The sequence below is a fragment of the Myotis daubentonii genome, chromosome 15 (assembly GCF_963259705.1).
Source record: "Myotis daubentonii chromosome 15, mMyoDau2.1, whole genome shotgun sequence".
Taxonomy (NCBI): domain Eukaryota; kingdom Metazoa; phylum Chordata; class Mammalia; order Chiroptera; family Vespertilionidae; genus Myotis; species Myotis daubentonii.
In genome coordinates, this window is record NC_081854.1 from 20,355,698 (window position 1) to 20,489,309 (window position 133,612).

General features: G+C 47.7%; 6 protein-coding genes and 1 pseudogene across 14 annotated transcripts in view; 5 read left to right on the forward strand and 2 right to left on the reverse strand.

The window, feature by feature from the left end:
- The first annotated feature begins 5,032 nt into the window (after nucleotides 1-5,032).
- Nucleotides 5,033-20,619, forward strand: FBL (fibrillarin). Its single transcript, XM_059666548.1, has 9 exons — nucleotides 5,033-5,158; nucleotides 14,685-14,864; nucleotides 14,971-15,072; nucleotides 15,162-15,256; nucleotides 16,793-16,963; nucleotides 17,900-18,032; nucleotides 19,324-19,436; nucleotides 20,235-20,380; nucleotides 20,514-20,619. Exons 1-9 carry the CDS (start codon nucleotides 5,149-5,151, stop codon nucleotides 20,536-20,538), a joined length of 975 nt encoding a protein of 324 aa, XP_059522531.1. The 5' UTR covers nucleotides 5,033-5,148; the 3' UTR covers nucleotides 20,539-20,619.
- Nucleotides 20,620-20,903: 284 nt separating this feature from the next.
- Nucleotides 20,904-29,580, forward strand: DYRK1B (dual specificity tyrosine phosphorylation regulated kinase 1B). Of its 9 annotated transcripts, none has more exons than XM_059666551.1 (12): nucleotides 21,137-21,801; nucleotides 23,015-23,178; nucleotides 24,394-24,516; nucleotides 24,616-24,804; nucleotides 25,198-25,345; nucleotides 26,311-26,597; nucleotides 27,274-27,420; nucleotides 27,502-27,642; nucleotides 27,940-27,975; nucleotides 28,060-28,255; nucleotides 28,643-28,749; nucleotides 28,844-29,580. In XM_059666551.1, exons 1-12 carry the CDS (start codon nucleotides 21,723-21,725, stop codon nucleotides 29,213-29,215), a joined length of 1,989 nt encoding a protein of 662 aa, XP_059522534.1. In that variant the 5' UTR covers nucleotides 21,137-21,722; the 3' UTR covers nucleotides 29,216-29,580. The 9 variants fall into 9 exon arrangements, with proteins under 9 accessions (XP_059522539.1, XP_059522540.1, XP_059522541.1 ...); XM_059666552.1 differs by having other exon boundaries at nucleotides 21,139-21,801; nucleotides 24,397-24,516; XM_059666556.1 differs by lacking the exon at nucleotides 21,137-21,801 and adding an exon at nucleotides 20,904-21,072 and having other exon boundaries at nucleotides 27,940-28,255.
- Nucleotides 29,581-45,580: 16,000 nt separating this feature from the next.
- Nucleotides 45,581-68,686, forward strand: LOC132217345 (delta-1-pyrroline-5-carboxylate dehydrogenase, mitochondrial-like; annotated as a pseudogene).
- Nucleotides 68,687-73,373: 4,687 nt separating this feature from the next.
- On the forward strand, nucleotides 73,374-74,080 carry LOC132216350 (eukaryotic translation initiation factor 1-like). Its single transcript, XM_059665514.1, is given in 2 exon segments — nucleotides 73,374-73,889; nucleotides 73,892-74,080. Coding segments are annotated over 2 exon segments (333 nt in total). The 5' UTR covers nucleotides 73,374-73,684; the 3' UTR covers nucleotides 74,020-74,080.
- Nucleotides 74,081-77,855: 3,775 nt separating this feature from the next.
- LOC132217346 (small ribosomal subunit protein eS26-like) lies at nucleotides 77,856-78,233 on the forward strand. The gene has a single exon (XM_059667452.1). The coding sequence runs from the start codon at nucleotides 77,856-77,858 to the stop codon at nucleotides 78,231-78,233; it is 378 nt and encodes a 125-aa protein (XP_059523435.1).
- Nucleotides 78,234-115,282: 37,049 nt separating this feature from the next.
- Nucleotides 115,283-126,194, reverse strand: DLL3 (delta like canonical Notch ligand 3). Its single transcript, XM_059667457.1, has 9 exons — nucleotides 126,126-126,194; nucleotides 125,717-125,998; nucleotides 124,794-124,851; nucleotides 122,961-123,203; nucleotides 121,730-121,947; nucleotides 120,594-120,816; nucleotides 118,489-119,089; nucleotides 118,144-118,228; nucleotides 115,283-117,824 (listed from the first exon to the last, which is right to left on the reverse strand). The coding sequence occupies exons 1-9, from the start codon at nucleotides 126,192-126,194 to the stop codon at nucleotides 117,819-117,821; spliced, it is 1,785 nt and encodes a 594-aa protein (XP_059523440.1). The 3' UTR covers nucleotides 115,283-117,818.
- Nucleotides 126,195-132,034: 5,840 nt separating this feature from the next.
- Nucleotides 132,035-133,612, reverse strand: part of TIMM50 (translocase of inner mitochondrial membrane 50) — a 9,316-nt gene continuing 7,738 nt past the window's right edge. Inside the window, exon 11 of the mRNA XM_059666563.1 lies at nucleotides 132,035-132,245. Coding sequence (XP_059522546.1) covers nucleotides 132,144-132,245 — 102 coding nt within the window. The 3' untranslated portion in view covers nucleotides 132,035-132,143. The remainder of the gene's footprint in view (nucleotides 132,246-133,612) is intronic.

Genomic DNA, 133,612 nt, shown 5'->3' on the forward strand with positions numbered 1-133,612 from the left:
TTTTATTGTTTCCTGTAGTTTTTTAGAGGTGGGGGGGGAGGGAGAGGGAGAGGGAGAAATATTAATGATGAGAAAGAATCATTGATCGGCTGCTTCCTGCACACCCACTACTGGGGATCAAGCCCGCAACCAGGGCAAGTGCCCTGACCCGGAATTGAACCAGCAACCTCTTGGTGCATGGATTGATGCTCAATCACTTAGCCATACTGGCTGGGCCAAGGTATTTTGTTTTGTTTTGTTTTAATCCTTATATGAGGATATGTTTTGTTTTACTTTTTTTAGAGAGAGAGAAACATCTATCAGTTGCCTCCCATATGCGCCCGACTGGGGATCAAACTTGCAACCTAGGTATGTACCCTGACTGAGAGTATGTTCACCTTTTTGGTGTACGGGACAATGTTCCAACTAACTGAGCCACCCAGCCAGGGAAGAAGAAGGTTTTTGAAAGAGGAGAAAGTGTAAAATAATCTTTCAGGAAAATAGGTCCAACCACTTTGGAAAACAGTGTGCCAGTTTCTTTAAAAGGTGAACATACTCTTACCCCGGGGACTCAGCCAATTGATTCCTGGGACTCTTTTCAAGAAAAATCAAAGCTTATGTCCACACATATACTTGTATACATGAATGTTCATAGCAGCATTAGTCACAATAATCCCCAAACTGGAAACAACTCGAATGCCCATCAACAGGTGAACAGATAAACAAAATGTGATAGATCCATACAATGGAATTCTCAGCAATAGAAAGGAATGATCTACTGACACACTTAACAACATGGAACATAAAAATGACCAAAAACTGGGCACATGATGCCACATATTATATGATTCCATTTGTACGAAATGGGAGTGTCCCGAAATGGAATTGTGGTGATGGTTGAACAACTGTATAAATTCATTAAAATTCACTGAACTGTACTTTTGAAACAGGTGGGTTTTATGACATGTAAATTGTATCGTAATAAAGTGCTTAAAAATTAACACAGGTTACCAATACAACTAATAGGGGGGAAATAATATGGGAAGATGAATGGGTTAGGGACATGTGCTGGAAAGGCTGGGCAGCTGAGGGCCCACTTGGGTTTGTGGTCATGAACACAATGTGAGACCAGTCAGAGTGGGTGTGTTTTTCTCCATCCACATTCAGCTGCCAGGGTGCAGGTGCAGAAGGTGAAAAAGACAAAGTTAGAAAAGAATATGTTGTGTGCGCAAAGGAGTGGTGATGACGATGGGTGGGAGCCAGGCTGGGTGGTGTGGTCATGAGGGGGTGAGGGCCGGGGAAAAGGTGGTCAGGCTAATGAATTGCTGGGGCTGTGACTGTTGGAGCAATAACTCTAGAGGGAGTTAGCTGGAGAGACAGGAGTGATGGGCAGACAGCGAGATACATGTAATTAAAATTCCATAGGGCTGCGGCTTGGGCGCCATCATTGTCTGGGAATGGGTCTTTCTCCCCAGCCTGGCTGGGACCTCTGGGCTGCCACAGTCACCACTGAGTCCCCCACACAAAGTCCAGGTGTGACTGTGAGAAGGAAGGGTTGGGTACACGACAAGATCTCTAGAGGGGAGGAAGCCAAGGCACCAAGAGGCCAGAATAGTCCAGGATATTTAGAAATCACCAAGAATTATAATAGGAGCAGCTTGAGTGGCAGGGAGCCTGGAGTTAAAACAATGACGTGACTTGGGAGGTGATAGAGCAGGCAAAAAGGATGGGAAAAGGTGCTATAGAATGTATAAGCTTCAAAGTTAGGGACGTAGAGAAGAGAGAGAGTGAATGGTTTAGAAGTGGCAATGAGGATCAAGGAGGATCTTATCCCATCTAAGGCCCGTTGGGCATGAGAGTTGAGGAGGAGAAAAACAGCCCCGGCTTAGAAGGGCTGAATGAAAAACGTCTTCAGGAGAGAGCTAGGATGTGTTTAGAGAAGGAAGGCAAAGGAAGTTAAGGATATGGAGAGGTATCTGGAAAAGCCCTTGGTGCCTCTCTCATCCCAGCCTTAACCATTCTGCCTGTATCTTCCCCATTCCAGTCCTGACCACTCTGGGCTGATACTGTCTGGGGACCAGTCTGTCTCCCCCACTGGACTGGCATCTCCAGGAGGTCAAAGCCTAAGATTGTTTCAGTCAACATTGTGTGCCCAGCACAAGACCAGAAGGCACCCACTAATTACTCACTGAGAGTGCTAATTTCAGGTCTGAGGAGCAAGTTGGCAGGTGAAATACCTCCAAGCCAGGAGATAGTGCCAAGATTCCAGAAACTGGAGCTGGCAACCTTAAATCTGCACTGTACTCTGAGTATTTTTGTCCTTTAAGGAAAAAAAAGTTTAATTGGAAGGCAAACAGTAAAATTCGTAAGTATGGACCATTATCCTGGATCAGAGCCATTTGAATTATAACACCGCTCCTAGAAATCTGGAATAGACTCAGCAGATTTTCCATGTTAATACATTTTCAGGAATGATTCTGTGCTCTGGAACAGCCTTCCCAGAGAACTCGAAACACCACAGAACACCCACTCACTCTGCGCCAGGCCCTGTTCTAGTTATGAGTGAAACAACAATGAAAGACCAGTGGATTCTCCTGGAGGTTATTTGTAACTTCTCATAATAGCACTCTTTGGATTTGTGGAAAGAATTTAAGCATAAATATTAATATTATTTAAAAAATTCTCAATACTTATGCAGAATCTGCTCAATCTTCAGCCATTTCTCTGCCCGCACTCTGATTTTGTCTACCCTTGTCTTCTACCTGATCCACAGAAGAAGAAGACCCCTCCAAGGCCTTCCTGTTCTTATCCCTACTCCCACACTCTGTTTCCCACTTGCAGCCAGAGTGACCCCCATGTCAGATCATGCTTATGCTGTGTTCAGGACCCTCCCATAGGTCCATCCCACCCAGAGTAAAAGCCGAAGTTCTCACCATGGTCCAGGAGGCTGCACACAATATCTTGTTACCTTTCTACCTTCATCTCCTCCCACTCTTCCCCAACCACACTGCTGTTTCTCCAACTCTTGTTCCCTTTCCTGCCTCAGGGTCTATGCACCTGCAATCCTCTTTGCCTGGAACTCTCTTCCCCCAGGCAAGAGCTTGCCTCACTCCTCATCGCCTTTAGCTTTTTGCTTGTTGGATACCCCATGAGAAATTTCACTCCTCCCTCAACGGTCCCTATCCTCCTCCCTGCTGTTATTTTCTCCAAAGCACCCGTATTGCCTTATAACAATCAACATGTTTGGTGTCTCTTTCCCCATTAGAAAATGAGTTCCAGGCCTGGCTGGTATGGTTCAGTTGGTTGAGCGTCCTCCCCTGAACCAAAAGGTGGTAGTTCATTCTGGTGGGAGCACGTGTGTAGGTTTTGGGCTGGTTCCCCAGTAGGGGGCATGCAGGAGGCAGCCTTAGATGTTTCACACATGGATGTTTCTCTTCTCTTTCTCTCCCCTCGACCCCCGTGCCTCTCTAAAATCAAATATATATATACTAGAGGCCTGGTGCACAAAAATTTGTGCACTCGGGGGGAAAGGGGGGCCCCTCAGCCTGGCCTGTGCCCTGTCGCAGTCTGGGACCCTTCAGGAGATAACGACCTGCTGGCTTAGGCCTGCTCCCAGGTGGCAGAGGGCAGGCCCAATCCCTAGGTGCAGCCCCTGGTCAGGCTCAGAGCAGGGCCGATTGGGGAGTTGGGGCGCCACCCCCTGTCATGCACAGAGCAGGGCGGATCAGGAGGTTGCGATGCCACCCCCAGTCACCCACAGAGCAGGGCCGATCAGGGGGTTGGGGCGCTGCCACTCTCACACTCAGGGCAGGGCCGATGGGGAGGTTATGGCTCTACCCTGTCACACACAGAGCAGGGCCCGTGGGGGGGGGGGGGGGTAGGGGCGCCGCACCCTGTCACACACAGAACAGGGCCGATCAGGGGGTTGGGGCGCCGCACCCTGTCACACACAGAGTCACAGGGTGATCAGGGGGTTTGGGCGCTGTCCCCTGTCACGCTGATCCCGGTGCTGGGAGGCATATTACCCTTTTACTATATAGGATAGAGGCCTGGTGCATGGTGGGGCTGGCTGGTTTGCCCTGAAGGGTGTTCTGGATCAGGGTGGGGGTCCCCACTGGGGTGCCTGGCCAGCCTGGGTGAGGGAATGATGGCTGTTTGCAGCTGGTGGGTGCCTGGCCAGTCTGGGTGAGGGGCTGAGGGCTGTTTTCAGGCTGGCAGGTGACGGAAGCTCCCAACCGCTCCTTTTTTTCTTTTATCTTTTTAAATTCTGGGCCAGCTTTAGCTCTGAGGCTCCAGCTCTTAGGCCTCCGCTGCTGAAAGTAAGTAATCGAAACAATGTATAACTCCAGCTCTGACTCCAGCTCTGAGATCCCAGCTCGCTGAAAGCTGGTTTCTGGGGGTTTTTTTTTAGCTTCTATATGTTACAATGTTCCTTAAAATGCAGGCAGGCAGGAATGTTGGTTTCCTCCTTCACTGAAGCAAGCAAGCCTCATGTTAGTTTCAAGCTGCCTGGCTGCCAGCCACCATCTTGGCTGACAGTTAATTTGCATATCTCCCTGATTAGCCAATGGGAAGGGTAGCAGTCGTAGGCCAATTACCATGTTTCTCTTTTATTAGATTAGATGGCTAATATGCAAAGTATCGAGTGGGGATTTGCGTGTCTTGTTTACCGCTGTATTCCCAGCACCTAGAAAAGTGTCTGGTACAGACAGGCGCAAAGTTAATGCTTTTCTATTGTATTAATGGGAGTCCAGAGTCGGTCCACGTTCTTGAGGATGGAAATGAGTCAGGGAAAGGTTTTGGGGGAAGAGGGGACCTTAGGGAATTACCTAGAACTAGAGAAGAGGGGGCAGAGGGCACAGCCCCCGCGAAGGCTTAGGGATGAGCCCTGATTACTGGAGTGCTCCAACCAGTGAAGGAGGAAGCTTGGAACAGAGTCTCTGCTCTAGCAGAGGTAGCGCCCTGCGGTCCAGAAGCCCTGAGCTCAGGCATCCCCGCCCACAGAGCGCAGGGTCTGGGCGGGGCTGGAGCTCCAAGGGGCGGGGTTACGTGATTGCGTCACACGTCGTACGTCGCCGCGCGCGTGCGCTCCTTTCCACGTGCAAAAGCCCCTTACTCGTGGGGTTCCGGACGCCGCAGAAACCGGACCCGCGCCGCTCTGCTCTCGCCATGAAGCCAGGTGCGGGACGGGGCGGGGCGGGGGTCGGAGGTCAGGGACTGGAGCGGGCGGGAATGGGGTGCGGGGCCTTGGCCTGGAGGCCGGGGTTCTGAGGCCCGGGTCCGCGGCGGGGAGGGAGTCCTGGTTCCGTGTCGTGTGGGAAAGGGTCTTGGTTCCGCGCTGTGGTTAATTCTGAGCCTAGGGTCCAGGCGTGGGAGTGTGTGACTGGCTTCGGAGGTCACGGTCGTGTGTCGAGAGTCTGTCCTGGGCTGGGCGTCCTGAACTGACACCCGTCTCATTGGGGTCTTGATCAGGTTCTCGGGTGTTGGAGCGGGGCGGCAGTCGGTGTTCGTGACCCGAGTTTGGGTCCAGGCGTCTGGGGTGCGGGCTTCGGTTTTGGGGAATCTCTTGGTTCGGAGGTGTCGTTTCCGGGAGCTGAGTCTAGGAGGCCCCCGGGTTGCCGCCGCTACTCCGTCCCCTTGGCCCCCAACCCACTACCTTCTCGGAGGGGCCGGAGACAGTGAGGACTCCCGGCTTGATTGTCCGCCTCCCTCTGGCCCACTTTCCCGCTCCACTTCCTCCCAGGGGGGCGGGTCCCTGAGGATGGAGTGGAGAGCGTGGGCCTGGTGCTGCTCAAGTACGCGGCGCGCAAACTTCCAAGTCCGGGCTAGGATTAGCCGGGTCGGGGAGGGAGTCGCCGGGCGGGAGTGCTTTTATTTATCCGATTTTTCTCCAGATGATGATGATCCCACCCCACCACCCTCAGGAGGGAATGCTGAGAGCCCTGGCTTTGACAGCAGAAAGGCCCCAGTTCAAAGTTTCCATCCCGGCTCTGCTTTTTAATTATTGTGTGACCTTGGGCAAGTGGTTTTCCCTCTTGGTGCCTCAGTTTTCTCATCAATAAAATGGCGCCCAGTTACAATTTAGTAAGGTCTTGTTAAGAAAAAATAGCACTGGGCGGTCATCATTTTGCAGCATATAAGTGTATCAGATCAAAGGTTGTACACTTTAAACTTACACAATGTTATGTGAAAATTATAGCTCAGTAAAGCTGATAAAAATAGCACAGTGCTTGAGATACAATAGTGTTGGCTCAATTGTTATGTTTATATTTTTTCTCAAGGGGAACACAATTAGGACCCTTATTCCTGGTATCTCAGCTCTTCCTCAGTCAGCCTGCGCCCATCCCTCCAACTTGCTCCACTGGAGTTGGGGAAGTCTCCCCACTTGGGACCAAAAGCGTCTGCTTTCTGCTACAGACACTTTTGCCCCCTCTCAGCCTGTGGAGAGGTTGGGTCACCTGGTGAGGGGAGTTTGTGGATCCATGGCCCCTTCCAAGTTCTCTTTCTCTTCCGTGTTTGGGGATCTGCTGATGGAGTGGGGTGGGAGGTGCTAGTGTATCTTCCACTGAGACCCTGGCATTGCCACAGGCATCCTGTGATCTGGTTCTCCCAGGAATGGAGGCTACACATTCCTCCCAACCCTTCCCCTCAGTGTGCTTGGATATGAAGTTGTCAGAAGTCAGCTCTTCAGGGGGATTTTAGTCTGAATAAGAGAGGAAGCTTTGGGGAGATTCTGAGCAAGGACCCGATGTCAGTCAGACTTGATTGACACTTGTTTTTTTAAAGGACCCTCTGTAAAAAGAGTTTAGGGGAGCAAGAGTGGAAACAGGCACATCAGTAGGAAGTTGGTTGCGGTAATCTACAAGGAGATGATGTGACTTGGACCAGGGCAGTAGCAATCAACCTGGCTGACAAATTATTACCATTTGGAATAGATTTTAAAGACAAAATCAACAGCTTGTATGTGGGTGTGAGAGAGGAGTCAGGGATAACCAAGGGTTTTGGCCTGTGAGACTGGAAGGGTAGAGTTGCCATTTTTGAGATGGGGAAGGCTGTGGGAGGAGAAGCTTTTGGTGAGGAGTGGGTAATTTCAGTACATTTTTTATAAGAGCCCCAGGATTTGAAATGGATCAAGACAGGTTTTGAGTGTCTGGGACTAAAAGTTTATTCTCATGCCCATTGTACTCCATGCCATGCCCCTACTCTCTAGGTCTCTGTTCTGTCAGGCCTGAGTAGAGAATCTCTTAGACCTAATGGTTTCTCCCCTAAGTAGGAGGGAGGATTCATTGCCTTAAGTTTGAATAATATTCAAACTGTGTGCTAGGCAGTATACTAAGCGTTTTATGTGTATTGCCATTTAATCTTTGCAAGTCTATGAAGAGGGCACTGCATTATCTCCATATCTCTATTTTAGAGATGTTTTCAAGACTTCCAGGAACCTTCTCTACTCTCTAGGATTGCAAATGGTGTGGCCATCTCCCTGTGTGGGATACATGAACTGCTTGAGGAGAGGAACCAGGGCTCTGATCACCATCGGATCTCCTGCTTCTTAAATGAACAGAGTGGCTGCTTTCTCCATGAAGCAGAACCCAGAGGCTTAAGAGTCATCAGCAGATGGTGTACCTAATATTTCTTGAGCCTATACTTTGTGCCAGATGCTATGCAGGATGCTGGGGATGCAGTGGTGATCAAAACAATTAAGTACCCCTGTTCTTTTGGACTTGGTTCTAATGGGGGAGGCAGGCATTAATAATGTTAAAAATGCCATGGATGAGGCCCTAGCTGGGTAGCTCAGCTGGTTAGAGCGTCATCCTGATAAACCAAGGTTGTGGTTTCAATCCCCAGTCAGGGCACATAAAAGAATCAACCAAGGAATATATATAAATAAATAGAACAACAAATTCTCTTTCTCTTTCCCCCTCCCTCTCTCTCCATGTCCCCCTTCTCTCTCTCTCTCTCTCTCTCTCTCTCTCTCTCTCTCTCTCTCTCTCTCATCTCTCTCTCATCAGTCAATTTAAAAAAATGCCATGGATGGTAATTGTTAGGGGGAAAAAAGAAAGTGGGGTAAAGGGCCAACATAGCTCAGTGGTTGAGCATCAACCTATGGACCAGGAGGTCATGGTTCAATTCCTAGGCAGGCCATATGCCCAGGTTGCAGGTTCAATCCCCAGTGCGGGGCATGCAGGAGGCAGCCAATCAGTGATTCTCATCATTGATGTTTCTATCTTTCTCTCCCTCTCCTGTCCTCTCTGAAATCAATAAAAATATATTAAGAAAGAAAAGTAAAAAGAAAAGAACAGCCAGAAAAGGAAAATTTAATCAGGGACCTGAGTACAGTGAAAGAGTGGGTGAGCCAAGCAGATGTTCACAGGATCCAGGAAGTGGAAATAGCAGATGTTAAAGGTTGAAAAGCTGGAAAGTGAGTTTGTTCTTGGGGAGGAAGAACATAGTGCCCGGCATAAAGAGAGTGAGGTCAGAAAACTCAGCAGAAGTCAGAGCCCTGTGATGTTGGGTCTCAATTTGGGCTGCATATTAAGATAACCTGGACAACTTTAAAAAGCTCCCATACCCAGGCCCTAGCCAGTTTGGCTGAGTGGATAGAGCATCAGCCTATGGACTATAGAGTCCAGGGTTCGATTCTGGTCAAGGGCACATGCCTGGGTTGTGGGCTCGATCCCCAGTAGGGGCGTGCAGTAGGCAGCCAATCGATGATTCTCATCATTTGATGTTTCTATCTCTCCCTTCCTCTCTGAAATCAATAAAGAAATTTTTTTTTTTTTTTTTTTTTAAAAAGCTCCCTACCCAGGCTTCCACCCAAGACAATTAGAATGTCTAGGTTCCAGGGATTAGCCAAAGGTTAGACCAGCCCTGGGCAAACTATGGCCTGCGGGCCGGATCCGGTCCAGTTTAAGAACCCATTGTGGCCCTTGAGTCAAAAAGTTTGCCCACCCCTGGGTTAGACCCACTGCTTTTAGGACATTCGGAGCCAGAGAAAGGAATTTTGATTTCATTTGAATGTGATGGGAAATCACTGAGGAGATTTAGGAAGGGTACTGATGAGATCTGATGCCCTATTTTATTTTATTTATTTTTTTATTTATTTTTATTTTTTTAAAATATATTTTATTGATTTTTTTACAGAGAGGAAGGGAGAGAGATAGTTAGAAACATCGATGAGAGAGAAACATCGATCAGCTGCCCCCTGCACACCTCCTACTGGGGATGTGCCTGCAACCAAGGTACATGCCCTTAACCAGAATCGAACCTGGGACCTTTCAGTCCCCAGGCCAATGCTCTATCCACTGAGCCAAACTGGTTAGGGCTTGATGCCCTATTTTAAAAAGGGCATCACTAGCTGCCACATGGACAGTAGTCTGAGGGAGGGTAGAAAAAAGGTAAATCTTGGTTATGTGTAGGAGTTTTGAAACTTAATTTTTACCAATTTATTAGGAATAGCTATTAAGAAGTTGTACATATTCATCTTTAATGCCATTAAGATGCATGTTTTCTTTTTTTTTCTTTTTTTTCTTTTATTGCTTAAAGTATTACAAAGGGTATTACATATGTGTCCATTTTTTTCCCCCGCCCTAGACAGTCCCCTAGCCTCCCCTATTCCCCAGTGTCTTATGTCCATTGGTTATGCTTATATGCATGCATACAAGTCCTTTGGTTGATCTCTTACCCCCCTACCTCCTGCCCCCCAACCCTCCCCGGCCTTCCCGCTGCAGTTTGACAATCTGTTTGAGGCAGCTCTGCCTCTGTATCTATTATTGTACAAAAGTTTATAATGGTCTCTATTATCCATGAATGAGTGAGATCATGTGGTATTTTTCCTTCATTGACTGGCTTATTTCACTTAGCATAATGCTTTCCAGTTCCATCCATGCTGTTGCAAATGTTAAGAGTTCCTTCCTTTTTAGAGCAGCATAGTATTCCATCGTGTAGATGTACCACAGTTTTCTAATCCATTCATCTACTGATGGGCACTTAGGCTGTTTCCAGATCTTAGCTATGGTGAATTGTGCTGCTATGAACATAGGGGTGCATATATCCTTTCTGATTGGTGTTTCTGTTTTCTTGGGATATATTCCTAGAAGTGGGATCACAGGGACAAATGGGAGTTCCATTTTCAGTTTTTTGAGGAAACTCCATATTGTCTTCCATAGTGGCTGCACCAGTCTGCATTCCCACCAGCAGTGCACAAGTGTTCCTTTTTCTCCACATCCTCTCTAGCACTTGTCGTTTGTTGATTTGTTGATGATAGCCAGTCTGACAGGTGTGAGATGGTACCTCATTGTTGTTTTGATTTGCATCTCTCGGATGATTAGTGACTTTGAGCATGTTTTCATATGTCTCTTGGCTTTCTGAATGTCCTCTTTTGAAAAGTGTCTATTTAGGTCCTTTGCCCATTTTTTGATTGGATTGTTTATCTTCCTTTTGTTAAGTTGTATGAGTTCCCTATAAATTTTGGAGATTAGGCCCTTATCAGATATGACATTGGCAAATATATTTTCCCACTCAGTGGGTTTTCTCTTTGTTTTGTTGATGGTTTCTTTTGCTGTGCAGAAGCTTTTTATTTTGATGTAGTCCCATTTGTTCATTTTCTCTTTAGTTTCAAGTGCCCTAGGAGCTGTATCAGTGAAGAAATTGCTTCGGCATATGTCTGAGATTTTGTTGCCTTTGGATTCTTCTAGAATTTTTATGGTTTCCTGTCGTACATTTAAGTCCTTTATCCATTTTGAGTTTATTTTTGTGTATGGTGTAAGTTGGTGGTCTAGTTTCATTTTCTTGCATATATCCGTCCAATTTTCCCAACACCATTTATTGAAGAGACTATCTTGGCTCCATTGTATGTTCTTGCCTCCTTTGTCAAATATTAATTGAGCATATTGGTTCGGGCCGATTTCTGGGTTCTCTATTCTAGTCCATTGATCTCTATGCCTGTTCTTGTGCCAGTACCAGGCAGTTTTGAGAACAGTGGCTTTGTAATACATCTTGATATCTGGTATTGAGATCCCACCTACTTTGTTCTTTTTCAGGATTGCTGCAGCTATTCGGGGTCTATTTTTTATTCCAGATGAATTTTTGGAGAGTTCGTTCTAGATCTATGAAGTATGCCCTTGGTATTTTAATGGGAAGTGCGTTGAATTTATAGATTGCTTTGGGTAGTATGGACATTTTAATGATGTTGATTCTACCAATCCATGAACACGGCATGTTCTTCCATCTGTTTATGTCTTCCTCTATATCTTTTTTCAACGTCCTGTAGTTTTCTGAGTAGAGGTCTTTTACCTCTTTAGTTAAGTTTATTCCTAGGTAGCTTAATTTTTTTGGTGCGATGGTAAATGGGGTTGTTTTTATAATCTCTCTTTCTGAAAGTTCACTATTGGTGTATAGAAATGCCTCAGATTCTTGGGGTTAATTTTGTATCCTGCTACATTGCCAAATTCATGTATTAAGTCTAGTAGCTTTTTGATGGAGTCTCTAGGGTTTTGTATGTATAATATCATGTCGTCTGCAAATAAGGACAGTTTTACTTCCTCTTTTCCAATTTGGATGCCTTTTATTTCTTCTTCTTGCCTAATTGCAATGGCTAACACTTCCAGTACTATGTTGAACAGGAGTGGTGAGAGGGGGCATCCCTGTCTTGTTCCTGTTCTTAGGGGAAATGGTGTTAGTTTTTGTTCATTGAGATTGATGCTGGCTCTGGGCCTGTCATATATGGTTTTTATTATGTTGAGGTATGATCCTTCTACTCCTGCCTTACTGAGAGTTTTTATCAAAAATGGGTGTTGAATTTTGTCAAATGCTTTTTCTGCATCAATTGATATGATCATGTGGTTTTTTTCTTTCAATTTGTTTATGTGATGTATCACGTTTATTGATTTGCGGATATTGTACCATCCTTGCATCCCTGGGATAAATCCTACTTGGTTGAAGTTTTCATAGGAAGTGAATATAATGTACTTTTACAAAAACGTTAGCAAGTTTGCTATTGAATAGTTTATATCAAGTCAGATTATTTATTTATTTTTAATTTTTTTCTTAATCCTCATTTAAGGATTTTTTTCCCATTGATTTTTATTTATCTTTAATATATTTTTATTGATTTCAGAATGGAAGGGGGAGAGAGAGAAACACCAGTGAAGAGAGAGAGAGCCATTGATCAGTTGCCTTCTGCATACCCCTACTGGGGATCAATCCAGGCATGTGCCCTGACCATGACTGTTACTAAAGAGCTCTTGAAATTGTCAAAAGTCACATATTGAATCTGTTAGCCCCAGAAGTCTGTCTGCTTCAAACATTGTTTTGTGGTCAGTGAAGTGAAGAACATTTGCACTATCCTGAATGATAGTCCCTGAATGATAGTCACTGGTCCCTGGAAAATTAAGTCTCTGAATCTTTTTTTTTTTCTTAAACTTTCAATCTTGTTGATAAGCCCTAAACTGCTTATGAACTGTTGCCCATCCATAAAGCACAATTTGTTTTTCTTTTTTCTTCTATTTTTCCCTGAGCTGGCAGAGACTTCTGCAGTCTTGGAAGCAGGAGATCAGTTAGCAGGAAAGGCATCACACCGAGCTCCCCTCTGTTTGGGTTATGTGTAGGAGTTTTGTTTCAGATACAAGGGTAGGCATAGGAAGATGTTTCCAGGAACTGACTGACCCTACCACTCCAGGGAGCATGTGCATGCACGCACAGTGTTCTGCAGACTGATTACTATCCTATCTAATAATAGACAAACATGGTAATTAACCGTACCTTCGCTACCATCACCATTGGCTGATCAGCACGATAGGCAAATTAACTGCCAACAAAGATGGCGGATAATTTGCATACTGCAGGCAGGGCGGGACACCGGGAGCCACCATCCAGGCCCCCGTGTGCGACCCCAGGAGCTGCCGGAAAGCCAGGCCGCAGGCAAGGCAGCCCCCCGGGATCCAGGAGCTGCCTTGCCTGTGGCCCGTGATCGTGATCGTGATCGTGATCGTAAAGCCGGGCTGCAGGCAAGGTGGCCCCCCAGGACCCAGGAGCCCGTCGGTGAGGTCTGCAAGCGAAGCAGCGATCAAGCTATGAGGGGGAAGGTGGGGGGTGGAAGGAGCTACAGGAGCAGCTCTGGCCGGAGACTGAAGACTCCGGCCGGAGCAAGGAGCAAAGACTGAAGGCTCCAGCCGTAGCAAAGACTGTCCAGAGCGAAGATGGAAGGCAGTGACCAGAGTGAAGATCTGGGTCCCGGGTACCAGAGGAAAACTGGTTCTGGCAGCCAGGGGAAAGGCCTATTGCACGAATCTTTGTGCGACGGGCCTCTAGTCCTATATAATAAAAGGCTAATATGTGAAACAACTGGCCGCTATGATGCGCACTGACCACTAGTGGGCAGACACTTAACACAGGAGCTGTCCCCTGGTGGTCAGTGTACCAGAAGCCGGGCTCATGGCTGGTGAGCGCAGTGGCAGTGGTGGGAGCCTCTCCCGCCTCCATGGCATCCCCCGAGGGTTCCTGGACTGCGAGAGGCCACAGGCTGGGCTGAGGGTCCCCTACCCCGCCCCCCCAAGTGCACGAATTTTGTGCACTGGGCCTCTAGTTGAATATAGAATGAATTTTGTGAATCTACCATTCAACCAAGAACAGAATATTGACAGTAAGGTACATCTACCTTTGTACCCCTCCCCTATCCTAACCCCATAATTTCTCCCTTTCATTACCCAGTATCATGGGTTTTGCATTTATCATCCCTTGACTTGTGGAATGGAGGTGGGACATCAGTTACCACATATGTCACCACAGCATGGCATTGTTTCCTTTCAGTTGCTGAACTTTATAGAAAGGACTAGAGGCCCGGTGCATGAAAATTCATGCACTGGAGGGGGGGGTCCCTCAGCCCAGCCTGCCCCCCTCACAGTCTGGGAGCCCTCAGGGGCGGGAAGTGACCTGGTGATCAGGGGAAGGCGACGCCCCCATCACACCTCTGCTGCTGCCACTGCCAGCAGCACAAGCCTCAGCTGGCCCTGGTTACCTGAGCCTCGGCAGTTGCCTGCACCTTGGACCTGCCCTGGGCGGCTGGGCAGCCAACATCCGAGGCTTGCCTGTGCCTCGGGCTGGCCCTGGGCAGCTGGGGGGCTGAGGGCGGGTCTGGCCGCACCATGCGCCTGCTCCACCACCTCCCCCCACCCCCCCACCCCGCTGGGCTGAAAGGACTGTGGGACTCCGGTGGCAGGCCCAAGGAGCGGCCAGACCCACCTGAGGACGGGTCCAGCCGCACTATGCTTCTGCCCCCCACCCCCACCCCCCATGGGGCTGAAAGGACTGGGGACTCTGGCGGGGCTGAGGGGACTGGGCGCCGCTATCTTTGTGATGGTGTGACTATCAATTTGCATATTCCCTCTTTATTAGAATATTATATTGAATGTGGTTTCCTTAGACTTGCTTTGTCATGTAACATTTTGATTCTAAGATTTATCTATCTTTGGCAGGTAGCTATGGGTCCTTTTCATTTTTATTGTAAATATTTCCCTTTTTTTCCTTTTTTTTTGTCCGTTGTGCCTGTGGACATTTGAGTTAGTCCTGATTTTTCTGCTGTTGTGGACATTCATGTACATGCTGCCTGGTACACGTTTCTCCATTTTCTCTCCTGAGTAGAATTGTGAGGTGCAGGAGTAACGTTTCCAGCTTCGTTGCCCTGATTCCTGTTTCTGTTTCCATTACAGGTTTCAGCCCCCGTGGGGGTGGCTTTGGTGGCCGAGGCGGCTTTGGTGACCGTGGGGGTCGAGGTGGAGGCCGAGGCGGTTTTGGTGGGGGCCGAGGTGGCTTTGGTGGGGGCCGAGGTCGTGGTGGAGGCTTCAGAGGCCGTGGACGAGGAGGAGGAGGAGGAGGAGGAGGAGGAAGAGGTGAGTGAGATTCGGAGATACGATGGAGGAGGCTTTCCCTGAGCTTGGGGGGTGGAGTGGGAATAAATGTGGGGTCTCCCTCTCTCACTGGGTCTCTCCCTTGTAGGTGGCGGGTTCCAGTCTGGTGGCAACCGGGGTCGTGGTAGGGGAGGAAAAAGAGGAAATCAGTCAGGGAAAAATGTGATGGTGGAACCTCATCGGCATGAGGGTGAGTGAAGAAGGCAGGGAACCTGCTGAGGGTGGGGTGGGGTCGGCGGGGCCCAGAGTCCTCACCGCTGTTCTGATCCCCTCACTTAGGTGTCTTCATTTGTCGTGGAAAGGAAGATGCCCTAGTCACCAAGAATCTGGTCCCTGGAGAATCAGTTTATGGAGAAAAGAGAGTCTCAATTTCGGTGAGACCTGGGCTCCTCTCAAATCCACCAGGGCCCCAGCTGATGTTGTACTGGTCTCCCTGCCTCCGCCATGTGTCCTACATGGGACAGCGAGGGCATTGTCTTAATACATAAGTCAGATCATGCACTTCCCTCCCCACATGCCTTCTATGACTCCCATTGCCTTCAGGAAGGCCCTTCACATTTCTGTTTCCCCTTGCCACTTCCTGGCCTCACCTCCTTCCACTGTCCCCCTGACTGAGTGTCTTCTAGCCCACTGACCTTGCTGTTCCCCTGCCTGGAATACTCGTCTCCCAGCTCTGTGTGACTGGTTCCCTCTTACACCAGCGTGTCTGGTCAGGTGTGACCTTGTCTTTCTCAAAGGCCATCTTTCACTACCCTGTCTGTAAAAAAACAGCCCTCACCACCTATCTCTTGCCCTATTTTTCTTTTCTTGGTTAATCCTCACCCGAGGATATTTTTCTATTGATTTTTAGAGAGAGTGGAAAAGAGAGGGAAAGACAGAGAAACATCAATGTGAGAGAAACACATCGATTGGTTGCCTCCTGCACGAGCCCTGACCAGGGTCCAGGCCAGGGAGGAGCCTGCACTGGAATCGAAACCCTTGACTGGAATCGAACCCGGGACCCTTTGGTCTGCAGGCTGACACTCTATCCACTGAGCCAAACTGGCTAGGGCGCCCTATTTTTCAAAAATTTTTTAAAATTGATTTTCAGAGAGAGAGAAGGGAGAGGGAGAAACATTGATGTGAGAGCAAAGCATCGATTGGCGGCCTCCTGCACACCCCTACTGGGTGTTGAGCCCAAAACCTGGGCATGTGCCCTGACCAGGAATTGAACTGGCAACCTTTCTGTGTAGGAGACTGAAGCCCAACCAACCAAGCTACACAGGCTAGGTCCCCCTTTCCTATTATCCCATGTCATTTTCTTTATGGCCAGGCGCATTCCTGCCTCAGGGCTTTTCTGCTGTATTTCCTGCCGCCTGGAATGAGCTCTCCCTCCCGAGATAACTTGAATGGCCCCTCACCTTCTTCAGGTCTGCTTCTTGGCTCTTCCCTGGCCACCCTTTCTCATTTTCACCTGTCTCTCGCCCTGCTCCCTGTACTTCATATCTACTTTTCTGGCTTGATCCTTTCTCCTTAGTGCCTGTCACTGGCTTCTATATCAACTGTGTGTGTCAGTCAGTTCATTACATACTTATCTTTCAGGGCACAGTTCTTTGTCTCAGTAACTATGTATCCCCAGTGCCTAATATAGGGTCTGCACACAGCATGTCCTGGCACGGCAAATGTTTGTGGAAGGAATGCATAGATCTGGTATGATCTTGTCTCTGTGTTTATTGTCTGGTGTTGCCCCTTTTCCATGAGTTAGTAGCTTCCATTATAAGGCAGACACTGCATCTGTTGTGGTCACTGATATGTGCCCACATTTGTTTCTTGTACAGTGATTGAGTTTCTTTGAGGGCCCTAGGGTTAAGGGCAGTGGGGGCTTGCAGAAGAGCCTGGCACTGACTTCCATCCCATCTCTCCTGGCCTAGGAGGGAGATGACAAAATCGAGTATCGTGCCTGGAACCCCTTCCGCTCCAAGCTGGCAGCAGCGATCCTGGGCGGAGTGGACCAAATCCACATCAAGCCAGGGGCCAAAGTGCTCTACCTTGGGGCTGCCTCGGGCACCACCGTCTCTCATGTCTCTGACATCGTAGGCCCGGTGAGTGGATGAAGTTATGGGGATTAGATAATGAGTAAGGGCTGGTGGTAAGGTAGGAGGGAGAGGAAGGCTGCTGCTTCTGCCAACCTGGAGTAGAGGCCCTGGCTCCTTCCCTGCATTGCATGGCATGGAGCTAGGCCTTTCCCTACTAGAGTGCCTGTGAGTAAAAGAAGCAGCTTGAACTACCTGCTCTCCAAAGCCTCATTCAGCTTCATTTCTGAGTTCTTGGCCCAGAGGAAAGGGGCATGGGTATTGGGTGACTGTTGTTAGCCAGGCCCAGAACTGAGTATACACCAGACTACCGTGGGTATACTAGACTACTTGATTTAGTTGCCCTTTTAAAAAATTTATGCCCCCAAAATCTGATCTTCTAGTTTCTCTTGAAAGAACAAATCTCATTTTCTGGGCCTGCATTTTGGTGTGGCTGTACAAGTTCCCTGTTTAGAGGCTACCTGTGCATGTCATTTCATGACCTCCAGCTCATCTACATTACAGAGCCTATAAAACCCAGGCTCTGGTGCAGGCATTTAACAGTGACATGACTTTCACAAGTTATTTAATCTCTTTGGGCCTCAGTTTACCCCTCTGGAAAATAGGGTTAATTCCTGTAAAGTGCTTAGAGCAATGCCTGGTCTATTGCAGATATTCTTAGCTGTTATGACTTCATCTCTGTGGGCTAGCTTCCTGGTTTTAAGCCTGTATTGGGGGCTTGGGTTTTCAGATCAGGCAAAGCGGGAGTGAATAAACCTCAGCCAGCGACTTCATATCTCTGGACCTCAGTTTATTCATCTGTAAAATGGACATAATAATAATAGTTGTTAAGTGGTAGGGTTTAGATTTGGAGATTTGAAGATATGCTACATGCAGTGTATGGGCCCAAAGTAGATGCTCCATACATGAGAACTAGTATCATTGTTGTTCTTTGATTTATTTTAGGATGGTCTGGTCTATGCAGTTGAGTTTTCCCACCGCTCTGGCCGTGACCTCATTAACTTGGCCAAGAAGAGGACTAACATTATTCCTGTCATTGAAGATGCTCGGCACCCGCACAAATACCGCATGCTCATTGGTGAGGGATCAGGGGTTGGCCCAGGTGGGGTAGGATAGGCCACTCCAGGTTTCCTGGAAGAGGCCAGGGCCCTAATTTGGATGGAATTGGAATGGATGAGCAGGCCTCATGAGTCTGCAGGAATAAAAAGGGTGGGGGGAGCCAGGTGAGGTTGAGAAGATGGTGGATCTGCTTCAAGGTCTCTGGCACCTTCAGATGCCAGCCTCCTCTCTTATCTCGTGCCCATCTCCCTAGGCCGCCCCATACTTCCTTCCTCCCTCTAAAATATGGTAGTTTTACACTGCCCCTGGCTTATGTAGAAAAGCCTCTTTCAGCTCTAGCTGGTGTTTCTCAGTGGTTACAGCATCGGCGCACACACTGAAAGGTCATGGGTTCAATTCCCAATCAAGGGCACATACTTGGGTTGCAGTTTCAATCCCCAGGCAGGTGTGGGAGGCAACCAATCAATGTTTCTCTCTCACACACCCCTCCCACGCTCTCTAAAAAAAATCAATGGAAAAAATACCCTCGGGTGAGGAGTAAGAACAACAACAACCAAAAAAGCCTCCTTCAGAGGTCCTCGTCTTTTGAGATCATAACCCAGAAAGCACAAACTGAGTGTGGCCTGGCCCAGAGGAGCCCATTGTAAATGTCAATTATTTTGATTTTTTTAAAAAATATTCGGAAGCAAGATGTAAAAATGGAATTCTTTATAAAATCACCCTCTGAGGTGACATATGAACAATTTGATGTCTGCTTTTTCCAACTTTAAAATGTTAGTTTCATTACAACATCTTCCCATATTTTTAAGTTTTTGAGTTTTTTTAATCATACTGCCTTAAAAATATTATTTTGCATTCTGCTGGTTTCTGTGAGTTTTTTTCCATGCACCTATACCATACCCCTTTCCTGCAACTTTTCATGTGACAATCCTGCAAATGCTCTTGCCTGTAAGTGCTCACCTTTATTTGCCTTGCCTTTATGATGATGTGTCTGTTGCCCCCCTCCACCTCCTCCCCCCCCCCACCCTGGAGCGTCTCAAGGGCAGGGTCTGGGTGTGACTCATCTCTCTGTCCCCCATGCCCAGTCCGGGGCTGGCCACAGAGTAGGTGGCAACCATGGGTTACAAGAGGTGTGAATGAATAATGTGACTGGGTTTTGGACCCATCTTGGGGGCACCATGGAGGGAGGGGGATCAGTGGGGGGAAGTGAGACTGGAAGCAGGGAAGACTGCCAGGAGTCTGCAGGCCCCCTTGGAGGAGCTGGGAAGATCAGCAGACCCAGCTTTTAACTGCCGCTTCCTTATCCCTAGCAATGGTGGATGTGATCTTTGCCGATGTGGCCCAGCCAGACCAGACCCGGATTGTAGCCCTGAATGCCCACACCTTCCTACGTAATGGAGGACACTTTGTGATTTCCATTAAGGTGCGGGTCTTGGAGGAGTCTAAGTATTTTCTCTATCATTAACTGCCAAGTAGCCAGTCAAAACAAGGGAGCCTTCATCCCCCCCTAATCCAGTCAGTCTATTCTCAGCCTTTATTCCCACACTGCTCCCTACAAGCCATTCCCTGGCCCCAGTCAAATATCACATGATGAGTAATGTCTGCAAAACTAGCATCTTTGGGTTTAAAGAGGCAATCGGACGTAGTGGTCAAGTGCATGATCCTTGAGTCTGACAATTTGAGCTTGAATTCCAGCTTGCTGTGTAACTTTGAACAAGTTACTTAATCTGTGTGCTTGTAAAATGAAAAGACTATATGTGTAAAATAGAAATATTAGTCCAATTTTTAGTGTCTATGTAAGAATTAATATATGTGAAGTGTTTAGAACAGCCTGGTGTAGAATAAATACTAGATAAATGCTAGTTGCACCATAAAAAACATTTTACTTTGAAATACAGAGAATTCTGCCATGTGCCTTTCAGCCAGATTCACCATTTTGTTAGCCTTTTGGTACATTTATTTTCATATTCTCAGCTGCATTATTATTGTTAAAGAGGAAGCAGAAGGGGGGAAAAGCCCTGGGTGTAAAATTTAAACACTGGCTTTTAGATGATAGGACTCTGTTGAAAGCTAACTGTTCCAAATCTAGACCAATTGAAAATTTCCAAAACTTGAGTTTCACCATTTCCAGTAAAAACAAGTACTTCTAATTTAAAGAGCACAGAAAAGGGAAAATAGCTCAAAGACTTGCTGCAGACTTCAAATCCTCTCTCCTCTGTAGGCTAACTGCATTGACTCCACAGCATCTGCCGAGGCAGTATTTGCCTCTGAAGTGAAAAAAATGCAACAGGAAAACATGAAGCCCCAGGAGCAGTTGACTCTAGAGCCATATGAAAGAGACCACGCTGTGGTCGTGGGTGTGTACAGGTGAGCAGGGGGCCCAGTATTCCACCAGGACAGATGTCTCTGGCCCCTGCACCCCAGAGCCACACGGTTCAGTACTTGGTAGGAGTGCCCCTAAAGTGGTGACAAGCTCTGATGCCTCCTCTTCCTCTCACAGGCCGCCCCCCAAGGTGAAGAACTGAAGGCTGGCTCTTCATCTGGATTGCTAGAGATTGTGTTGCTACTGTTACACGTGTGTTTTTCTATTAAAAGACTAATCCGTCCTTCCGGTCTGGGTCTGCTGCTGATTGCTTGGCGACTTCCATTGACCACAGGGCGGAATGCGCCCTTAGTTAACTTGCGTGGTCGTGGTTGTGGGTGGTGGACAGTCTCAGCCGATCACACAGCGCATGCTCCTTTCTTAGCTGCCTCTTGCGCCACCCTAGCCTGGATTTTGGAGCTTGAGCGGAGCTCACTGCGCATGTGTGCTGGTAAGCTCCGCTGAGCAGGCGCAGTGTATTGCCGTGAGTCACGTGAGGGAGCGGATGGGGGAAGTGGGGGCGGAGCCCAAAGCCTGTAGGGAGGGGGGGCCGGTTTGTTGTGGTTGCCATTTTGCTGGTTGCATTACTGGGTAATCAGGGCCCTGCTTCGCTGCGTCCACCGGATATCTTCAGCCAGTGGGCAGGCCTGAGCTCGGGCTTCCCGAGCAGTTTGAGTCCCCTTGCCTGCGTTCTCAGGTAACGAAGTGGCTACAGATGGGGCGCGGCTCGCGCTCCGCCCTCCCCCTGTCGCCGGGAGACTTAGGAGGCGCAGGGAGGAGAGGAGTGGGGCGGCGGGCAGGTGCAGGCCATGCCTACCTATTAATAGTTGGATTCCTGGAAGGGCATAGCCCGAGAGAGTTGTCTTGGGAAGGGGTTCTGGGGTCCCGCTCCCGCCCTTTGTTTGGGCTCGGCTCTGCCCGCTGCATCATTGTCGCCTAGCAACAACCGCCCCGAGCTGTGATTGGTTGAGCTCTCGGGCCCAGCGACCAATGGCACGGTTGTTGCCATGGCAGGTGTGGACTGCCAAGTTCAGGCCTGCCCGCTGGCCCTGGCGGCCCTCCAAAATGGGAGGCCAGACGCCTGTGTCCCTGGGGGCCGGTGGCTGCGTGGGGCGGGGCTGGCGGGTCGAGGGTTAACCCGCCCCTCCCCCGTCCACCTGCCTTTCCCTTCCCTGTGTGCCCCGGGTTGACCCTCGTCCCTGTCCCCTCCTCTTCCCCCCTCCCCCCGCGGCGGCTGCTGTTGTCACCCACCGGCCGCCTGTCCCGCTTGCCCTCCCTGCCGTAGGGCTTGCCGGAGCCCGCTGGCCCGGGACAGGCGGCTGTCTCCTCAGCGCCGCCACCGCCGCCATGCTGGCTGCTCGCCCACCCCACTGGGGGCCCCACCGCGCCCCAGCCTCCCGTGGGCCCCGCACCAGCCCTGACCCGGGTAGGGGGTGGTGGCTGGGAGAGACGATCCTGGTGTGGGAGGGCCCCAGGAAAGAGTTTGGGGTGTGTGTGTTGGGGTGGGGGGAGCTCCAAGAGAGGAGGGGTCGTGGGGTGGCAAGGCTTGGCATAGGAGAAAGGGACTGATATGAGGGATTTGGGGGTGGCAGATAGGGAAGAATTCTGTGATATTTGGGGGATTTGGCTATGGGGACTTCTAGGAATGGGCACAGTTGTGGATTGACTCCAGTGGACAGAAGAGTCACTGGAGAAAGGGCCTGGTGGGAAACCTGGATTGGGAGGAGGTGGGTAGACTCCAGTGTGGGGAAGAGAAGGACGATCACTAGTCGTGAGAAGAGACACATCCCTTTGCCCCCATCAGGAGGAGTGGGCCTTGATTGGAAGGGGTACTTGGCACAATACTGGGGAGTGGGATATGGTACGGAGAAACTAGCTGGAGCGATGGCTCCTGAGGTGGGAGAATGATATAGGGAAGAGGTCTTGGCATAATATGGGGGGGGGGGGGGGGTCCCTGGGGAAGGGTGTGCCCGGGTGGACCAGAGTGCCATAGGAGTAGGACTCGTATAGGAGTTCTCAGATAACTGGTCAGGAGGTCCCCAAAGACCCTGGTGTGGTTTTAGAGGCTTACAGAGGACTTGGCTATGGTTGGTGGGGCATAGAGGACTCTAATGTGGTTTGGGGGATCTGCTGGGAAGGGTAGATCTTGAAACAGATGAACCTTGCTTTGGTAAGGTGAGATCCCAATATTCAGGGGAGAGGGCAGGGGTACAGGATCTTGTGTGAGGGCGGCCTGGGGAGGCTTACAAGTGGAAATGGGAAGAAAAGAGTGAGCCCTACTCCCCATACTGTCTGTGATTTCTGTTTTCTTCCTTCCTCCAATTATTGGTGTCTTTCTGTCCTTTTCTGTCCTGGCCCATATTCCTGCCTGACTCCCGATCACTCTCTTTCACATGTGCCCGTTTGTGCTGCCCACCTCATTTATTTGGTAATCATTTGTTGAGGGATTCTGCTGTGCCTTCTTTCCCCTCCCCCTCACCACTTCTGTCTGTCCCCTCTTCATTCCCACCTGTTGCGCTGTTGCACTTTTCCTCCACCCTCTGTGCCTTGCCTTCTTTCTGATGTCCACCCCTTTCCTGCCTGGCATTCTCCCACACATCCCCTTCCATGTTGTTCCCCTGCCTCCCGCCTGCTCTCAGGTCTCAGCGGCGGTGGCAGCCGAGGTGCAGGATGCGAGAAGGCGCCCCCCAGCCGGGCTCCCGCTCCAGGCCTCGCTCCCCTGCGGCCCTCTGAGCCCACCATGGCCGTCCCACTGGGCCATGGTCCCTTCTCTGGCTTCCCAGGGCCCCAGGAACACACACAGGTATGTGGTCAGCTGGCTCCTCACCTGCCTGGGGTAGAGGGAGGCTGGGAATAGAAGGATCTTGGGGCCAAAGATAGTGTGGTTGTCCAGGACATTCTCTCAGGGGCATGAAGAGCCCCCTGGAAGTTGAATATAATAGAAAAGTTGCTGGCAGAGTCAGGGTTTTGAGGGCCTGTGTTAAAATAGGTAAAATTACTAGGTTCTCCATGCTTTAGTATTTTGTTCTGTAAAATGGGGCCAATAATGATATCTACCTCACAGGGTTGTTGTGAGGATTAAACCAGTTAATGAAATACATATAAAGTGCTGAGGACAGTGCGTGGCACATAGTAAGCAATAAATGTTCACTAAGAAAAAGTCCAGAGTGAAAGATCTGGAGGGAGTGTAAGGGGAGGAAAGTTGAGCCTGGAGGGTCTTGGAGTCTGCAGGGCCTAGGGTACAGGGTATAGATCTCCAGGGATAGAGACAGTTAAGGTTCTGAAATGTAGAGCTTGGAGTGGGAGATCCAGGGTGCTGGATCCAGATCCAGGACTCTTGAAGTGAAATAACTGGACAAAGGTGCTCAGATGTGGGGCGGGGGGTGAGCATTGGAAAGGCCCTAAGGGATAAGGGTGAAGCAAGATGGGAACCCTTAAGATGGGATACCCAGCTGGATGGTCTCAGGCGAAGGGTTGGGAGGGGCAGAGCCTAAGTTTTTTTTGTATGATCTCTCCCACTGAGGTTCAGAAAGGAACACTCAGCCAATCTTTAATAATTATCCACTACAGCCCTAGCTGGTTTGACTCAGTGGATAGAGTGTCAGCCTACAGCCTGAAGGGTCCCCAGTTCAATTCTGGGCAAGGGCACATGCCGGGGTTGCAGGCTTGATCCCCAGTTGGGGGCATGCAGGAGGCAGCCAATCAATGATTCTCTCTCATCATTGGTGTTTCTATCTCTCTCTCCCTCTCCTTTCCTCTCTGAAGTCAATAAAAATATTTTTTAAAAATAATAATTATTATTATCCACTACATACCAGGCCCTGCTCCAGGCACCGAAGATACACAGAAAGAATAAGACATAGCCTCTGCTCTTGGGGACTTTTTCTGCTTGTGGGGTTGTCAGAAAATGACCAAATAAATAGGCACGCAGTAATGATGAGCCAGCCACCCATTAGTTCTCCCCCTTTAGGTTGGAGGTAAAGGTCTGTCCTGAGTGCCCACCTCTCACCCTGTCCAGCAGGTATTGCCTAACGTGCGGCTCTTGCCGAGGAGGCTTCCCCTGGCCTTCCGGGATGCAACCACGGCCCCACTGCGCAAGCTCTCCGTGGACCTCATCAAGACCTACAAGCACATCAATGAGGTAGGCAGGGGGTGGGGGACCCAGCTGGGTGCTGAGGGGTCCTGGCTGCTGGCACAGGTCACTCACCAGTCCTCATCTCCTGGCTGGCCGGCTGGGCAGGTCTACTATGCCAAGAAGAAGCGGCGGGCCCAGCAGGCTCCTCCTCAGGACTCAAGCACCAAGAAGGAGAGGAAGGTCCTGAACCACGGTTATGACGATGACAACCATGACTACATAGTGCGCAGTGGCGAGCGCTGGCTGGAGCGTTATGAGATTGACTCCCTCATTGGCAAAGGCTCCTTTGGCCAGGTGCGGGGTGCCCCCACCCACCCAGATCCAGAGATTGGGGGATATGGGCACCCACTGATGTTGATTCACACAGTCAGTGGTTCAGTGGTTTCAAGTTCTATGCTGGGCCATTCAACCCAGCCCAGTCACTTGGTTTTCCCTGTGCCTGTTTCATTTCTTAAAAAAAAAAACCTGCAATTAACAGGACTCTCCACATAAGGTTGTGTTATTTCATGTCCAGTGTTCATACCAGTGCCTGACTGTTGGTGAGCACTCAATTTTGAATTCCTGTTAGTAATATTGATAGTGATATTGGTGAACCTCCTTAGCTGGAGGGAAAACAGTGGTGCCTGGCTCTATTTCCTCCCTCACCTCCCATTTCCCCTCACTTTGTGACATACCCTGCCCCTGCAGGTGGTGAAAGCCTATGATCATCAGACCCAGGAACTGGTGGCCATCAAGATCATCAAGAACAAAAAGGCCTTCCTGAACCAGGCCCAGATTGAGCTGCGGCTGCTGGAGCTGATGAACCAGCATGACACGGAGATGAAGTACTACATCGGTGAGCCCTGAGGCAGCACGAACTGTTAGGGACAGGTCACCCCTGCTATAGGACGGGGTTGGTGTCCTCAGGACAGGGTCTGGTCTGTAATCCCATGGCTTCAGTGATTCTTCTGCCACTTCTTATGATTTTTTGTCCTATTCACAAGATAATGCTGATCAGAGTTTATTAGGTGCTAAGGGTCAGGCTCTGTTGTAAGCACTTTACATAAATAAGCTCTTGTCTGCCTCACCACAGTGCCACGGAAGGGGCATCATTGCCCACAGCCTAGAGATGAAGAAGCAAGGCATTCAGGTGCTATTATTGCCTAAGGTCACAGAGTGTGTACTCAGTAGAGCTGTAATTTGACCAGGCAGTGGACTCCAGAGCCTTTACTTTTAACATTTATGCCAGCCTTTTCCCTCGTGTTTATACTGGTTCCTCTTAGAAAAAGCAAGAGGATTTAAATAGTATGTTTCTTTAAATATAAATCCTCACAGTAAATGGAAAATGAGTAACCTCTGCCACATACACAAAAAAAAGAATTGAGACTAAAACAATGTTATAAAATTAAATGAGGCAGTATAGAATCTTATTAAAGACACCGTTGGTGAGCCTCCTTAGCTGAAGGAAAATAGTGGTGCCTGGCCTGTCTCCCTCTTCATCTGTGCCTGTACAGACCTGTCAGCACCAAATGGAAACTTTCTCTTGGTTTATCTGACAGTTTGACAAGAGACTTGGGAAGAATTCACTTTTCTTAAGAAAATCAGTCTTTTTCTTGGTATGATCCAAGTTATAGACCATATAAAAATACCTGACTAGCGGCTGGTACCTGTGGGCACGCCACCCTTTGGCCAGTGCTCAAGAAGCAGAGACACGTATCTGCTTCCGGCCCGCTCCTTGATGCCTGCGTACCCCAGGCCACCACTGGCCTTCTCTGAGCCTCAGGGTTTTTTCCACCCCTTATTTGGTCCCCTTCCCGGCAGTGCACCTGAAGCGGCACTTCATGTTCCGGAACCACCTGTGCCTGGTGTTCGAGCTGCTTTCCTACAACCTGTATGACCTCCTGCGCAACACGCATTTCCGGGGTGTCTCGCTGAACCTGACGCGGAAGCTGGCGCAGCAGCTCTGCACGGCGCTTCTCTTCCTGGCCACGCCCGAGCTTAGCATCATCCACTGCGACCTCAAGCCGGAGAACATCCTGCTCTGCAACCCCAAGCGCAGTGCCATCAAGATCGTGGACTTCGGCAGTTCCTGCCAGCTCGGCCAGCGGGTAGGGCCTGGCCCCGCCCTAGGGGTGGGACTAGTGGTGTGGGTAGGGGTGTGGCTGGGACCGGGCGGAGCCAACTGGTAGCCAGAGATTAAGGGGCCGAAGTAGGCTGGATGGGGTAGTGAAGTGGCTGATGCCTAAGGGATAGTGCTTAGGTAAAGAAGAGGGCCACAGGATATATATACTGCCCAGTCAGAAAGGGAAGAGTGAAGGCTGGGGGTGGGGCCAGTTTTGAGGCTGCCAGATGTGGGTAGGGGAAATTGGGTTGGCTTTGAGCCTAGTTGGCACTTAGCTAAAGATTGTTTACCCAGTCTTCTGAAAGCTGGGATGGAAGGTGGGGAAGGTGCTTCAGCTATGCAACTTCCTGTAAGCAGTCATTTGAATTAATGATGGTGGTGGCATGAAAAGGGTCGGATTGGGAGGGTAGGAAGGGCTAGGTTTGCAGACTGCCAAACTCTGACTAAGAGGGGCCCAGAGTCAGGCCTACAGATGGAGATCAGGATCAGACTAGGCCAGCAGACTCTGAGGCCGATGAGTAAAGTGGAGGTAGTGGCTCCTGTAAAGTTGGTGCTGATAACATCAGGGTTTGTAGCAACCACATCCCCAGTTTGAGGCAGAAGGCTTATTGTAGTTTTGGGGGTGCCAGTGGGGGTGACTATTGCCCTCTATCCTCCCTCAGATTTACCAGTACATCCAGAGCCGCTTCTACCGGTCACCCGAGGTGCTCCTGGGCACGCCCTATGACCTGGCCATTGACATGTGGTCCCTGGGCTGCATCCTGGTGGAGATGCACACCGGAGAGCCCCTTTTTAGTGGCTCCAATGAGGTGTGCTCTTGAGGAGGGGGTGTGTTGGAGGGGTTGCAGGCCGGGCTGGCCTGATGACCCTGACTGCCCACATGCTCACAGGTGGACCAAATGAATCGGATTGTGGAGGTGTTGGGCATCCCACCAGCTCCCATGCTAGACCAGGCACCCAAGGCTCGCAAATACTTTGAACGGCTGCCTGGGGGTGGCTGGACCCTACGGAGGACAAAGGAACTCAGGAAGGTGCGGCCCCTGCCCTTTGCCGCTCCTCCTACTCTGGTGGCCCCTCACTCTCTCACACTTGGGGCTCCCTCTCTCCCTGCTTCCTCTCCCTCGTGTCTTTCCCTTCCTTCCTCTCCCCCTTGTCTGTCTTTTCCTTCCTCCCCAATCTACCCTATCTCTCCTACCCACCCCACAACTCTTCTTAGCTTCTCTTTCCACTTTCTCTCTGGTGCCTCTGTTTCCCCGTGTGTGTCTCCCTGCCCCTCCTGCCCACTGACGGCCACTCTCTTGCCCCCCCTCCCACCCCCTCCCTGCCAGGATTACCAGGGCCCTGGGACACGGCGGCTGCAGGAGGTGCTGGGCGTGCAGACGGGCGGGCCCGGGGGCCGGCGGGCGGGGGAGCCGGGCCACAGCCCCGCCGACTACCTCCGCTTCCAGGACCTGGTGCTGCGCATGCTGGAGTATGAGCCCGCCGCCCGCATCAGCCCACTGGGGGCTCTGCAGCATGGCTTCTTTCGCCGAACGGCAGATGAAGCCACCAACACAGGCCCGGCAGGCAGCAGTGCCTCCACCTCGCCCGCCCCCCTCGACACCTGCCCCTCCTCCAGCACCGCCAGCTCCATCTCCAGCTCTGGTGGGTGCCCAGTGCCCAATAGGGTAGGACAGTTGTGGGGGAAGCTCTGGTGTGGCCTGACCTTGGGGTCCTTGTCATTGGGCCTTCACCTAGAGCTCTGAAACTGCATGATCCTGAACTCCAAAGGTTAGGGCAGGAGAGCTCCAACTGGTCCTGACCTGATCTCTGAAACTGAACTTGTGCTCAGACCTCTAACTGGTTCTGACTCCAACACCCAAAACTGAACTCTGACCCCTAATCTCAAAATTGGGCCTGATTTCTTCACATGAATGCAGAACCCAAAGCCCAAACCTGGGCCTGGGTCATGAATCAGACTCAGCCACCTCAAAATCCAGCCACCACCTCTCCTCACTTAAGGCCTCTTCTCTCCTCCCCTGGCATTTCCAGGAGGCTCCAGTGGCTCCTCCAATGACAACCGGACCTACCGCTACAGCAACCGATATTGTGGGGGCCCTGGGCCCTCCATCACTGACTGTGAGATGAACAGCCCCAAGGTATGGGGCTTTAGGGCCTTTGGAGGTGGGTGGTGGGGTATCTAGGACTCCGGAACCTGGTTCTCCATCACCCACTGTTCCTTTGCTCCTTTAGGTCCCACTCTCCCAGCCGATGCGCCCCTGGGCAGGTGGTGATGTGCCCCACAAGACACATCAAGCCCCTGCCTCTGCATCATCACTGCCAGGGGCTGGCACCCAGTTACCCCCCCAACCCCGATGCCTTGGCCGTCCTCCATCACCAACCTCACCACCACCTCCGGAGCTGATGGATGTGAGCCTGGTGGGCAGCCCTCCTGATTGCTCTCCACTCCATCCAGCGCCTGCCCCCCAGCACTCGGCTGCCTCAGCCCTCCGGACTCGGATGACAGGAGGTCGTCCACCCCTCCCACCCCCTGATGACCCTGCCACTCTGGGGCCTCGCTTGGGCCTTCGTGGTGTACCCCAGAGCACGGCAGCCAGCTCATGACCCTGCCCCTCCCCTGGGGCCCTCCTGAAGCCATACCCCTCCCCCCATCTGGGGGCCCTGGGCTCCCATCCTCATCTCTCCCCTTGACTGGAATTGCTGCTGCCCAGCTGGGGTGGGTGAGGCCTGCACTGACTGGGGCCTGGGGCAGGGGGTCAAGGGGAGGGGTTCAGGCGTGCCCCCACACTAAGGACTGGACCCTTGGCCCCCTCTCTCCCCTTGTTTTCTATTTATTGTACCAAAGACAGTGGTGGTCCAGTGGTTGGGAGACCCCCTTCACCCCAGGGCCCTAGGAAGGGGTGGGGGCAGGTAGGGGGAGATGGCATTGCTCCTCCTTGCTGTACCCCCCAGTAAAGAGCTTTCTCACATGCCCGCCTGAGCGTTTGCAGGGCCCTGGCTCCCTTCACCCAGCCCTCAGAGGCATGGTGGGGATTGTGTTTGGGGAGGGGGTGCTGGAAGAGCTTTGTCTTGTCAGATATGTCCATAGGGAAGTTACAGCTATTGGTACAGACATGGGGCTGAGGAGGTCGGGGCCTAAGGAATCCTAGACAGAGATCCTGAATAGGATTGTAGCCCACATTTGCCTTTTCCAGGGTAAACTGAGACTCTGAAAGGGTGAAGGCCCACCTCTGGCCTGTTTCTGGGAAACAACAGTTTGTGACCTAGTAAGCCAGGGTTTCCAGAGTCTGTGCAGGAGTGGTTCCTTTTGCCAGGCAAGCATCCAGTAGGTGCTGAATACGTGTAATAGGACTTATTAGTGCCATCTGGGGATTGACAGGCAGACAATGGGTACAGACTTACCCCCCCTCTCCCGACGTCTGGTCTTACCCTTTGGAACAATTGCGGACACAGCAAGGCGTTTTGAGATTTTCAGGCCAAAAAATATCCCAGGGGTTCCAGGTAAGTGGGCCTGTTCCCTTGGCATTTGGGAAACTTTTGTCTCCCAAATGGCCAGTCAAGAACCTCCTGTTGCAAAGGGTATCCGTCTTCCACCTCAGGGATACGGGCGCCTCCTGGGAAATGGAGCTCCACTTAGCAATCTGCCCACTTTTCTTCGGGGAACTACAAAGACCAGAGTTCCTTTCGCTCACGTGTTTAGGGGCGGGATGTCAGGCGGCCAATCAGCAGTCAGACAAACAGCCGGATGCTGGTCGCTAGCGCTGAAGGAGGAAGGACAGGGCCGTGATTGGGTGTTTTTGGCCGTGCTGTGCGCAGGTGTTGATTTCTGTTGAGGCGTGCGGCAGGTGCCCGAAGGCTTTTCGTGGAGAGCATGAAGGTAAGACGTTCGTAGTTCGAGCAGAAGGTGGGCGCAGAGGCCTGAAGCGGCCCCGTCACGTGGGGCATCACCCAGCTCGCGGGAAAGACCCCGTCAGTAGGAGTGAGCAAGGGCTCCGTTACTTACCTGCTTGTGTTCGCTAATGGTGGCAACGTTGAACGCGAGGGAACCCAGACGGAGCACGGGTAGGGAAGCTCTTCTGGAGGTGGAGAAGCTGCCTGAGCTGAGACCTAATGATAGGGTTGCGGGGAGGGGTATTTGTGGTGCGGTGGAAAGGCTTGCACGAAGGCAGCAATGAGAAACAGCCTGGTGATCTGGTTTTGGAGATCTTATTGAAAGGCCTGTATGAATTAGGTCGTGGAAGATTTTGTTGGCTATTTGGGGATTTCCTGAAGGCAATGAGAAGCCATGGGGGGATGTCTAGAAGGGCAGGCCCTATTTGCTGTCATCTGGCAGTAAATTGACGGGAAAGAGACCTTGGTCTGGGAGCCCAGGATGGTGTCTGGCAGGATCATTGGGGATGAACCAGGGAAAGGGTCTTGGTAGGGAGCGGAGGAAGATGTGGGTAGGAGAGATAGTCTTGACAGGCTGGATGTGTGGTTAACAAATTGTGGAGAAGGGCAGGAAAGGAATATCCCTATGTAGGAGATATTCCTATAAGTGGCTGCATATTTTAGATGCTTAGTTAAAATTTTTTTGAATGAATAGTCCTAGGAGGCCAGTACTAGTATGATCTCCCTTTTGCAAATGAGGTTGCTGAGGGCAGAAAAAGTAACTTGTCCAAGATCACATAGCTGGGAAAGTAGAGGGCTCAGGATTTGTGTATATGTCAACCATTGACTTAGCCAGGTGCAAGATGAGCCTCGAGTCATCAGCAGGTGTCAAATCATGTGGATTCTGTAAGGAATTTGGGGTGGATAAGCATGGAAACATATCTCAAATTTCTATTTCCAGCTCAGAACCTCTCCTGTGACTGCTGACTGCCTACATGGTATCACCTCTTGGATTTCTAAAGATATCTTGAGAGTAATCTTGGCCAAATTGAATTCCTGGTTTTCCCCCCAAAAATCTGTTCTTCCAAGCTTGTTCTCAGTAAATGTCACTTCCATCCTTGTAGTTGCTCAGACCCAAAGCTTTGGAGTTGTTCTTGAGTCCACTCTTTGTCTTATATCCATGTCCGGTCCATCAGCAAATTCTTTCAAAGTATATTCAGAACCTGATCATTTCTTCCCACCTCCATTGCTGTCACCCTAGTCCTGTCCACTCCCATCATCTGCGTAGAGCAGCGGTTCTCAACCTGTGGGTCGAGACCCCCTTGGGGATCGAACGACCCTTTCACAGGGATCACCTAAGACCATCAGAAAACACATATATAATTAAATATTGTTTTTGTGATTAATCACTATGCTTTAATTATGTTCAATTTGTAACAATGAAAATACATTCTGCATATCAGATATTTACATTACGATTCATAACAATAGCAAAATTACAGTTATGAAGTAGCAACGAAATTAATTTTATGGTTGGGGGTCACTACAACATGAGGAACTGTATTAAAGGGTCGCGGCATGAGGAAGGTTGAGAACCACTGGTCTACATCATCATGGCAGCCTTCTCAATGGTCTCCCTGCTCCCCACATGCAGCCAGAGTGACACTGAACACCTGGTCACGTTTCTCTCCTGCTCAGTACCCTCCCGTGCCTCCATCTCACAGAAAGTAAATGCCAAAGTTTTCTCCATGACCTGCAAAGCCCTGCATGACCTGTCCATGTTACTGCTCTGACATCATTTATTCACCCCTCCTTGCTCACTCTGCCTCAGAGCCTTTGTACTTGCTGTTTTATTTGTTTGTTTATCTTTTGTTGAGAATATTACAGGTATCACCATTTCTCCCCATTGACCCCCTCCTCCCCAGGCCTTCACTGCACTATTGTCTGTGTCCATGGGTTATGCCTATCTATAATAATAAAAACATAATGTGTTAATTAGACCGGGCGTCCTTCCGGACGACCTTCTGGATGAAGCCGGGGCTGTGATAGAAGCCCGGGACCTGGGTGCCAGACGGAAACCGGTACCAGCAGCCAGGGGAAGGAAGGCCTATTCTTGCACAAAGTTTGTGCATCGGGCCTCTAGTATACATATAAATTCTTTAATTAATCTTTTCCCATCATACCCTCCCCCTTCCCTCTGAGAATCGTTAGTCTTTTGCAAGCTTCCATGTCTCTGAATCTGTTTTGTCAGTTTCATTTGTTCTTGAGTCAATTGGAGTTGAGTCAATTTGTTCATTAGATTCCACAGATAAGTGAGATCCTGGCTTATTTTGCTTAGCATAATACTATCCAGGTCCCTTCATGTTGTCTCAAAGGGTGTGAGATCCTTCTTTTTTACATCTGCATAGTAATCCATGGTATAAATGTACCACCTGTTCTCTTTACCTGGGACACTTACCCAGATAGTGAAGGCTCACCTTCACCTTCTTTAGGCCTTTACTCAGATGTCACCTTATCCTTGAGATCTTCCTATCCACCCTTCTAGAATTTTGTATGTTAACTTTCCTTGGCATTAATCATATCACTCTTTAACACATATAATTTCTTACTAGAGGCCTGGTGCATGAAATTCATGCACTCGGGGAGGGGGTGTGTCTCCTCAGCCTGGCCTGCACCCTCTTGCAGTCTGGGAGCCCTTGAGGGATGTCCGACTGACGGCTTAGGCCCTGCGGGGAGCAGGCCTAAGCCATCAGTCGGACATCCTTAGCGCTGCCATGGAGGCAGGAGAGGCTCTTGCCACTGCCGCTGCACTCACCAGCCATGAGCCCAGCTCAGGGCTTCTGGCTGTGCAGCACTCCCCTTGTGGGAGCGTACTGACCACCAGGGGGCAGCTCCTGAGTTGAGCGTCTGCCCCCTAGTGGTCAGTGCATGTCATAGTGACGGGTCAGCTGGTCTACTATCTGCCCCCTGGTGGTCAGTGCACATCATAGTGAGTGGTTGAATGATCTTAGCATATCATTAGCATATTACTCCTTGATTGGTTGAATGGCTGACTAGATGACCGGACACTTAGCATATTAGGCTTTTATTATATAGGATTGTCTGTCCCCCTTTACCCTATCCCCACCATGAGGGCAGGAGCTTTTGTCTACTTCATGCTTTATCTCCAACACTTAGAAGAGCCCTTGACATATAGTAGGGATTTAATGATTCTTTATTGAATGAACTAGGGGCCTGGTGCACGAATTCGTGCATGGGTGGGGTCCAGCTGGCCTGCCCTGATGGGGGCCCATTGTGGGTGTGGCCGGCTGGGGGTAGGGACTGTAGGAGGGCTCCAGAGCATGTCTGGCCTGGCTTGCTCAGTCCCGATTGGCCGGACGCCAGCAGCAAGCTAACCTACCCTCTGAGGTGGTCAGTGCACGTTATAGCGAGCAGTTGAGCATCCTTAGCATATCATTAGCATATTATGCTTTGATTGGTTGAACGGATGACTGGACATTTAGCATATGGCTTTTATATAGGATGGGTGGATGATTTCAGAGCTCAAATCCTGATCCCAGCATCCTACATACTCTGTCAGTTCCCTTTCCACAGAACTTTAAGGAGCTGCCTTAAAATTTTCTGAGATCTCAGACATTCAACAAGTGTTTTCATCTTGCCTCAGCTTTGTGCTCGGCATTGGGAAGACAGCAGAAAACAAAATAGTTTCCCTGCCCCCAAAGAGCTCACGGTCTTGGGTGGGGGGTTCAACTCATCAACTAACCACACAATATGAAATGACAGAGAAAGGTAGAAAGTGCTATAAGAGCACTTGACAGGAAATCTAATCTGGACCCTACAAGTGAGGTTTGAAGTGATCTGAAGGAGTAGGCATTAACTGCATTAAATCTGGTGTGTGTGTGTGTGTGTGTGTGTGTGTGTGTGTGTGTGTGTGTGTAAGATGGTTGGAACCTAAAGGCTGAGAGGGAGCAAGAGATCAGACCATGCAGATCCTGTAAGGAGTGTGTGTCCTTACCCCATGTGTAGTGGGAAGGTGTAAAAGAATTTTATTTTATTTTTAAAATTTTTTAACTGATTTTTGGAGAGAGAAGAAGGGCGAGGGAGTGAAGAGAGAAAATTCCATCTAAGAGTGAGACAATGATCAGCTGCCTCCTGCACACCCCCTATCGGGGATCAAGCCTGCAACTGGGGCATGTGCCCTGACCCAGAATCAAATGGCAACCTTCGGTTCATAGGATGATACCCAACCAACTGAACCACACTGACCAGGGCAAGAATTTTAGATAGTGGAAAGAGGCATGGTCAGTTATATATATTAACAGATTCCTTAGGCTGTTGTATGTGGAATTGGAAATAGGGGATTACGGATTGAAGTAGAGGCCAGTGATGGGGCTGTTTCTGAGATTAAAATAGCTACTGCTAATGAAGGCCACCCATTCTTTGCTGTTTTTTTCCATCAGAAGGTGAAGTCTCCTCCTTTAATTCGATCTGACTGTGACTTGTTTTGCTAATAGAATGTAGTGAAAGTGATGCAGTTGGGGAGGCCTGGGCCTTTAAGAGGCCTGGCAACTTGTGCTTTCACTCTCTTGGAGCCCTGGGTTTCTGTATAAAAAAATCCAGCTATGCTGGTGGAGAGAAATGTGGAAAGAGGCCCAGCCAGTCCCTAGCTGTTCCATTGTTTTAGCTAATGTGTTAGACATGAGTGACGCCATCTAGCCCAGCTCCCAGCTGACAACATGTGGAGTAGGGATGAGCCATCCTGACTTGAATTTGATTCTCAGTGAGATAGGAAGAAATCAGAGCATTTTGAGCTGAAGAATATGATACTAATAGGATTCCTCTGGCTGCCATGTGGACACAAGGGTAGAAGCAGACTCCAGTGAGGAGGCTACTGCACTAATCCAGCCAGAGATAGTGGTGGCTTAGCCTGAGTAGTAGCAGTGGAAGTGGGAGATGTGGTCGGATTTTGGATATAATTTGAAGGATGAGTAGGCAGCATTTGGGGTATAGGTGTGGGCTGAAAAAGAGGAGTCAACAACTAAGGGTTTTCGCCTTAGCAGAAGAAGGAGGGAATGCCAGTAACTATATGAGGAAGACTAAGAGAGGCTGTGGATGTGGATATATTAAGCATCCCAGTGGACTTGCTGAGCAAGCAGTGGAATCTAGGAGTCTGGCATTCAGAGGTGAAATCTGGACTGGAGATGTAATTGGGGTAGTCATCGGCATTTTTGTGGTAGGAAGGCCCAGATGAGGTCACTAAGGTGGGGAGTATAGATGGAAACAAGGTCTGGGAGTACTGGCAGGGAGGTCCATGAGGAGGTTGCTGCCATAATCTAGGTGACAGATGCTGGTGGCCTGGACAAGGTAGGGACAGTAGTGAACAGTCATCTGGATACATTTGTTGTTGTTAATCCTCACTCGATATTTTTTCATTGTTTTTTAGAGAGTGGGAAAGACAGAGAGAAACATCGATGTGAGAGAAATGCATCGACTGGTTGCCTCCTGCACGAGCCCCGACCAGGGCCTGGGCCAGAGTGGAGCCTGCCACCAAGGTACGTGCCTTGACCGGGATTAACCCGGGTCCCGTTGGTCCACAGGCCGACACTCTATCCACTGAGCCAAACCAGCTAGGCTGGATGCATTCTGAAAACAGGACTGACTGTGGATTGGTTGTGGGTGATGATGGAAAGAAATGGACAAGGGCCTCGTGAGAACAGAATGGAGTCAGAACATGGGGCAGTGACTCTTCTTTCCTCCTGGCCCTGACACCGGTCTCGCCTCTGCATCTGCTGCTTCCTCTGTTTGCAGGCAGCTGGGCTGGCCCTGGGTCAGTCTTGCTCTGACTCTATGTGACTTTCCAGTACAGTACCCACAGCTCCTCTGTCCCCATTCCAAATTCCCCAGACAAGGATCAGACTCCTGGGGTTGACTCTCAAGCGCTGCTCAACCTGCTATAGCTGGGGGGTATGGGGTTTCTGCAAGGGTGTCTGCCTGCTGGGAAGGGCTGTGGACTGGGCACCGCAAATAGTCACAGGTTTCTGACAGTGTATTGGGGGTAGGAGTGTGTGGGTGGATGTTTTGGTAAATGGGTGGGTGAGACATTTTTTTTAAAATTATTTATTTATTTATTTTAATATATTTTTATTGATTTCAGAGAGGAAGGGAGAGGAGAGAGAGATAGAAACATCAATGATGAGCAAGAATCAGATTGGCTGTCTCCTGCACACTCTCCTCTGGGGATCCAGCCTGCAACCGGGCATATGCCCTTGACCAGAACTGAACACAGAACCCTTCAGTCCATAGGCTAATGCTCTATCCACTGAGCCAAACCTGCTAGGGCGAGACATTATTAATGTAGCCTCAGATGGGTGAATGGGGTGGGAGGGATGAGGAAGTTGGGCTCTGGCAGGCTCTGACCCCAGAAGGGTTAGAGTTACGTTGGGAGAAGTGATGGGGATCCAACACAGCTTCTGCCTGCCATTGTAATCAGGAAGGCAGGCACTCTTAACTCCTCATGTGAGAGAGACACAGCAGTGACTGAGACAGCGTCCACCCTGCCCTCCGAGAGCACCCATCCAGTGGGGGAGACACCCCCTCACCAGCCGGGGGTCAGGGAGGGCCAGGATAGCGGGCGTTACAGGGTGCTGTGGGAGCCCACAGGAAGTACTTGCTCTAGTCTAAGGTATCAGGAAGGACTTCCTGGAGTGGAGAACACATGAGGTGAGATTTGAAGAGTCAGATGAAGGGAGTTAGGGTCTCTGCAGGTGATGACTTGTAGCCACGTCAGTAAATACTTAAATAATTTTTTTATATTGAATAATTTTAGATTTACAGAAAAGTTGCAAAGAAAATGCAAAAGATTTCCCATATACCCTGCACCCAACTTCCTCTAAAGTTAACATCTTACATATTTATGGTACATTTTTGAAAAGTAGGAAGTTAATGTTGATTAGTATTCTAACTTTATTCATATCCTACCTGTTTTCCACTAATGTTCTTTTTCTGTTCCAGGATCCAATCCAGGATACCATATTGCATTTATTTGCCATGTCTCCTTGGTCTCATCCAGTCTGTGACAGTTTCTCAGTCTTTCCTTGGTTTACATAACTTTGACAGTTTTGAGGTATACTGCCCCTCAGTCTGGGTTTCTGTATTTTTCTCATGGTTAGACTGGGATTATAGGTTTGGGGAAGAATACCTTCAGCTGATATTTACCTGGATCACTACTTTAAGGTGGTGTCTATCAGGTTTCTTAACTATAGTGTTACTGCTTTTCCCTTTTCTTATTCTGTTTGTTAGAAGCAAGTAACAAAATCCAGCCCACACTCAAAAGGAGGAGAATTAAGCTCCAGTTCCTGTAGGGAAAAATATAAAGGAATTTGTCATAATAAGTATGGGAAGATACTTTGAGACTGTGCAAATGTCCTGATTCTCCTCAAAGTTCCACCCACGAATTTTAGCATTTATCATGGATCTTGCCTGAGACAATTATTACTGTGGTATTCTAGTGTTCATTTTCTATTTCCCTCATTTCTTCTACATTTATTATTTGGAATTCTTCTGTAAGATTTGTCTCTTCTACCCCATTTATTTTATTTGTATAATCACTCATTTTTATCAGTATGGACTCATGGATATTTATTTTATTCTTTGTCTATAATCCAGTACTGTCATAATTAATTTTTTCACTCCAGAATAACTGGTTTTGGCCATAGGGGCTCTTTCAGGTTGGTTCCTATGTTCTTTATTTTTTTTCTTGAGTACCTACCTCCTTACTCTCTGGCACTGTAAGATGATTCAGGCTTATCTTGCATTTTCCCTGCCCCAACCCTGGAATCAGCCATTTCTCCAGGTATTGGAGAAAGGTATTAGAAACCGAGGGACAATGAATACGGTCATTGCTACTGGGGTGTCACTGTTTCTAGTCCCTCTCAGCTGACAGCTAGGAAATACATGTATGTGTTACAAACCCAGGTATGCACACACATCTGTTTTTCTGTGTGTGTATGTATAGATAGATGTAGCTATCTGTGTATAAAAATAAACATGAGCCAATACTGATATATATATACAGGCAGTCCTCAGGTTACGTCAGACTTCGCGTATGTCGTTTCTTGGTTACATCGCCATCTCCCATTTACAGTATTTATTTAAAAAAAAAAGTTCCGTCATTTTGACGTATGTACTCATGTGCTTTATGTTTTTTTATTATTTACCACAGTAAAGGTCAGGAATTGTTATCTTTCTTTTAAATTTTTTTACTGTTTCACTTCATTACTGCTGTGTATGTGCTACATGTGGGTGACGTAGGTGCTTATGTAGGTGGGTTCCGACTTACGCGAAAATTGCATTAGGTTGCACCGTAGGAACGGATCTTTCAACGTAACACGAGGACCTACTCTACTGTATGTGTGTGTGTATATATGTATTTTTGTTTGTTTGTTAATCTTCACCTGAGGACATTTTTCCATTGATTTTCAGCGAGAATGGAAGGGAGGGGGAGAGGCATTGGTGTGAGAGAGACACATCGACTGGTTGCCTCCTGCATGTGCTCCAAATGGGATGGAGCCTGTAACCAAAGTACATGCCCTTGGCCGGGAACGAACTCCGAGCCCTCCAGTCGACTGAGCCAAACCGGCTAGGGCAATCCTGATATTTCTGACTCTAATCCAGCCCCAAAAGGCTCATTCTCACCTTCCCTCCTTGCTTTCTTTGTAACTTCTTTCTCTGACAATAAAAACTTGGCTCAGTGGGCACTTTTTTGGGCTCACTTATTGACCATCTTGGCAAAAACTGGCAGTGTTAGCCATTCCCTTCTACAAAACACTCCCTTTGGTTTCTCTGACACTGCTTTCCCCTGATTTTCTTCCTATGTCTTGCTTCTTTACAAGAAGTTCCTGTTTTCCCTGATCCCTTAAATGTGGGGGAAGCTCTTCTCAACTCCCACCCCGGGGCCATCTTAATCTCATTTATGGTTGGTTTGCTGTCTCTGTGCTGATGACGCCCACTCTGCCCTACACCTCTGCATCTTCCCTGGGCCCCAGATGTGGGTTGCCTCGTGAGGCCACCACTCCCTTTCCCCTTCAGCCTGGGTGATCTCTGGGTCTTTAACATGCACTATATTCCAAATTGCAAACCTCTTCCTCCTCTCAGTCTCTATCTCAGGGGTTACTCCAGGCTCTCAGAGAGAACTGGGCTTCATCTTCAATGCCTCCTTCCCCATCCCCACCCCCAGCCCTACCCATCAGCCTCCACAGATTGTCCACTAGGACTCCTGGATGTCTTCCATCTGCCCCTTCTTGCCTTCATGGTCCCACGTTGGCCAAATCCTGTCCTCTCCCACCTTGTCTCTGCCTGCCCTCCTCCTTGGCCTCTGGCCTCCCATTTCTCTAACCCACCCCCACTTGGCAGTGAGAGGGATATTTGTGAAACACAAATCTAACCATGTCCTTCTGCTTCAATGCATCCCATGTTTCTCCAGTGTCCTTAGGGTAGGGTCCTACCTCCTTCTAGTACTGAAGGTTTGTTGTGATCTGGCCCCTGACCATCACGATCTCAGCCTGTCTCCCTGACTGCCTAAGCTCTAGACCAGCCGTGGGCAAACTACGGCCCACGGGCCGGATCCGGCCCGTTTGAAATGAATAAAACTAAAAAAAAAAAAGACCGTACCCTTTTATGTAATGATGTTTACTTTGAATTTATATTAGTTCACACAAACACTCCATCCATGCTTTTGTTCCGGCCCTCCGGTCCAGTTTAAGAACCCATTGTGGCCCTCGAGTCAAAAAGTTTGCCCACCCCTGCTCTAGACCCACTGAACTTCTTTGTTTCTTTGAACATGATCAATGTGCTCACCTGGATCTCTACATAGACCTTCACCCAGCCCCAACAATCTTCAGCTCACCGGTCCTGCCCCACCCACTTTCTTCCCACTCATGTTATTTTGAAACTCCCCAGACATCACCATCTGTAAGGATAATGAATACAGTGTAACCAGTGGTTATGCTGAGTGTTGGAAGTTGGTGTGTGGGGTAGCTTCACTTTAAAACAATTTTTGCAATGAACATGTTTTTATTTGTTGATGACAGTATTACAGATATCCCCCAGAATGAACGTGTTTTCATTGAATACTAATATAACACCAATAGCTGTTGTGGGAGAAAATTTAAATAAGAAAAAAAATGTCATGTGTTTGAATTTAAGAGAAAAAACCTTTTAGGAATTGTTTTATTACTTTAAGAATTCTACAGAGGCAAGAAGAGCATAGAGGTTTATTGTCTGTGCACACTGTAACTGTGCTAGAATGTGAAAGTGCTGGAATGTACTTTGAAGGAGTACTTGTAAGCTTCCTTTTGAGTCACATCCACCGAGGGAATTTTCTGCCATGAATTTTCATAATTATCATTGTAAACATGGCTTGTGTAATTTGTCTGAATAGTATCTTACAAGCATTGGGAACAACTGAGTTATTTATATAAAAGGATTTTGTATATGTAGAGGAATCTTTGGTGTTGGGAGATTCTTTGTCTTATGCTATGATGTCAGTAACAATTGGGACAGTGAATTTAGGGTAAAGCAACTGTGAATGTACCAACTTTGAGACATTTTTTGTTTTTAAATCTGGCTAGCATGTGCTTTAATGATAACTTCCATCATCTACCTGACGCCTTTCTCATGCCAGGCCTGTTCTCAGCCCTTTCCGTCGATTAATTCCGTAATCCTCATACAGGCTCTAGGAGGCAGCTACTATTCCTTTCCCAGTGTTTTGTGAGAGGTATTTAGAGTTTAAATCAAACGCTTCAGGTTCCATAGCTAGTAAGTGGCAGTACTAGGACTAGAACCCAAGAGACTTGGTTGGTTCCGTTGTCTGTGCCTTTAACCGCCTTCCTCCTGGATGCCATTCTTAAAGGAGATGTTCACATTTCTGATTCTGCAGTTTCTTCTTTGGGGAAGAAGAGCTTACTTCTCCAGCTGCTAAAAATCTCTTCTCAACATCCCCAATTATTTGTAAAGAAAAACACTTTTAACTATTTTTTTAGGGAAAATTTCAAAACTACACAAAAGCAGAGAGAAGTCTAATGAAGGCCTATGTCCCCATCACCCAGCTTTGACAATTACCAGCATATGGCAATTCTTGTTCCATTTATATCCTGCACACTTGTTCTCCTCTGCTCAATTATTTTAATGCAAAACCACATATGTAAGACATTTTCTTTAGAGAAAAGGAAACCTACAATTCCTTGCTCCAAGTCCTCTCCCTGCTGGCAAATTGACCACCTTCCCTCTCCCTCATTTTCCAAATGCAGACAGATCTGTGTGATACTATCACCTGGCTCTGTCCCTGGCTTGTTTCCGGGAACCCTATCCTTCAGCGTTTATCCCCGTTGCTCTGAAGCCTGAAAATGATCCTTCTCAGTGACCATGGACAGGCTGGTGTTGCTTGGCAGGCTCCTCCCCTGCAGTGGGACATTTAATCTGCGCGTGGCTTTTTGCCCTAATCGTGTTCTCTTATATATTTGGGTTGTTTTCGGGATGCGCCCCCCCCCCCCCCTCAAAACCAGGTCAGGCCACCTGTAATACTCCTCGCACACTTTACATTATGTTTATCATGGTCAGAATGAAATAGGGATTTGGATACTTATCTATATTAATTGCCTGAGAGCTCCATGAGGGTAGGTATCAGGTCTGTCTTCATCCCTCCTGTGTCCCCAGCATCACCCAGTGCAGGGCCTGGCACTCACTAGGTGCTCAGTAACAGTGATGAATGAATGAGTGATTGCCAAGGTCAATAGCTGAGCGTTTGTCATGAGGGAAATAGGAAGCCACAGAATGTTTTAGGCAGAACTGGACACATTTTTTTTTTTTTTTCAAACTAATGTGCATACAAATTCCCTGGGATCTTGTTGAACTGCAGATTGTGAGTCAGTGGGTCTGGGGAGCGGCCTGAGAGTCTGCATTTCTAATAAGCTCCCAAGTCATGCCAGTGTTTGGAGCAGCAAGGGTCTTCCTGTGCTGTTCAGTAGTCCAGCCGCCAGTCACATGTGACTATTGAGCACTTGAAATGTGGCTAGTGTGAATTGAGATGTACTTCAAGTGTGACATACCCATCGGATTTCAAAGACTACTACAAAAAAGAATGTAAAATATCTCAATTTTTATATTGATGACATGTTAATATGGTAATATTTTGGATATATCGAATTAAATAAAACATTATTAAAAGTAGCTTGTGTGTTTTTTTCATATGCCTACTAGAAAATTCAAAGTTACATTGGTGGATCTCCTTATATTTCTATTGGCTGTGCTGGTCTAGAACACTGCAGACCCTTTTTACCTCTAAGTATTTGCACATACTTTTCCCTCTTTTTGGAGTACCCCTCTTTCTCACAACTTCCTCCTCACAGATAATTTCACACCTCTTTCAGGTCTCAATTAAGATGCCTTGCTCTCCAGGAAGCCCTCCTCGATCCCCCAGGGTGGGTCAAGTGTTTGTTCTGGGCTTCCAGCAATCTTTGGGTTTCCCCCTTCTCAGCCCTGACCATCTGTGGTGTCAGCATCTGTATGTCTGTCTCTCTCTTTAGGTGGATAAATCCATGAGGATGGGGACAAAGTCTGTTCTGGTCATCACTATCACCTGAACTTGGCACAGAGTCATTATTTACTGAATTAAGAAATGATGAGGAAGATATGGGTCCTGCACAGTTTACAGCTCTTGACATGGACTGTGAAGCCAGCCTCACCTCTAGTCTTGTTTTGAGGAGCCCTGACACCATTGTAGCATTTGGAACTGCTGTAACTGTTTTACTGGGTGTGCAGCAGGCATGTTGTGGATCTTGCCAGTCTCTGCAGTTACTCTTCTGCCTCTGTCCCCTGAGCTACCCTCTCTTGGGATTTGTACTCTGCCATTGGCACATTTCTGAAGGGGATTATATATATACTAGAGGCCCGGTGCACAAAATTTGTGCACTCTGGGGGGGGTGCATCCCTCAGCCCAGCCTGTGCCCATTTGCAGTCCAGGACCCCTTGGGGGATATCCACCTGTTGACTTAGGCCCACTCCCCAGGGGATCAGGCTTAAGCTTGCAGTCAGACATCCTTCTGGCAGCCAGGGAGCCCTCGGGGGATGTCCGACTGAAGGCTTAGGCCCCCAAGGGTCGGGCCTAAACTGTTAGTTGGACATTCTTAGTGCTGCCACGGAGGTGGGAGAAGCTCCTGCCACTATCACTGCACTGGCCAGCCATGAGCCAGCTTCTGGCTGAGTGGCACTACTCGGTCTGACCTAAACCCTAGAGATTAGTACTTCATTTTACAACTTTTTCTCGGTTTATGGGCAGCAGCAAACTCAGACCACACAGTCGGGTGTGCAAGAAATGTTGCTTTCTTTATTGTTTAGTAACCAAACCTAACTTCAACTTCAGCCCCCATTCTGCCAAGTGAAAAAACAAAAACAAAATATTATTTCTTAGGTTCCCCACCCCCTTCTCTGGAGTTGTACTTCCATGTCAGACAGTTTATATCTCAGGCAGAGGTGCCGAAGAACCGAGCAGGGCCAAGAACATCTGGACCTCAGTCTTCTGTCTGGGCTGGCCCCACCCCGCTGCCCTTGAGCCCCACCTCAGAGCTCAAGTCCATGCTGATCCCTGGTATATTCTCCTCATCTGGTCCTTGAGGCCTCTTGAGTCCAGTTTGCTCTCTCCCTCCCTCCCTGCCACCTTCTCTCTCCCACACAAAGAGCTATTGGGTTTTCTGGGGTGAGGTCCTCTGACACCTCCTCGGCCCCGTTGCATGGACACCATCTTGGTGCCTGGGTCACAGCCACAAAGCTGTGTGGCTGCTCTCAGACCCTCCGTCTCCTGCTGCCTTAGGGAGTGACTCAGCGGGAGGGGAGGGTCACAGTCATTTTTACATGGCCGCCAACAAACACTCAGTGTTCCTTCCCTCTAGTTCTCCTTCTCCTCCTCACCCCAGTCCAGGCACGTCTATGTGCAGGGCAGGGGAGGGTGGGAGGCAGGCGTGTCTCTGACCCAGCACACAGGCTTCCAGATCCACTGCTCCCCCAGGAGCTCTTCCACGCTCTGGACCTCGACACCCAGAACCCGCCCCCTCTCAGCTGCAGGTCTTTGCCTGCAGTGGTCAAGTCTGTTTAGAGCAGTGGCTCTCAACCTTGGCTGCACATTAGAATCACCTGGGAATCTTTTCAAAATCCTGATTTCTGGGCCTCATCCTCCGGAAATTCTGTTTCTTTGTTACTAATATTGTGGCCCCACCCCATAACAAAGAAACAGAATTTCCAGAGGATGAGGCCCAGAAATCAGGATTTTGAAAAGATTCCCAGGTGATTCTAATGTGCAGCCAAGGTTGAGAACCACTGGTTTAGAGGCTTGAAGTCAAGAAGTGAGCAGAAGCCTCATCCTGTGCAGGGGCCTGTGCTGGCTGCCTCAGTTTCTCAGAGACAACGAATTTGATGAAAGTCTTTTCCCCACTGCAGTAGCTGCTTCATTTGTTCGTTCTCGCATTTGTCATAAGCTGCTAAATCGCCCCTGTGGCTGCAAACCTGTTGTGCCTGACTCAGCCAGTGGGGAGCTATGGGAGATGTACAGGGACAGGGGAAGGGGAGGAGAGCCCGGCCTGCAGAGAGGGTCAGTGGTGCCTGCCCGGCTGTCTCAGAGGATGTGGCTTAGGTTAGGTCCTGTCCTTTGGCGACTTTAGGAGGGGAGGCCGTGTCCTCCGCTCCCCACTTTGACTCAGGGGTGGAAGTTCTCCTTGCTCTCTGGCCACATAACTCAGTGGATCATAGTGGGATGCGGCAGGCAGGCAGCTTTTGCGGATGCACACAGGCACGGGCTGGTGGCTTCTGCAGCAGCACACGGGCACGGGCCTGCAACCCGGACCGGATCAGGTCACAGGCGGCTTCTGTGGCTGCACATGCTGTGGGCAGGCGGCTTCAGAGGCTGCACACGGGCGCGGGCTGTGGGCTTCTGCTGCCGCACACGGGCGCGGGCAGGCGGCTTCTGGGGGGTCGGGGTTGCCGCCTGGCCTGCGCCCCGGGCCCTCCCGCCCTCCAATAGCGGGGCGCAGGCCCTCCCGCCCTCGGATCGCCATGGCCATCGCTGGGCGCAGGCCAGCCGGCGACCCCGTGGAGGGGGTGCGGGGACCGGGGTTGCTGCCTGGCCTTCTCCCCGGCCCTCCCGCCCTCTGATCCCCAGGAGTCCGGTGTTGCGGCCTGGCCTGCGCCTGGCCCTCCCGCCCTCGGATCGCCATGGCCATTGCTGGGTGCAGGCCAGCTAGCAACCCCAACCGGCTTTCCGATGGCGATCACCTGGCTGAAGGCGGCCTTTGCCCACCCCCCAGCTCTTGCCTGCCGCCATTCTTCAGTCCTTCTCCTTTCACCTCCCAGCATTGCGGCTGTGTATGCAAATTAACCGCCATCTTTGTTGGTGGTTAACCGCCATCTTGGCTGGCAGTTAATTTGCATATCACCCTGATTAGCCAATGGGAAGGGTAGCGGTTGTACGCTAATTACCATGTTTCTCTTTTATTAGATAGGATATTTATTTATTTATTTATTTATTTATTTATTTATTTATTTTTGGTGTTAATTTGTATCAGCTGTTAGCCCAACACAGATTCTGGTATTCCTATTCTGAGATTTCCCTTCTTCAGAAGGCTCCATATAGGATGATACTTTTTAGAAAGCTCAAAACCAAGCACAAGCAAACGTTGTTTAGGCATGCAAACGTCCTATATAATAAAAGACTAATATGCAAATCGACCGGCGGAACGACTGATCGCTATGACACACACTGACCACCAGGGGGAAGATGCTCAACACAGGAGCAGCCCCCAGCTGCAGGCCCTGACTGGCTGTGGTGCCAGCGGGGGGCAGGGCCAGCAAGCGGGCGACGCCAGGCCAGCCAAGGTGGGTGTCAGGAGGGGGGGGCCCTGATCACCCTGCCGGTCACCCTGCAGATCAGCCCTGATTGCCGGCCAGGCCTAGGGACCCTACCTGTGCACAAATTTCATGCACCAGGCCTCTAGTATGTGATAAAATTACACCTTAAAATACCAACAGGTAAGGGAACCTTTTGGGATTTATTGATTGTACACTGCAAATGGGTATATTTTATTGCATGTAAATTATAAGCTGAACTAAAAAGAGAGAGATGGGCCAGAACAAACTTGCTCTGCCTTTGGATATGCTTTTAAGGAGGTAACACTGGGGGCAGAGCCACCATCTGGTGACTCAGCTGTCATGCTGAGGATGGCAGGGCAGAAAAGGAAAAGGACCTAAATTCTTGATGTCACTGTGCCACCTACAGGACTTTGCTTTCTTTGCTATATCTCCAGATCCTAGAACTGTGCCTGACAATTAGTTGGCACTCAATAAATATATGTATTTTTAAGAAAACTTTGATTAAATACTAAAGGCCTAGTGCACAAAATTTGTGCATGGGTAGAGTCCCTAGGTCTGGCCAGTGATCGGGGCTGATCGGGGCCTTCTGGCTGCCAGCCGGGGCCTTCCTTCCCCAGCTGCCAGCTGCCAACCGGGGCCTTCCTTCATTCCGTGCTACCCCCTGGTGGTCAGCGCATGTCATAGCAAGTGATTGAACTCCCGGTCTCCCAGTTGAATTCCTGAGGGGACACTTTGCATATTAGCCTTTTATATATAGACTAGGGGCCCGGTGCACGAAATTCGTGCACTGGGTGTGGGGGGGGGAGTGTCCCTCAGCCCAGCCTGCCCCCTCTCACATACTGGGAGCCCTCAGGCGTTGACCCCCATCACCCTCCAATCGCAGGATCGGCCCCTTGCCCAGGCCTGATGCCTCTGGCCTAGGCGTCCGGCCCGGGCAGCGGGGACCCGCAGTGGCAGCGGCCCCGCGATTGTGGGCTTCGCTTTAGGCCCAGGCAAGGGACCCCTAGCTCCTGGGACTGCCAGCTTCGACCGTGCCCAGCTCCCATCGCTGGCTCCACCCCTACTTCCTGCTATCACTGGCCAGGGCGGAAAAGGCACCTGATTCTCCGATCACAGCTGGGGGGCAGGGCAAAGGCGGCCCCAGGGCCGCCTTTGCCCTGCCCCCCAGCTCTTAGCTCCCCCCTGGGTTTCCGATCACTGTCAGTGGCAGGGGGCTTCTTCCTGCTTTCCCTTTCGCCTCCCTGCATTTTGCCTACATATGCAAATTAACCGCCATCTTGTTGGCAGTTAACTGCCAATCTTAGTTGGCAGTTAACTGTCAATCTTAGTTGGCAGTTAATTTGCATATAGCCCTGATTAGCCAATGAAAAGGGTAGCTCGTACGCCAATTACCATTTTTCTCTTTTATTAGTGTTGACTAGAGGCCTGATGCACAAAAATTTGTGCACTCGGGGGGGAGGGGGGCCCCTCAGCCCGGCCTCTGCCCTCTCACAGTCTGGGACCCCTCGGGAGATAACGACCTGCTGGCTTAGGCCTGCTCCCGGGTGGCAGAGGGCAGGCCCAATCCCTAGGTGCAGCCCCTGGTCAGGCTCAGAGCAGGGCCGATTGGGGACTTGGGGCACCGCCCCCTGTCATGCACAGAGCAGGGCAATCGGGAGGTTGTGATGCCACCCTCAGTCACACTCAGGGTAGGGCCGATTGGGGGGTTGGGGCACCGTCCCCTGTCACACTCAAGGCAGGGTCGATGGGGAGGTTGTGGCGCCACCCCCTGTCACGCACAGAGCAGGGCCAATCAGGGGTTTGGGGTGCTGCCCCCTGTCACGCACAGAACAGGGCCCATCAGGGGGTTGGGGTGCCGCCCTCTATCACCCACAAAGCAGGGCTGATCAGGGGGTTGGGGCGCTGCCACTCTTACACTCAGGGCAAGGCCAATGGGGAGGTTATGGCTCTACCCCGTCACACACAGAGCAGGGCCCGTGGCAGGGGGGGGGGGGTTGGGGCGCCACACCCTGTCACACACAGAGCCGCAGGGCAATCAGGGGGTTGGGGAGCTCCCCCCTATCAGGCACAGAGCAGGGCTGATGAGGGGGTTGGGGCGCCTTCCCCTGTCACGAACAGAGTAGGGTGGATAGGGAGGTTGTGGCCCCGCCCCCTGTCACACACAGAGCCGCAGGGTGATCAGGGGGTTTCGGCGCTGCCCCCTGTCAAGCTGATCCTGGTGCCGGGAGGCATATTATCCTTTTACTATATAGGGTAGAGGCCTGGTGCATGGGTGGGTGCCGGCTGGTTTGCCCTGAAGGGTGTCCTGGATCAGGGTGGGGGTCCCCACTGGGGTGCCTGGCCAGCCTGGGTGAGGGGATGATGGCTGTTTGCAGCTGGTCACACATCCTTCAGGGTGGGGGTCCCCACTGGGGTGCCTGGCCAGCCTGGGTGAGGGGATGATGGCTGTTTGCAGCTGGTCACACACCCTTCAGGGTGGGGGTCCCCACTGGGGTGCCTGGCCAGTCTGGGTGAGGGGCTGAGGGCTGTTTTCAGGCTGGGGGTGACTGAAGCTCCCAGCCTCTCCTTTTTTTCTTTTTTCTTTTTTAATTCTGGGCCAGCTTTAGCTTTGAGGCTTGGCTCCAGCTCTGAGGCCTTGGCTGCTGAAAGTAGGTTTCTGGCCTTTGCTTACAATGTTGCGATCCTGCTGGCTGAAGCCCGGCGGGTTTTGTTTAGCTTCTATATTTGTTACATAGTTGCTTAGAGTTGCAGCTCAGAGGCCTGCAGCGGCAGGCAGGGAACGTTGGAGTCCTCCGTCACTGCAGCAAGCAAGCCTCATGTTAGTTTCAAGCTGCCTGGCTGACGGCCGCCATCTTGGCTGGCAGTTAATTTGCATATTGCCCTGATTAGCCAATGGGAAGGGTAGCGGTTGTACGCCAATTACCATGTTTCTCTTTTATTAGATAGGATAGATAGATAGATAATTTAAAATTCTTTCAATGTTTGAATTTAACAACCCTGGGAAATAATGCATTGCCCTTTTGATTTGAGTCCTCTTAGGTGCAGCCAAACACATCTTAACTGGTGACCCACATGGTGAATTACCACTAACGTTTTAGGGAGAACCCACTATCTGCCAGGCCCTTCTTTGAATCATCACAACACCCCTGTGAGGTGGTTTGAGATCCTCCATTTAACTGAGTGGCCCCAGATCGTCATGCTTGGTCTTGCTATCAGATACCTCCTGGGTTGAGACACACTTCTGTGTTCACCCACCACCTTCAAGGAATTCCAACATTGCAGTCACATGTAAGATCAGGAAAAAAGTTTAGATTCACCTTAAGAAGCTATTGGAGGCATCCCATGGTGGCTGTTAGCTACTGCTACATAACAAGTCACCCCCCAATCTTAGTGGCTTAAGGCAGCAACTTACTATTTCTTGTGGTTCTATGGGTGACAGGGCTTAGCTGGCAAGTTCTTGCTTAAGGACACTCATGTCATTGCAGTTGGATATCAGCTGGGTCTGCAGTCAACTCTCTGAAGGCCCGCCTGGCCTGGTGTCAAGATGGCTTGCTCACATGACTGGCAGTTGATATTGGATGTGGCCTTGGGTTTCTCTCAGCATGGTGGCTGGGTTTTGAGGGAGTGTCCAAGCTTCAGAAGCCCTAGAATGCCACTTTTTCTGCATTCTGTTTGGTCAAGTAAATCACAAGGCTGACCTAGATTCAAAGAGAGGGCAAGACAATCATCCCTTGAAGGGAGGAGCAGCATGTGTGCCATTCCAAGTGTCTATTTACATGGACTTTTTACAATCAATTATGCCTCATCACCAAGAACTGCCTGGCATCAATCCCCTTTTCTTGCTTCCCCCTCTCTTCGTGGTGCCACCCACACTCCAGGGCTGGAACCTTCATCTGGCATAAAGTCTTCTGTTGGAAGGGCCAGAGGTGGCTTACATTTCATGCCCCTTCACTCTATCCTGACTTTTTACAATGTCCTTCAGTTTTGAAAAGTTTACCTTTTTATTAAGTAAACTTTTTTACTGGCGCATAGTACATACTGTAAAGTGCAGAAATCTTACATTTAGTTGAATAAATTGTTCACATCCAGCTAAGTGACCTATCACTGAAAACAGCTTGTCACCTTTTTTTTGCAGAACTCACAGTCACAGTTATGTTCCAAGAATTGGGTTCTGCTTCTCTAAAAGTTTTCAAGACAAATCTTTCAGGTGTAGGAAAATATAGCCAAAGAACATACATGTATAGCCCACAAACACAGTGTGGTGATGGCCAGAGGGAGGGGGACAGGGGCTGGATGAAAGTGGGTAAAAGGGGGGAAGTAGGGAATATCTGTACTAGTGTCAAGAATAAAAGAAGAAAGTCAATATATAACCACTTTTATAAAGGGTGTCCCAAAATTCACGCAAGATTTTAATTTTATGCCATTTGTGCCGTAAAGTGTTGCCAATGGAAAAAAAAGATAGCGTGATAGCTGACAGTTCAGGGTTATTAAAAATGGAGTGCTACACGAAAGAACAATGCGTTTTCATTATTGAGCAATATTTTAAAAATAAAGAAGGTTTGGCAACTAGAGTTCGTTGAATGGATTATGGAACAAGTGGATGCTGATTTTTCAAACAAAATCATCTTCAGCGATGAGGCTCATTTTCATCTTGATGGCTTGGTAAATCGACAAAATTGTCACATTTGGGGCTCAGAAAATCCACGAGTGATTGTTGAGAAACAAATGCATCCACAACGTGTCACTGTTTGGTGCGGATTTTGGGCTGGAGGCATCATCGGACCATTCTTCTTCGAAAATGCAGCTGCTCAGGCAATAACAATGGTGCTCACTATTGCGACATGATAATCCAGTTTTTGGTGCCTAAATTGCAAGATATGGATGTGGACGAGATGTGGTTTCAACAAGACAGTGTCACATGCCATACAGCCCGAGAAACAATTCAATTACTGCATGAGTCATTTCCTGGTCGTGTAATTTCCCGTTTTGGTGATCAGAATTGGCCACCCAGATCATGTGATTTAATGCAGTTGGACTTTTTTCTTTGGGGTTTTTTGAAGTCTAAGGTTTATGCCAACAAGCCCACGACCACCCACTCCTTGAAGGGGGAAATTGAGCGCTGTATCAATGAAATTCAGCCACATTTATGCAAAACAGTCATGGAAAATTTCAACAAAAGAGTGCGTATGTGCCAGCAAAGCAGTAGAGGCCATTTACCCAATATGCTATTCCATACATAACCCTATACTGTATACTTTATAAATCAATAAAAAATTTACAATTTTTAATTATAAACCTATGTTTTCTATCAGAATTACTTCTTGCATGAATTTTGGGACACCCTTTATAATCTTTTAAGCATTTCTATTTTTTGTGCATTTTTATATCTTACATATTAATACAGTGCAACTCATCAATTACACACACATCTACATATACTGAAGATGTGCACTTATAAAACTACTAGAGGCCCAATGCACGAATTCATGCACCAGTGGGGTCCCTCGGCCTGGCCTGCGGGATTAGGCTGAAACCGGCTCTCTGACATCCCCCAAGGGGTCCCGGATTGCAAGAAGGCACAGACCAGGCCGAGGGACCCCACTGGTGCATGATCAGGGCCAGGGAGGGATGTGGGAGGTTGGCCAGCTGGGGAGGAACCGTGGGAGGGCTCCAGGGCATGTATGGCCCGTCTCACTCAGTCCCAATTGGCCAGATCCCAACAGCAAGCTAACCTACTGGTCAGAGCATCTGCCCTCTGGTGGTCAGTGCACGTCATAGTGACTGGTCAACTGTCTGTCCCCTGGTGGTCAGTACACGCCATAGCAACTGGTCGACTGCTCCCTGGTGGTCAGTGCACATCATAGTGACTGGTCGACTGACTGATTGTCCCCTGGTGGTCAGTACACATTATAGCGACTGGTCTACTGGTCAACTGTCTGCCCCCTGGTAGTCAGTGCAGGTCATAGTGAGCGGTTGAGTGGCCTTAGCATATCACGCTTTGATTGATTGAACGGCCAACCGGACACTTAGCATATTAGGCCTTTATTATATAGGACTAGGGGTCCAGTGCACGAATTCGTGCACCTTGAAAGGAACTGTGGGCCGTGAGGCTGCAGTGGGCACAGGGGTGGGTCTCGGCCCATCCTTTGCACTCCCACCCAGCCCCTCCCACTGCAGCTGCCCCTCCGCCATGGCCCCCGGTCCCCTCTCTGCCTGTAGCCCTGCTCCCGCCACTGCCGCTCCCACATGCTGACAGCACCGGCCCCGCTCACACCTGCTGACAGTGTGGAGCGATTGGGACCGGCGCCAGCAGCAGGTGTGAGCAGGGCCAGCGCTGTCAGTGGGTGCGAGCTGTGGCTGCTGCCCTTATTGCCCCTCAGGAGCAGAGGGAGGTGGAGAAGCCCTCAGGGGCAATCAGGGCCAGAAGCTGCCACTCTCATCTGCTGACGGCGTCAAAGCAAAAGGGATTGGTGCTGGGTGCCAGCAGTGGGTGTGAGCGGTGGCTCCAGTGCTGGCTGTGGGTGCAAGCAGGGATGATGCCGGCAGCAGGTGCTAGCACTGGATGGGACCATAGCGTTCAGGAACAAAGAATTTTCAGTAACCACCAGTGGCTTGCCCCAATGACAGCCACCTGCACCCTGCCTTGGTCTGGTGCCCCCCGCTCACCTGCTCCATCCCGCTGCTGCTGACATCCACATGTGCCCCCTGGTGGTCAGTGCATGTCATAGCAACCAGTTGTTCAGTTGTACCGCCATTCAGTCTATCTGCATAGTAGGATTTTATATATATAGAATGGTGTATGTGGTCAAAAAGGTTTGAGGACTTCTGATCTGGAGTGGTGGGGAGCATAAAACAGGACAGTGTGCCTTCCCTAAGGTCCTGAGGGAGTGTAGGGTGTGGTGAGTGGTTTTCTGGAGGAGAGGATAGTAAAGCTAAGATGTGAAGGATGAATAAGTCTGGAGCTGCCTGTGCAGAAATTACAGCATGACATTGTGGAGTAGTTTAAAAAATTGTGCAACTGGTTGTAAGCAGCATCCAGATACAGAAACCCCAAAGTCCTCTTCATGCCCCCTCCTAGTCATTACCTCCCATGGTATATTATAGTTTCCAAAAATGACTGTGTCCCATTCCAAATGCTCTTCTTCCAACGTGGCACTCTCACATCAAAAGATGGAGTCTGTCCCTGGCTGGTGTGGCTCAGTGATTAGAGTGTTGGCCCACCCAACCAAGATTCTGGGGTTCGACTCCCGTTCAAGGGCATGTACCCGGGTTGAGGGTTTGTTCCCCACCCCAGGTTGGGGTGTGTGTGGAGGAAACCGAGATGTGTTTCTCTCACATCCATGTTTTTCTCTTCTCGCTCTCTCCCCCTCACCCCTCCCTTCTACTCTAAAAAATCAATGAAAAAAATATCCTGGGGTGAGGATTAAAAAAAAAAAAAAAAGATGGGAGTCTGTGACCACTCCTGTTGATCCCAGGCAGTATGGCAAAAGTGACATTTGAGGCTGAGTCACAAAAGACAATATGGATTCTGCCTGTTTTTTTCTGGAAATGCTCATCTTTGGAACTCAGCTGCTGTTCTGTGAGGAAGCCCAGACCATGTGGATAGTTAATGGGTAAGCATTTTGGCCAATAGCCAGAATCAACTGCCAGATGTGACCGAGGAAGCCTTCAAGATGACCCCAGCTCCAGCCACCGTCTGATCTAATTGCATGAGAAAGTCCAGCTCGGCCAAATTCCAGAAACTTGAGTGATAATAGTGTTTAATTGTCATTGTTTTATTTATTTATTTATTTAATATATTTTTATTGATTTCAGAGGAAGGGAGAGGAAGAGAGATATATAAACATCAATGATGAGAGCGAATCATTGATAGGCTGCCTCCTGCACGCCCCTCTACTGGGAATTGAGCCTGCAATACGGACATGTGCCCTTGGCTGAAATCAAACCTGGGACCCTTCAGTCACCAAGCCGACGCTCTATCCACTAAGCCAAACTGGCTACAGCGTAGTTATTGTTATATGTCAGTAAGTTTAGAGGGGCTTCTTATGCTGCAATAGATACTGGTACACCCCACACTCCAGGGGTAACCGCCATGCAAACTGCTAGCACATTGATTATTTTTGCCTGATTCTTTACTGTATGTAAAGGAGATAATAAAATACATCAACCTCCAGGTTTTTTCTTTTATCATGATCGCTATGCTTGGGCCCATCTTATGAGATTTTAATGAGTGAATATACATTTTGGTTTCTGGGGCTCTGTCCTTTGAGGGTGGTGTAGTGAACATGGGTTATATTGGCCTTTCCAACATTTATTCTCTTTATTGGTTACAGCATCCCAACCCTCCTCCCCTCCCCCTCTTCCCCCACCCGTCACACACACACCACACACTTTTGGTCTGTGTGTTGCTCTGAATCCACCTGCTGACCCTCTAGGGCAGTGGTTCTCAACCTTCCTAATGCCGCGACCCTTTAATACAGTTCCCCATGTTGTGGTGACCCCCAACCATAAAATTATTTTCGTTGCTACTTCATAACTGTAATTTTGCTACTGTTATGAATCGTAATGTAAATATCTGATATACAGAATGTATTTTCATTGTTACAAATTGAACATAATTAAAGCATAGTGATTAATCACAAAAACAATATATAATTATGTATGTGTTTTCCGGTGGTCTTAGGTGACCCCTGTGAAAGGGTCGTTCGACCCCCAAAGGGATCTCGACACACAGGCTGAGAACCGCTGCTCTAAGGATTAGCACATAACCCAGGCCTGACTTATGAGAATCTTCCATCTCACTAACCACAGTGATTGTTCAGAAATGGTACTGTGACCCAAGGGGCCTGGCCAATGAGAGCCAGGGTAGGCTTATGCTAGTAAGTAAGGAAGGGTAGAATCTAATGCCACACCTGCTAAGGTGCTACTGTGAGGGGCAAGCTTGCCTGACAATGAAGATAATACAGAAAGGAAGGCAGAGTTGAGAGATGGAGGGACTAAAAGAATTCCTTCTACCTCCTCAACCCTGGGTCCACTGTGCCTGAAGAGAAACTTACCTGTTTCAATAGATGAGCTTACAAATATATCTTTCGCTTAAGTCAGTTTCAGTTGGGTGTTCTATCATTTGCAACTAGAAGGTATCTATACACATGGACTTTCTCAAAAAACAAACAAAACCAAAAAAACCCGCGCCCACCAACATTCCCATTTGCTGGACTAATTCCTCATGTGGAAAAGACAGTTAACATAGTACAGCAGTTCTCATATGTGGAATCTGGACCAGGAACATCAGCATCACCTGGGGCCTTGTGAGAAATGCAAATTCTTGGACCCAGCTTTAGTGAATCACAAATTCAGAATAGGTTCCAGCAAGTGCGTTTTAAGAAGTGTTGCTGGGCTCTGTGCTAACGTCAGAGCATCGCTGCAGCAAATAAGAGCACAAGCTTGAGGTTCACGTTTCATCTCAACCTCTGTCTGGCTCTCTGATTTTAGGTAAGTTGTTTAAATTATCCTGCTTAGCATTTCCCATCTGTAAAATTATGTATTTTTTATGATATTTGGACCAATGAATTTAGCAAGGTGAATCACTCAGAATAATGTGTGGCACATAGTCCACGTTCATTAAAGTTAGATCCAGGGTTCCCAACCTTTGCTGGATATTAGAATAACCTTAGAATCACCTCTGGAACCTCCCCCACTTCCCCCGAATTTCTGCTTCTCATGAAGGAAAGCTGGGAATCTGAATTTCTAACAAGTTCCACAGTCAACTGTGGAGCTGCTAGTCTAGGGGACCCCACTTTGAGAAACACTGAGTTAGATATTACTACTTCTCTCCAGCTCCCCTTCTAGTGGCTCTGCAGTCACCTCAGGTGCTCTGGAATCACTTTTTCCGCTGACTCAGGCCTCTGCCGTCTCCGCTCCCTCCCCTCTGGCATCACTTTTGATAGATGAATTCTCTATGCTGGTAACTGGAGCTCTAAGCACAGCCTTCCTCAGAGAGTAGCCCTAGCTTCCACCTGTTCAGGGTACCTGATTGATGGTTCCTTCAACCACAACTCTTCAGAACTGTCTCCAGCTTTCTTATATAAGCAGACACCTTCCTCCTTCCTCCTTGCAACAGACAAAGCTTTCAAAGTAGTCACTATAAATATGTTCAAACAACTAAAAGTAATAATGATTTTAAAATAAAAGAAAGGTATGTTCTTCCATCTGTTTATGTCTTCCTCTATCTCTTTTCTCAACGTCCTGGGAGGCTGCAGTTGCCTCATCATTTCTGATACTAGCTGTCCACTCCAACTCCCATCACCTTACTCACTTCCCCATCACAGGCATTTCTGTACTTTGCTAATAAAAATGGCTTTAAATGCAGGGCAAATCAAGCCCCCTCCAACATACTCCTCTGCACTTGGCCTGCTAGCTCAAGCAACAAGGCCAATGTGGCTAGAGCTGACGTTGAGACAGAGGATGGCAGGAGATGAGGTCAGAGAGATGGTCAGAAGACTGTATGAGACTTTCTATGTCATGAGCAGAGATTGGACTCTATCCTGATAGTGGGAAAATTTTAAATCACACACACGTAGCCACCACATCAGTAAGGAATGGATTTGCCAGTCAAACCATTCCTACATTCGTGGGTCCTGGACCATAACCTTCTCTGCCCATTTCTATCTACATATTGAACCCTTTAGGAGTCATCCATGCATATATGTGGACACCTAATCTGCATGTTGGAGCTTGATTCATCTCCCAAAATAATTCCTTGTCCACTCCTTGGATCTACAGGTATGCACACCAGCATGACCTACTTTGGTTATAACTTTCAAATGTTCTACTGGACAGTGCTGGTTATGAAGGAGACATGGTATGGGTTCAGTAAGACAGGAAAGTATCACCCCTACACTGGAAAAAAGAAGGCAACAGGCAAAGCTTTCAAAGTAGTCACTATAAGTATGTTCAAACAACTAAAAGTAATAACGATTTTAAAATAAAAGAAAGGTATGTTCTTCCATCTGTTTATGTCTTCCTCTATCTCTTTTTTCAATGTCCTGTAGTTTTCTGAGTAGAGGTCTTTTACCTCTTTAGTTAAGTTTATTCCTACGTATCTTAATTTTTTTGGTGCGATGGTAAATGGGATTGCTTTTTCAGTCTCTCTTTCTGTAAGTTCACTATTGGTGTATAGAAATGCCATAGATTTCTTGGTGTTAATTTTGTATCCTGCTACATTGCCGAATTCATTTATTAATTCTAATAGTTTTTTGATGGAGTCTTTGGGGTTTTTTTATGTACAATATCATGTCATCTGTGAATAAGGAAAGTTTTACTTCTTCTTTTCCAATTTGGATGCCTTTTATTTCTTCTTCTTGTCTAATTGCAATGGCTAATACCTCCAGTACTATTGTTGCGGAGAGCGAGTGACAGAATGACCAAAACTCCAGACTGATTAAAATTTAGAGAGCCTTTATTGACTGGCCAGTGTCCGATCCTCCACTCGGGAAGCCCAAGCCCAAGAGAGAAGCAGCCACGACCATCTGCAGAGTCCAATATTTAAAGGGAACAACTACATCCGTGTTCAGGTTCCCAAAGCAAGCAAAGCCAAGTTACAAAAGCTAATTGCATAGTTTTAGCCAAGCTATTAATCATCTCCCTGTTATTAATTTCTGGGTAACTTAACGGTCAGGACTATTCTTAATTTTGATCTGTTTGTTCTCTGTGGGCCTGTTGCCCAGGGGTGTTGATCTGTCTGTTCTCTGTGGGCCTGTTGCCCGGGAGTGTTGATCTGTCTGTTCTCTGTGGGCCTGTTGCCCAGGAGTGTTGATCTGTCTGTTCTCTGTGGACCTGTTGCCCAGGAGTGTTGATCTGTGTGTTCTCTGTGGGCCTGTTGCCCAGGAGTGTTGATCAGTCTGTTCTCTGTGGGCCTGTTGCCCAGGGGTGTTGATCTGTGTGTTCTCTGTGGGCCTGTTGCCCAGGGGTGTTGATCTGTCTGTTCTCTGTGGGCCTGTTGCCCAGGAGTGTTGATCTGTGTGTTCTCTGTGGGCCTGTTGCCCAGGAGTGTTGATCTGTCTGTTCTCTGTGGACCTGTTGCCCAGGAGTGTTGATCTGTGTGTTCTCTGTGGGCCTGTTGCCCAGGAGTGTTGATCTGTCTGTTCTCTGTGGGCCTGTTGCCCAGGGGTGTTGATCTGTCTGTTCTCTGTGGGCCTGTTGCCCAGGGGTGTTGATCTGTGTGTTCTCTGTGGGCCTGTTGCCCAGGAGTGTTGATCTGTGTGTTCTCTGTGGGCCTGTTGCCCGGGAGTGTTGATCTGTCTGTTCTCTGTGGGCCTGTTGCCCAGGGGTGTTGATCTGTGTGTTCTTTGTGGGCCTGTTGCCCAGGGGTGTTGATCTGTGTGTTCTTTGTGGGCCTGTTGCCCGGGGGTGTTGATCTGTGTGTTCTTTGTGGGCCTGTTGCCCAGGGGTGTTGATCTGTCTGTTCTCTGTGGGCCTGTTGCCCAGGGGTGTTGATCTGTCTGTTCTCTGTGGGCCTGTTGCCCAGGAGTGTTGATCTGTGTGTTCTCTGTGGGCCTGTTGCCCAGGGGTGTTGATCTGTCTGTTCTCTGTGGGCCTGTTGCCCAGGAGTGTTGATCTGTCTGTTCTCTGTGGGCCTGTTGCCCAGGAGTGTTGATCTGTCTGTTCTCTGTGGGCCTGTTGCCCAGGAGTGTTGATCTGTCTGTTCTCTGTGGGCCTGTTGCCCAGGAGTGTTGATCTGTGTGTTCTCTGTGGGCCTGTTGCCCAGGAGTGTTGATCTGTCTGTTCTCTGTGGGCCTGTTGCCCAGGAGTGTTGATCTGTGTGTTCTCTGTGGGCCTGTTGCCCAGGAGTGTTGATCTGTCTGTTCTCTGTGGGCCTGTTGCCCAGGAGTGTTGATCTGTGTGTTCTCTGTGGGCCTGTTGCCCAGGGGTGTTGATCTGTGTGTTCTCTGTGGGCCTGTTGCCCAGGAGTGTTGATCTGTGTGTTCTCTGTGGGCCTGTTGCCCAGGGGTGTTGATCTGTGTGTTCTCTGTGGGCCTGTTGCCCAGGAGTGTTGATCTGTGTGTTCTCTGTGGGCCTGTTGCCCAGGGGTGTTGATCTGTCTGTTGTTTGTGGGCCGGTGCTCAGCTGTGGGAGCTCCGTTCCTAGACACTTCGCACACAGGCTGTCAAGCTGTGAAGCGGCTAGGTCATTAAGCAGGCCTAAAAATGTTCCTACTCTGTAACATTCCCCACTGGTTTTACAGGAGAATCAAATCATTGTTTCTTCTTATTCTTTGGCAGTGAGTTCTTAGGACCATTCATTTGACCGCTTGTATTCTGCGTTGAATGTAATTCATTAAGCAGTTCAGTATGCATGGGCCGAAAGTTAGTGTTAGCAGTAGGAGTGCTATTGGCCCAGCTAAGGCGGTTAGGAGAGTGGTGAGCCAGGGGGACCAGGAGAAGAGGTTTTCATACCAGTTTCCTTATGACTTTCTCCTTTCCTCTCTGTCTTGTAGCCTTTTCCTTAGCTGACTGAGGCTCTCCCTGATAACTCCTGAGTGGTTAGTATAAAAACAACAGGTCTCCCCTAGGGCCATGCATAGTCCTCCCTGTTTTAGAAATAACAGGTCGAGCCCTCTCCTATTTTGTAATACTATCTCGGCTAAGGAACTGAGGGAATCTTCAAGTCTGTCTATATTTTTTTCTAATGTGCTCAGATCTTGATTTACTTGGCTGCTGAGGGCCTTAAAATTCTGATTTCCTGTTACTAGAGCTGCTGTTCCCACTGCAGTGGAGCCGGCAATCCCTAGCCCTATTAAAAGGGGAATTAATACTAGGGCTCGTTTTTTTCTGCTTCTGAGCAGACCTAAATGCTCTCTCCCCCCGTCCCCCCCCCACAGAGTAATAGTATACCTGAGGCAAGATGTGAGTGAGGATGAATAAAGAAGGCTCCCTGGGGGGGGGGGGAGAGTCAAGGGGGAAAAACAGGGGGTGATACCAGAGGTGCCGGCAAACCAGATTCCCTTCCGGGCTACCAGATATCTCTCTAGGGTGCCGCTACTGTCGTCATCTTCTTTACTGAAGGTGGTGACTGAGGAGCATGATTCTGCATAGGGGGACTTCTTAAGATTGTAGTCCTTGAGAGAGGAAACCAAGATGGCGGCATAGGTTAACACCGGAGATTGCTGCCACGAACAACCACTTCAAAAAAAACAACTAAAGACAGAACGGACATCATCCAGAACCACAGGAAGGCTGGCTGAGTGGAAATTCTACAACTAGGAGGAAAGAGAATATCATACCCAGACTCAGAGGAGGCGCAGTCCTGAAGTGAAATACTCAGGTGCGGAGTGCACGCGAGCGGGCTGGCGGCGGAGGGCGCGGTTGTTGTTTTCAATCGGGAGGGAGTTTCAGACTCTGAGCTCCAGATCCAGGCGAGTCTCTAGGGACCCAGACTCAAACGGGAGAAGCGGGACTGTCTGGCTTCGGTCGGAACTCGAAGGCAGCTTTCTCTCCGAGGTTTACAGTGGTTGCTGGGACTCTGTGCTCCCTCCGACCCGCCCTGTAGATCCCTGGGGACTCACCCCGCCCAAGCCCTGCGCAGAGCCATTTGCCGGATAGCCTCAGGCAAACGCTAGATTAGCACCGCCCTAGAGATCCAGCACAGAAGCTCTCCCACTGCAGACACAGCTGACTCTCATAGCCAGTTAGCCTGGAGGTCAAATCACCCCCGGTATTGCCGTCAACAATCAAGGCTTAACTACAACAAGACTGCACACAAAGAACACTAGGGGGTGTACCAAGAAAGCATAAAAAATGCGGAGACAAAGAAACAGGACAAAACTGTCAATGGAGGATATTGAGTTCAGAACCACACTTTTAAGGTCTCTTAAGAACTGTCTAGAAGCCGCCGATAAATGTAGTGAGATCCTCAAGAAAACTAATGAGACCCTCGATGTTATGATAAAGAACCAACTAGAAATTAAGCATACACGGACTGAAATAACAAATACTATACAGACTCCCAACAGCAGACCAGAGGAGCGCAAGAATCAAGGCAAAGATTTGAAATGCGAAGAAGCAAAAAACACCCAACCAGAAAAGCAAAATGAAAAAAGAATCCGAAAATACGAAGATAGTGTAAGGAGCCTCTGGGACAGCTTCAAGTGTACCAACATCAGAATTATAGGGGTGCCAGAAGATGAGAGAGAGCAAGATATTGAAAACCTATTTGAAGAAATAATGACAGAAAACTTCCCCTACCTGGTGAAAGAAATAGACTTACAGGTCCAGGAAGGGCAGAGAACCCCAAACAAAAGGAATCCAAAGAGGACCACACCAAGACACATCATAATTAAAATGCCAAGAGCAAAAGACAAAGAGAGAATCTTAAAAGCAGCAAGAGAAAGAAACTCAGTTACCTACAAGGGAATACCCATACCACTGTCAGCTGATTTCTCAACAGAAACTATGCAGACCAGAAGGGAATGGCAAGAAATATTCAAAGTGATGAATACCAAGAACCTACAACCAAGATTACTTTATCCAGCAAAGCTGTCATTCAGAGCTGAAGGTCAGATAAAGAGCTTCACAGATAAGGAAAAGCTAAAGGAGTTCATCACCACCAAACCAGTATTATATGAAATGCTGAAAGGTATCCTTTAAGAAGAGGAAGAAGAAGAAAAAGGTAAAGATACAAATTATGAACAACAAACATGCATCTATCAACAAGCGAATCTAAGAATCAAGTGAATAATCTGGTGATCATAATAGAATCAGGGACATAGAAAGGGAATGGACTGACTATTCTTGGGGGGAAAAGGGGTGTGGGAGATGCGGGAAGAGACTGGACAAAAATCGTGCACCTATGGATGAGGACAGTGGGTGGGGAGTGAGGGCAGAGGGTGGGGCGGGAACTGGGAGGAGAGGAGCTATGGGGGAAAAAAAGAGGAACAAATGTAATAATCTGAACAATAAAGATTTAATTAAAAAAAAAAGATTGTAGTCCTTGGACATAAAGCAGGTACCTATTCCCTGATAATACCCCAGGTTTAACTTGGGGTTCTCTCCCCACCGGCTCATCCCCTCGGGGGTATTCTGGAGTGAGATATTTCTGATGCTGCTATCGTCTTCCCTTATACTGGCATTTGCCCCTATCCCTACATAATATGGTGGTTCAGGATTTAAGCGTAGCCAGCAATCCTTGGTGGTGTTTGGGGAGGTTTGGTTTAAGAAGTTGAAAACGGCATCAAGGGTGTTGAGGAGGGGTCTCCTTACTTGCTCAGATGTAAATGGGGGCAAGAGTGGGACTATGCTCTGGTTCTGACTTCCCTCCCGTACCTAGTTCAGGTGTTGGACTTTGTGTGGGTTGCCGGTGCTTTGGGGGCTGTACAGATGGTATCCCTAAATCTAGTTCACAAAGGCGCCCGATTGGGTTTCTCTTTGGGGCTTGTCAGGTTCCTTGGAGGGTGAAGAGGACCCCTGGGTCCCTTCCCGATACATAAAGACGTAGGCCCCACGTTTTTCCCGTGTCCCAGGAGGAAGCCCTCCAGTTCAGTGGCGTAATTATCACAGGGTTACAATCCCCTACCGTACAGTTCTTCTTGGGGGCTCCAGGCCGAATGACCCTCTGTAATCATAGCGATGGATCTCTTGTTGTCCAGGGGGCTAGGGTTTCACAGCCCCACTGGGCACAATGGTAGTCTCCGGTGGTAATCTGGATGGTCCCACTCTGACCACTGGGTACACGGGCTCTTGGATCTCTAAGGAGGTGCCAATTTAGCCTCTGCCTGAGGCTACCCAGCATGAGCTATGGAGAGATCTGCAGATTCCTTTTCCTTGTTTGGGGTTTGGAGGTGCCCAGATGAGGCCCACTGTGAAGCAATGCAAGCTTCTGTGGCACCTTGGGCCTTCTTTTGGATGTTCTGGGTCTCTCTGACCCAGCTGCTGTTTTTAGGTAATTTTCAGATTGCAAAGGGCCAGGAATTCATATGCAAAAGCCTCTGCGCACAGCTTAGGTGGGGCAGGGTCTCAGGGAATCAACTGGGCGGAGCCAACAGCTATGGCTGATCCTCAGTCCTACCCTAAGAGGCCCCGCGTCTCAGTGTCCCGTAGTAATCGCTGCAAGCACCTCTGAGAAAAAGCTGTCCTCGAGTTCCGCCCAAAGCCAGACAGTCCATTTTCTCCCTGTATGAGTCTGGGTCCCCAGAGACTCGCCCAGAACTGGCGTTCAGAGCAGTCGGGAGCTTGTGTCTCCCTCCCGATTGAAAAGACAACCGTGTCCTCAGTTGCCAGCCCTTTCCGTGCGTGCCTCCTTACCTCTGCACTTTACTTCCACACCCCACCTCCTCTGAGTCTCAATGTGCTTTTCTCTTTCCTTCTAGTTGTAGAATTTCCACTCGGCCAGCCTTCCTGTGGTTCTGGATGATGACCGTTTTGTCTTTTAGTTGTATTTTTTAAGTGGTTGTGCGAGGCAGCAATTTCCAGTGTTTACCTATGCTGCCATATTCCCCAGTCATTGTTTAATAGCATGCTATTTAGTCTCCATGTGTTTGATTTTTTTGGATTGCTTTTATTGTAGTTGATTTCCAGTTTTATGCCATTGTGATCTGAGAAGATGCATGATATGATTTCTATCTTCTTGAATTTGAAGAGACTTTGCCTGTGACCCAATATATTTGAAAATGACCCATGTGCACTTGAGAAGAATGTATATTTTGTAGCTTTGGGTGAAATATTCTGAAGATGTCAATTAATTCCATCTGATCTAGTGAGTCATTTAGTATTGATGTTTCTTTGCTGATTTTTTGTTTAGAGGATTTGTCCAATGGTGATAGTGGTGTATTAAAGTCCCCTACTATGATTGTATTGCTGTCAGTCTCTCTCTTGATATCCTCCAGAAGTTTTTTTTATGTATTTGGGTGCTCCTGTATTGGGTGTGTATGTTTACCAGAGTTATTTCTTCTTGTTGGATCGCTCCCTTTAGTATTATGAAGTGGCCTTCCTTATCTCTTTTTATGTCCTTCACTTTGAGATCTAATTTGTCAGATATAAGTATTGCTACCCCACCTTTTTTTTCATTTCCATTTGCCTGAAAAACCTTTTTCCATCCCTTCACCATCAGTCTGTGTGCTTCTTTTTTTCTGAGGTGGGTTTCCTATAGACAGAAGATATATGGGTCATGTTTTCTTATCCACTCAGTTACCCTATGTCTTTTGATTAGGGCACTTAATCCATTTACATTTAAAGTTATTATTGATAGATACTTGTTTGTTGCCATTTTTATTCTTTATCCCTGTGTTCCTTCTTCATTTCCTATTTTTTCTTTTTACAGCAGACCCTTTATCATTTCTTGCATTGCTGGCTTGGTGGTAATAAGCTCCCTTAGTCCTTTTTTGTCTGTGAAGCTCCTGATTTCACCCTCAATTTTGAGTGATAGCCTTGCTGGGTACAGTATTCTTGGATTCAGACCCTTCCTTTGCATGACTCTGTATATTTCATTACATTCCCTTCTTGCCTGATGTGTTTCTGTTGAGAAATCAGTCGCTAGTCTAATGGGGGATCCTTTGTAGGTATCTTTCTGTCTCTCCCTGGCTGCTTTTAAGATTCTTACTTTGTCATTGGTGTTTGCCAGTCTTACCTAATAATAGACAAACATGTAAATTGACCATACCTTTGCTATGCTAACCAGCCAATCAGGAGAATATTCAAATTAACCCAACAAAGATGACAGTTAATTTGCATACATAGGCTCCAAGCAGCGGAGCAAAGCCTGATGGCCCCAGGGCCCGAGCAGCAAAGCCTAATGGCTCCAGGGTCAGCTCTGGCCAGAACAAAGGCCTGGGTCCCGGGTGCCAGAGGCAAACCGGTGCCAGAAGCCAAGGGAAGGAAAGGCCTATTGCACAAATCTCTTCATGCAAGAGGTCTCTAGTTTATTTATAATGTGCCTTGGCATCAGTCTTTTGGGATTCATTTTGTTTGGGACTCTGTGAGCTTCTTGGATTTGTGTGAGTTTTTTCTTCTCTATATTAGCGAAGTTTTCTGTCATTATTTCTTCAAACAGGTTTTCTATTTCTTGCTGTTTCCTCAATTCCATACTTATTATGCAGATGTTGTTTCATCTCTTGTTGTCCCAAAGTTCTCTTAGGCTCTCCTCCTGCTTTTTAATTTTTTTTTCTAGAAGTTGCTTTGTTTGGGTATATTTTTCCTACCTTGTCTTCTAGCTCACTGATACGGTCCTCTGCTTCTTCTAGTCTATTGTTGATGCTTTCTATTGAGTTCTTTATAGCAGTGATGTCATTTTTCATTTCTTCTTGGTTCTTACACATATTGTTGAATTTGTCTTCCATTATTTTCAGCCACCTTATGACCATTTTTTCTGAATTCTTTCTCTGAAAGGATGCTTGCCTCCATTTCGTTTACTTCCTTTTCTGGTGATGCCTGTTTTTCTTTCATATGCAGGCTGTTTCTTTGTATCCCCATGATCTCTCTTCTCCAGGTGTCTGGTTATGTAGTTCTTTCTCTCCTGCATTGATTTAAAGGCACAAAATACAACACAACAAGGCACAACACACAAGGCACTGAACACAAATGTATTCACGATACTAATAACCCCAAATAAAGGTGACCACCAGAGAAAAGAGAACTAGGGGATAAGAAAGAAGGAAGAAGAGAAAAAGAGGAGTGCAAAAATGAAACTGGGAAAAGGAAAAAAACAGTAAGAGAGAAAAAAAGAGAATAAAATAGAAGAGGGGAAGAAACTATATGGGGAGAAAACTCCAATAGAACAGCCACTAATCCCAATAAATGCCAGCAACAAGTACTTAGAGATGAATGCAAACTACAAACAACAACTAATATCAAGCAAGGTGAGGGAAAACGGAAGCAGAAAATAACCAAAAAAAAAAAGAAAGAAAGAAAGAAAAGAAAAAGAAAAAGTGAAACAATCTCACAAACAAGCATATGAAACCCCAATATAATCAACAATCAAGCAAACAACAACAAAATGACAGAGAGGAAAAAAATTTGGATAGAGAAGAAAGAGTTGCATATTGACTTAGAGCAGGTGATTGGAAATTAGATATATAAGTAGGGTAAAATTTTAACAGGGGGTAAAAAGAAGGAATAGGGAAACTCTAAAGCAGGACTAGGGTAAGAGAAACAGGACAACAAAAGAGGAAAAGTGAGAAAGAGAGTTTTGGCATAAAGGTAAAGTTGAGATAGAGTAAAATGCTGCTAAAGGAAAGATGAAAATAGAATGTAGAACTCTAATCCTAAAATAAAATAAAGAGAAAATAAAATGACACTTTTAAAAAAAGGTAAAATAGTAGTAGTAATAATAGTGATTAAAAATAAAATGTAATGATTAAAAAGGTAAAATCAGGTGAGAAAAAAAGAAAAAATTAGTTTCTTAAGTAAAAGGTGAAAAAAATAAAAATGTGCAGTAGTGAAGGTCATTCACTTCCTCCACACTTCTGTTTGGCATGCCTTTTTCCTGTCAGGTATTCAGGAGAGTATTGAAGTTCCCTCCAATACACTGCTCCTCCCATGTTGTAAACCACAGTCCTGATTTTAAAGCAGGCTGCATTTGTTTCCCAGACTGCCTTTATTTGTGTTTACAGAAGAGTCAGTTTGTGGTTCAGCCCCTGGGTGGCAGTGTTTCTGGATTGACCTCCAGGCTATAAGTCCTCTCTAGCCAGTATTTAGATTTTGTTTTCCCTATTGCACTTAATACTGGTTTGGGAGAATCAACTGCCCCAGAGCTGGTTCCTTGATCGTTACTCCCTGCTCTGATTCCCAGGTTCCACAAAAACAACTTTCCCCTGCAGTCTCTGTGAGTGACACCAATTGGGCAATCCTATGTATTGGGTTTAATAACCAAAAGCAAGGATTTAAAGAGGAAAAAAAAAAAGGAGCCAGAGTAAGTGTGCGAGCTCGCAACTTCCACCGTCCAGCTCTATGTGCACACAATTCTCCCAACGTCTCTTCCACACATCCACTCTCCCCTGGCACCAAGCAGCCGGCACACTGGCAAAATCTGAGGCTGCCTTTTTGCACCCAGTCCAGCTATAGGCTGATTTTTTAGAGTTCCCTTCTGCCAGTAGCCCTGCGGGTCCCCTTCCACAGTCGTGGGTCATGCTGGCCCCAACAGCCGTGGACCCCCATGCGCGTTCCTCTCTCCAGCCAGAATTACAAACCGAACCTTTTCTAGGTGAAATCTGACCTTTCCGTGAGGAGGAGCAGGGCTCTTCTGAGTCCACGTATTCGTGCTGCTTGAAATCCAGTGTTCCTGGGTTCGTAGATGGCCCCTGAGTGCCGTGGTTGCAGTGTCTCTACGCCGTATACCGCATCCTCCGCGAGGCTGGCCTGCCCCCCAACATCATCCAGTTTGTGCCAGCTGATGGGCCCACATTTGGGGACACGATTACCAGCTCAGAGCACCTGTGCGGCATCAACCTCAAAGGCAGCATGCCCGCCTTTAAAAACCTGTGGAAGCAGGTAGCCCAGAACCTGGATCGCTTTCGCACCTTCCCACGCCTGGCGGGAGAGTTCGGAGGGAAGAACTTCCACTTTGTGCACCGCTCAGCGGACGTGGACAGCATGGTGAGCGGGACCCTGCGCTCAGCCTTCGAGTACAGTGGCCAGAGCGCTCAGCCTGCTCCCGCCTCTACGTGCCTCACTCGCTGTGGCCTCAGATCAAAAAGCGGCTGCTGGAGGCGCACAGCAGGATCAAAGCGGGCGACCCTGCAGAAGACTTCGGGGCCGCCTTCTCTGCAGTGATTGATGCCAAGTCCTTTGGTCGCATCAAGAAGTGGCTGGATCACGCCCGCTCCTCGCCCAGCCTCACTGTCCTGGCGGGCGGCAAGTGTGACAACTCTGTGGGCTATTCGTGGAGCCCTGCATTGTGGAGAGCAAGGACCCTCAGGAGCCCGTCATGAAGGAGGAGATCTTTGGGCCCGTGCTGACCGTGGACGTCTGCCCAGACAAGTACAGGGAGACACTGCGGCTGGTGGACGGCACTACCAGCTACGGCCTCACGGGGCAGTGTTCGCCCAGGATAAGGACGTTGTCCGGGAGGCCACCGAGATGCTGAGGAACGCTGCCGGCAACTTCCACATCAACGACAAGTCCACTGGCTTGGTGGTGGGCCAGCAGCCCTTTGGGGGAGCCCGAGCCTCTGGAACCAACGACAAGCCCGGGAGGCCCGGCTACATCCTGCGGTGGACGTCGCCCCAGGTGATCAAGGAGACCCACAAACCTCTGGGGGACTGGCGCTACTCCTACATGCAGTGAGCCTGCTCGGCGCCTCCGCCGTCCACCTCGATGCACTGGGCCTACCCAGTCCCTCCACCCTGCTCCCCAGGGGGGCAGCCCCTTTTCTAGAGCCAACGGTTGGCTCCCAGCCCCCACTGGCCCGTATCCTGGCCTGTCCCACATCTCGGGGTCAGGTGCCCAGCCCTGGTTTGATCTTGCTGGAAAGAGACAGGCGTGCTGCCCCTCATCCCATCGGCTGTCCTAGGAATTACATCTCAGAGGGTGACCTTGGTGCCGCCTGGCTCGCCATCTTTTCTCCTCTTGCTTCTGCACTGTGGCCCAGTGGTGTCGCAGGGGTGGGGAACGTTTGGCCCGAGGGCCATGTAAGGCCCACAGAATCGTTTGGTCTGGCCCTGCCAAGGCATTAGGGGTGAGTTAATTAAATGTTAGACCAAATACAGCAGCTGATTTTTAAGTTGATAATGTTGTCTGGCCCACGAATTATGTTATAAATATCCAAATGGCCCTTGGCAGAAAAAAGGTTTCCCCACCCCTGGTTTAGGGACTTGGGGAATGACAGGGGGGCAGTTCCCGATCCCTTGGGGGAAAGGAGGCAGCTCTGGGCCCCTTGGCAACCTCATTACCCACAGGGCTCCTGGCCTTGGCCCTGGCGTCTCCAGGGCTGCAGGAGTGGGTGTGACCAGGGCGGTCTGCAGGGTGCCAAGGCACTAGCTGGCCTTGCCCCCTTTGGTCTGGGTCATCCTCCTTTCACACTAGCTCTTTGCCCAGCCACACGAGCCAATGGGTACCTGTGCCTGACCTTAAGCCTTAGATGCCCATGTGCCTTTCTCCAGGGCTCCTGCCTGCCCATGTGATTCCTGGCCGTCTCCATGTGGTGAGGCTGGGGGGCTGTTGGAGGCCACCTACCAAGATGTGGGACATGCTGGTCCTTCCTGTTGGGGCTGGGATTTTGGAAACTGTGGATGGGGCCAGCCTCCAGGACGGCCACCCTCAGCTGCGTTGGCCTGATTTCCCTGCGGGAGCTCAGTTCCCACTGGCTGTGGTAGCACAGGCCCAGGTAGATGTTGCTCCCACTACCCCAGCCCCCTGAGACCTACCCTGGGTCCCCATCCTGCCAGGACCTGGGTTTGCCCGTAGAATCTACTTCCTTTGCATGCGAGTGGCTCTGCGTGGACTGGCCCTTGGGGGGCCTGTTCTTTGTTTGATGCATCCAACCAGTGGACTCTCTAGGACAGTGGTCGGCAAACCGCGGCTCGAGAGCCACATGTGGCTCTTTGGCCCCATGGCATGGGCCACGAAGTTTCAATCGCACTGTACGTGCGCGCCCGCACATGGTATTTTGTGGAAGAGCCACACTCAAGGGGCTAGTTTTCTGACCACTGTTCTAGGACAGCTAGGTTGGATTCTGAGTGTCCAGGGATCTGTAAGGGGTGACTTGGGAGAGCAGTTTTGTTTTTTTTAACATATTTTTGAAAAAGCGAGGACTACGCCCTCCATCTTGCCCCAGGGTAAGGGCTAAGCCCTCCATCTTACCCTGGATCCTCCATTTTTGGGCAGCCATGTGCTCGGCAAGGAGCTTCTTCCCGGAAGCCCAAGCCTCTGATAGCCACACCCAGGACTTCTTTGAACTAACCAATGACAATCAAGGGAGGTGCACGCCATAGACATGACCACATCCTATGTAACAAGACACCGACTTGCGCCTGGCTAATCAGCAGGGCCCACAGTCCTTTCTCCTCCCCTTACTCCAACCCCCTATAAAACCCCTCTCCACACAGAGTTCTCTCTCTCTGCCACTTGCTGCTGCGTCAGTAAGGAGGGTAGGGGAGCCAAGCCCAGGCTTGAATAAAGACTCTTATGCTTTTGCATTGGACATGGCTGGCTCCCTGGTGTGGTCTCTTGGGGATCCTGAAATCTGGGCATAACAATTTTATTGATTTTTTTACAGAGAAGAAGAGAGAGGGATAGAGAGTTAGAAACATCGATGAGAAACATCGATCAGCTGCTTCCTGCACACTCCCCACTGGGGATGTGCCCGCAACCAAGGTACATGCCCTTGACCAAAATCGAGCCTGGGACCCTTCAGTCCACAGGCCGACGCTCTATCCACTGAGCCAAACCGGTTAGGGCAAGGGAGAGCAGTTTTAATGGAGCCATAAAAGTGCCGGGCCCTCCTAAAGGACAGCTGTCAGAGGCTCCCCACAGGGTAGGGTGGCCTTTGCCCAAGTCCCAGGACCTTACACTGGGCCAGCGGTCAGGGGTGAGTGCCGATGCCACCTGGCAGGGTGCGGGTCCTGCACCGTTTCCCACAAAGCGCCAGGTCAGGAGGCTGGGTGGGTGGGGTGGAGATGTTCCTGGTTCTGCTGGCTCTACAGTGTGAGGTGCCATGGGACTCGCCCTGACGTCACCCAATAAAATACCTGTGACTCAAAAAAAAAAAAAGAAAGAAAAGAAATGTAGGTTGTTTCCATATCTTGACTATTGTAAATAATGCAGCAATAAACTTGGGGAGCAGATATCTCTTGGAGATCCTGATTTCAATTTCTTTGGATATACACCCAGAAGTGGGATTGTTGGATTGTATAATAGTTTTATTTTTTTAATATTTAAAAAAAAACCCACAGAAAAGTACATTTAGAATAGAAGCAATACTGTATTTGTGTACATGCTATGTGACATGGGTACAAGATTAGAAATAGAGGCTCTGGTCAAGATGGTGGTGTAGGTAAACATGGTACTGGAATCCTCCCATAACCACATAAAAAATACAACTAATCTTAAGAACAACCGTCATTCAGAGTCTGAAATCCAGCTGAATGAAAGCCCTACAACTAGGGAATTAAAGAAGAAGCCACATTGATACTGGTAGGAGGGGCGAAAGCCTTGGAATGGGGCGGTCCCACACCCATGTGTGGAAGTTTTCAATTGGGAAGGATATCTTGGCTACAGAGTTTCCCCCAAGGAACGAGGTGTCCCAGCCCCACACCAGATACCTCAGCCCAGGGCTCCAGTTCTATGAAGAGAAGTCCCTGTAACTTCAGGCTGTAAAAACCAATGGGGATTGTGGCTGAGTGACACAGAGGCTGCTGGAGTTCCAGGAAGTTCCTTTTAAAGGTCCTACCTGTGGACTTACTTGGACTCACTTCCTCTGAGCTCCAGCATTGGAGAAGCAGCTTGAAAGGAACCAGGGACTTTTGGGGAGGAACTAAATGACCTGGCATCAGGGCATCTTTCTTCTAGACAAAAGTGTTGCAGGAGGCCATTACATCTTTGATGAGCCTTTCCCCTACAGAGCAGTCAGGCAGGCAGCATATCTGAGTCTCCATCAACCTGGCTCATGCTGTTTGCTCTGCCCTAGTGATTCCCTGAGACCTTTCCCCACCCAACTTGTGGGCTTATCCAAGGCTTTTCACACAACCTGCTTCTCTTGTCCCATACTTTGCACTTTCCTAAAATTTCTCAAATGAGCAGCTCTAGCCTCTGGATACTCTCTACCTCTTGCTAAGTGACCCCAGGCTGAGCACTAGCAGCAGCCTACCTTAGTCCACAACGTGGCCTGACTGGGGCATCGCCAAGCCCAATACAAGTAGCAGCCATCTAAAGATTGCTCTGTAGCTTGTACCAGAAAGCCCAGGCAGGGCATAGGCTCTGGCTGACTTTGCACCTCCAGAAGGCCCCATGGCCAGTACACTGGGTGGACATCTTCATATCATGTCAGATTACAATCCTACTACTTCCACGAGTGACACACTCAAGGGGTAGATTCAATGAACATCAAAGCCCCACAGAAGCAAGTCCTTCTCTGTAGAGTGGACTCCTGCACAGAAGCTCTTCTGCTGTCATAGCTTGTCCTCACAGCCAACTGGTCTAGGGCAGTGGTTGGCAAACTGCGGCTTGTGAGCCACATGCAGCTCTTTAGCCCATGAGTGTCGCTCTTCCACAAAATACCATGTGCGGGCGCACACGTACAGTGCGATTGAAACTTTGTGGCCCATGCACAGAAGTCAGTATTTTGTGGAAGAGCCACACTCAAGGGTCCAAAGAGCCACATGTGGCTCACGAGCCACAGTTTGCCAACCATTGGTCTAGGGGGGTCAATCCCTCCCAGTCATGCAAACAGTAATCAAGGCTCAACAACAGAACAGGGCACACAACCCACACAAGGGCACACCTGGAGTGCCCAGCTTAGGTGACTGGGAAGGCTGTGCCACTGGGCCCTATACTACACAAGGCCACTCCAGCAACAATGGGATGCTTAGCAGCTCTACCTAATACACAGAAACACACATAGGGAAGCAGCCGAAATGTGGAGACAAAGAAACATGTCACAAGTGAAAGAACAGGAGAAATCTCCAGAAAAAGAACTAAATGAAATGGTAGCAAGCAAACTATTAGACACAAAGTTCAAAACAATGGTTATAAGAATGCTCAAGTAGCCGAAACTGGTTTGGCTCAGTGGATAGAGCGTCGGCCTGCGGACTGAGGGGTCCCAGGTTCGATTCCGGTCAAGGGCATGTACCTGGGTTGCGGGCACATCCCCAGTAGGAGGTGTGCAGGAGGCAGCTGATCGATGTTTCTCTCTCATCGATGTTTCTAACTCTCTATCTCTCTCCTTTCCTCTCTGTAAAAAATCAATAAAATATATTAAAAAAAAAAAAGAATGCTCAAGTAATTTAGTGAGAACTTTAAGAACTCAGTGAGAACTTCAACAGCATTAAAAAGGACATAGGAAGCATAAAAAAGAACCAGTCAGAAGTGAAGACTACACTAACCAAAATGAAGAATATTTCACAATGAATCAACAGTAGGGTAGAAGAATCTGAGAATAAAGTCTGCAATTTGGATATGAGGAAGCAAAAAACACCCAATCAGAAGAGCAAAAAGAAAGAAGAATTGCCCAGTGACTGAGCTGCCCCAAGGACTCAGCAACTTTCCCCTTGAGTCCCCCTTACTTTCCGATGATCTGTCCCTGCTGCCTGTCTTCTCCTGCCACAGCCTTCCACAGGCCATTTCCACCAAGGGAAAGGAATCATATGGTATGTCTGCTATCCAGAACCTCCACTCTTTTGACCTCTTTGCTGATGCAAGTAAGGGTGGTGATCTGCTTCCCGCTGGCACTGAGGGTTATATCCATAGAAGAATTCAACAGAGAAACGGCAGGAAGACCCTTACTACTGTCCAAGGGGTCATTGATAATTATGATAAAAAGAAACTCGTGAAGGCCTTTAAGAAGGCCTGAAATGGGCTGTAATTGAGCATCTAAAATACAGAGAAGTAATTCAGCTGCGGGGTGACCAGAGCAAGAACATATGCAAATTCGTTAGAGAGGTTGGACTGGCTAAGGAAGACCAGCTGAAGGTTCATGGGTTTTAAGTACTTTGGGCTCACTGAAGCTTAAGTGAGGATTTCTTTGCAATGAGTAGAATTTCCCTTCTGTCCCCACAGGTGCAGGTGTTTTATCAAGGATGCTTATCCTGCTGATTGTATCTAGAGGTTAATTTTAGTTCAAGCTGTTGTTACAATAAAAGCCTAAGGAGGCAGGTGAACAGGCCTTTTTTGGCTCTTTATGCCAACTAGCCCCTTAGCCTCTCTTTCACAGAAACATGTGTCAGAGTAATCATTCATCCGTTGTTCAGGGTCTGCTGGTCAGACCCAGCAATGGGGGCATAGGGAACATAGTCAATAATATTCTAGTAACTATGTATGGTGCCTGATGGGTATGAGATTTTTTTGGATGATCACTTAGTAAGTTCTAAACCAGGGGTGGGCAAACTTTTTGACTCGAGGGCCACAATGGGTTCTTAAACTGGACCGGAGGGCCGGAACAAAAGCATGGATGGAGTGTTTGTGTGAACTAATATAAATTCAAAGTAAACATCATTACATAAAAGGGTACGGTCTTTTTTTTTTTTTAATTTTATTCATTTCAAACGGGCCGGATCCGGCCCGCGGGCCGTAGTTTGCCCACGGCTGTTCTAAACTTACTAAGTGATCATCCCAAAAAATCCTATTCTATTTTCACTGGGGTATACACCTGATACTAATATAATAAAAAAAATTAGGAATAGATGGGAAATAATGTAAATGCTCATCAAAGTGTTCCTGGTTAAATAAATTATAACATAACCACTAAATGGAATAAAATACATCTCTTAAAAAGAATGAGGAAATGTAGTGGTTTAGAAGGATCTTCAAGATATGTTCTTACTGAAAAGGCATACATAATATGCCAACCTTTATAAAGAAATGAAAAGCCACCCTAGATTTGCTGTGTATACATTAGGAAACTGAAAAGAGGTACTGTGCTTCTATAATAAAAGGCTAATATGCAAATAGGCTGAACGGCGGAACAACCAGGAAACCCAACAACCAAACAATCGGTCGCAGAGGCATTGGCCGTGGAGGGATGGTGGAGCAGGTAAGCAGAGGCACAAGACCAAGGCAGGGCACTGGTCGCTGTCATCGGGGTGAGCCTCTGGTGGTTACTGAAAATTCTTTGCTCCTGCACACTGCGGTGCCAGTGCCACCGCTCATACCTGCTGCTGGTGACCAGCGCCGGACCCAATCACTCAGCGCCATCAGCAGAGCCAGGGCTGGCACCATCAACGCATGGGAGCGGCAGCAGCCAGAGCAGGGCTGCCAGCAGACAGGGGACCAGGGGTCACGGCAGGAGGGCCCGGGCGGGGCCGCAGGGTATGGGCCGAGATGGCCCCTGTGCCTACAGTAGCCTCGTGGCCAAGTTCCTTTTGAGGTGCACAAATTCATGCACTAGGCTTGTAGTATAGAATAACTGTAGGATGAATTTCAAGAAGCAAAAATTCTGGGCCAAAGGTACTTATTTGAAATTTGAAAGTTACTTATAGGTATTGTTATGTTGTCCTCCATATATGTCCAATTTTGCACTCCCACCAGTGACTGAAGGACATGAACATTTCCTCACAGCATAGTAAGCCGTTAAATGTCTGGGTTCTGCCAGTCTATCTAGTTGAAATATTGTAGATCAGTTTTAATTTGCTTTTCCCTTGAGTGAAGTTAAATATTGTTTCATATAAAAGTCATATATATTCCCATTTCCATGAACTATAAGTTCATATCTTTTTTTTTTTGAGAGAGAGAGAGAGAGAGAGAGAGAGAGAGAGAGAGAGAGAGAGACATCGATGATTATGGTTCCACTTATTTATGCATTCATTGGTTGATGCTTGTAAGTGTCCTGACCTGGTATATAGTGATATGAGATGATAATAGCTTGTGCTGTGAGTTATGAATATTTTTTCCCAAATTGTCATTTGTCCTTGGTTTTTCTGAAACCCTTTGACATGGAGATTTTTGCTTTTGCTTTTGTTTCCCATTTTCTTTTAAACCTGTAAGATTTCTAATCCCAAAGTTTTCTCAGTGTGTTTGTATGGTTTCTTTGTTTATATTTGAACCATTTGAAATTTATCTTGATGTATAGTATGAGATAAAGATTTTTAAAAAAATTGTATGGCTACCTGGTTACCTCAACACCATTTACTAACTTGTCCACATTTTCTCAACTAACTGTTTAAAGATGTCCTCACACTGCTATCCTACTATGTGCTATAGATCTTACACTAGCCAAGGTTCCAAGGTTCTTGGGAAACCAGGGTTCTGGCAGGATTGATGAAGCCTTATGGGGGATCTGAAGTGGACATTCTGTGTGAATAAAAAAGAAATCTAAGAACTCAAAGCAACTTCATAGTGTGTGAACATTTCTCACTGTATCTAAGTTGACAATCAAGATAATTGAGTTGTGATATGATATTAGTTTGAAGAGAAACCAGTTCGCCAACCTCAAAGCTGCCAGTCCTTGTGGCGCTGTAGAGACAAGCTGGGAGGTGTTACCACAGCTGGTCTGTGAGAGCTTCGGAGATGATCTGGAATAGGAGCTGAACACCCTGAAGCTATCAGGGAAATAATTACTTTTTCATTACAGGAGAGAGGAGGAGGGGGGGAAGAGAAAGAGAGAGGGGGGGGGGTTGGAGACCCTCTGTTTATTTTGGTCCTTTTAAAGTAAGTAGTGAAAAGTTTCCCAGTTGGCATCATTGTCATCATATAGCTTCATCTCTTAGGATGAAGTCCCTTTTCCATTAATGACTTCCCACCTTTTCTATGAAGTTTAACTGCATTACTCTGCATTGAGATTGGGCTGTCACTTTGCCTCTGAAGATTCTCAGTTGTGTTGAGTTACTGTTAGCAGCTCTCTTAGGGTTTAGTGTTTCACCTGTTCCATTTCTACCCGCAAGTCATATACTTTGATTCAATTCTAACACAATCCTGGAGTTGGCCTCAGACTCCACTGGTTTAAGGACTTCATTCTCAAGACTGCATTCACCTTAGATGCCAGCTAGGTGTCAAGGCATTCCTGACTAGCTACAAAGTCAGGACTTCCCACGGCCCCCTCAGGTTTAACAAATCGCTTGAACAGCTCACAGAACTAAAAGTACTATGCTAATAGTATTATTACAGTTTTACTATACAAGATACAACTCAGGAAGTTATCTATTTCTGTGTAACAAACAACCCCCAAACCTGGTGACTTTAAACGACAACCATTTTAGCCCTGGCCGGTGTTGCTCAGAGGTTGAGCTGGACCCTATGGTATTCCTCAGTTAATTGAGGACAATATCTTGATTACTATGGAGCACAGAAGGGCATCTTAGATACTGTTTCAAAAGCAAAAGCCATGAGTCCAAAACTGACTAATTTTCTCACAAAAGAAAAGAGCTTGGTTGGGGTTTCTATCTCTCTCTGCCTCTCCCTTCCTCTCTGAAATCAATTTTAAAAATTTTTTTAAAAAAGATTTCTCTTCACCAAAGGTTACCGCAGGACAATTTTAATAGATAACAGATAGAAAAATGTGTTTGCAATATCTAAAAAGAAGAAAGGTTAATATCTAGACAATACAAAGAACTCATGCAGATGAACAAAGAAAAACCAGAAATCCCTATAGAGAAAAGAGCACAGGATGTGAACAATTGCCCTGGCCAATGTGGTTCAGTGGTTGGGCAATGTCCCATGGTTACTGGTTTGATTCCCAGTCTGGGCATAACCCTCCTGGGGGGATCAACCCTCTAGTAGGGGGCATGCAAGAGGCAGCCAATCACTCTCACATCAATGTATCTCTCTCCCTTCCTCTCTCTCAAAAACTCAATTTTAAAAGTAAATAAAGATATATTTAAAAGAAAAAAATGTGGCTTTCTCGGGTCCTTGTTTCCAAGGTGACCAAGAAAAGAAGGAATAACAGTTGTGCCAAAAAAGGCCGAGGTCATGTGCAGCTTATTCATTGCACCAACTGCGCCCAGTGCGTGCCCAAGGACAAGGCCATTAAGAAGTCTGTCGTTCGGAACGTAGTGGAGGCCGCAGCCGTTCGGGACATCTCCGAAGCCAGTGTCTTCGACGCCCATGTGCTTCCCGAGCTGTGTGTGAAGCTGCATCACTGTGTGAGCTGTGCCATTCACAGCAAGGTGGTCAGGAACTGTTCTCATGAAGCCTGGAAGGACCGAACACCCCACCCCGATTTAGACCTGCGGGTACTGCTCCCACGACCTCCACCAAAGCCCATGTAAGGAGCTAAGTCTCTTTTTTTAAAATATATTTTATTGATTTTTTACAGAGAGGAAGGGAGAGGGATAGAGAGTTAGAAACATCGATGAGAGAGAAACATTGATCAGCTGCCTCCTGCACATCTCCTAGTGGGGATGTGCCCGCAACCAAGGTACATGCCCTTGACCGGAATCGAACCTGGGACCTTTCAGTCCGCAGGCCGACGCTCTGTCCACTGAGCCAAACTGGTTTCAGCAAGAAGCTAAGTCTTTAAAGAGTGAAGAAAAGTTCTGTGGGGGAAAAATAAATGGAAATTGTACTTCAAAAAAGAAAAAAAAATGTGAACTATTTGCAGAAGAAACACACAAGGCATCAAATATAGGATGAGTAGCCCCACCAGTGGGCTCAGCGGTTGAGCGTCAACCTATGAACCAGGAGGTCATGGTTCAATTCCCAATCAGGGCATATGCCCGGATTGCGGGCTTGATCCCCAGTGTGGGGTGTGCAGGAAACAGCCAATCAATGATTCTCTCTCATCATTGATGTTTCTATCTCTTTCTCCCTCTCCCTTCCTCTCTGAAATCAATAAAAAGTATTTTTTTAAATATATATGAGATGAGTAATCAAAGAAATGCAAATGAAAACAAGGAGATGACCTTCACACCTAGTACACTGGCAAAATGCAGGAAGCTGGTGGTGGGGACGTGGGAACTCAGGAACCCCATGCACTGTGAGTGGAAGTCAGCCTGGGACAGCCATTCTGACTGTCCTGTCCAGCTCTCAGAAGTAGTGGACTACACCTGCTCAGAGAAACACAGGGAGGTGTTTAAACGTAGGGGGGATGCTTGCTCAAACAATAGGGTAGGTACCTCAGTTTCCAGATTGAGACCTGGAAACTCACATAAATCACCCCATTATGTTGCCAGCCCACATCACAAAGGTTATTCTCCTGTGTCTGAGGACCAGAACCACAAAATTGCTTTCCTTAACTCAGTGGCTCTGGGAATACTTTCCGATGACTCAGTGGCTCCAAGAACTGAAACTATAGATAACCTTTAGAGCAGCGGTTCTCAACCTGTGGGTCGCGACCCCTTTGGGGGTCGAACGACCCTTTCACAGGGGTCGCCTAAGACCATCAGAAAACACATATATAATTACATATTGTTTTTGTGATTCATCACTATGCTTTAATTATGTTCAATTTGTAACAATGAAATTGGGGGTCACCACAATGTGAGGAACTGTATTAAAGGGTCGTGGCATTAGGAAGGTTGAGAACCACTGCTTTAGAGATTATTAACTTTGCTCAATTTTGCTTCTGTAAAACTGCTTTTGCAAGATAATTCCACATTCCAATGTCTAGCAGGTTGTGGGTTTTGCCTTTATAAGTTGGCTACTGCTCTCACTCAGGCACTACAAGATTTGGAGAGCATTTGCCCCCTCATAGCTTCCAGCTTTGAAATAAATGTGGCTCCTTACTTCAACTTCTTGAGGCGTCCTTGTGTGATTCGCGGGGTACATTACAATACCTAGAAGCTCCTGGGGCGTCCCCATGGCTGCCTTGCAGGGGTGTGCCCCATATGGAGATGAAGATTTGCCCAGACTGAGGAAGCTACCAAGCAGACGCCCCAGGTAGGCCTGGTCCTTTGGAGCTTGCTGTACTTACCCTCTACTGTCCCCTGTCCCCTGTCCCCACATACAGTTTCCTGACATTGGGCCCTAGCCCACAGAGTGCCCTCTGCATACCTCAGATTTCTGTTGCAAATTCTATCCAACGTTTATCTAGCAAATGCACTTAGCCAGACCCTGTTCTGAGCACTGGGATAAGGACTGAGGGTGAAGATGTTCCTGCCCACAGGGAGCTCAGTGGTCAGGGCAGAGCTGCCTGTCGCAGCCAAGGGATAGAGAATGAGGTCCAAGCTCATAGCACATCAGGGAAGGGAAAGGTCACTAACTAGACTCAGGAAGCTTTCTGGTAAAGAATACAAGAGGGTTGGCCTGTGAACTATGGGTAGGAGTTCATGAACTCACAAAGGGCAGGGGTGTCTGGAAGGACAGTGAGGGAAAGGGGTTCTTGGTATCCTGGGTTTCTGCAGCAAACCTGGGGAGCAACAGGCCTGGCCTTATACTCACCCTGCCCTTCCCTCCCCCACTGGGCTGACCATTGGAGATGCTGTGAGCACTGCAGCAGGCAACTTCCACAGACCTCAGGACGGAGTGCAGAGACCGAAGACACAGTAAGAACAGAACACTGGGAGACGGGGAGAGAGACTCTGTATTTTCCCCTTCTCCCCACCTGACCCCACCCCAGCCCCAGCCACCATCAAAAAAGGACCTGACCCTGAGGGCAACATTTCAGCCCTTCTCGTCATCCTGCTGAGGTTCCTAAGAAGGGGAGAGAAGAGAAAAAAAAATTTTAGTAACAATAATGATGACAACTCCATAAGCGTTTCTATCAGGCTTACTGTGTGTCAGACAACATTCTAATACTTTCCATGGGTTACAATGCCCATTCGTGTCTCCTTGCCATTTTTCAGACACATTCCCATCACAGGGCCTTTGCACATGCTGCTCTCACTGCCTGGAATACTTTCTACCCACATGGTTCGATCCCTTCTTTCAAGTGTTGGCACATCACCTTCCTACTGAGGTCTTCCCTGACCACTCAATTTAGAGTTGAAAAACCTTCCAGCACTCCCCATGCCCCTTTTCTGCTTTACTTTTCTTCTCACCACTTATCTCCTTCTAAAATGCCTTCATTGGCCTATGTGTTGGTCATTGTCTGTCTGCGCCATGAGAATGTCAGTGCCACTAAGTCAGGGGTTTGTATCTGCTTTGCTCACTACTGTTTCATCCTTAAGGCCTAGAATCAAGCACATAGTAGGTACTCAGCAAACATTTGTTAAAAATATGAAATACAATGAGGTAAAAGCTATCATACAGAGTTTCTGCTTTACCGACAAGGAAACTGAGGCACAGAGAGGCTAGGGTATTTGCCCCAGCCAGTAAATAACAGAGCTGGAATGCGAAGCCAAGCAGCACAAGAACAGGCATGTAGGCAAATGGAACAGAACAGAGACCCCAGAAATCGACCCAACCCATTATGCTCAATTAATATTTGACAAAGGAGGAGAAACCAAGATGGCGGCATAGGTAAACACCGGAGTTTGCTGCCTCGAACAACCACTTCAAAAATACAACGAAAAGACGGAATGGACATCATCCAGAACCACAGGAAGGCTGGCTGAGTGGAAATTCTACAACTAGAAGGAAAGAGAAAAGCATACCGAGACTCAGAGGAGGCGCGGTGCGGAAGTAAAATACTAAGGTACAGAGGCACACGCGGAGCGGGCTGGCGGCTGAGGGCACAGTTGTCATTTTCAATCGGGAGGGAGTCTCAGGCTCTGAGCTCCAGTTCCGGGTGAGTCTCTGGGGACCCAGACTCATATGGGAGAAGCACGACTGTCTGGCATTGGTCGGAACTCGAGGGCAGCTCTCTCTCCGAGGGGCTTGCAGTGATTACCGTGACACTGAGAAGCAGAGCCTCTGAGGGTAGGACTGAGAGCAGCCATAATTTGCTCGCTCCGCCCTGTTGATCCAGTGAGACCTGCCCTGCCCAAGTCCTGCAGGGAGGCTTTTGCTGGATAGCCTCAGGCAGAGGCTAGATTAGCACCTCCCTAGAGATCCAGGAGCCAGTGTACCCAGAGGTCAGAGTGGGACCATCCAGTTTGCAGCTCCGTGGAACCATACAGGACACACTCAGGGGGCAGACTCAGTGAGCACCAAAGCCCCATTGAAGCAAGTCTTGCCCCAGAGGGCTATCTCCAGCACAGAAGTTCTCCCACTGCAGACACAGCTGATTCTCACAGCCAATGGGCCTGGAGGTCAATTCCTCCCAGTGAAACCTACAACAATCAAGGCTTAACTACAACAAGAATGTGCACAAAGGCCACAAGGGGGTGCACCAAGAGTGTCCTCTTCAGGTAATTGGGGAGGCTGAACCACTGGGACCTAGAGGACACTTAGCACAGAAAACCACTTTATCAAAACAGGGAAGCATAAAAAATGCGGAGACAAAGAAAAAGGACACAAATGACAGAAATGGAGGAAAGCAAACTACTGGATATAGAGTTCAAAACCACACTTTTAAGGTTTTTCAAGAATTTTCTAGAAACTGCCGATAAACTTAATGAGACCTACAAGAAAACTAATGAGATCCTCGAGGTTGTGATAACTAGAAATTAAGCATACACTGACTGAAATAAAGAATATTATACAGACTCCCAACAGCAGACCAGAGGATCGCAAGAATCAAGTCAAAGATTTGAAATACGAAGAAGCAAAAAACACCCAACCGGAAAAGCAAAATGAAAAAAGAATCCAAAAATATGAAGATAGTGTAAGGAGCCTCTGGGACAGCTTCAAACGTACCAATATCCGAATTATAGGGGTGCCAGAAGAAGAGAGAGAGCAAGATATTGAAAACCTATTTGAAGAAATAATGACAGAAAACTTCCCCTACCTGGTGAAAGAAATAGACTTACAAGTCCAAGAAGCGCATAGAACCCCAAACAAAAGGAATCCAAAGAGGACCACACCAAGACACATCATCATTAAAATGCCAAGAGCAAAAGACAAAGAGAGAATCTTAAAAACAGCAAGAGAAAGTCAGTTACCTACAAGGGAGTACCCATACGACTGTCAGCTGATTTCTCAACAGAAACTTTGCAGGCCAGAAGGGAGTGGCAAGAAATATTCAAAGTGATGAATGCCAAGAACCTACAACCAAGATTATTTTATCCAGCAAAGCTATCATTCAGAATTGAAGGTCAGATAAAGAGCTTCACAGATAAGAAAAAGCTAAAGGAGTTCATCACCACCAAACCAGTATTATATGAAATACTTAAAGGTATCCCTTAAGAAGAGGAAGAAGAAGAAAAAGGTAAAGATACAAATTATGAACAACAAATATACATCTATCAACAAGTGAATCTAAAAATCAAGTGAATAATCTGATGAACAGAATGAACTGGTGATTATAATAGAATCAGGGGCATAGAAAGTGAGTAGATTGACTATTCTTGATGGGGAAAGGGGTGAGGGGGATGCGGGAAGAGACTGGACAAAAATCGTGCACCTATGGATGAGGACAGTGGGTGGGGAGTGAGGGCGGAGGGTGGTGTGGGAACTGGGTGGAGGGGAGTTATGGAGGGGGAAAAAAGAGGAACAAATGTAATAATCTGAACAATAAATATTTAATTAATCAAACAAACAAACAAACAAAACAAAACAATAAAAACCTTGTATTTGGAAAGTCTGGGTGTCATGGAAAACAATAGCACCAGGGCCCCTCGGTTCAGCCAGGCCTCAGGCCGGATGGGGCTTCATGGTTCAACTTCACCGGTAGCAGCCTAGAAACCCTAATAAACCTATGTCTTTCACACACACACACACACACACACACACACACACACACACACACAAATTGACAAAGGAGGCAAGAGTATACAATAGAGTCAAGACAGTCTATTCAACAAATAGTGCTGGTAAAATTGGACACGTATATGCAAGAAAATGAAACCAGACCACCAACTTACACCATACACAAGAATAAACTTAAAATGTATAAAAGACTTAAATGTAAGTCACAAAACCATAAAAATCCTAGAAGACATAAAGCAGTAAAATCTCAGACATCTCTGTAGCAATATATTTTTAATAATTCTTTATTGTTGAAAGTATTACATATGTCCCCTTCCCCCCCCATTGACCTCCTCCAGCCCACTCCCAGCCCCCACCCCAGGCCTTCACCACCCTATTGTCTGGGCCCATGGGTTGTGCATATATGTACACACGTTCTTTGGTAGATTACCTCCCACCCACCCACTCTCTGCCACCTTCCCTCTGAGACTCCACACTCTGTGCTATGTCTTGTAGCAGTATTTTTGACGATATATCTCCTAGGGAAAGGGAAACAAAGAAAAAAAAACATATGGGAGTACATTAAACCAAAAAGCTTCTGCACAGCAAAGGAATCCATCAACAGCCCTAGTCGGTTTGGCTCAGTGGGTCCCGGGTTCAATTCCGGTGTGTTTCTCTCACATCGATGTTTCTCTCTGTGTTTCCCTCTCTCTTCCACTCTCCCTAAAATTCAATGGAAAAATGTCCTCGGGTGAGGATTTAAAAAAAAAGAATCTGTCAACAAAATGAAAAGGGAACCCACTGTGTGGGAGGCCATATTTGCTAATGATACATCTGATAAGGGCTTAATTTACAAAATATAGTAAAGAACTTACACAACTAAAAATCAGGAAGACAAACAATCCAATTGAAAAATGGGCAAAGGTCCTGGTTGGCGTGGCTCAGTGGTTGAGCATCGACCTATGTACCAGGAGGTCATGGTTCAATAACCAGTCAGGGCGCATGCCCAGGTTGTAGGCTCCATCCCCAGTGTGGGGCATGCAGGAGGCAAACAGTGATTCTCTCTCATCACTGATGTTTCTATCACTCTCTCCCTTTCTCTTCATCTCTGAATAAATAAAAATATTTTTTTAAAAGGGAAAGAAAGAAAAATGGGCAAAAGACACTTCTCCAAAGTGGATATACAGATGGCCAATAGACATATGAAAAGAAATGCTCAACATCACTAATCACCAGAGACAGGCAAATTACAACCACAATGAGATATATGCCAGAATGGCTACTCTCACATCTGCCAGAATGGCTACTGTCAATAAATCAACAAACAACAAGTGTTAGTGAGGATGTGGAGAAAAGGAAACCCTAATGGAGAAAAGGAAACTATTGGTGGGAATGCAGACTGGTGCAGTCACTGTATGAAGTTTCCTCAAAAAATTAAAAATGGAAATGTCTTTTGACCCAGCAATCCCACTTCTGGGAATATATCCTAAGAATCCCAAAACACCAGGATAAAAGAAGATGAAAAGAATAGCCAAAGAACATATATACATCGCCCATGAATACAGACAATAATGTGGTTGGCTACACCACCTTATTGTCTGGGTGGAGGAAGGCAAAGTGGGGGAAATAAGGGATATCTATAATAATGTCAACAATTTTAAAAAAAGAAAGATATTCCAGACCTCATGTTATTTTGCCTCCTATAGAAGGTTCCCATTGGCCTGGATTAGGTCATATGTCCATCCCTGAACCAATCCCTGAAGTCCAAGGGAATGTAGTGCTCTAATTGGCCAGTCTTGAGTCATGTGCCATTATTGGAGATGGAGGTAGAGTTTGTCCCCCTGGTTGGGTGTGTTCAGGAGGCAACCAATAGATGGGTTCCTCTCACATCAATGTTTCTCTCTGTCTTTCCCTTCTCGCTTCCACTCTCCCTAAAAAATCAATGGAAAAATATCCTCTGATGAGGATTAACCAAAAAGAAAAAAGAAAAGCAGTTAGTTACCTACAAGGGAGAACCCATAGGACTCTCAGCTGATTTCTCAACAGAAAATGTGCAGACCAGAGGGAATGGCAAGAGATATTCAAAGTGACGAATAGCAAGTCCTACAGCCAAGATTACCCAGCAAAGCTCTCATTTAGAATTGAAGGTAAAGAGTTCCATAGATAAGAAAAAGCTAAAGGAGTTCATCACCACCAAACCAGTTTTACATGAAATGTTGAAGGGTAGTCTTTAAGGAGAAGGAGGAGGAGGAGGAGGAGGAGGAGGAGGAGGAGGAGGAGGAGGAGGAGAAGGAGGAGGAGAAGAAGAAGAAGAAGAAGAAGAAGAAGAAGAAGAAGAAGAAGAAGAAGAAGAAGAAGTCAATAAATACATATCTATTAACAATTGCACCTAAAAATCAAAGTAAATGAATAAGAAATCTAATTAACAAAATAAACTGATGAAAGAGATTAAAAATGGTGGTGGAATAAGTGGATGCTGCACAGGCACACTCCCAGGACCAAACTGAAATTACAACTAAAATACAAAAATACCATCCTTCCCAGCCAGCATAGCTCAGTGGTTGAGCATTGACCTATGAACCAGGAAGTCACAGTTCAATTCCTGGTCAGGGCACATGGTTGAGCTACAGGCTCAATCCACAGTGTGGAGCATGCAGGAGGTATCCCATCAATGATTCTCTCTCATCATCGATACTTCTATCTCTCTCTCCCTCTGCTTTCTTCTCTTAATCAATAAAAATATTTTTTAAAAAAACATCCTGAATAATCAACTGAAGACTAGCTGAAGAGAACCTTGATAACCAAGGACAGAAAGTGAAGACAACATAGAGACTGGTAGGAAGGGTAAAGGCGTGAAAGGGCTGGCCGGGCTCCCACAGACAGCAACTGAAGTTCTGGAACATAGATATCTCAGCTGTAGGAGGTTACTATTGAGAATTTGGTAGTCTGATCCCAAAACTACGCCCCCCAGCAGAGAGCACCAAACTGAAAAAGGTGCCCACATAACATATGGCTGTGAAAAGCAGTACAGTGGCTGTCTACCAGGGATGAGATGGCTGGAAATGCAGGCACCCTCTTAAATGACCAATGCGCAAAATTTAGTGTGCAGCCACTCACCTTGGGTTTTGGCAGAGGGAGGACAGAGTGGACTGGAGCTGTGTGAGCAGAAGCCAGAGTTGGGGGCTCTGGGATTAGAGCTTGGAAGGCAGACACTCTGGTTTCCTATGCAGAGTCATTCTCTCACACTGAGGAGGTCATCTTTCTCAGACAGACCTTTGCTATATAGGCGGTTTTTGAATGGGAGAAAGACAGTTGGCCCAGCGTATTGGAAAACCCCTTACCCCACGCTGTGGAGTTCCTGAAGCCCATTAAGAGACTGAGAATAACAATTATCCTGCAGGCAAAAGGAATTGCCCCACCCTGTTGGAAAACCTCCCACCCCAACTGTGGATGATTGCCGGAGGCTACTCAAGACTGAATCCAATCAGTCTGCAGGCAGAGGATGGTCTCTGGAGGCTTTGAGTCCTTGCTGGATCTAATTAGTCAGAAATAGCATATGACATTGTCCATCACTAGAGATTGGTAGGCTTAGCAGATCTACCTAGTATATAAAAAGGCTAAAGAGAGAACCAAGATGGCGGCATAGGTAAACACCGGAAATTGCTCCCACAACAACTTCAAAAATACAACTAAAAGACAAAACAGACATCATCCAGAACCACAGGAAGGCTGGCTGAGTGGAAATTCTACAACTAGAAGGAAAGAGAAAAGTACACTGAGAAGTCTCGAGGAGAACCAAGATGGCGGCATAGGTTAACGCCGGAGTTTGCTGCTTTGAACAACTACTTCAAAAGTAAAACTAAAAGACGGAAGGGACATCACCCAGAACCGCAGGAACGCTGGCTGAGTGGAAGTCCTACAACTAGGAGGAAAGAGAAACGCATACAGACACTCAGAGGAGGCGCAGTGCTGAAGTCAAATTCTGAGGTGCGGAGTGCGCGGAGCGGGCTGGCGGCGGAGGGCACGGTTGTTGTTTTCAATCGGGAGGGAGTCGCAGACTCTGAGCTCCAGATACAGGCGAGTCTTTAGGGACCCAGACTCAAACGGGACTGTCTGGCTTCGGTCAGAGCGAGTGCAGCTTTCTCTCCGAGCTTTGCAGCGGGTGCTGGGACTCAGAGAGGCAGAGCCCCTGGGGACAGGACTGAGAGCCGCCATAACTGCTCTCTCTGGCCCACCCTGTTGATCCTGTGCGACCCGCCCTACCCAAGCCCTGCACAGAGGCATTTGCTGGATAGCCTCAGGCAAAGGCTAAATTAGCACCTCCCTAGAGGACAGAAGTTCTCTCACTGCTGACACAACTGATTCTCATAGCCACTTGGCCTGGAGGTCAAACCCTCCCTGGGATTAGCTACAACAATCAAGATTTAACTATAAGACTGCGAACAAAGACCACTAGGGGGTGCACCAAGGAAGCATAACAAAATGTGGAGACAAAGAAGACAAAATTGTCAAAGGAAGATATAGAGTTCAGAACCACACTTTTAAGGTCTCTCAAGAACTGTTTAGAAGCCGCCGATAAACTTAATGAGATCTACAACAAAACTAATGAGACCCTCGATGTTATGTTGGGGAACCAACTAGAAATTAAGCATACACGGACTGAAACAACGAATATTATACAGACTCCTGACAGCAGACCAGAGGAGCGCAAGAATCAAGTCAATGATTTGAAATGCGAGGAAGCAAAAAACACCCAACTGGAGGGGCGGAATGAAAAAAGAATCCAAAAATGCGAGGATAGTGTAAGGAGCCTCTGGGACAGCTTCAAACGTACCAACATCAGAATTATAGGGGTGCCCGAAGATGAGAGAGAGCAAGATATTGAAAACCTATTTGAAGAAATAATGACAGAAAACTTCCCCCACCTGGTGAAAGAAATGGACTTACAGGTCCAAGAAGTGCGAAGAACCCCAAACAAAAGGAATCCAAAGAGGACCACACCAAGACACATCATCATTAAAATGCCAAGGGCAAAAGACAAAGAGAGAATCTTAAAAATAGCAAGAGAAAGAAACTCAGTTACCTACAAGGGAATACCCATACGACTGTCAGCTGATTTCTCAACAGAAACTTTGCAGGCCAGAAGGGAGTGGCAAGAAATATTCAAAGTGATGAATACCAAGAACCTACAACCAAGATTACTTTATCCAGCAAAGCTATCATTCAGAATTGAAGGTCAGATAAAGAGCTTCACAGATAAGGAAAAGCTAAAGGAGTTCATCACCACCAAACCAGGATTATATGAAATGCTGAAAGGTATCCTTTAAGAAGAGGAAGAGGAAGAAAAAGGTAAAGATACAAATTATGAACAACAAATATGCATCTATCAACAAGTGAATCTAAGAATCAAGTGAATAAATAATCTGATGAACAGAATGAACTGGTGATTATAATAGAATCAGGGACATAGAAAGGGAATGGACTGACTATTCTTGGGGGGGAAAGGGGTGTGGGAGATTCGGGAAGAGACTGGACAAAAATCGTGCACCTATGGATGAGGACAGTGGGTGGAGTGTGAGGGCGGAGGGTGAGGCGGGAACTGGGAGGAGGGGAGTTTTGGGGGTAAAAAAGAGGAACAAATGTAATAATCTGAACAATAAAGGTTTAATTAAAAAAAAAAAAGTACACTGAGATTCAGAGGAGGTGCAGTGCGGTAGTAAAGTGCAGAGGTACGCAGGCGCAAGCGGCAAGGACTGGCAACTGAGGACGTGGCTGTCTTTTTGAATTGGGAGGGAGTCACAAGCTCCCGACTGCTCTGAACTACAGTTCTGGGAAGTCTCTGAGGATCCAGACTCATACGGGGAAAAACTGGACTGTCTGGCAGTGGGCAGAACTCGGAACTCGAGGGCAGCTTTCTCTCAGAGGTGCTTGCAGCGATTACCATGGGGCACTGAGACACAGGGACTCTTAGGGCAGGGCTGAGGATCAGCCATAGCTGCTTGCTCCATCCTGTTGATCCCCTGAGACCCCGCCCCACCCAAGCTGCGCAGAGGCTTTTGCATATGAATGCCCTGGCCCTTTGCAATCTGAAAATTACCTAACAAACTGCAGCTGGGCCAGACAGACCCAGAACTTCCAAGAGAAGGCCCAAGGCCCCAAGCAGCTTGCATTGCTTCACAGCTGGGCCTCATCTGGGCACCTCCAAATCCCAAACAAGGAAGAGGAATCTGCAGATCTCTCCATAGCTCCTGCTGGGCAGCCTCAGGCAGAGGCTAAATTAGCACCTCCTTGGAGATCCAAGAGCCAGTGTACGCAGTGGTCAGAGTGGGACCATCCAGATTACAACTCCTCAGATCCATAAGGGACACACTCAGGGGGCAGACTCAGTGAGCACCAAAGCCCCACTGAAGCAAGTCTTGCCCCATAAGAGTGTCTTCAGCACAGAAGTTCTCCCACCGTAGACACAGCCGATTCTCACAGCCAATTGGCCTGGAGGTCAATTCCTCCCAGTGATACCTACAACATTCAAGGCTTAACTACAACAAGACTATGCACAAAGCCCACAAAGGGTTGCACCAAGAGTGTCCACCTCAGGTAATTGGGGAGGCTGAGCCACTGGGCGCTATAGGACACCTAGCACACAAAGCCACTCTACCAACACAGGGAAGCATAAAAAATGCGGAGACAAAGAAACAGGTCACAAATGACAGAAATGGAGGAAAGCAAATGGAGGATATAGAGTTCAAAATCACAGTTATAAGGTTTTTCAAGAATTTTCTAGAAACCGCCAATAAATTTAGTGAGACCCTGAAGGATATGGAAAAAGACCAACTAGAAATTAAGCATACACTGACTGAAATAAAGAATAATATACAGAGATCCAACAGCAGACAAGAGGATCGCAAGAATCAAGTCAAAGATTTGAAATACGAAGAAGCAAAAAAATACCCACCAAGAAAAGCAAAAAGAAAAAAGAATCCAAAAATATGAAGATAGTGTAAGGAGCCTCTGGGACAACTTCAAGCGCACCAACATCTGAATTATAGGGATGCCAGAAGAAGAGAGAGCAAGATATTGAAAATCTATTTGAGGAAATAATGACAGAAAACTTCCCCTACCTGGTGAAAGAAATAGACTTACAAGTCCAGGAGGCACAGAGAACCCCAATCAAAAGGAATCCAAAGAGGACCACACCAAGACACATCATAATTAAAATGCCAAGGGCAAAAGACAAAGAGAGAATCTTAAAAGCAGCAAGAGAAAAATAGTCAGTCACCTACAAGGGAATACCCATACGACTGTCAGCTGATTTCTCAACAGAAACTATGCAGGCCAGAAGGGAGTGGCAAGAAATATTCAAAGTGATGAATGCCAAGAACCTACAACCAAGATTACTTTATCCAGCAAAGCTATCATTCAGAATTGAAGGTCAGATAAAGAGCTTCACAGATAAGGAAAAGCTAAAGGAGTTCATCACCACCAAACCAGGATTATATGAAATGCTGAAAGGTATCCTTTAAGAAGAGGAAGAATAAAAAGGTAAAGATAAAAATTATGAACAACAAATACATATCTATCAACAAGTGAATCTAAAAATCAAGTGAATAAATAATCTGATGAAGAGTATGAACTGGTGATTGTAATAGAATCAGGTACATAGAAAGGGAATGGACTGACTATTTTGGGGGGGAAGGGGTGTGGGGGTGAGGGAAGAGATTGGACAATAATTGGGCACCTATGGATGAGGACAGTGGGTGGGGAGTGAGGGCGGAGGGTGAGGTGGGAACTGGGTGGAGGGGAGTTATGGTGGGAAAAAAGAGTAACTAATGTAATAATCTGAACAATAAAGATTTAATTTTTTAAAAAGAATATAATAGAATCACGGGCATAGAAAGGATTGGATTGACAATTCTCGGGGTGGCAGGGGGAAGGGGTAGGGGGGTGGGAAGAAACTGGACAAAAATCGTACACCTATGGATGAGAACAGTGTGGGGTAAGGGCAGAGGGTGGGGTGGGAACTGGGTGGAGGGGAGCTATGGGGGGAAAAAAGAGGAACAACTGTAATAATCTGAACAATAAAGATTTATTTTTTTAAAAAAGAATTAATTCTGTGGTCCCAACCAAATTTTTAATATTAAAACCAGTTTAAATTTAATTAATGTCTTTTAGAATAATTGCAAAAAGTGTGTTAATAAATGTCAATCTAAGAAATTCTGGCTGTTTACTTTTAATTGGAAAATTAAGGTTTAAATATTGCATGGTTTCAATAATAGAAGGCAGGGCATACATTTTAAAAGAAAAAGAAGAAAAAGGTCTGTGCAAGTTGCTGAAGGTATATACAAGTTGATGACAGAAAGAAAGAATATTAGAGTGGAAATACTTAATGGAAGGTCTAAGGCATGGTTATGCATTTTTGAAGGACATGGAAAGAAGGTTAGAAGGCTAATTTAAAAGTGTGAGATTTGTGAAGGTTGCATATGTAATGAGAAGGGGAAAATGTTGAAAGAAAGAAGTTCTAAAGTTAACTATTTGCAAAAGTTGTAAAAGGGTCATAAAATCTCAGGGAAGTTTAAACAAAGGCTAGACCACTACCCTTATCTCCCCTGCCAAGGACAGAGTAAATGGTTACTACAGAAAGGGAGGGCAGGACAAGATCGCTGAACACTTCTTAAGCAAAACCAGAATATTCAGCAGCAGAATTTCAAAACAGGAGCATACATAATGCCTAAGACCCCCACCCAGCCTGCTCTTCAGATTGGCTGGGGATGGGCGGCATCTGTACTTCATAGGTCAAATGTATAAGTTTGCTTACTTTACTTTTTTCAATAAAGGTGCATACTTTACTTAATAAGTTAGTTTTTTATAATCTAATCAAGGTCTCATATAAAGTCATTTATATGAGAAGCCAATATCTTATGAGAAATTAGTTCTAGTAAAGTCCAAAGTAAAATTTGCATATATATGCAAATGAGCACTCGCCAAAAGGAATGCTGTTTAAAAGTAAATTTAAGCTTAATAAAAAGGAGAAATTTTAAAATCTCTTCCGTTACTATTTACAAAGTAAACTAAAAGTTATTATTTCAAGCATTAAATCTCACCATTAATGAGACACCATAAATATAAAGAAAGTTACTTTTACTTGAGATGTATGCATTGCAACATTGACCAGCATGTCTCTCTCCTCTCTGTTTTTCTGAAAGGCAACCAAGTTGGTTGCTGTTTAAAAGAAAGTAAAAGTTTTTAAAAGAAACTCCCTAAATGTGGCTTAGTGATTGCTCTGGGAAAAAATACTGAGGGGAATGCCCTTCAAATATCTAGGAACTGTAATTAAAATCAATGTGTTAGGCCTTAAAAAGTAGAAATATGAAAGGGTTGCCTTAAGACCTTAAATGACTTTTAAAAATTATTAGGGGACATTACTTGGTTAAGACCTTATCTAAAAATCTCTATGGGAGAAATGACAAATTTATTCAATATACTTAGGGGTGATACTAATCTTTCCTTGCCCTGAACATTAACAGATGAATCTAGGAAGGAGTTACTAAGAATTGAGCAGGCAATCTCCTCAGCCCAAGTAACACGGTACAGCCTGAATTGCCTTTATTAGAACAGATTAAACCTACTGCAAATAGTCCCACTGGAGTCATCTTCCAAAATAAAAACTCTCCTATTATTAAGTGGGTCCACCTAGGGCACGAATCCTCTAAAACTGTAGTTACATATATAGAACTCATGGCTTAATTAATATCTCAACTCAAAAAGTGCTGCAGGCAGCTTAGAAGAGAAGAACCCCAATGCATCTATCTTCCCCTCACTGGGAAGCAATTAGAAAAGTTATTTCAGACTGATTTCAATTGGCAAATTGGACTAAGTGGATATTCAAGGGAACTTAGTTGTCACCTACTAAAAAACAAATTACTACAATTTTTATATTACACTCCTATTATTATACCAAAAAAATACTGGGCAGGAACCTATTCCTGAGCATTAACTGTTTTTACTGATGGTTCATCTAATGGTAATGCTGCTTATCATGCAATGAATTCAGACCGAGTCACCCAGACCAGTCATACTTCTGTGCAAAGAATTGAATTAGAAGCTATCAAGACTGCAATGCAGGATTTCCAAGAGCTTCTTAATATTATTTCTGATTCTGCCTATGCTGCTGGCCTGGTAAATAGAATTGAGACTGCTCGATTAAGATGGCTTGGTGACCAAAGTCTATTTATACTATTTAAACAGGTACAGCAAATTGTACAGCAAAGACAATACCCCTTTTATATTACTCACATCAGGGCTCATACCACCCTGCCTTGTCCTTTAACAAAAGGAAATGCATATGCTGATCTATTGGTTGCCTTATTTAAACAGGCCACAGAATCTCATCAGCTTTTATATCAGCCTGCCAAAATGTTGTCTAAACAATTCTCAATTACTTTACAGCAGGCAAAACAGATTATCAAGGAATGTCCCACTTGCATGTTACATCTGCCTCAAGGGCCTAATACAGGAATTAACCCTGTAGGATGGATAAGGGACCATATCTGGCAAATGGATGTAATGCATTATACTCCTTTTGGACGCCTTAGGGCATTGCATGTCTCTGTAGACACTTTTTCAAAGGTCCTATGGGCCACTGCATCTACAGGGGAAACGGCAAAACAGGTCATTAATCATTGCCTAGCTGCTTTTGCCATCATGGGAATTCCAAAAATTATTAAAACTGATAATGGACCTGTATACACAAGCTGTCATTTCCAGCAATTTTGTAAAAAGTGGAAAATTCAGCACATTACGGGAATACCATACAATTCCCAAGGGCAGGCAATTATAGAACGCCAACATCTGCAGCTAAAATCCCAACTTGAAAAACAAAAAGGGGGAATAGTGGTGAAATCTCCTGTAAGTAGACTACACCAAGCCTTAATTACTTTAAATTTTTTCACTTGTAATGCTGATGGCAAGACAGCTATGGAATTACACTGGTGTCAGAATAAGCCAAAGGAAAATGGTCTGGTTAAATGCAAAGATCCCAAGTCTGGTTTATGGAAGGGTCCCTACCCCTTGTTAACATTTGGTCAAGGATATGCTTGTGTATTTCCAGAAAACTCCTCCAAGTCCTTGTGGATTCCAGCAAGGAACGTTAAATTTCAAGAAGGATCTGAGAGAGGAACTGACCAGACTAATGAGGACCTTGCAGCTGAAGCCTCACCCTGTACCTGTAGCTGCAGACAGACAACTACTCCAGCCCCAAATACCAGTAGCCCCAAGCAACACACTGAAGAGATAAGGAATGGGAGGAGAATGAGACAGAGGACAAACAATCCAGAGATGACCTGGGGGGTGGTAAAGAAGCCTTGCCATGCTAACAGTCATCAGTTGTGCGACGGTGCAGGTTGCCCTGGACAAAGCCAGAGAAGGTCGGACCAGCATTGTCATTGCCCACCGTTTGTCCACCATCCAGAACTCGAATATCATTGCTGTCATGTCACAGGGGACAGTGATTGAGAAGGGGACCCATAAAGAACTGATGGCCCAGAAAGGAGCCTACTATAAACTAGTTCCTTAGATGCCTGGCAGTAATTTAAAAAGGACATTAAAGAACTCAATCCTTTTCATTGGATCTCCTTACATTTGCCTCTTAGCATAACCACTATTGTCTGTCTCATTCTTGTTCTTATATGTTTATTTCTAGTCTGCAGATGTGGAATGAAGAGTCTTAAAAGGACTCAAGCCCTACAGACGACATACACTTTTCAAGATTTAAGAAAACAAAAAGGGGGAGATAGAGGAAGCCACCCACTGCTGGCACTATCATGAAAGTGCACCAAGGAATGTGGAAGGCCGATGGACCTGGGGTGTTGGCAGGGCTAACACTGAGCACCATTGTTCTGTTGAGATAGCGGTGGCTCGAAGCAATTTCCTGACCTAATAGCCTCAAAGTAAATGTTTACTGGACCTTACTGATCTTTACTGATCTTTATTGACCTTAGAGATGGTCTGTCTGCTACCTGTTTGCCGTGCTTTACTGAGGGCAAGATGTGTATCTAAAACTGAATAAAAAACAGATAAGGCCAGGTTTCAGTGTGCCTCTCCAAGAGAGAGGTCTCCAACTGGCCCCCCATGCCTTCTAGATTCATATTTCTTGTATAGTATTTTCATTTGTGTGTCGGCCCCTCCTTCAGATCCTGAACCCTAGCTGTGTAGGTTGCGGCAACCACCAAACCTACACTACAAGAAATGCTAAACTGATTGCTGTAATGAGAAGAAGAAATAGAGAATCATAGGCATCCAGAACTAAAATGGCAATAAATAAGTACCTATCAATAACACATTAAAAGCCCTAGCCAGTCTTGCTCAGTGGATAGAGAGTCGGCCTGTGGACTGAAAGGTCCTGGATTCAATTCCGGTTAAGGGCACATGCCTGGGTTGCAGGCTCGATCCCCAGTAGGGGGCATGCAGGAGGAGCCAGTCAATGATTCTCTCATCACTAATGTTTCCATCTCTCTCTCCCTCTCGCTTCCTCCCTGAAATCAATAAAAATATAAAAATAATAATAAAACATCAAATGTAAAGAAATTAAATGCTCCAATCAAAAGACATAGGATAGATGAATGGATACAAAGCATGACCCAATTATATGTTGTCTACCAAAGACCCACCTCAGAACAAAAGACTCACACAGGATGAGAATGAAGGGATTGGAAATTTTTTCGCATGCAAATGGAAACAAAAGAAAAGCTGGAGTAGCTGCCAGAAGTAGGTCCACCCTTGCTGCTTGACACAGTCGCTGCAGGGAAGAAACATCTGCACAGCATATGTTTCAAGGGACCTGGCGTATATGGCATATGTTTGATCCCCTCTTAGCACTATGTGTTTTAACCAGGACCACCACCCTGAGAAAGGTTGTTTCCCCAGGTGGGGATGTTGGGGATTAACGGGACTAAGGAAGGGAATGAATCAGTAAAACCCCCTAGTGTTACAGAAATACCATGTACTACTTATGAAGAACTTAGACTAAGACTGTTGGCAATAAATTTGGGACTTGTTGGGCCCACATCCCTAGGGGTCTGCCCACTAGGGAAAGCACCAAAGCCTATACCCCTAGAGACCCACCGACACAGGGCAGTCCCAGGGAAGGCAAGCAGCGAGGCTGGGAGGACATAACCTTTACTGGGTAGGATAATCTCCTTCAGTCACTTCCTTGTAGCTTATCAGTAGAGCAGTAGAATAGTGACCTTGGAATAGCCCTTATAGTGGAACACAGAGATTAACCTAGACAAGATTAAAATCAACAGAACAAGATAGAAACAGGATTTTTGGCAAAGGTCAGATAAGAAACTATGGACATGAAACAAGGAACTGTAGAAGGTTAAGGGAGGACCCAAAACATACCATGATGTGACTACAGAGGCATGCTTATAAGATCAAATAGTATAAATACAGATGTAACAGGAGAATAAAAGGAGAACCTGGCTATGCTGATCATCTGAACGCTGTCTGTCATTCCTTCTTCACCGACTCCGTCCACACCTTTGGGAACCCCTGGACCTGCTGGGGCTGGACCCCAACAAGTAGCAATACTCATATCTGACAAAATAGACTTCAAAAATGAAGGCCATCACAAGAGACAACAAAGGTCACTACATAATACTAAAGGGATTGGTCCAACAAGAGGATATAACCCTGGTAAACATACATGCACCAAATATAGGAGAACCTAAGTATATTTTAAAAAACAAACAAACAACTTATAGAGGTCTTTAAGGGAGAGATTGACAACGAACGAAACAGTCATAGTAGGGGAATCTAACACCCCACTGACATCACTGGATAGATCTTCCAGACAAAAAATATCACCAAGGAAACATTGACTCTAAAAGACAAACTGGATCAGATGGATTTAATTGACATTTAAAGAACATTTCACCCCAAAGCTGAAGAATATACTTTCTTCTCAAGTGCACATGGGTCATTCACAAAGATAGACCATATGTTAGGACATAAAATAAGTCTCTACAAGTTCAAGATTGAAATCATATCAAGCATCTTCTCACATCACAATGGAATAAAATTAGAAATCAACTACAGTAAAAAAAACACTCAAAAACATTCAAACACATGGAGGCTAAGTAGCATGTTATTAAACAATAAATGAATTACCATTGAGATCCAGAAAGAAATTAAAAAAAACCTCTCTGGAAACAAATGAAATAAACACACAACAACCCCAAATCTCTGGGACACAGCCAAAAGCAGTCCTGAGAGAGAATTTCATAGCACTTACAGGCCTACCTCAAAAAAAACAAGAAAAATTAATAATAAACTATTTAGCCCTAAAACTTAAAGAATTAGAAGAGACCAGTAAGAAAAGCTCAAAGTAGAAGGAAGGAAATAATAATGATCAGAGGAGAAATAAATGACATAGAGACTAAAAAGAACAATAGAAAAGATCAATGAAACCAAGAGCTATTTCTTTAAGTAGATAAACAAGATTAATGAACTGTTAGCCAGACTCATCAAGAAACAAAGAGCCCTAGCTGGTTTGGCTCAGTGGATAGAGCATCGGACTGCAGACCAAAGGATCCCAGGTTTGACCCCGGTCAAGGGCATGTACCTTGGTTGCAGGCTCCTCCCCAGTCCAGGCCCTGGTCAGGGCTCGTGCAGGAAGCAACCAATCGATGTGTTTCTCTCACATTGGTGTTTCTCTCTGTCTTTCCGTCTCTCTTCCACTCTCTCTAAAAAAATCAATGGAAAAATATCCTCAGGTAAATCAATGGAAAAATGTCCTCAGGTGAGGATTGAAAAAAAAGAGAGAAACAAAGAGAAGACCCAAATAAATAAAATCAGAAACAAAAGCAGAGAAGTAACAACTGGCACCAAAGAAATACAAAGGATTGTAAGAAGATACTATGAACAATTATATGCCAACAAGCTGGACAATGTGGGTGAAAAGGACAAATTCCTAGAAAAATACAATCTCCCAAAACTGAATCAGGAAGAATCAGAAAACCTGAATAGGCCAATAACAACAGAGGAAATAGCCCAGCCAGTGTGACTCAGGAGTTGAGCGTCAACCTATGAATAAGGAAGTCAGTTCGATTCCTGTCAGGGCACATGCCCGGGTTACAGGCTTCATCTCCAGTGTAGGGCATGCTAGAGTCAGGCAATCAATGGTTCTCTGTCATCACTGATGTTTCTATCTCTCTCCCTCCCTCTCCCTTTCTCTCTAAAATATATATATACATATATATATATATATATATATATATATATATATATATATATATATATATATATATATATATATATATATATGCTAGAGGCCCAGTGCATGAAATTTATGCATGGGGGAAATCCCCTCAACCCAGCCTGCACCCTCTTCAATCCAGGGCCCCTCAGGGGATGTCTGACTGCTGGTTTAGGCCCGATCCCAGAGACCAGGCCTAAACTGGCAGTTGGACATCCCTCTCACAATCCTGGACCACTGGCTCCTAATCACTCACCTGCCTGCCTGCCTGGTCACCCCTAACTGCCCCCACCCCCCTGCTGCCGGCCTGATCGCCCCTCACTGCCTCAGTGTGCTGGCCTGATCACCCCTAACTGCCCCCCGCTGCCGGCCAGGTCACCCCTAACTGCTCCCTCCCTGCTGTCCTGGTCGCTCCTAACTGCCCCCCCACCAGCCTGATCACCCCTTACTGCCCCCCCCCTGCCAGCTTGGTCACCCCCAACTGCCCTCCTCTGCTGCCCTGGTCACCTCTAACTTCCCCCCATGCTGGCCTAGTCGCTCCCACTGCCCACCTGCCAGCCTAATCGCCCCCAACTGCCCCCCCCCCGGGTCAAGAATAGAGAAAACATATCTGAACATAATAAAGGCCATATATGACAACCTACAACAAACATCATACTCAATGGGCAAAAACTAAAACCATTTCCCCTAAACAGGGACAAAATGCGGATGCCCACTTTCACCACTCTTATTCAACACTAGAGGCCTGATGCATGAAATTCATGCACAGGTAGGGTCCCTAGACCTGGCCAGCAATCAGGGCCAATTGTGGGGCAACCAGTGGGGTGACCAGGGGGGCTTCCGCTGGCACCCCTCTTAGCCGGCCTGGTGCTGCCTGCTTGCCAGCTGGCCCTGCCCCCTGCTGCCATTGCTGGTTGCCTCCCTCTGCAGAGTGACCAGCAGGGCAATCAGGGGGCTCCTGCTGGCACCTGCCTTAGCTGGCCTGGGGCCTGCGGGCTGGGGGCAGCTCCTGCGTTGATCATCTGCCCCTTGGTGGTCAGTGCACGTCATAGTGACTGGTTGTTCTGCCGGTCATTCCACTGTTCGGTCAATTTGCATATTAGGCTTTTATTATATAGGATAGTATTGGAAGTCCAAGCCACAGTGATTAGATAAGAAGAAGAAATAGCCAAAACCGGTTTGGCTCAGTGGATAGAGCGTCAGCCTGTGGACTGAAAGGTCCCGGGTTCGATTCCGGTCAAGGGCATGTACCTGGGTTGCGGGCACAGTGGGAGATGTGCAGGAGGCAGCTGGTCGATGTTTCTCTCTCATCGATGTTTCTGACTCTCTGTCTCTCTCCCTTCCTCTCCGTAAAAAATCAATAAAATATATTTTTAAAAAAAAAGAAGAAGAAGAAGAAATAAATTGGAAAGGAGGAAGTAAAACTGTCATTATTCACAGATGGCATGATATTATACATAGAAAACTCTAAAGACTCCACCAAAAAATGACTAGATTTCATAAATGAATTTGGCAATGTAGCAGTATACAAAATCAACACCCAAAAATCGATGGCTATTCTATACATCAATAATGAATTCTCAGCAAGAGAAACTAACCAAACAATCCCATTTACCACTGCAACAAAAAAATTAAGATACTTAGGAATAAACTTAACTAAAGAGGTAAAAGACTTGTACTTGGAAAAGTACAGGACATTGAAAAAATAGATAGATATAAACAAATTGAAGAATATACCATGTTCATGGATTGGTAGAATTAACATCATTAAAATGTCCATACTATCCAAGGAAATCTACAGATTCACTGCAATCCCTATTAAAATACCAACAGCATATTTCACAGACCTAGGACAATACCCCAAAAACATATATGGAACCAAAAAAGACCCTAAATAGCTGCAGCAATCTTGAGAGACAACAACAAAGTTGAAAAAAAAAGAACAACAAAGTTGGAGGGTTCAATATGAAGATAAAAATATCTTCAAAGGAGGACATAACCTTTACTGGTTATCATAATCAAAGCCATCATAATCAAAACAGCCTGGTACTGGCACAAGACCAGGCATATAGATCACTAGTATAGAACAGTGACCCAAGAAATCTACCCAAGCCATTGTGCTCAACTAATATTTATCAAAGGAGGCAATATTATACAATGGAGTCAAAACAGTCTCTTCGAGAACCAAGATGGCGGCATAGGTTAACGCTGGAGTTTGCTGCTTTGAACAACTACTTCAAAAGTGAAACCAAAAAACGGAAGGGACATCACCCAGAACCACAGGAACGCTGGCTGAGTGGAAGTCCTACAACTAGGAGGAAAGAGAAACGCACACGGACACTCAGAGGAGGCGCAGTGGTGAAGTCAAATTCTGAGGTGCGGAGTGCGCGGAGCGGGCTGGCGGCGGAGGGCGCGGTTGTTGTTTTCAATCGGGAGGGAGTCGCAGACTCTGAGCACCAGATCCGGGCGAGTCTTTAGGGACCCAGACTCAAACGGGAGAAGTGGGACTGTCTGGCTTCGGTCAGAGCGAGTGCAGCTTTCTCTCCGAGCTTTGCAGCGGGTGCTGGGACTCAGAGAGGCAGAGCCCCTGGGGACAGGACTGAGAGCCGCCATAACTGCTCTCTCTGGCCCACCCTGTTGATCCTGTGCAACCCGCCCCGCCCAAGCCCTGCACAGAGGCATTTGCCGGATAGCCTCAGGCAGAGGCTAGATTAGCACCTCCCTAGAGGACAGAAGTTCTCTCACTGCTGACACAGCTGCTTCTCATAGCCACTTGGCCTGGAGGTCAAACCCTCCCTGGGATTAGCTACAACAATCAAGATTTAACTATAAGACTGCGAACAAAGACCACTAGGGGGTGCACCAAGGAAGCATAACAAAATGCGGAGACAAAGAAACAGGACAAAATTGTCAAAGGAAGATATAGAGTTCAGAACCACACTTTTAAGGTCTCTCAAGAACTGTTTAGAAGCTGCCGATAAACTTAATGAGATCTACACGAAAACTAATAAGACCCTCGATCTTATATTGGGGAACCAACTAGAAAATAAGCATACACAGACTGAAATAACGAATATTATACAGACGCCCGACAGCAGACCAGAGGAGCGCAAGAATCAAGTCAATGATTTGAAATGCGAGGAAGCAAAAAACATCCAACCAGAAAAGCAAAATGAAAAAAGAATCCAAAAATGCGAGGATAGTGTAAGGAGCCTCTGGGACAGCTTCAAGCGTACCAACATCAGAATTATAGGGGTGCCAGAAGATGAGAGAGAGCAAGATATTGAAAACCTATTTGAAGAAATAATGACAGAAAACTTCCCCCACCTGGTGAAAGAAATGGACTTACAGGTCCAAGAAGCACGGAGAACCCCAAACAAAAGGAATCCAAAGAGGACCACACCAAGACACATCATCATTAAAATGCCAAGAGCAAAAGATAAAGAGAGAATCTTAAAAACAGCAAGAGAAAGTAACTCAGTTACCTACAAGGGAATACCCATACGACTGTCAGCTGATTTCTCAACAGAAACTTTGCAGGCCAGAAGGGAGTGGCAAGAAATATTCAAAGTGATGAATACCAAGAACCTACAACCAAGATTACTTTATCCAGCAAAGCTATCATTCAGAATTGAAGGTCAGATAAAGAGCTTCACAGATAAGGAAAAGCTAAAGGAGTTCATCACCACCAAACCAGGATTATATGAAATGCTGAAAGGTATCCTTTAAGAAGAGGAAGAGGAAGAAAAAGGTAAAGATACAAATTATGAACAACAAATATGCATCTATCAACAAGTGAATCTAAGAATCAAGTGAATAAATAATCTGATGAACAGAATGAACTGTTGATTATAATAGAATCAGGGACATAGAAAGGGAATGGACTGACTATTCTTGGGGGGGAAAGGGGTGTGGGAGATGTGGGAAGAGACTGGACAAAAATCGTGCACCTATGGATGAGGACAGTGGGTGGGGAGTGAGGGCGGAGGGTGGGGCGGGGACTGGGAGGAGGGGATTTATGGGGGGGGGGAAAAAGAGGAACAAATGTAATAATCTGAACAATAAAGATTTAATTAAAAAAAAACAGTCTCTTCAATAAATGATGCTGGGAAAATTGAACAGATAAATGCAAAAAAATAAAACTAGACCACCAACTTACACCATACACAAGAAGAAACTCAAAGTGATTAATAGACTTAAATGTATGTCATGAAACCATAAAAATTCTAGAAGCAACCATAGGCAGCAAAATCTCAGACATTTCTCATAGGGGTATGTTTACAGATACATCTCCTAGGGCAAAGGAAACTAAGGAGAAAATAAACAAGTGAAACTACATCAAAATAAAAAGCTTCTGCACAGCAAAAGAAACCATCAACAAAATGAAACGGGAGCCCACTGTATGGGAGAACATATAGGCAATGATACACCTGATAAAGGGTTAATATACAAAATATATAAGGAATCCATACAACTTAACGGAAAGAAGACAAACAATCCAATTTGAAAATGGTCAAAGGACCTAAAAAGACACTTCTCCAAAGAGGACATACAGATGGCCAAGAGACATATGAAAATATGCTCAAAGTCACTGATCATCTGAGAGATGCAAATTAAAATGACTATGAGGTATCACTTTATACCTGTAAGAATGGCTACCATCAAATCAACAAATCAACAAATGACAAGTGCTGGAGAGGATGTGGAGAAAAGGGGACCCTAGTACACTGCTGGTGGGAATACAGACTGGTGCAGCCATTATGGAAAACAGTATGGAGTTTCTTCAAAAAAATTAAAAATTGAACTGCCATTTGACCCAGTGATCCACTTCTAGGAATATATCCTAAGAAACCCAAAGCACCAATCAGAATGTACGCATCCCTATGTTCTTAGTAGCACAATTTACAATAGCTAAGGTCTGGAAACAACCCAAGTGCCCATCAGTAGATGAGTGGATAGAAAAACTGTGGTACATTTATACCGTAGAATACTATGCAGCAGTAAAAAAGAAGGATCTCTTATCCTTTGAAGCAGCATGGAGGGACCTGGAGAGTATTATGCTAAGCAAAATAAGCCAGTCAGAGAAAGACAAGGACCACACGATCTCACTCATATGGGGAATCTAATGAACAAAATAAACTGATAAACACAATAGATCCAGACACACAGAAGCATAGAACAGAATGTGGAATTTAAAAGGGAAGGTGGGGGAGGGTGGGTGGGTGTGAAGTAATCAACCAAAGAACTTGTATGCATATATGCGTAACCCATGGACACAGACAATAGGGTGGTGAAGGCCCACAGGGAAGGGCTGGGGCAGGCTAGAAGGGAGAAAAGGGAGGACATGTGTAGTACTTTCATCAATAAAGATTTTAAAATGAAAAAAAATAAATAAACTGATGAATTAAATAGAATCAGAGGCATGGAAACATGGAACAGACTGAGGAATCTCAGAGGGAAGTGGGGGAGGAGGGGATGGGAAGAGATTAACCAAAGATCTAATATGCATATACCATTACCTATGGACACAGACAATAGGGTGGTGAAGGCCTGAGACAGGGCGGGAACTGGGTGGAGGGGACAATGGGGGGAAAAGGAGGATCTGTAATATTCTTAACAATAAAGATTTTTTTAAATAGTAAATGGGATTGTTTTCTTAGTTTCTCTTTCTGATCATTCATTATTGGTGTATAGAAATGCCATCAATATCAGGAAATTAATTTTGTATCCTGCTACTTTGACAAATTCATTATTATACCTAGTGGAATCTTTCGAGTTTTCTATATACAATATCATATCATCTGCAAATAATGACAGTTTAACTTCCTCCTATCCATTTGGATGCCTTTTATTTCTTCTTCTTTACTGATCACTGTGTCTCAAATTTCCAGCACTATGTTAAATAAGAGTGGTGAAAGCAGGTATCCCTGTCTTGTTCCTGATCTTAAGAGAAATACGTTTAGTTTTTGCTAATTGAGTATGATGTTGGCTGTAGGTTTGTCATGTAAGACCTTTACTAGTATTCCCATTTTGGTGAGAGTTTTTATCATAAATTGGTGCTGAATTTTTTCAAATGCTTTTTCTGTATCTATTGATATGATCGTGTGATTTTTATCTTTCATTTTATGTGATGTATCACATTTATTGATTTGAAAATATTATATCAGCCTTGCATCCCCAGAATAAAGCCCACTTGATCGTGGTGCATGATCCTTTCTCTTTTTTTAAAAAATATATTTTATTGATTTTTTACAGGGAGGGATAGAGAGTTAGAAACATCGATCAGCTGCCTCCTGCACACCTCCTATTGGGGATGTGCCCGCAACCAAGGTACATGCCCTTGACCGGAATCAAACCTGGGACCTTCTAGTCTGCAGGCCGACGCTCTGCGCTCTGTCCACTGAGCCAAACCGGTTAGGGCGGTGCATGATCTCTTTAATGTATTGCTGGATCTGATTTGCCAATATTTTATTGAGGATTTTAGTATCTATGTTCATCAGAGATACTGACCTGTAATTTTTCTTTCTTTGTAGTGTCTTTATCTGGTTTTGGAATTAGGATAGTGTTGGTCTCATAAAAAGAGCTTGGAAGTCTTCTTTCTTGAATTTTTTGGAATAGTTTGAAAAAGATGTGTTAGTTCTTCTAACACATGAATGTTTGGTTAAAATAACCTGAGAAGCTATCCAGTCCTGGACTTCAGTTTGCTGGGAGTTTTTTTTATTACTGTTTCTATTTCATTAGTGTCATTGGTCTATTCAGGTTTTATGATTCTTCCTGATTGAGTTTTAGAGGATTGTATGTTTCTAGGAATTTGTCCATTTCACCCAGGCTGTCGTATGTGTAGGCGTATAATTGTTTGTAATATTTTCTTACAATCCTTTGTATTTCTGTGATGTCAGTTGTTACTTTGCCTCTTTCATTTCTGATTTTGTTTATTTGGGTCCTCTTTCTTTATTTCTTGAGTCTGGTTAAAGGTTCTTCAATTTTGTTTAACCTTTCAAAGAACCAGCTCTTGGTTTCATTTATCTTTTGTTTTTGTTTTTTTTACTCTCTATATCATTTATTTCTACTCTGATCCTTATTATTTCCTTCCTTCTATTTACTCTGGGCTTTCCCTGTTGTTCTTTTTCTAATTCGTTTAGGTGTAGGATTATATTGTTTACTTCAGCTTTTTCTTGCTTCTTGAAGTAGGCCTGTAATGCTATGAATTTCCCTCTCGGGACTGCTTTCACTGTGTCCCATAGATTTGGGTTTGTTTTGCACTCATTTTCATTTGTTTCCAGGTAATTTTTTATTTCTTCCTTGATCCCATTGGTGACCCATTCATTGCTAATAACATGCTACTTAGCCTCCATGTGTTTGAATGTTTTTGAGTTTTTTTATTATGGTTGATTTCTAGTTTCCTGCCATTGTGATCCGAGAAGATGCTTGATATGATTTCAATCTTCTTGAATCTGTTTACACTTATTGTGTGTCCTAACATGTGGTCTATCTTTGAGAATGTTCCTTGTGCACTTGAGAAGAATGTATATTTTGGTGCTTTGAGATAACATGTCCTGTAAACATCAATTAAATCCATTTGATCTAGTGTGTCATCTAAGGTTACTGTTTCCTTGTTGATTTTTTGTCTAGAAGATCTATCTATTGATGACAGTGAAATCTCTCACTTAAGTCCACCAAGAGTTTTTTTTATATGTACACTAGAGACCCGGTGATTCGTGCAGCAGTAGGGTCCCTCGGCCTGGCCTGCACCCTCTCACAATCTGGGACCCCTTGGGGGATGTTGGATAGCTGGTTTCGGCCTCATCCCCGCAGGCCAGATCCAGAGATGGGGGAGCCCAGTGCCCCCAGGCCCAATCCAGACAGGAGGGAACCCAATCATGTGCACTGAGTGTCTGTCCCCAGGTGGTCAGTGTGCATCATAGCAACCAGTCATTAGGTCGTTCAGTTGCTTAGGCTTTTATATATATAGATATAGATGTTTCTATGTGGAGTGCATATAATTTTATAAGGGTTATATACTCTGGTTAGATTGATCCCTTCAGTAACATGTAGGTACCTTCTTTGTCTCCTTCATGGACTTCGTTTTCAAGTCTGTTTTGTCCAAAGTAAGTATTGCTACTCCCACTTTTCTTTCATTTCCATTTGCATGGAATATTTTTTTCCATCCCTTCACTTTCATCCTGTGTGAATCTTTTGTTCTGATGTGGGTCTTTTATAGACATCCTATATGTGGATTATGGTTCCTTATCCATTCAACTACCCTATGTCTTTTGAGTAGAGCATTTAATCCATTTACATTTAAGTTTATTATTGATAGGTATTTATTGCCTTTTTCCCCTTTATGCTTATGTTCCTTCCTCTCCATGTTTCTTCTTCTTAAAGCAATCCCTTTAGCCTTTCTTGCCGTTCTGCTTTGGTGGTACTGAACTAATTTTGCCTTCTTTTGTCTGGGAAGCTTTTTATTTCACCTTTGATTTTAAATGATAGCCTTGCTGGATAGAGCCATCTTGGTTGCAGGTTCTTGCTTTTCATTACTTTGAATACTTCATGCCAATCCCTTCTGGCCTGAAGTTTTTTTGTTGAGAAATCTGCTGACAGCTTTATGGGAGCTCCCTTGTAGCTAACTAACTGTTTCTCTCTTGTTGCCTTTAATATTATCTCTTTAATATTATTGGCCCTAGCTGGTGTACTCAGTAGTTAGAGCATCAGCCAGTTCACTGAAGGGTCACGTATTTGATTCCCAGTCAAGGGCACATATCTAGGTTGAAGGTTTGATCCCTGGCCCCGGTCAGGGCACATGCAAGAGGCAGCCAATTGATGTGTGTCTCTCACATTGATCTATTGATCTCTCTCTCTCTCTCTCTCTCTCTCTCTCTCTCTCTCTCTCTCCCCCCCTCCCTTACACTCTCTCTAAAAATTAATGGAGCCTGGCCGGTGTCGCTCAGTGGTTGAGTGTCGGCCTATGTATCAGGTGGTCATGATTTGATTCCCAGTCAGGGCACATGCCCAGGTTTTGGGCTTGATCCCCAGTAGGGGTGTGCAGGAGGCAGCCCATCAGTGATTCTCTCTTATCATTGATGTTTCTATTTCTTGCTCCCTCTCCTTTCCTCTCTGAAATCAATAAGAATATTTTTTTAAAAAAAAAGAAGGAAATAATTTTTTTAATGGAGAAATATTCTCGGGTGAGGATCAACAAAAAAATTCCCTCTTTGTCTTTAACCTCTTATTTTTAAAAATATTTTTTACTGATTTTTAGAGAGAGAAACAAATGGGAAGGAAGAAACATTGATGTGAGAGGAAAACATCGATCAGCTATATCCTGCATGCCCACTATTGGGGATCGAGACCGCAACTTGGGCATTTGCCCTGACTGGGAATAGAACTGGTAACCTTTTGGTGCATGAGATGATGCCCAACTAACTGAGACACACTGGCCCCAGCAACCTTGGACATTTTAATTATTATGTGTCTTGGTGTGGGTCTCATTGGGTTCATTTTAATTGGGACTCTCTGTGCTTCTTGAACTTGTGTGACCTTTTTCTTTCCCCAGGTTAGGGAAGTTTTCTGTGATTACTTCTTCAAGCAGATTTAAAATAATAATAATTAATATATATATATATATATATATATATATATATATATATATATATATATATATAAAAGCCTAATATGCAAATTGTCTCCTTGGGAGTTTGACCAGGAGCCGGGAGTTTGACCGCTCACTATGATGTGCACTGACCACCAGGGGGCGGCACGGAACAAAGGAAGGCCCCAGCCAGCAGCCAGAAGGCCCCAATTGGCCCTGATTGCTGGCCAGGCCTAGGGACCCTACCCATGCATGAATTTCATGCACTGGGCATCTAGTAAATTTATAAGTGACATACACTGAGCCCTACTCCGAGCTGTGCACTATTTATTATCTCATATGAGGCATCTCATGAAAGCATCTCAACAGCCCCATTTCACATATTTAAAAAATGAGGCTTAGCCCTGACCAGTTTGGCTCAGTGGATAGAGCGTCGGCCTGCAGACTGAAAGGTCCCAGGTTCGATTCCAGTCAAGGGCATGTACCTTGGTTGCAGGCACATCCCCAGTAGAGGGTGTGCAGGAGGCAGCTGATCGATGTTTCTCTCTCATCAATGTTTCTAACTCTCTATCCCTCTCCCTTCCTCTCTGTAAAAAAAAAAAAAAAAAAAAAGAGGCTTAGAAAGGATGCCTGATTATAACAGTGAGGGCTGGCTGAGCTAGGACTGGGGTGGGCTGTCTTTGTCCTGCCTACCTATTCACCCTCAGCCCAGCTTCCACCCCTCCCACCTCACCTCCCTCACCTCACCTCCAGCTCACCAGTTGCCTGTTAACTTTTCCTGATCTCCTCATCGATAATGCTCACAATTTTCTGCATTTTGACCTCATCCACAAAGCCATCACCTTTCTGGACACAGAGGGGAAAGAGCACAGACATGTGTGTCTCCCACAATCCAGGACCCCACCACCACCCTTCTGCCCTGTCTGGGACCCTTACTCAGAATCACCTTCTTTGAATGAACCAGTTTCTCATCCACAAACACTTCAAACTCCCCGGTAGCCTGTTCAGATATGTCCTCCTCCTGAGGGAAAGTGGGGGTGGGGGAAGCTCAGAGCTCCCTCCAAGCCCCTAGGGCTCTGGCAGCACTGGCCACCCCCCTCCCCTGGCAACCAGCACACTCACAAAGCGCAGACAATTTGGAAATTGTTGCTCCAGGCTCTTTTTCAGTAGAATGTACTGCAGGAAGGAGATGAAATCATGCCGTCACAAGGTCACAGGTCTTTCAGAAATGGGAAACAGGAACTCCTTCCAGACTTCATGTCCCACATTCTCCCCACTTCCAAAGCCAAAATCTACTCACCCGGAGGTTATAGCTTCAGAGGCCACTGAAGGCCAAGGGCAAAAAAAGAGAGGCAGAGAGAGAGACAGAAGACACCGCATCAGTCTCTCCCCAAGCCCAGAGGGACCCTGTGAACGCCTAAGTCAGGTCACATCCTTCCCCAGCTCAGAACTGTCCCATAGCGCCCTCCCATTCAGGGCAGAACCCCCCCCCCCCAAGTCCTACAGGAACTGCTCCTATGTCTCTCTGCCCCACCTCCCCCCTCTCCCCTTGCCCACTCTGCCCCAGCCACAGGGACCTCCTAGCCTTCCTTCCTACTCCAGGCACGCCTTGCGCAGAGCCTTCGCGCTGGCTGTTCCTTCTACAGAATGCAGTTTCTCGTATCTACATGGTTCCTTCTCTCCCCTCCTTCAGGTCTTTGCTCATATGTCACCTTCCCAGTGATGCCTTCCTGACCACCCCAGTTAAAATTGTGACCTCCCCCCCGCCCCAGATGCTTTTTGTTCATAGCACTGATCACCTTCTAAGTTATTAAATAATTTGCTCGGAGTCATACTTATTCCGCATCAAAATGTTAGCACCACAAGGACAAAAATCTCTGTTTTACTCACTGTGTATCCCTAATGGGTCTGGCACATGGGAGGTGCTTAATAAATGGTTGTTGAATGAATGAAATAATGAATCCATGGAGTCAGAGAAAGATATAGAAAGGAGGAGATGGGAAGAGAAAGAGACAGGGGGAGGTGAGGAAACAGATAGGGAGAAAGAGAAAGAGAAATACACACATACAACATGGGGAAAGGAGAAGAGATAGTGAGCTGGGGAGAGAGAGCCCCCGGCAGAGACAGAAGAGAGAAAAAGTGGGAGCCATAAGGGGAGAGAACCCCTAGAGCAGAAGAGAGGTATGGGGATTGAATGGAAGAAAAGGCCCCTCCCACGGAGGCACCCAGTCCTGGGTCACAGGAAGGTCAAGGAAGTCACTGCTGTTACTGTTGTCCTTGACACAAGAGACACTCCAGACCTGGGGCCAGCCTCCTCTGGCTTTGCACTTGCTGCTTTCCTCCCCCTCCCTACCTTCATCCTCCGGACCCCCAGCTCTCCACTTGGCAGCCTCCTTCTCATCACGAAGAAGATGCATCGCAAGTGCCATCTCTTGAGAAAGACTGTCCCTGACCACCCAATCTGAAATTCCCCACCCCTTGTCCCTCAGGGCACACCTTGTCCTGTCTCCCCTGGGAGGAAAGCAGGTGGCTCTGCTCAGCACTCCATCCCCAGCTCAGGCCTGGCCCCTGGTGGGCAGGACACTCCAAAAAGAGTTAGGAAGGAAGGGCGGGAGGGAGGGAAGGAGGAAGCGGGGGAAGGAGGGAGAAAACTGAGTCCATGAATGAAGCTTGGAGCCAGGATCCACCTCTGTGGGACAGAGCAGGAATTTGAACCCAGTGCTCTCTAGCCCCAAAGAGTTGATAGGGGAGCCAAGTTTCCCACCTGGAACTGGGACTCCCTCCCCTTGCCCTACTTTCAATCCCCAAAGCCCCAGCATTTACCCTTCCCACCCTTCCCCCGGGAGGGAGGCGGGTGTGGGTGGGAACAGCCCCTCACCAATAGGTCACTCGAATCACAATCCTTTTGTCCACTTGAACGTACTCGCTGGTGGAGGCGAATGTGTTGGTAGAAATAGGTAAGAAAGTGGCGAACCGGGCGGCCCCCAGGACAGGCATGGAGATGGGTCCGGCCATGGGATCTGTCAGCTTGGCAGCCGCGGGATCGGCCGTCGGGGTGGAGCTGCGAGTGGACCCCGATAAATCGGAGGCCGAGCGATGGAGAGCGGGCAGGAGCTCCCGGGCGGGCCCCGGCTCATCGGGGACGGAGGGGCGCGGCCCCACGCCCGGCGGCGCTGCGGGACCCTGACCCCGCGGCAGAGGGCGCTCGGGAGGCGGCTGCGGGGGCGGACCCGGAGGCAGAGCCGCGCGCAGGAAGGACTCCAAGTCCGGGACCTCAGCCGAGACCGGGACCGCATTCAGGGCCCGGGCTGGAATGGGGGTCCGGACCAGAGTCGGGGTTCGGACCGTAGTCGAGGCCGGGACCGGAGTCCAAGTCCGGACGGAGGCAGGGAGCCGAGCTGAGGTCTGGACCGGGGCCGAGGCAGGGACCGGAGTCGGGGTTCGGACCGGGGCAGGGACTGGAGTCGGGGTTCGGACCATAGTCGAGGCCGGGCCCGGAGTCGAGGTCCGGACCTGGGCCGGGGCAGGGACTGGAGTCGAGGTCCGGACCGGGGCCGAGGCAGGGACCGGAGTCTGGGTTCGGACCGGGATCGGGGCAGGGACTGGAGTCGAGGTCCGGACCTGGGCCGGGGCAGGGACCCGAGTTGGTGTCTGGACCGGGGTCGAGGCCGGGACCGGAGCCGAGGTCCGGACGGGGGTAGAGGCCGGGACTGGAGTCGGAAACTGGACCGGGACCGAGGCAGGGAACCGAGTCGAGGTCTGGACCGGGGCCGGGGCAGGGACCCGAGTTGGTGTCTGGACTGGGGTCGAGGCCGAGACTGGAGTCGGAAACTGGACCGGGACCGAGGCAGGGAACCGAGTCGAGGTCCGGACCGGGGCCGGGGCAGGGACCCGAGTTGGTGTCTGGACCGGGGTCGAGGCCGAGACCGGAGTCGGAAATTGGACCGGGACCGAGTCAGGGAACTGAGTCGAGGTCCGGACCGGTCTCACGGCCTGGAACGGAATCGGAGTCCGGACCAGAGTTGGGGTTCGGACTGCAGTCGAGGCCGGGACCGGAATCGAGGTCCGGATTGGGGCCGAGGATGGGGCCGGAGTCTGGTTCGAGGGCCGGACCGGGATCGAAGCCCGGACCGAGGCGGGGGTCCGGGCCGGGGAGGGGTGTGCGGCCCGCGCCTGGTGGTTCATGGGGGCCCGGCCCGGGCGGCCCGGTGGGATCCGCCCGCCCTCCTTCCTGGGCCGAGAGCCCCGGGTTCTAGGGGCGCGAGCACAAGGGGCTCTGTTACACCGGGTTCCATCGCCCTGAGGTTCTACCGCTGGGGCCGGGGACAGGCGGACCTTTAGGCTCCGGTCGTGGTTCCCACCCCCACCCCCAGCCGCCACGGTAAGGACCCGCCGGCCCCCGGCCCCTCGCTGCTGTTCCGGTTCGCTGTTACCCGGCCCGCCTGTGCTGGCGCCGCTGGGGACAGAGCCCTGGCCCAGCAGTCAGGCTCCGGTCCAGGAGAGGCCACACGGCCATCACCAAACTGACCGGCCGGTGTGGTCAGGACTGAGGCGGGAGGCACAGGCAGAGGGCCAGAGAGATGGGGAGGGAAGCTCTGGCCCTGTAGGATCCCAGAGGAGGTGCTAGGCCTGGTCTGGGCCATCGGACATCCTCCCAGGAGGGAGGACCCCCGAGAACCGGTAGACCAACATAACAGCTCTTACCTTTAATCGGTGCCCTCAGCTAGTAGGTGCAGAGCCAGGATTCAAACGGGAGCTAGGGGGCTCGGAGCCCCAGGGAAGAGGAAGAACTCTGTTGGCTGTGACTCCTCCAAGGTGGGGTTTTGTCTTGTTCTCTGCTGAATCCTCACTCCTAGAATAAGGCCTGGCACAGTAGGTGTCCAATAAATATGTGTCCTTTTATTTTAAATTAGTTTAACTTAACACAAGATGTGGAAAAAAATAGCACAGAGGCTTCCTGTGTCACCTTCGCATATACATAAGTAACAGCTCAGGTAACCACAGGATGTAAAGCAGGGTGTTGACGTTGGTCCCCTCTTACGAGGCCAGGCACAGACCTTATTCAGACTCACGGCAGGACTTCAAACAGGAGTCCTGACCCACCGTGTTTCCCAATCCCTGAGCCCTTCCTGTGTTAAACCTTGGACCTGGGTCCAAGGAAGATCAGGAAACACCAATTTTCTGTGATGCTAAGCAAGTCTACCCATCTCTGGACTTCAGTTTGACCCTCTATGAAATGGGCTTTCTTCTTCTAGCTAATACTGAAAACTAACATTTACTGAGTATCTGTTACATGTCAACTTCTGTTATAAATGCTTTGCACTTATTAATACAACCTTCTGAAGCAGATTCTGTTATCATTCTCATTTTACCAGTAAGGACATTGAAGCACAGGGAGGTGAAATGACTTGCTTGAATAAGTGGTATAACCAAAATCTGAACCCAGGCAGTCTGACTTCTGGGCATTGTAGCCTTTTAATTTTACTTTTTTTTTTTTTGAGTAATCATTCAGGTTACTTTATGTACTATTGCCATTGTGCTAAATGTAGTAAGTTTTGGCCTTAAAGATTTAAAGCTTGGCTAAAAGAGAAAAAAATTAGAAGTTGCCCCTTGGTGTGGAATGCCTTCTACCTTAGTCTTTGGGGCTCTGCTTCCTTTAACTGTAAAATGAGTTTTGACCAGAATAACTTTTCCTTCCCTGTGGGCTCTAATAATCTAAGATGGCCTTCCTTGTTCCGGAAGCTGCTACTCTACTTTAAGTTAAACCTTAGCAGCCTGCGAGGCAAAGTCATAGAGCAGGGCCTACTGATTTGGGTAGGGACTCTTCCCTTATGATGGCAAATCAGGGAACTTCGGTCATCCCTGTTTAATAATCCAGCCTGCTCTGTTCCTGTGATGACCAATGGATTTGTATGTTGACAGTGCCAAGACTCTGCCATGGGTGAGGCAACCTTTAGACCAGGAAGCATATCAAAGGGGAATCCATGGGACTCAACTGCCTGCCTTCAGTTTGTATGCAGTCATTGATTTAAAAAAAAAAAAAAAGTGAGTTTTTCCTATCCAAGATGGGAAAGCACATCTTCCCAACTTTGCTTTTAAATTGAGCTCTGCTCTCAGCAGGCTGTTCAAGGCAGCAAGAACTATGCCTCTGAACTTCAAGAGTGGTCTTGGAAGGAATCATGGGCTGGTGTTGATGTCTGTTTTTAATCTCAATTTTAAAAGTATTTTATAATAGGATTTTGTTTTAATGTCCATTAGTTCTTTAATGATAGTTATTCCTTATGACACAGAAATTCAATATAGTGAAACTTGTATAGGTATTTATTCAATCTATGGTATCTGTTTACTGAATTAAAGGAATAAGCAGATCTCTTGGCTGATGTTCTAATAAAATGACTCCTTCATTTGCTGCTGTATTCCACTTGTTACTTTTCTCTGTTCTTACTTCTTTAGTTCCTATAATTTTGCTCATTTCCAAAGGCCCATGCCTACTACCTGCTAGACAATGTGGGGAAGGAGGATTGGCAAAAATTGGCTGATATAGGCTTGTAATTTTCCAGGGCAGTAGTAGCAGTAGCAGTAGTGGTGGTGGTGGTGGTAGTAGTAGTAGCAGTAGTGGTGGTGGTGGTGGTGGTAGTAGTAGTAGCAGTAGTGGTGGTGGTGGTGGTGGTAGTAGTAGAAGAAATGTGCAACTGTCTTAGGATGTTCCCAAAATTAAGGAAGATTCCCCCCTCCCCTGTGGATCTTACTTAACCTTGTTCCATCTCATTTGGAAGGAAATTTGAGGACCTGGAGAGGCAGAGACAAGTCAAAGCATTTGCACGTCCCATTTATTCCACATCCAAAACAGTACCATCAACATTCAGTCACTGCCAGTCCTGCTTCAAGGAACGGATGCTTCATCTGAATGACACCCATGACCCATCTTATTCGGTTTTGTTTTGTTTGTTGTTTTTTCAGTAATTTGACATCATTGATCGACTGCCTCCTGCACACCTCCACTGAGGATCGAGCCTGCAACCCAGGCATGTGACCTTGACTGGAATAGAATCTGAGACCCTTTAGTCTGCAGGCCGATGCTCTATCCATTGAGCCAAACTGGCTAGGGCTCCCACAGCCTTTTTATCCATTCATCTACTGATGGGCACTTGGGCTGTTTACAAATCTTAGCTAAGGGACCCCCCGCCCCCAGTACACAAATTTTATGCACCGAGCCTCTAGTTTCATATAAATGGAATCATGTGCCCTAGCCAATTTTGCTTAGTGGCTAGAGCATAGGCCTATGGACTGAAGGGTCCCAAGTTCAATTCTGGTCAAGGGCACATGCCCAGGTTGCGGGCTTGATCTCCAGTAGGAGTGTACAGGAAGCAGCCGATCAGTGATTCTCATCATTGATGTTTCTAGCTCACTGTCCCTCTCTCTTCCTCTCTGAAATCAGTAAAAATATATTTTCAAAAATTAAAAAAAAATTAAAATAAAAAATAAGTAAATGGAATCATGTGACCAGCACCTTGTATTTAGTGTGTTTGTATGAGGTAGCATGTATGGTACTTCACTCCTTTTTATGCCTGAATAATATTCCACTGTAGAGATAGACTATATTTCTGTTTACTCATCAGTTGATAGCTACTTGGGTGGTTTCCACATTTTGGCAATTCTGAATAATGCTGCTGTGAACATGTACATCCAAGTTTTTGTATGTATATACATTTTTCCTCTTGGGTAGATACCTAGAAGTAAAGGTGCTGGGTAATACGGTAATTCTATGTTTAATTTTTTTTTTTTTCAATCCTCACTCAAGGATATTTTTCCATTCATTTTTAGAGAGAATGGAATAGAGTGGGAAACAGAGAGAAATATCAATGTGAAAGAAACACATCGATTGGTTACCTCCTGCATACACCCTGACCAGGCTGGGGAGGAGCCTGCAACTGAGGTACGTGCCCTTGACCAGAATCAACCCCCTTCGGTCTGCAGGCTGACGCTCTATCCACAGAGCCAAACCAGCTAGGGTATGTCTAATTTTTTGTAAAAACTGCCAAACTGTTTTCTAAGGGGCTTCACCATTGTACATTCCACCAGCAGTGTCTGGCAGTCTCCTTTTTTCCAAATCCTTGCCAACACTTGTTTTTGTCTGTCATTGTGATTACAGTCATTCTAATGGATAGGAAGTGAAATGCTAATTATTTCTTGAAGAAGCCAACCATGTATCCCATAGAATCCCGTCTGGATTTTGCTCATCCCCATTGTATCATAAAACATCCTGTATCCCCTGAATTTCCTGTTAATTAGTATTCAGTTGAATGGTATCAAATTGCCAATATCCAACATTTTTAATGTGAGCAGATCTTAGTGCACCTCCCTTAGGGACAACAGAAGGAATCGGTCTGCTATTCTATCTGATACCACTAAGAAAGAAAAAGTTGTTAACTGGTGATGTTACAGGGGATCCTTTCTGAGGTTTTCCAAAACAATAATATGTATACATGGGGAAACTTTTTAAATAGAATAGAACAGGTGTCCTCAAACTTTTTAAACAGGGGCCAGTTCACTGTCCCTCAGACCGTTGGAGGGCTGGACTATAGTTTAAAAAAAAACTATGAACAAATTCCTATGCACACTGCACATATCTTATTTTGAAGTAAAAAAAACAAAACGGGAACAAATACAATATTTGTATTTGCATGTGGCCCGCGGGCCGTAGTTTGAGGACCCCTGGAATAGAACAAAGGTATACACAGAGAAAAGACAGTCTCCCCAGGAATTCTTGTACATCATGGTGGGAGTGTGGACTGAAGAAGCAATCTGTGAATACTTGGTGAAATTGGTAGCTGTGACCTATAACCAGGCAATCTCTCTCCTGGGGATATATCTATGGCAGACTCTATTCCATTCAAACTATTCACTTCCCTCCCTCACAAGAGGATTTACTTACTGCCCCATAGGAACCAAGCTTAACCATGTGACTTCCTTCACTCAATAAAATGTGAGAAGTGTTAGGAGCCTCAGCACATGGTCTACTATTTCCTTTCCCATAGGGCCCAGAAATGTGTCAGATAGAGGCTGCCTCCGCCCCAGAGTGAAAACAAAGTGGAGCAGCCCCAACACCAGATACAAAACACAAAGTCTGATGCATCAAAGCTGATCAACAAAAGTCAGAAGTCTCTGGAGAAGTGGAAAGAAAAAAACTCAATGATATAAATAACCATTATGTACTTCCAGCTGTAAAATTCTCCCGGCCACCCCTTCCAGGTTGAAGAAGTGTCAGGCGGAGATTGGTTGGGCACCATCAAGTAAATACAAAAATATCCAAGCTCTGTCTCCAGGCGCTGATGGAGAAGGAGCAGGTCAGGCCTAGAAACAAAATGAGTATGAGGCATTAGAAAGGACTGTCCTACTCCTCTCCCTCTCCCCAGTGAGGGGAAATCAGTGAAGTCTGCCTGAGGCTCCCCACTGTGACCTCTTCAAGCCCACAGATCTTCCAAAGAGAAGGTAGCAAGCAGCTCAAAAGAGCAGCACGAACTAAACTGAGTCAGAACTGAAAAGTGGGTTACGGACCTTCCAAAGACGCTCTCCTTATTTATAGACAGGGTAAAGGAGAGCTACAGGCCAAGTGTGGGCTGCCCCCACCCAGCCTGTGCAATGTTTGCAAAGGGAGTAAAGGGGTAGCTACCTCCCCAGCATAGACCGAAGGAGCAGATAAGACGTAAATCTCACTAGAGTCTCCATCTTCGGGGCGATTCCAATCTACTGACGGGCTGCCAGGAAAAAATAAACAAAAAGTAAAAAATAAACAAAAACAAACAAAAAAAGACCTAGGCTCTTTAAATTCTCACATCTTGTTTTCCTCACCCACCACGGAGGGGAACCCAAAGCCAACTAGGGGAACTGTGAGCTGACCCAATCAGACAAGGGCTGGAGCCGGGAAGGCCCATCAAGGAGTCAAGCCAATCGCACAATGGAGATGGACGCCCGCTGCCCAGAGGAACAGGCATCCCGTCGTGGCCCAGCCGCTCACCTCGGGTCATCCCCGGGCCTCTCCTGCGTCCTCAGGTTGTTGAGTGCATCTGGGAGCGCAAAGACGGGTGGATCCGGGGTACCCGCCAGCAAGCGAGACCCAGTACCGCGGCCAGGGCCACAGCGTCGCACATGGACCAGCAAGAGCGCAGCGCCGGCCAAACCTGCAGCCACCAGCAGCCCCAAGGCCGGCGGCAAAAGGAAGCGCTGCGGGCCACCCTGCCTCAGGCCCCGCGGGGCCGCGGGCAAGGCGCCTACGCTGTCGCCGTCGCCGTCCGCGCCGTTGGAGTTAACGGGAAACTCGCAGCGCGCGCCCATGTAGCCGGGCGCGCAGGCGCAGACCAGGCCGGAGAAGTGGGCGTAGCAGCGGCCGCCGTGGGCGCAGGGCCGCGCGGCGCAGGGGTCGGCGCGCTCGCTGCAGTCGCGACCGCCGAAGCCCAGCGCGCAGGAGCAGCGGCGCGCGCCGCTGCCTTCCAGACACGTGCCGCCGTTGGCGCAGGCGCGGCCGGCGCAGTCGTCCAGGTCGTGCTCGCAGCGTGGCCCTGCGAAGCCGGCGCGGCAGCTGCAGCGCAGGGCGTGGCCGAGGTCCAGGCAGAGCCCGCCTGTGGAGGAGGGGCGTGAGGGGCGCAGCCCGGGAGAGGGTCTCCCCCAACCGCCCGGTAGTTTCTCAGCCCAGTAAGCCCCACCCTCACCTTTTCTCTGGTTTCCCTGTGTCTCTCCATCTAACTCCAGGGCCAGCCGCTAGGAGTGTGCTTGGAGCTTCTTGCCCTCTGGTGAAATCTTGGATTAACTGACCCTCACCTTGTCGGCTGCCTGTGTCTCTCTTTTTCTATCGGCCAGAACGATGGGTCTGAACCACCTGGCCTTTGCCCAGGCCTTCTCCCTTTTCCCTTCCTTCTTTTCAGGTTTCTCCTCCAGGGCTCTACCTTCAGGTCTGTGCGCAGGTGTCTCCTCCTCCAGGAAGCCCTCCGGGAATCTCCCTTCATCCCCATCCTGCACTCCCCATGACTACTCTGAGCTGTAGTTGAGGATGACTCTTCTCTGTCTTCCCCTTTGGACTGATACCCTCATGAAGGCAGGGCCCAGAGCTGTCCTGGTCACTGCTGTGTCCCTAGTATCACACAGCCCAGAATGAATACTGTGTTTTGGTGAGAATTAGTTATAATAAAAATGCACCAAGGTCTTTACATTCATATTAAAACTTTAAGCACCTAGTTCAAATCAGGTCTCTCCACTACTCAGACATCTCCTGTGGCTCTTTTTCTGGATGAAACCAGAATCCTCCCCTGTGGCCCAGGAAATTCCATAGGATCTGTCCTGGTCACCTCCCTGACCTCATCTCTCACTCACTGCTTCAACCACACTGGCTTCCCTGAGATCCTCAACACACCTGGCACATTCCTAACTCAGGGCCTTTAAAACCTGCTGTTCCCTCTGCCTGGAACATAATCTTTCCCCAGATCCCACATTGCTCCCTTCCTCACTACCTTCAGCAAGGTCTTCCCTAACCATTCTAGCTAAAATGTCAACCGGCCTCCACCCCATATATACTCCCCATTCCCTTCCTGGCTTTATTTTTCTTATTTTTATCACCATCTAACCTTGCACACATTTACTTATTTATCTTGTTTATTTGCCCCATCAGCTCTATGAGGGCAGGGGCTTTGGTTTCATTCCCAGTGCCTAGAACAGTGATGGCGAACCTATGACACTCATTTTTTGGGTTGATTTTTCTTTGTTAAATGGCATTTAAATATATAAAATAAATATCAAAAATATAAATATGTGACACGGCACCAGAGTTAAGTTAGGGTTTTTCAAAATGCTGACACGCCGAGCTCAAAAGGTTCGCCATCACTGGCCTAGAATAAAGTCTAGCACATTGTAGATGCTCAATAAATATTTATGAGATAGGACTATTACCTGACCCATTTGACAAAAGAACAAACTGAGGCTGGGAAGAGGGGCACTTCTCCAGGCCCTGGGGCTAAAGAAGGCAAAGGCAGGGTTCTCACCTGTGACTGTCTGAACCAAGCCCTGCTCTTGCACACTGACCATGCAGTGACCCTCACCCTCATCCCTGATGTTCTGGTCTCCCCACCTCACCGTTTTGGCATGGCTGCAGGCTGCACCGGTCGACCCTCTTCTCACAGTTGGAGCCTTGGAAACCAGGTGGGCAGTGGCAGATGTAGGCAGAATCCGGGTCTGTACCTCCCACACACAAGCCACCATTGAAACAAGGTCCATCCGCACATGTCACCCCACTCACCTCACATTGCAACCCATAAAACCCACGGGGACAGGCACATTCGAAGGATCCGGGTGTCTCCTGGGCAGGGGCAAGAGGACTTTAGATTGAGGTCTCCTTGGAGCAAAATCCCATCCCCTTCCTTAGTCTTGACCCTGGGGGCTGCTCCTTGTCAGGACTCACCTCCCAGCATGCAGGGGCCTCACCTAGAAAGCCCTCCCAAGACAACCCCTCCCTCTACTCTACGTTTCTGGGTCTGCCCGTCCACCCCACAGGGAAGAGGCTCTGAAGGCCCTGAGAGAGCCCATTCCCACCTCTACTCCTTTGCTACCAAATGCTGCCTGCCTAGTCTGCCCTCCCCAATTCTGTCTGCAGAGCCAATCTTGAGCTCCTAGCTCTGAGCCACCCTCCTCCATGGATCCTTCCTTAGATCTCCTCTTAGAAGGCCCTTCCCCTAACTTGAACCCTGAGTATGTCTCCCTGTTCCATGCTGGTAGTGTCCAGGGGTCCACATTATCCCAGCACACACCAGGCTCACTCCCACAGCCACACCTTTGCTTACCCCAGGCCACTTACCTGGTCTACCCTCTGCAGTCACCTCCCCTCAGCCAAATTGGATTTCAGAAGCCCCAGCCCTGGGCTCATCTCCAGGAAGCCCTCTCCGATATGCCCCCACCCCAAGTCCCCACGCCATCTGGTCCCACCACTCCACACCTTGAGTTCAGAGTTGTTCTCTGTCCCACAAGAAGGACAGTTTGTGGCCCCTCAGGACTCATCATTCCTACACTACACCCTAAGGTGCCATCTACGGGGTCTACTCTCCCCAATCCCATTCCTAGCACCCCATCCTAGATGCAGACTGGACAGCTCTAGAAGCCCTCCCCTGATAGCTACCCCAGCCTTCCCCAGGTGTTGTCTCATGGAGCCCATCAGGGGATGGTGGGAACTCCCAGGGTTACTTATCAGGAAGAGGTGGGAGGGGGGTGATACTAACACTACAGCTGCCCCCGTTGGCACATGGATTCCCATCACAAGGCCCAGGACCAGGCATGAGGCATCCAGTGACAGCAGAGAACGGGCCCCTGGAGCTGAGACAGGTGCTGCTGGAGACAGGGACTGTGCAGAGGGGCCCAGTCCAGCCTTCCAGGCATTGGCATTCATCAGGCCGCTCACAGAAGCCATGCTCTGGGCTGCAGCCGGCTCGACATGCCGCTATGGGGGACAGAGAGGCAGAGGGAAAAGGAATATTGATGAGGGCAAAGTTGTTTCTAAGGGCTCTCTGTGCACCATCTTGTTTCGTCCTTGTGACACAACCCTCTGGGCTACATGGTATTGCAACCCCTAGTTAACAGACAGGGAAACTGGTGCCTAGAGAGATGGAATGACTTGCCCAGCTAGAAAGTAAAAGAGTGAGAGCAGAACACAGGCTCCAGAGTCTGTGCTGGGGGGATGAAGAATGTTGGAGCTCACAGGTCTGAGCTTAGAAAGGGGAGAATGAGGGAAGGGCATCTGGGGGTTGGGGAGGGACCCTGGCTTTTTATGGGAAATGGGAGGGTCTTGGATTAGAGCAGGTCTGGGAAGAGCTGAATTAGCCTAGGAGTCCTAGGAGCTTTGGTGGGGCTCAGACATTTGGGGAGGGAGCTATCTGAGGATTCCCAGGATGGAGGTCGGGGATCCCAAGCTTTAGAAGGCAATGGGGTCTGGCCTGCATTTGCAGGGAGGGAGGATGAAGAATCCTTTAGGGGGCAAAGGGGAACTCCAAGGGGTTTCCAAAGCGCCTGGGTGGGGGTAGGGAGGGCCCCAGAATTGGAAGAGCTCTGTTGGTCCTAGCATCTGGAAATGGGTGCGGGTTAGGGGAGGAAGGGGGATACCAGCATGGGAAATGTGTGTGGGGTTTCTTTTGGGGCAAAAAGAATGCTAGGAAGAGGAAAGGGGCCTGGAGTGCCAAGGCAGGACTGGAGAGTAGTCCAACGTCCTCAGTTTTCCTGAAGCGGGTAGCTGGATCATGGGAGGGAGCTAAGGCCCACGAGTGAAACTAGAGTGGGGCCTGGGCAGCAGTCAGTGGCATTCCCTAGCTTCCCGGAGTGGGGCTCTGGGGTACCTGGTGAGGGCTCTCCAGTCCCCAGTTCCCTGAAGAAGGCAACTGGGTTGCAAAAGAGACCCAGGGGCGGCGAGTGGCGCTAAAGAAGGGCCGGAAAAGAGTTGGGACAGAACTCAGGACTCACGCTGCGCCTGGCACTCGTCCTCCACCGGCGCGCAGGGGCGCAGTCCCGGGCTGCACCGCGAGGAGGCACTGCGCGAGCGGCAGAGGCGCGCGCACGCGGCCCCGACGGCCGGCGGCTCGCAGCGCGCTCGGTAAGAGAAGCGCAGCTCCCAGGCGCCGGCGCGCTGCACGTCGCGAGCCCAGGGGCCCCCGGCCGCCAGGCGGCGCCGGCCGGCCACACGCGCCAGCAGACTCCAGGCGGGCCCTGCGGGAAGAAGGGAGCGACGCTGGATCGCCCGGCCAGATGGCGGCGCACTCAGTCTCGCGATAGAGCCGTAGCGCGCCTGCTCGCACTCTTCCTGCCCCTCTTAGCGAGGCCGAACACCCCATTCCAACCCTGAGAACGGCAGTTACCCCTTAGCAGCGCGGTGAACCTCCTACTGCGCCCCGAGACCCCTGAAGGCACAGTCCCATCCAGTGTCCAGTGACCATCACTATGATCACAGCTCTTCCATAGAAGCCAAAATACCCCAATGTTTTGCACCATGATCTGTGTGTGTGCGCGCGTGTGTGTCTTTTGTTTGTTTGCGATTAATCCTCACTATTTTTCCCATTGGGTTTGTTGTTTTTTAGAGAGAGTGGAAGAGAGAGGGAAAGACAGAGAGAAACACTGATGTGAGAGAAATACATCGATTGGTAGCCTCCTGCATGCACCCTGACCAGGGCCAGGGCTGAGAAGGAGCCTGCAACCAAAGCTAGGCATGTGCCCTTGATCAGAATCGAACCCGGAACCCTTTGGTGCGCAAGTCAAGGTTCTGTCCACTGAGCCAAACCGGCTAGTGCTGCCCCACAATCTTTGTATTTTAGTGATGAGACCTCTAACACCCTGTGGCATTTATATCTCTATATGGCCAAGGGAAAATAATGGGCCTTTTGAAGTGAGGTCATAATATCCCCAAATTGTGCCTCTGGATCTTCCTATGTGAAAATGGTGACAGAGACCCCAATTACTAAATCATAAATTACCCTTATTGCTTGAGGCCTTGGAAATACTGGGAGAGTAGCAGTTTCTCCTCATCAAGGCTGTCACACTCCAATATTGTGCCACAGCTTTCTGTATCAAAATGAGAGCTGGTTTGGCTCAGTGGCTAGAGTGTCAGCCTGCAGATTGAATGATCCCGGGTTCAATTCTGATTAAGGGCACATGCCTGGGTTGTGGGCTCGATCCCCAGTAGAGGACATGCAGCTGATCAATGATTCTCTCTCATCATCATTGATGTTTCTATGTCTCCCTCTCCCTTCCCCTCTGAAATCAATTAAAAAAATATATTTTTTTTAAATGATGACAACACCCACATGGGCTTTACATGACACCAAAATCCCCTCGAATTAAGGATAAGATCACCTATATCCCTCCCTGAAACCTTTGCTCAATGTTCTGATAAAACCGCAGCATCCCATGCTCCCTGGGACCTCTATATGGACACAGTGACAGAGCTTGGTGTACAAGAACCAAAAGTGATATACCCTTGGTTCTCAAAATCAAATGGTGGCAGAGCAGTACTGTCACTGTGAGCTGCTCTATCCTGCTCTGGTGGCTTTAATTCCAAGATAGTAAGTGTTCCTATCTTTCACTATTGGGACCACAGACTCCTACATCCAGTACCAGGACATTTCTGTATGGACATGGCAAGAGCCCTGGAGCTGTCAACACCCAGCCCCACCCTCCAAGAGCTGTGATGACGTCATGGGTCCAGCAATCCTGTGAAAACCACCCTGCAGACAGCCCATGTCACTCACGTTGGACCCCAATTCCCACATTCTACACAGTAGTCCCAAGACTGAAGACACTCACCTCCAACCTGCTCTCCTAACTCTTCTCTCCAGGTTTCAATGATGAGAGAGAAGGTGCCCTGGAAGGGTGAGAGGAAAGAATGAAAAACAGTGGGCAGGGCGAGTACTTGATGAAGGCCAGGGTTTAGGGGTAATGACCATTCCAGGCATCAGGCAGGCAACAGACAGCTTCCAGAGGGCCTGGCTCAGGGAAGGAATGGCAGTTTTGGCTTCCTTTATTGAGCATTTAGTAAGTGGTGAGGACTATATTTACGATAACCTGGTTGAATTCCCTCAACAGGGACCCTTGTGAGGTACCATGATGTCCCCATTTTACAGATGAGGAAACTGAGGATAGAAAAGAAAAAGTCACTTGCCCAAAAGAACAAGGGTCTTAGACTTCAAAAACAGATTTGTTCACCTCTGTGCTTTTGGGGTTTTGGGATGGGAGAGAGGATTTTGGAGGTGAAAGAGTCATGAATACAGGCCCCAATTGGAATATCTGAGAAAGGATAAAGTGAGACGAGTTGGGGGGGGTCCCCAAGACAGGGTGTGAGGGTCCCTAGGTGCAAGGAAACTGGAGATAAAGATAAGAATCCCAGCATTTAGAGATCCCCAGGGAACAGAGGCAAAGTTCTGTGCATTTATTCTTTCCAGAGGTTGAGTTGGGGTGGGGGGTGGGGGCGGGAATTCGGGGTCCCAAGCATGCAGGGCTGGGATTATAACATTTTGTATACCTAGAGGGCAAATTAGAGTCAGAAAAGTTGGGATCGTCAGTAAATCGGGTTTATGAGTCTGAGAAAGGGTTTTTCCAGATGGTAGACTTACTGGTCTGGGAATTTGGAATGAGGGGGAGGGTTGGGGCCTTGGAAGTTGGAGGACAGAAAGGGGTCAAGGTTTGGGTAAGGACTCCAGCACGAGGGTGCCCCCGGGGCCGGGTCTCACCGGCCAGGCGTCCCGGAAGGGCACGCGCATCAGGCTGTCGGGCAGCGGCAAGTCAGGAGCTGGAGCCCGGGACAGTTTGGTGTAGAGCGGTCCACGCGCACTCAGCGCCGCGCCCACAGCGCACGGAGACTCCGCCGCCTCCTCTGGGATCCCTGGCTTCAGGCAGACTCTGAAGAAGAGGCGGCAGGGGCCCCCGGCACTGCAGGGAGACCTGGGGGCCCCTGGACCTGGTCCCGGCCGGAAAGAGTGAATCTGAAGCTCGAAAACGCCTGCCGGCCGTGCCTGGAGCGTTAAGGGGCACAGGGTGACGGGACCGCGGGTACCCGGGTGTCTTGTTCGCCCTGCACCCCTTCCCCAAGACCTCCGGTTCTCGCCCCCTCCCATCCATCCCTTTCCACTCCGCTCTCACCTGGGGAAGGAAAAAGAGCGCCAGGATCACCGCCCGCGACAGGAGTTGAGGCATCCACGGGCAGACCATGGCCTTTTGGAGGTCTGAGGAGCCGCAGCTGCTGGCTCCGGAGCCTTATATTTGAGGAGACGGCTCCGCCCCTTCAAACGCTACGGGGCTCGAGGGGGCCGGAGGGGAGGAGGTCGAGGGGAAGGGGAGCATGCTGGAACAACCGTAAGTTTGTCTGGTAGGTACAGGCAATGTAGTGAGGGTGTATGTGTGTGGCTAAGGATGGGGTAGGTTTAGGGGGCTGTATATGGTAAGATTACGTGAATGTGAATGTGTACAAGAGCCACTGGAGGGTATCCATGACTTTGTGATAGTGTGTCTAGGTGAGCTTATGTGGCTCCACGTGTCTCAAATTGTATGTTAAGCCTGTTTGTGAGGCTGTAAATAATTCTAAGATTCAATGTGTGTGTGCACAGGCACGCGCGCCAGCATCTACATAAGAGAATGGAGGTGTATGTGACTTCATGATTGTGTGACTGAGAATGTGTGGCTGCACCTCTGTGCATGTGTAAGAGTGTATGTGAGATACTGGACCAGGGGGTGTTGTCGATATGGACCTGTGGTCTGTGCAGGTGCCTCTAGGCAGCCGTGTGGAGGGGGTGGGAGAGGGTCTGTACAAGGTCGTGCGGAGGCTTGAGTGTGGGAGGTCCACGGGCATAGCCTCATGTGGATGTGATGAAAACCCGGGGTTCTTTGTGGCTGTTTTCCCCTCCCCAAGACAAAGCCATCCTCCCAAACCCACATCATGGATGCAGCAGACGCCAGGCAAGGAGCCCTGGTCTCAGGGAGGACTCCCAGCTGTATGTAAATGCCACCATCTGCCGGCCCCCGCGCCCCTCCCCCTTTGGGCTACAGCTGGGTTGCCCGTTTGGCCTCCGGAAGGTGTGAGGAGCAAATGGGCAGGAAATTCCATCTTCACATCAAAGGCCCTATCCCTCACTCCAGGATGAATGGGGTGTGTGTGTGTTTTTTTGTTTGTTAGGGGGGGGGGGGGTACCCCAGGGCCCTCCAGAAATCCATTAGTATTCCAGGAGCAGGTGTTCCAGCCCACTCACTCTGTGCCAGGTGCTGAGCAAAGCCCTTTAGGTGGAGTGAACTTTTTTGCCCCAACATAAAAATTTTAATACTTAGAGGCTAATAATTATAGAAAATACAGGTTCAATTTATATTTTTCTTTTAAAATGAAGATAGAGTGAGTAAAGCATAGCCCAGCAGTCAGGCAGACAATAAGTTCTTAATAAATTTTAATGAATGAAATAATTCAACCCAGAGGGTTTTTTTTAATCCTGAGGACTTGAGTTTTGGGTAGACAGCCATAATCAAATTGTACGGAACATCCTAGGTTCCTCTGCACAGGCTTTCCTTCCCTTTGTTATATTCTCACCAAAGTTTACCTCCTGTGGGACGCCTTCCCTAACATTCCAAGGTCAGGCGAGGTACCTCCTCTGAGTTCCCAGCTTCCTGTAATTCCTCTATCCCAGTGGTTCTCAGCCTTCCTAATGCCGCGGCCCTTTAATACAGTTCCTCATGTTGTGGTGACCCCCAACCATAAAATTATTTTCATTGCTACTTCATAACTGTAATTTTGCTACTGTTATGAATTGTAAATATCTGATATTTTCATTGTTACAAACTGAACATAATTAAAGCATAGTGATTAATCACAAAAACAGTATGTAATTATATGTGTTTTTTTTTTTTTTAAATATATTTTATTGACTTTCCACAGAGAGGAAGGGAGAGGGACAGAGAGCCAGAAACATCGATGAGAGAGAAACATCGATCAGCTGCCTCCCGCACACCCACTGGGGATGTGCCCACAACCCAGGCACATGCCCCTGACCGGAATCAAACCCGGGACCCCCCCAGTCCGCAGGCTGACACTCTATCCACTGAGCCAAACCGGCCCGGCTATATATGTTTTCTGATGGTCTTAGGCGATGCCTGTGAAAGGGTCGTTTGATCCCCAAAGGGGTCGCGACCTACAGGTTGAGAAGCGCTGCTCTATCCCATCCTGACCTCTGGGGTCTCTCAGCACACACCGTCACTCTCCTGGTCACTCTCCTGCGTAGAATCTGCCATGGTTCCCCAGTGCCTTTAAAATACTTCAAGATTAACATTTGAGGCCCTCCTTTCCACATCCCCACTACTCAAACAGGTTCTGTGGCCCGTGTAGTGCCAGGCCTCATGGACCAATTACTGGGAAGCAATTTGGGCCCTGGACTGGGGTAGGTGGAGGGAGCTTCCCATCAAATGGAATTTGGACAACCATTAGAACCAGCAGTGAGAGGAGGCAAATTCCTACCCTGGATAATAACTTGGGAGGGTAACAGATTCCAGGTCTGATTTCTCCAAAATTTTAAACATGTAAAAATAGCCAGCCTTTATTGAGGTCTGTGCCAGGCATGACAGTGTTGCACATGAATCCTCTCACGTCTGTGTGAAGTACTTTAAGGGATTTCTAAGTGTCTTTTGGGCTATTCAGGACTTTTCCTTAAGTGCCCACAGAATGTCATGCTGAGGTGACATGTGAGCAAAGATCTAAAGGAGGGGAGTAAGCCATATGGATCTGGGGCAGTGGTTGGCAAACTGTGGCTCGCAAGCCACATGTGGCTCTTTTGGCCCCTTGAGTGTGACTCTTCCACGAAATACCATGTGCGGGTGCGCATGTACAGTGTGATTGAAACTTCGTGGCCCATGCGCAGAAGTCAGTATTTTGTGGAAGAGCCACACTCAAGGGGCCAAAGAGCCGCATGTGACTTGCGAGCCAGTTTGCCGACCACTAATCTGGGGGAAGAAACATTCATGGCAGAACAGCAAGTGCAGACCATAAGGTGGCCATGCCTGGCACACTCAGGCTATCTCCATGGCTTTCCTCATTTTGGTCTCAGCTCAAATACACTATCCCAAGTCCTTCCCTGACTATTCTAGCCCATGTAAAAAAGCAGCCCAAGACCCCAAAACATTCCTTCTCACCATAGTTTATCTTTTCTTTTTTTTAAAGAATCATTTAATTTTTAGAGATGAAGGGAGAGAAACATTGATCGGCTGTCTCCTGCATGCCCCCCCCACCACCAGAGATTGAGGCTGCAACCCAGGCCCTAATGGGGAATTGAACCAGCAACCCTTCTGTGCATGGAACGATACCCAACCAACTGAGCCACACCAGCCAGGGCTGTTTTTCTTAATCCATTTATTACTCCAAGAAATATCTAACCATTGTCTGTCTTCTCCATGAGATTATCAGTTCCACCAGGTCAGAATTTAATTTGTTCACTGATGCGTTCTAGCTTCTGGAACGAGGCCTGGCAGTTGGTGCTTAGGAAACAGTGAATGAATGAATGATAGAGGCATTATTAACCTCTTATGAGGAAAGTGAGAAGCCTGAGACCTTGTCCAGGATCATAGGCTTGTGAATGGTATGACATGGGAATTCAGACCCCGTTGGGGTTATGCCTTAACACTAACCCAATCCTGCCCTTCAGATGTGCCATGATGCAGCCCTAGAGCATTTAAGGAAAACATCCTAGGCCAGTGATGGCGAACCTTTTGAGCTCGGCGTGTCAGCATTTGAAAAACCCTAACTTAACTCTGGTGCCATATCACATATAGAAATGTTTTGATATTTGCAACCATAGTAAAACAAAGACTTATATTTTTGATATTTATTTTATATATTTAAGTGCCATTTAACAAAGAAAAATCAACCAAAAGAATGAGTTCGCGTGTCACTTCTGACACATGTCATAGGTTCGCCATCACTCTCCTAGGCCATGTAACGTAAGCAGTCTCAGAAGCCACCTGTGCCTAAGTCTACACCTCTCCTCCCCTCTTGCCCTCCAGCCTCGAGCAGGTGTGGCCTCACAGGCAGCACCATACCCCAGCCAGCACCAAGATTGGGGAGAGGCCTAGGGGGCCCACTGGGCACTGAAGCATGCGCCAGCCAGTGCCAGAGCCTTAATCCCCAGAGGCTACTCGACCACTGGCAGACAGGGGCCAATTGGCAAACACACTTCCTTCTTTCATTCCATGTGGGTAGACAGATCTGAGTTACATTTCAAAAGGCTCCTCAGGTTCTGTGGGACTGTGTCACCCATGTGGTAGCCACACACACTTGTGGTAGCTCTTCCTCTGTCCTCCACTCACTCTCCAGGATCACATTGCCCAAACACATAAGTAAGTCTCAGTCTCCACCTTTGCTTTTGGTTAAGACAGTCTCCAATTCTCAAAGATATGTGCAAAAAAATCCTGCAGCCCCTCCCTCAATCCCGCAGAGGTCCTAGGGATACCAAGAAACCATTCCCTACATTATAGACAGTACACTTAGGGTTGGGGGGTACATATCTTAATTCTTAGTAGACATATGTGTGCTTCTTTAAAAATCTAGGGTTCAGAAGTTCAACCTGGCCCACAGTTTCAAATACATTTTAATTACTATAAACACCACCAGAGAAGGTCTTTTTAAAATATTTAACTGGTACTAGCACTAAATGCCGGCTGGAGAGGCTGCCAAACCGTACAGGTTATTTCAATCTGTGAATAACCAGTATGGCCTGGTAACAAGCCCCATGTGAGGATACATATAGTTTGAATAGGAATTGTCCCATTTAACCCACATAACCACTCTAGTAAGATAGGTCCTATCATTAACTCCAGGAAACTGAGGCAGAACAGTGCCTTGCCCAAAATTCACAACTACTATTTGAGTGCCTACATAGAGTGCCTAATTCAGCCCTCAAACCTACTGTGGGGTAGGTACCATTATTATTCTTTTATAAATGTGGAAACTGAGGCACTGAGAATGAAGTAACTTGCTCAACATCACATAGGAAGTGGTAGAGCTGGGATTTTTTTGTTTTGTTTTTTTGGTGCCGAAACTTGGGATTAAAAGGAATTTCAACTCCGACAGGCTGGAATTCGTACTCTTAATAAATGCTGTCCAATTCAGGGCCCAGGAGGCACATGTAGCTATTTAAATTGATTAAAATAATACGAACTTACAAATTTCATTCCTCAGTTACCCTAGTCACAAGTACTAGTTCAAGTACTCAATAGCCCATGGCCACTGGACAGTGCAGATACAGAACAGTATAAACATCATAGAAAGTTCCACTGAGAGTGCTGCTACACAGTCTGCCTGTTTTGATTAGAAGCCAACATTTAAATATTGGGAGGCTTATTATTAATATAAAAATTCCAATTTCTGGCTTCCATTAAAAATCAGAAGATCAGCCCGGACAGCATGGTTCAGTGGTTGGGTGTTGACCTATGAACCAGAAGGTCATGGTTCAATTCCCAGTCAGGGCACATGCCTGGGTTGCAGGCTCGATCCCCAGTATGGGGCCTGCGGGAGGCAGCCAATCAATGATTCTCTCTCATCACTGACATTTCTCTCTCTCCCTCCCTCTTCCTTCCTCTCTGAAATCAATAAGAATACATATTTTAAAAAAATCGGAAGATCAAGCAACTCTATACCCACCTTTCCATGGGGCCATAGCTGGCAGAGCTGAGCAGCAGCTGCCCTCTTGAGATCGGGCGATCTCTCTCCACCAGAGTCCACTGAGCCCACGCTTCACATATTTATACAGCAGCCTAGCAGCTACCTATCTTTAAACCCCCAAGAAGTACTCTCTTTTCTTTTCCAGATGGGGAATCTGCAGCCAGAAGGGAGCTACACTTTGCAGATCACACAGGACACAGGAAGACTCAGCCAGAGTAGGGACCCAGGTTTTCAGATTACCAGGCCTGGGTCAAAAACCAGCCCTGATCCACCAAAGCACCCACTCTGTACTTGGCAGCTAATCAGCCACTCAGACCTCACCCCGATGCCCCCATCTGGAGACTCTCTGGACACAGGAGTATGGCGTCTGGGATGGACTTTATTGGACATGTGGCTGCCCAAGCCGTGGTCTGGGAGCACTGCAGCCTGGGGTCTAGGACCCAGGCACTAAGTTTGAGGAGGCCCAGAGGTCAGGGCTGTTTGGAGCGAGGCCACAGGCGGCTGGTAAGAGAGCTGAAGAAGAGGGTCTGCTTGCTGGATCTGGAGAGCTCAGCCAGGCGCTGCTGCTCTTCCTGGGGAGGGCAGAGAGGAGGGGGAGGGTCAGCAGGTGAGCAGAGTCTCCTCCCAGACTCCCAGGTCCCCAGCTCTCAGCCCAGAAGCCACTTTTATTAAACCTCTGCCCAGTCCAGACCCCTCTCCCAACCCTCCTAAAAAACAGTCCAGACCCCAAGAACCTAGACCAGACACTGGCATGAGCCAGCTGTGAGTCACACGAGCCCAGATTCAAATTCCAATATCCTCATGATCGCCTTCCCCAGCTCCCTGGGGGCCCCTTTCCTCAACCCGGAAGCTATTTACCCCTGCACGGATGCTGGCAAGACTCGAAACCCTTTACCAGGCTGCACTGTTCTGTTCCCTGGTCTCCCAGTGCCCAGCCTGGAGCCCTATGACCTCTGTGTGGATGGTGGGGGATCCCAGGCTCAAATCTCCCAGGAATTCTTGTCCTACTCCAAGGACCCAATACCGAATCTAGTCAACCTCAGTCTAGACCCCAGGGAATCTCTTTCCCAGACTCAATCTATACTTTTTCTAAAAATATTTTTTTTATTGATTTCAGAGAGGAAGGAAGAGGGAGAGAGAGAGAAACATCAATGATGCCCTAACCCAGTGGTCGGCAAACCGCAGCTCGTGAGCCACATGCGCCTCTTTGGCCCCTTGAGTGTGGCTCTTCCACAAAATACCACGTGAGGGAGCGCACGTCCAGTGCGACTGAAACTTTGTGGCCCATGCGCAGAAGTCCGTTTTCGGCCTGGGCGAGTCTATTTTGAAGAAGTGGCGTTAGAAGTGGGGGGTGGACATATAGAGAGCATGAACGAAAAGAGATAGATTAAACAAGTATACAAGACGAGTGTAGATGGCAGAGTTGGAAGGGGTTGACCTCAGCAAATGTACCTCAATCAGATTGAGGATGTTTTTAGCAAAGGCCAGCTTAGGAGTACCCTAATTAAGTTAGTAACAATGTACCTTACCTATATAGTTTAAGTTTAAAAAATTTGGCTCTCAAAAGAAATTTCAATCGTTGTACTGTTGATATTTGGCTCTGTTGACTAATGAGTTTGCCGACCACTGCCCTAACTGGTTTGGCTCAGTGGATAGAGCGTCGGCCTGCGGACTCAAGGGTCCCAGGTTCGATTCCGGTCAAGGGCATGCACCTTCATTTGCAGGCACATACCCAGTAGGGAGTGTGCAGGAGGCAGCTGATCAATGTTTCTCTCTTGTCGATGTTTCTAACTCTCTATATCTCTCCCTTCCTCTCTGTAAAAAATCATTAAAATATATTTTTTTAAAAAAAGAAAGAAAAGAAACATCAATGATGACAGAGAATCATTGATCGGCTGCCTCCTGCACAACCCCTATTGGGGATTGAGCCTGCAACCTG

Excerpts from the sequence above, each read along its gene's own strand:
- LOC132217346 (XM_059667452.1), top strand. The coding sequence starts at position 77,856 with ATGTGGCTTTCTCGGGTCCTTGTTTCCAAGGTGACCAAGAAAAGAAGG.
- FBL (XM_059666548.1), top strand. Across the intron at positions 15,257-16,792 it reads AAAAGAGAGTCTCAATTTCG|GAGGGAGATGACAAAATCGA; the intron begins GTGAGACCTGGG and ends CTCCTGGCCTAG. Across the intron at positions 20,381-20,513 it reads GTGGTCGTGGGTGTGTACAG|GCCGCCCCCCAAGGTGAAGA; the intron begins GTGAGCAGGGGG and ends TTCCTCTCACAG.
- DYRK1B (XM_059666549.1), top strand. The coding sequence starts at position 21,723 with ATGCTGGCTGCTCGCCCACCCCACTGGGGGCCCCACCGCGCCCCAGCC. Across the intron at positions 27,421-27,501 it reads TTTTTAGTGGCTCCAATGAG|GTGGACCAAATGAATCGGAT; the intron begins GTGTGCTCTTGA and ends ACATGCTCACAG. Across the intron at positions 28,256-28,642 it reads CAGCTCCATCTCCAGCTCTG|GAGGCTCCAGTGGCTCCTCC; the intron begins GTGGGTGCCCAG and ends TGGCATTTCCAG.
- DLL3 (XM_059667457.1), bottom strand. The coding sequence starts at position 126,194 with ATGGTCTGCCCGTGGATGCCTCAACTCCTGTCGCGGGCGGTGATCCTG. Across the intron at positions 125,999-126,125 it reads CGCTCTTTTTCCTTCCCCAG|GCACGGCCGGCAGGCGTTTT; the intron begins GTGAGAGCGGAG and ends TTAACGCTCCAG. Across the intron at positions 121,948-122,960 it reads GGACGAGTGCCAGGCGCAGC|CGGCATGTCGAGCCGGCTGC; the intron begins GTGAGTCCTGAG and ends TGTCCCCCATAG.